The following is a 138,819-nucleotide window of genomic DNA, read 5'->3' as shown; positions in this document are numbered from 1 at the left end:
ATTTTTGTCATTTTTGTCATTTTTGTCATTTTTGTCATTTTTGTCATTTTTTCCGCGAGGACTTCTCAAGTGAATGAAAAGCTCAGGGCATAACACCAACAAAAGTAGGTACGAGAATATGAAAAAATAGCTTCAGTAGCAATCTACTTCGAACAAGCTTTTGTGTCGCCTGCTTAGTTCCAGAATAACGGAAAAGGGAGAGAAAACTTTTCTTATTAACATTTTAAATGAAAATATTGTTACATCGTCGCTCCTGTGAAGAGAGTTTTCTTCTTCCGGTTCGGGTTATGTCTTTCGATGAGGATGAGATAAAATATTGACTTTTGCCTATATGGATGATGTCGGGGAAGAATGGGCAAACGGGGATTGACTTGCGAGCTTCAACACACGCACGTATACGCAAGATAGTCCCGTTTATGTGCTCAATCGAACTTTGATGGCTTGCCTTCCTTGTAAAGAGCAAACATTCACACATCCACATCAACGCACACACAGACTGAAGTTCAGCCTTCCTTCTTGTTCGATAGAGAAGAAGAAGAAGGGCTGCAAAGTTTCGAACCAATAATAAATTGCTTCTTTTTCTTATCTTTTCTGCTCTATTTTAGGTAAGGATCGAAGAGCTACTAAGACTGAACACTAAAAACTCCAACGACCCAAGACTAAAAACTCCGCACAGCACAGCCAAGTAAGAGTGCTTATCAACTCAATTAATTGTGCTTAACCGAAGTTGGCGACGCTGTCGTCGTTTTTCCAGTACGAAGAAGGAGGGAAAATCGACGGAAGAAGTCATCAAAGTAGGCGGTTTCGAAGGTATGAAGGAAGATGGTTTGGGAAAAGTTTTGTCAGCCAGGAGAGTTCGCCTTCTTTTCGGGTCGAACGAGAACGTTTTATCGGTACAAAATTTATGTTTTACGACGCGAGAATCCGAACATAAATCATCGCCTGCTGGGATTGTTGAGTGGACGAGCGGCTGAAAAAGCTCCACGTCTTAGCGCGCGCCAGTTGAAACTTTTTTGTATTACCACCACTCGATGCAGGACTTCCGTTTATGCACCGTCAATTATGCTAGATTATGTAATTAAAGTTTCCGGAATTGCACCACTAGCGTTTATCCGCGATTCAACGTTGATAAATTGGTAAGCCAAAGTCAAAATTGAACATTGAGAACTCAGATAGCACAACTCATGTGTATTATTTTGGTGCTTTAAAAGAAAACACTTTATAAAATATCGCCAACGTTAAAAGAACTACGATTTCACCTGACCACAAATATTTTGAATTATTTTTTTTTTAAATTTTGAACCCAAAACTGAAGATTATCACTTCAGATTTTAGAGACAATAATTCCCTCTTAAGCCATTTTTGCATTGCTCGGAACAGTCGAATCTAGCGAACGCAATCAACTTGGAAGATTTCGTCAATTATCAAGATTGAAACTTTTCGATTTAGTGGATAATAAAATTAAATTTTAAACTTTGGATCGAATCACCCCTGTTCCTTCCCTGCCAAACCCCCTAATTCACGAGGTTTCCCATCAATACCGGTGCTTGTAGAATCGGAGGAATGAAATAATATAAAAATACATAAAGCAGACGTATAAATCTTCCCCAACAAGCAGCGAATTCTGCCCCCGGGGTTTCATTCCCGGGGAAAACTTACCGATCTCCGGCTTCCTCCCGAATGCTTCGTTGGGAAAATAAGAAAACCAACACCTTTCGAACTTCTTCGAAAGCCATCATTCACCGGTAAACGGAAAGGAACCCTCGGTTTTCGATTTTGCATATACGGTTCTCTAAGACTTGGGGTTGATGTTAGTGTGCATGTGTTTGTGTGTATGGTGGATTATTTTTTCGCCAATGTTAACAGCAAACTAGGGGAGCATTCGTACCTCTCGTTTACCCTCTCTAGAAATCACACCGCACACCCACCATACACCAAATAAAAAAGTGAAACAGAAGAAAATTTAAATAATTTATTCATGAATTCTTATTAACATAGTTTGTGGCTCGCTGAATTGCACTGTGGATGAAACCGAGAAGAGAGAAAAAAATTGCCTCTAAACAGAGTGTGGAGAGTTTTTGAAGTTTCCTACCTTGAATTCACCGAAGTAACCGCTGAGAATAGAAACCAAAGAAAAAAATCGCTCCCACAGTAGGCGGTGTGTGGAGGGATATTCTACTCCCACTGGAAGAAATATGGGTGGCGGAATTTAGCACCGGTCTCCACTTCCGGCTTTCGGCGCTCAACCGAAGAACAAGGTTGCTAATGGCCAACTATGTTCGTTGTTGTACTTAGCTAAACCACCCACCCCCTTTCCGCAACTCTAAAGTGCCACCCAATGCCCGATGTGGATGGAGTTTTGGAGCTTTTTATTTTTGTTTCTCATTTGCCTTCACTAAGAAAAAGGTGCCGTACACAGAACAAACTTTCTGCAGGAGTGTGTTTCAATTTTTCCGTTGCTTCGGAGCTTTTACTGTTGCTTTACCAACTTTTTCACAGTCCCCATTTTTCCCTTATTCTACCTACTGTTCTCTTAAGAATTTTTCCGTAGCTAGCAACTCAGCAGTTTTTTTATTTATTTTTTTGCATTCTGCTCGTTTGCTGCTCGTGATCTGATCATCATAATATTACAAACTGTTTGGTTAAGCATTCTTGTAGCTATTTTCCAGACGCATAAATTTGCAACTGTAAACGGTACATTTTATTGCCTTCTGATGACGGTTTTCACGTTCGAAATTATTACAAGGAAGTATTCAGCTGTTCTGTTTCTTTGTAACGGAACTATTTTGTGCATGTTACTAAAAAAAATTGTTCTGAAGAAAGGACGACACAATTGAAAAAAAAAACAATTTAAAACTTTAAAACCAAATAAAAATGTCTTGAAGATTACACAAACACAACTTTTTGTAGGTTGATGTACTCCATTTCTCTCAATGTTATAACAATATTATAAATAAAACATTTGAAATGAACAATTAATGTAGATCATGGCCGCAGGAAGGGGGGGAGGGATTTTGGGGGTTAATCCCCCCCTCCCAAGGAGGGTCCAACATTGTCAAGCAATAAGTTCTTCTCTAAACTCAACATTTTTAATCTTTATCATATTTCGATGAACTACTAAAGTGACTCAAGAGTAACAGTTTCGACTCAGAACAAAAACCAAAGCTTGGAAATCTTATCCTGAGTTAACAATTCTACTACAGTTTTTCAAAAAATTTCTCACTTGTTGATGGATATTTAAAGACTGTACTTGAAAAACGCTATTAAAAGTTATTCACAAAAGAAGTTGGTGGATGAATTTTGGATACAGTACTTATTCCCGAATATTGAATTTTATTCAAAAAAAAAAAAAAAGAATTCGATTAATAAGATTAGACTCACTAAGGTTGACAGATTTCCTAAAAAATTGCGTTATTACAATTATCTATGTAAACCATTTTTTGAACAAATTTGATTCAACTAAATTGGCTGATGTGTTCCGTAAAAAACAATGTTTCGTTTTTTTCTTCTTGATTTTGATTGAAGAGTTCCGAAATTTGCCTGAATATTGTCCGGATTTTGGATTATAAACTTCATATACGAATGCCAGGATTTTACAAGATTTTAAGATAAAATAAACGGATTGACCCTCCCCGGATAAGTGCGGTAAATCAAGAATTATTTCTGATGTTCTGGTTAAATTTTTTTTTTTAAATCTAAGATTTCTTGTTTCCTGAGATAGGATTTCGGAATCTGTATTCAGTTTATTATTCTTGATTTTCAGATTTGTTCATCATTGGCACAACATCCCGATTCGAATCCTGATCCTGATTTGAAGCTAAAATAAGTTTCATTTTCCATTTACGAAACTCATCATACTGGAATGTAGAAAGAAAATATTTTAAATTACAAAACATTCTTAAGATTTGTATTTGAAATACTTTTAATTCTTGTGCATCATTGAAATTCGAAAAAGTTTTTTAATGGGGATTGAGAATTGAAATATAATGGTTATATCATTTTGAATTTTCATTCGGATGCACTAGTTGAATGACAAATAAATAGTTGAAGAAAGAATTCATATAGAAAATCAAAAATTCAAAATTCAAATAAAAGATTTCTGGTTAAGGATAAAGGTTATAAATGCCTTTACGGTTCGTAATGATTGGAATTTTTTTTTTGAATTTCGATCCATAAATGGATTTCAAATTAGGAATTCCTAGTTTTTGTTCAAGTTTAAAATGAATAATTCAGATTTGGAATTAAATTTCAAAATTTCCCAAGAAAATACAAAACAGGTGAAAACCACTATTTTAAAACAAGATCTGAGTTCATTTTCAAGATTGCGTTCTTTGAAAAATATTATTTTTATTTAGTTGTTTTTCACAGAGATTTAATAATGAAATTAATTATTAATAATAATTTTTTTTGTTAGTAGTTTGAAATATTTTTCAACATTTCGATCATGATTTAAAGATAAATTTAATTTTAACCTAAATACCTGAAATTGACTTAAAGAATTAAAAACCAGAAGGTCTCTTAAAAAGTATTCTAGGAAATATGAAATCATCGAATATGAATGAAACTAAAAATCTGCAGATTATTTTTAACTATCTTGAAACAAACCGGATTACTGAATATCGAGCCAAAACTATGAATCTATATTAAACTTACATATGCGGAATTCAGTCGAAATTCTTGAAAGTTGAACATTAATATCTCGACAACCCTGTGACCAAATTTTAAAAGTTTGCCACTTTTGGGCAGCATTTTATTGAGCATTCTTCATTCTCAAATATAAAACATTTAAGCTATTTTGTAATTGTCTAGAAAGCGAGATGCGAGGTATTGGGTTCAATGATTTTAAGTTAAAATTCAAAATAATTATCAAAATAATTTTTAATGTAGAATAATCTGAATTTCTAATCACAATTTTTTTTTTATTTTCTGATTCTTAATTATGAATTTTTAGAATTCAAAAATCAGTACGAAATTTGAATTCAATTATAAATTATGAATGAAAACTGCCTGGAACTTTGGCGTAGTGGTAAGAGTTCAAGCTATCTACGCTAAAGTTCATGAGATCATATCCCGGTCATGGCAAACATAGTACTCTGTGGGTTTGTGGTTGCAGACTAAAACTTTTTGCATTTGGGGATTTTTCTTTTATTATCTGACAATTTGCGCCGGGGGTCTTCAGATTTTCCCCAAAATTAAAAATTTGGTTCATTTTGGCGACTTAAAAACACATGTATTTTTTCAGATTTCTAACATTTTTATTTTTTGAGTAAGCTTCGGTTAGATTTTTTTGTAAATAAAAAATAACCATTTTTCAAAGCTTCATAACTCTGTTGTTTTTCAACGGAAATTATAAAATAGCACATCAAAATGCATTGAAATTTTATCAGCTTTCCAAATAGAATAGTTGAAAAAAAATTAATAATGACCTTCAACATGAAAAGTTGTAAATAAACTTTAAATGGCGTCTAAAAGTACCGTCTGCACCACCGAATATTTTGCAAAAAATACCATCGAATAGCTCGATTTATGATGCAACTTTCATCTGAAGACACCAAAGTGGGCCATTTACACCTTGAAGAGTTATGAAAGAAATAATGACAATAAATCTCTTTTTTTGCATCGAAAACAAACAATGGTCGAACAACTGCACTCACATATGGAGATAGCAAGCACTTCTAACAACGTGGAAACAAAAAAACTTACCAAAGCAGATAAAAAACACTACTTTTCCGTGCTTTGTAGAGTGTTTGTAGCAAAACTGACTTTAAATTTTAACGAAAATTCTTAGTATCGTATTGTTTATGTGATATAACTAATAATGGGAATGTTGCTTCTACAACCTGGTCATATACTATATAACTTATTAATTTTTCGATCAAAGATCATTGTGAAGCATCAATGCCAATAGTAGGAGGTTCAGTTCTTGTGTTTGGGATCACAAAAATGTGATTAAAAAAAGCACAGGACACCAAAATCCTTTCCCATTGATCAAAAAAGTATGAGAAAGTGGCACAAATGTTGTAGAAATAATCAAAGAGCTCAGTATGGCCAGCCCAGGCTGTAAAATGATGAAAATATGATACTTTTACCGTATTCGTTTTCTTCATTCGCCCAGTTTTGAGGTTTACCGTACTAGAACGAACACATTTCGTCGTCAGTGTTTTGCTACCTCGATCGCTCACAAACGAATCTTCAGTGTTCCACCGTCCATTTTAAATCAAATATGGGGAACTACGGATGCAAAACTTAGCGCATGAGCTGCTAAAAATGACAGTAAAATGTGCATAACTTGTTGTGACCTGGTGCAAAACTGGGTATAAACGAATACGTTATTAGATTTTTGGATATAACATGAAGTCAGTTAAGCTGCAACAATCTACCGCTCCTTCTTTCATAACAGTCCCATATACAAAAATAAGCAAGCGAGACAATAAGCTTTTTCCGTTTTGGAATATATTTTTAAATTGTGTCGTATGCTCTGTCACATCGGCTTCGATAATAAGGTGACAAGATTCACGTGACTCCGACTCGACTCGACTATCGTCACCTCACGCGCGGCGCAGAATAAGGGGGATTATTTCATATTTATCTTTACCTAGTTCATATTTTTTGGACAACAATTTACTTACTACTTAACACGAATTAAAAATGGTTTTGATATTTGAAATCGTTTATATGGTTTTGATTCGATCGATAAAATATCAATCCGTGTCACATCTAGGCGTCATTTATTACCATGTGCTGTGTACAAATAAGCAAGAAAAAAAACACATCTAGATTGCATATCACCCCCCCCCCCCCCCACGTGTATAAGAAGTATAGCTACTTGGTTGAGAAATAGGCGCCTAATTTTTTAATTTTTCCAGCGATCAATGAACAGTATGCTTTGGTTACTATTATCATGCAACGACGTTTGCTAGCAACGCCTCGCCCATGCAGACGAAAAACAAACCCCTTGAAGAAAATCTCTAAAAATGGATGCCCGACTTTTCAATTTCAGATTTTGGCAAAACAAATATTATATGTTTTATTCGATCAGCAAAATGTCAACCTGAGTCACATCTAGGCATCATTCATAACCATGTGCTGTAGAAATGAGTAAGGAATCAAGAACAAAAAAATCACATCAAGGCTTCATATCGCCACTTGCATCGAAAATATGCTTGGTTGAGAAATACGCGCCAAAATATTCTCACTGATCAGTATGCTATGCCATAGTTACTATCTTCTAACGACGTCAGGTCGCGACGCCTCGACCTTGGAGACGAAAAACAAACCGCCCAAAGGAAAAAAAATCTCAAAAAAATGGAAGCCATGACTTTTATTTCGTTCAAAAAACTACAAATTTGATTATTACGGACAATTGATGCGACTTTTTGTTATTTTTATTCGATATAAACCGATTAGCATGGCTACAAAATATTCTAAAAATAATTTCATTCGAATCGTTTGGGTCGTTTCGGAGGAGTAGTACTACAAACACCGTTACAAGAGAATTTTATATAATAGATACAAACATATATAGCCCAACTCATCTTTATATATTAGATTGACTTGGCGTGGAACGATTTCTAAGAGATGGCCATGCTATATCATTTGACTGGGCAATTTGTTCTAAACTTAGGAGCCTAAATATAGGCACTTTACGAGCAGCACCCAACGAGAGTGTGTGATGAACTACAGAAAACAATAAAATAAAGCATCTTTTAGCTATAAATGTTAAACATCCTAACATTTCCTTAAGTTAATTGGAAAACAAAATTCAAGAGATTTTGTTCAACGCGATTAGAACAAATGCTTACAACCTATATAATGAAATTTTCAGTCATGGGAACGTTTTTTATCATTTAATTTATCGAACATTAGATTTTTACGAGCCGAAGAGCTGCTTAGAATCAAATTTATTTTATTTAACATGTTTTTAGTGAATTCTGCACTATTTCTGCTTTGTTTGAAATGTTTTTTATTGTCATTCTCCGTCATTTTTTGTCATTTTTATTTATTAGTTTGTATTTGTTTTTTTAACGTTTTGAATTTTTGACCTTTTTTTCATTTTTGAATACTTTATTATTTTTTTTTTAATTTTTTTTCCGTATTTTATTACTATTCCAGAACTTAAAAACTTATTTATAGTGTTTGTCTAAGTTATATAGGTCCTTTTAATGCGAAAACTAAAAGGTAATGTTGTTTCAAAAAACCGTTCCATTTTAGCACATGAATGTTGCGAAAACCGAACGGGATCTGTAGTTAGCGAATACCTGATTTTGAACAAATAGTTATACAGAGAGGAACTTTCATCGCTTCGTACTCTGTTACAGATACCTCGAATCAATTCGTTTGTGGGAAGATTTTCGTTCTAACGGATTTTCCAGAGTATGATTGAAGAATTTAAATTATTTGTTTTTTTTTGTTTTATTTATTTGTAAGGAATTTTAACATGATTTCTAGAAAGATTCTTGAATATGCCAACAATACCCAAACATTTGTATCCAATTTTAAATCAATATTCAACCAAGGTCCCTACTATCGATTCATTTGTTGCACTTCGTCCAAGGCTTTGATATTTTAACACCAACATTGGGACACGGAAAAAAATTCTTTAAATTGCTCAAAAGCATCACGATGATAAAAGCGCAAAAATGCGCTCGACTGAATCGCAATTGATGAAAGCCAACCGTCTACAACACCAAAAATCAGAAAAAAGAAAAGGCCAGCCTAGTGGAAAAATGTTACGGCCCATCATCACAGGTTCAGCAGCATGTATCATCCCCGTCCATTTTGATGGGAAGTAGAAACGGTTTTTTTTTCTGCCCATTTGTAGCCGTTTCCAGGCTCATCAAAGCCCCATATTTTCCGATGGTGTCGGAAAGTTGAAAGGGATTTTTGTTGTACACAACGTGCATTTGAGTGATTTTTTCTCCCCGCATAAATGGCCTCTTGAATAGAGGAAAAGATATTTTCACAACGCGCTTTTTTTCGATTTTTGAAAAAAGGTTTTGAAAAAGTATGTTCATTCAAGTTGTGGAAAGAATCCATTAGTGAATTATTTTTATCTAGTTCTCGGGTGGAAAAAAATAACCAGTAATGAACTAACCACATCAACCGGATCCCAATTGCATAGAGGTTTTTCTTTCAGCTTTTTATTCCTGTAATGACCACATTTTGAATTATGGAATGAACTCAACAACCAGTTGGTTGAATTGGTTGGCATTTCATTTCATCATCTGATGGGATTTGCCATTCAATCAACGACTGACTACCTGTGTGTTGATTTCAATTTGGAGCGGGAAATTTCTCCACATTATAAATTTGGAAACAATTTCATCAAAAGTTCATTCGACAAGCGCAATTTCGACGAGTATTTGTCGGACAAATCCATTCGAAATTCCGTCCGGTCACTGGCAATGAAGCCTGCCAAAAATGTCAGGTTATGTTGTGTGACACTTGGCAAACATCATTGCGCCAATTCTCATCTCAAACACTCGCGCGGCAAATGCTGGAGCAAATCCTTCTAAGCCCCAATCCCCAAATTCCCATTCCAAAGCCCAGTTTCCACCTAAAAGGCAATAAATTTTCTATTCCCGCTTGTTGACATTCGAACCGACACATGTTGGCGCGTGTTTTATCGCCCGCCAACTCCCGAAAACCACGGACTTGAAGCCAAAGCAGCAGTATAAAAGTCCTACGACATTACTTCTAGTTACAGGGGGTGGTGAATTAGAAACTGGTGGGGAAGGGAGGGGGCAAGAGTTCGAAACTGCTTTGCCTTCCTTCGGTATGCATCAACTTCCTTAATACCTCCCCCCCTCTTTCACAGTACAGTGACCATCAGGTTGTTGTCGTCGTAGTCTTTCGTCTTCCGTCGTCGTCGTTGGAGATTCGCGCGCTTCCTTGCTGTGTGCCCTGCCTGACACATTTGTATGTTTTATGCATTAATGCCGTTTAAGGATGTGTCACACACCTCCTTCTCAGCTCCACCACCCGTCCACACTCTGAAATTCCGAAAGCTCTCGAGGAGTCTCACTCTTAGAACGCGCGTCGCGACGCCCGCCGCCGAGAATGCGGCAACATGACATGATTTACTGTTGATTAGGGTACTTTTCGGCGGCGACTGAAATCGTTCCACTTTAATGGTGAGTAATGCGCCTGATAGTTTAGTAAACTGCAATCATGTAATTTAGGGTGGCATTTAATATGGATGAGCTTAATCGGAGCAGCTTAAATCAATGTTGTTCGGTAGTTGTTGGATCGTCGCTTCAGTTCAGCAGATGCCGTGACATCGGATTGGGTGTTATGCAAGAATACATTAATTAAGAATTTGTTCGTGACAGTTTCATTACATTTAAGTAAATATCAAAATTTGTGTTCTTAAAACCAAACCATTCAATTGAGAATTGATTTTTTATTTAAAACCAAATAAAAGACTTGCACGAACGTATAAGCTCATAAAAAGTTTAGAAAAAAAACTAAAAAATCTAAAAATTATTGAAAAATATTAGGATAGATACTCTAGATTTCGACAGGAGCTAGTTTTCGGCAGAATTTTAATTAAAGGCTTATTTTTCTATTGGCTTGTTCAAGCTATATATGTTCATATTTATCTATTTTTACTCTCCCAGTTTAGCATATGTTGAATATAAACATTCCTTGAAATAAGTTCATAAATAGTAGTAAACCATTAATTTAAAAGTAACATTCTAAATCACCTGTTAAATTCAATGCCAGCGAACAAATAAGAATGATTTTGAATCATGAAAAACTTGCCTTCTATCTGAATAAAAGCAACATAAAAGGAATCAATGGATGTATTAGGTTCTGAATTAAGTGTTTTCGGTAATTTAGTTCATATTTTTGCTAATATTTTCTGGAATTTCATCTGGTTTTCAAGCTGTCGAAAACCAGCGCTGAAAATTCACCTGATAATCTATTTTTCGACACCCTTCTTCCTGTGTATGTTTATATTGTTTCCATGGTGTAAAAAACGCCGTGAAGTATACAAGCAATTCCAATATGCGAATATTCCTATTTCTTTGCAAGCAAAGGAGGTGGAAATGTTCTTGTTGAAAACTAAAACTTGTGGTGTCGAAAACTAAAATTGAATGTCGAAAACTAGACCATCAAGATGATTTAGTAAAAAGATAATGTAAACTCTTTTTGAAACTTTTAATCAGTAAAAAATGGTCAAGAATAAAGAAAAAAGTTTGATTCACTGAACCAATCATATTTGAGATGAAACACTTTAGTCATTTAATTTATTTAAATGATTTTTCTGACAAAACCAGCCAAAACTGTCGAAAACTAGGTATTTTACCCTCTAACTAAAAATTTGTATAGGATACAATCGTGTTCAGAAAAAAGAGCTAAGCAAGCCTTGGACGAGTTCGGTTGTGTTTTTTTCACTCGAACATTTTTTTTTCGTTAAAGTTTCCGGGAAAATTTCAATTTTGGTATAAATTTTTCGTTGAAATAAAATCCAGTGTAATCGGAAGATTTTCGTCTGGTCTGCTATTAGTAGAAAATGTTTATTTCAATTCATTCCCAGTTTCGAAGAATTTTATCTTGTGAAAAATACCTGGTCATCTGGTATTCTTAGCCCAGAGATGTGTTCTCGCAGAATCAGGTTCAAATTAAGTGTTTATTAGAAAAAGTTCAAAAGTAATCGAAAGACTAATACAGATTCGATTGGATTCGAAATACAAATTCAATTTCTTAGGAAAAGTGTACGCCGACTGGCGTTCCGTATCAGTAATTGATCACGTTAAAAATGAAAATTTAAATAAATGAAGAAGGACTCTAAAGTGATTCATAGTGGAATTAGAATTTTTTTTTGTTTCCCTTACATGCGTGTGATTTTCGGACGCATATTTTTTCGGTTGCAAACGTTGCTAGTTCCTAGCTTGCTGTGATTTTTTTTCCTTGGGGTCTTCATTTTCAAAGATCTTAATAATTGAAACTCTTGGAGTGGATGCTTCTTTTATTCTTGCATTAAATACTGAAATCATTTTTTTTTTATTGGTGAGGAACTATGGGAATTATATGGGAATATCCTAAGGGTTAAAAGTTTGGTTTTGGGTAAAAATGGATTCATGATCCAATAATATTTTCCGTTTTTTTTTCAAGAGCGAATAGAGGCGCTTTATCCTTGGTCGATGACCAGAAATTATTGTACACAGAAATCATAAACGGTTCAAAGAAGAAAAATCAAAGAATTCCAAAATCCTTTAATTCATTACATCAAATTCTTGAAAATCTAGTGAAGTAACAATCGCGTTGAGTTAAATCTGATAAAAGAAAAAGGATGGTGTATAAGTCAAGCTTATTTTTTATTTAAAATTTTTGACATATTCAAACGGGTTTGTAATAGGAACTATGGATTTCTTATCATTCTACAACAAAGTATTTATTTATCTCGGAGTTTATTTGATTCTTAGCATACTCGAAAATCATACACATCACAATTCAAAACAATCCTAGGCCAAGTCATGGTGACAGATCAGTTTAACTTTTAATTGGGTCTTGTAATCATTTTACTATGTTTTTGTTAGATTTTGCCAGCTGAAATTCCAGCAAAAACTTGTTTTAGTGGCACAAAAATAAACAATTCGAAACAGCTGAATTGTCTCCATTTTCCGTCAAAAACGAAGTATTGGTCAAAATGGTAGCTGAAATTCAAGAAGAAGGATGCAGTCACCTGAATAACAGATTAGATAAAGTATTTCTGAAAAAATTCTGATCAATATCATTACTGAAAAAGTGTGTGACGACCAATGGGAGATTTTACCAAGAATAAAGTATAATCACCTATAACTATTTCTTGCAAAAAACGATAAGTATTTTTTCATATTTTTCTATAAATATTCTTAGAATCGTCTCAGAAAGTTTTTCGATCAAACGAATGGTTTAGAAGAAACGGGCACTCATAACTGTCCTATTTCTTAATCAACTAATCTAAAGGGTGATACGGTCAAAATTTGGTCAAGGGAGAACGCGTGTAAATCGGTGAAATCGTTGATTTAAAAAATCAAATGAAATTTATTTTTTTAAATTTAATTAGTAAAAAATTCAGGAAAAATATTCAGTTAGGCTTCCGCTCCCCAAATCTGAATTGCCAGGCCTTACGCTTAACCCCTGCCATCAGATTTTGTACAGCCACCTTGTCCACGTTCTTTGCCGCAGAAAGCCAGTTTGCCTTGAACTGCTGCTCGTCCTTAGCAGCTTTTTTGGTCTTCTTTAGGTTCCGCTTGACAATAGCTCAGTATTTCTCAATTGGGCGGAGCTCTGGCGTGTTGGGAGGGTTCTTGTCCTTGGGAACCACCTGTACGTTGTTGTCGGTGTACCAATCCATGGCCTTTTTACCGTAATGCAGGCTCGATGCACGGTCGTAGACGATACACCCAGCTTATTTGCGGCATCTCGGAGAGGGAAGTTAGGGTTTCGCTTGAAACTACCGGCAAACCTCTGATCCCGACTTCCTGGCTCTCGACAAACGTTCCCCAAACACTTTAATTACATTTGTAACGGTTGATTTGGCAACTTTGCCTGCGATTTTGCCAGCTTTGCGTGCGAGTAACTCGGATTTTGAAATTTTGATACGCTGCTCTTCTTCCTTGGACGGCATTTTGACAACTGAAGAGTGAATTCCAAAATCAAAATAGGAGCAACATTCTACACACACACACACACACACACACACACACACACACACACACACACACACACACACACACACAAACACACACACCCACACACACACACACACACACACATATACACACACACACACACACACACACACACACACACACACACACATACACACACACACACACACACACACACACACATACACACACACACACACACACACACACACACACACACACACACACACACACACACACACACACACACACACACACACACACACACACACACACACTCACACACACACACACTCACACACACACACACACACACACACACACACACACACACACACACACACACACACACACACACACACACACACACACACACACACACACACACACACACACACACACACACACACACACACACACACACACACACACACACACACACACACACACACACACACACACACACACACACACACACACACACACACACACACACACACACACACACACACACACACACACACACACACACACACACACACACACACACACACACACACACACACACACACACACACACACACACACACACACACACACACACACACACACACACACACACACACACACACACACACACACACACACACACACACACACACACACACACACACACACACACACACACACACACACACACACACACACACACACACACACACACACACACACACACACACACACACACACATACACACACACACACACACACACACACACACACACACACACACACACACACACACACACACACACACACACACACACACACACACACACACACACACACACACACACACACACACACACACACACACACACACACACACACACATACACACACACACACACACACACACACACACACACACACACACACACACACACACTCACACACACACACACACACACACACACACACACACACACACACACACACACACACACACACACACACACACACACACACACACACACACACACACACACACACACACACACACACACACACACACACACACACACACACACACACACACACACACACACACACACACACACACACACACACACACACACACACACACACACACACACACACACACACACACACACACACACACACACACACACACACACACCTTCAAAATGAGGGGTGTTCAGGTTTTTAAAATGCAAAATTGAAAGAAATACGTCAAGTTGATATTAACCAAATTTTGACCGTATCACCCTTTATAATTTGATGAATTTTCGATCAACCCTTTAAAGGTTTCAAATTCGAAATCATTTTTATTAATTCAAAGCTTTAAGAAAAAAATTAGGCTTCTAAAACTTGATTCATAAATATCAAAGAAACATCAAATTTCATTGATATATGTCTTAGTCTTCGTTAAAATATCCCGAATTTAATGAATATTGTTTAATTCAGTGGAAAGTTTAACGCAGTATTTCTAGTCAGAACTGATATCTTCTTCCAGATTCGATAAATTAAAATGTACAAAACACCAGCTTCAATTTAACTAAAAAACGAACACAAACACATATAGGATTTCAATGAAACTTTATGTTTCCTCGAAGAGATTTCTTTTTCTTAACTCTAAGCGTACATATCTCTAGGATATGATAGCTAGCATCTTACAAATTCTAAAATCACCAACCCACAGAAAGTGTACTATGTATGCCGTGACCAGGATTCGATCTTATGCCAGTTGGTTAGAAGATTTGAAGGCTTTCCCCTACACCACGGGCTGCGGAGAGGAAACAACAAAGTATCAAACGGTTTTCGTTTTTTTTTTGTGAGCAATAATAACTTTACAAATGTTGATGGCTCTAGATTTGCTATAAGATGAATAAAAAACGTTCATAGTTGTAAGGAATTTTTAATTGATGTCTGAACTCAATGATGTACTCGCCATAATTTATTTTTAAGAATATTGGAGGCTTATGATTTTCTACCAAATTGTTTTGTAAACTTTCATCTAGTAATTTCAGTTTAAAAGTTATTTTTTATAATAATGGTTTGGCGAAATTTTTTAACAGGTTAGTTTTTCCATAGTTATTCCTATACATTTTTTTTTCTACAACGAATGTCAAATCTTTTAGTCGGTCAAATTTGCCACAGTTGTAATTGGACACAAGAGATACCCAAAACCGATTGAGGCTTTTAGGTCTATCTATTGGATAACTTAAGATTATACATTGAACCACCAGTGCCAAGATGGGAATTGAATCTATTTCTCCAGTGGAACTGCGATAGCCGTATTACAGCGCTAATTGCTCGCGTATTAAGACATTATGTTAAACCATATACTAAGGGTATTATTTTCATTCTCCATTTTTAACTTTTCTATCCTTCAGATCATTTGCAATTACTTTAACATTGATTGTAATATTCAACTGTTTATTGCTTTTGGAGAAGAATTATAGTATTGCTGCATATTATATCGAATCAAATAAATTTGATATTTTCAACTTTATAAATCTGATGACGTTATTTTCAGTCGTAGGAAAGTTATCACAAATTAAACTTGACAAATCATATTTGAAACTGGTTCAGAAATATTTTTTAAAATTCAGGGTGGACTCGATTCTGCGTTCACTCCATTTTTTCGGAATGGATACACAAATCCGGTGGATAATCGATTGAAGAAATTTACTCACGAAAATTTGTTTTCATTCTTCTGAATGTAAAACAGGATATAAGGTAATTTTCAAGAGAAATTTTTGAAAAAATTTAATGTTTACGACTTAAATTTTGAATGCAGACAAGAGAGGACCTCATTTCAAAAGTATCCGTTCCGTTCTTCCGAGTGTTAAGTTTTTTAAGGTGTTTGTTGTCAAGATCATGGTAAAGCAAATAAGGTCGATAGTATTGATGACTGGTTGGCTTCAGCCATTTCCTCGAAACTTGATCTGGATTTGGCCTCATCTGAGTTGCCAGGTTGTTTTGACAAAAATGAATATTTGGTCTCTTTTTATTTTTTAAATATTTTAACTCAACTTCAACTATCAATTATCCTGCACATTTGATTGTAATTTCGTACATTTTTAAGAATCGCTTTGCGTTTGACAAAAACTTCATATCAATAGATAAAGGAAAAGTAAAATTTTTAAGCATGATATCTTTGAAAATTTTAGGTGATTAGCAAGGCCGGATTAAAGGGGGGGCAAAAGGGGCAATTGCCCCGGGCCCCCCGGCTTAGGGGGGCCCCCCGAGGGAAAAAAAGTTTTAACATTACCTTAATCATAATACTCTAATTTCAACAAATCTATGAAAAGAAATCCAAACTTGAAAATCGGTATGAGATCTTGAAATAAAACAACTAAAGGGAGGCCCCGTGAAATAATATCTAGAATAGTTTTTCTCTTACATAAGTTAAGGGGGCCCTCTAGAGTAAGCAGTGATGAAGTTCTCCCGCATTTTGCGAGCAAAGAATCTCAAAATCTTGGTATTGAATTTCAAAACTTTCAACCAAAAATTTAGACAAAAATAATATGCACCGAATTCGAAACTAAAATTTAAAAAAATATGAGGCAAAACACCCTTTCTTATAGAAACATATCAGAATATCCTGACTGTACAGAACATGAAAAATAAAGAAAAACATCTCCTCATTTTCATTTCATACAAACGTCTTGCACAATAATAATTTTTAATATTACGTTTACTTTTTAAATAATGCTTACTGCCCTTAAATAGCAGCTAATTTTACCAAAACTGGTTCACAGTGCTAAGAGAGAACAGAGATTCTTTATGATAAACATTTCAAATTTTCATCCGGGCAGTATCCGGGTTATACCCGGTTTATTATAACTTTTTTAAATACAGTTTTGAAAGAAAAACTGTAGTTGCCTATTTTTTAGGTGATGGAAAGAATTAGAGAAACATGAGGTATCAAAGAACGAAAGAACATAAGCCGTAAGCCGTAGTTGCCTAAATTGGATCGAACGACAGAACACAGTTTCTGTATTGGATTTCCATCTCAATTTCTGCCTTAGACTTGAAATTCGTATGAAACATTTTCAACGGATTCAACCAAAATTTTATCATTTACTGAAGTTAATATTCTGAAGTCAGCATATCGTTTTCCAAATGATCATTCTCAAATTATCATAAAAACGATCTCAAAGTTAAGATGCAAATATCATTATAGATTCTCTTAACATGAATATTTCTATGTTTTTAATTTTATCTTTTTCCAGATTCATTTCATTGAGATTTTCAAGTCTTGTGATGTTTCTTCAGTTACTGAAGTTCAGTTTCATGGTTTTTTTGAATTTTGATTCCTTATCCCTCATTTGGATTCCTTATCTGACTTTTTTCAATGATAACTGAATCTGTGTTTTATATATTTAATCTCTATTCTGATTTTTTTTAATCGATCAATTTTGCACTTATAACCCTTTGGCTTTGAGAGCATCGAATGAAGCTTTTGGCACATTTAGAAAAACATTTTTTTTTTATCTGATAAGAATCATGTACATAAATATTTCATGAAAACTTTTTTTTATGTTTCAAAGATTCAAAATTGAAATGCACATTTTTAATCTTGAAATTGAAGGCTTGAATCTCTTTTTTTTTTTTAAATTAAATTCATATATTCTTTCTTAAAACTTGTTTTGAAGTTATGATTTAGATTTAAGACACTGAATTGTGGTTCTGAATGTAACCGGATATTTAGTCTTGAATTCTTATCTATATGGAATTTGAATATAATTATTTTGGTTATTTTTTTGAATTTTGTATTCAATGTTTCATGATTCTACCCAATTATCATTAGGTAAATATTTGTCAATGAATCACAAACCAGGCGAGCAATGATGAAATGAAAATCATTTAAACTATCTATCCGGTCATTTTTCTTAATCAGAAAATTTTAGCTGGTGATAAGGTTATTTAAAAAAATGAGAATTAAATTTCGCATTTTGCAACTCGAATCAGAGCTTCAATTTTAAAAAAAAAATCTAAATTCTCCCGCAATGTTTGCACGTGATTAATTAACAATTTTTATTTGAAAATACCAGAAACTATCTTTAACGCTGACAACATGGCTATTGGAGACAGTAAACTAAGCTCATATCCAGTTCTTTTACACGTATAAAATGTTTTGTATTTTCTGGGATAGCATTTGAAAAAAAAATCGAATCATAGGGGCCCCCCGAGAAAAATTGCCCCGGGCCCCCCGATGGCTTAATCCGGCCCTGGTGATTAGGCAGTAGTGGGAGAAAGAGAGGCTTAAAATGTTTCATATTACGGTCCATATTACAAGAAATATGTGCATTGTGCATGCATATATCAAATTAATTGCTGCAGGTTGTTTTCAAAAAAGTAACAATTACAAACCTGAACAACCCAGCACACATAAAATCGCATTAGAAGTGATAGTTCAAATCGTTAACAATGTTAATGCGAATCGCAATTTCTACCAAATAAGTGAATGATCCTAAAAATGGTTACTTGAAGACGGTTTAAATGATATAAATCGGATATGATAAAAAGTTCGCCATGCGTGCAAGTTTGTTCTCCCGTGCAAGGTTCAAGTGAAAAAATAATCTTTTTGTTCTCTTTATGATAAGCAGTGCAATAAGATTGCTGAAAATGAGTTTGTTCATTTAGAAAAACTGTCCAATGAGAGACGCAGCAAAAAGATATTGTCGCTGGCAACGGTTTGCATGCATTGAGAGCTAAACTTGCGCTTAGCCGTATGTTTTTAGGATGTAGGAATAAGGTGTTGAATATCGTCCAATTAGTATAATTCTTTTCGCTTAATCTATGTTAATACTGTTTTTTCGATTTTTATGCGATGATTCTATAAGATATATGAAACGTATAACGATTTTTTTTGAGAAATATGCCTTCAAAAATGTTTGCTAGGAAATTGAATTCGGACTTGAGGAATCGGGTCACTACTGAACATGTTTACATTTTACATTTAATTTAATATTTGAACTTGAAATATGAAGAGAACTTTTCAAAACATTGTTAAATTAGCTTTAACTTATGATTTTCTTAATGATTTTCAGATTAGATTTGAAAAAAATCAGTGCGTTTTTTGAAAAATTATTTGACCTGGCTCCACAGGGATGCATTCAAAATCAAAATATTTGAAACTCAACCTGTTTCTCTAAGGGGCGAAAACGGCAATTTTGTCTTAGTAAATTCCCGTTTTGGGTACGTCCTTTAGATAAAATTAATCGTTTCATTCTTGTTAAGAGGTTAGGGTTGAGGCCTTTCGGTAGGGTAGTGTTCGTAAAGAATTGTCAATGTATCCTAATAGGCTTCCAGTAGAATCCGTATTAGTATTGGATAACTGCTCAGCCCACTGTGAAGTTGAAGATCATTGTAAATCATTGTAAAAAAAGGCTATAGCGAACATAGAAGTGGAAAAAATTAGATTTGCTTACAAATTGTGTTTCTAATGTTCATTTTAAATCGTTCTTAGACACCCTATAGAGAACGTTTGATTTTCAACGTGTTAAAGTATTAATTTTCATCTTGACGTCCATCTGCAATAATTTTTGATTGATTGCACGAAACAACGTGAATTTTTTACCATAGGTAGATGGTGTTTATATCAACAAACCCCTGTAAAAGAATTTTGGCAGCGGTCATTTTGGTATCGCTGCAACACAATAAGTGATACACGATTCTAGCTGGACCTATTAAGTAAAATTGTTCAAATTATTTATTTAGGGGAAAGTGTTCCTAAATGCGCATGTTAGGTAATATGCGCATACAGCCGATTGACGATATGGCTAGAGATTCATCACATCTAATCAGTGCATTTTGTGCGTAGTACGCTTTTAACACATGGCATGAAAAAATTAAATTGTTATATAAAGTCGAAAAAATTTAAAAATTCAAACAAGATTTTTGTCAGTTTTGATATAATATATTGAATTTTAATTATCGTGCGTACAAATTCTGTGAACAAAAATTTTAATGGTTTTTCTTTCTTATTCATCTGGAAATCGGAAATTCAACAAATTGAAGCTTTTGGCAAAGTTGTAGATGATAAGATATTGGAATACGAGGCAGGTTCTGAATGCCCATATCAAGGCAGGTTAAATGCCTATATCAAGAAAAATAGATTATTCTTATAAATTTTTTACTTCCTATCATTTAAACATTAAATCTACGCTCAAATCACGATCTTACAGCGAAAAAATAAGAACTTCATACTGATCCGATAAAAATACAATATGAACAAAATATTACCATGAAATATGGCCATATGGCATACTTAACTATGTTTCATGCAAAAGAACTAGTGATGTAAAAAATTTCACCAAAATTTCAGCCTTGACGTATGCCTAACATCCGTTTCTACCATTTTCAATTAAATAATTTCAAAATATTGCGAGTGTAAATGAAATATAGCTTAAAACATAAATATGCGCATTTAGCCCGCCGGTTTCGGAAATCGACTATTTTGACTTCTTTTATTATAAAATTATTTTCACAAAAACTGTAAGAGATTTTTAACAGAAAAATTGCTCTTACGTATAGAAAACAGATGTCCGCTCATGTGCATATAGTTTTCAGGCTCCTATCTATCGGAATATGTGAGAAAATGAGTGTTTTCCTTAATATGCGCATATTACCCGCCTCTCCCCTACATAGTATTCCGTCTTACGACATAACTTGACGAACATAATTCCTAAAACTCACTCGGTTCATAGCAACCGTTCTCCAATTTCTCGGGCACCCAACGTTCGCCAGATCACGCTCCACTTGGTCTAACCACCTCGCTCGTTGCGCCCCCGCTCGTCTTGTTCCTACCGGATTCGTAGCGAACACCTGTTTTGCAGGACAGTCGTCCGGCATTCTCGCAACATGTCCCGCCCAGCGTATCCGGCCAGCTTTCACCACCTTCTGGATACAGGGTTCGCCGTAGAGTCGCGCGAGCTCGTGGTTCATCCTTCGCCTCCACACTCCGTTCTCCTGTACGCCGCCAAAGATGGTTCTTAACACTCGTCGCTCGAATACTCCGAGTGTACGCAGGTCCTCCTCGAGCAATATCCATGTCTCGTGCCCGTAGAGAACAACCGGCCTAATAAGCGTCATATACAGGTTACACTTCGTGCGAGGGCTAAGTCTTCTCGACCGCAGTTGCTTGTGGAGTCCATAGTAGGCACGACTTCCGCTGATAATTCGCCTCCGGATCTCACGGCTGGTGTCATTGTCTGCGGTCACCAGTGAGCCGAGATAGACAAAGTCTTCGACTATCTCCAGCTCGTCGCCGTCGATCGTGACCTTGTTATTGCTAAATTGTTCAAATGTTATTTTTTTCAAAGTAGGTAGGTATTATGATATACTCTTTAGATTTCAGATTAGAACATTGGAATTTTCAATTCGAACTTTATTGTCCAAATTTATTAATCTTAAGCTCAAAAATTAAGAAGAACATTTAGATACCAATCTCAATTCGAAACGTAGCAAATTAAAAACCATTTATGCTGTGCGTTACAGCGTTGATTTGATTGGTCATACAAATTGAAATTCCCGTTGTTCGGTAAATGGCGGCTGATAAAATTTGGCAAATGGCTCGCTCACACAGCAGCATAGCAGCATAACCATCAGTTGGAATTGGGCCGAATTTGCTTGCAGTCATGCGAAAAACCAACATTTTGCTCCGATTCCGTCATCATCATCATCATCATCAGCTTCGCAGTGAGGAAGGGAGGATTACGCAGTCTTTTCGCACATATTTCCGTGTGTCTATTGTACAAGGTAGCTAGGCCTACATGTTCGATTGTGCGAACGAAGAGAGAGCGTGGCCTATTGGGCAGCACCAGCAGAACCATCTCGAGCAATCAAGCGCATTTTACTTGATTATACGTAATTATGTAAAATTGACGAGCTAGCGGGGCAATACTCCGGAAAATAGGTTTTCTACAGATTCGCGGAACCGCCTCCGCCTTGATTGCTGCCTGTGGCCCCTTGTTGGTCCCGGTTCTCGAGTCCTGGAGTCCAGCTGGAGGAGGATCTGCTTCGAACGAAACTAGCAAAGACGCGGGGGTGGAGGGCAACACACTAATGGACACATCAAGGCCCACTGCGTCCAACGATTTCAGCCTCCATTTGGGACTCGAATTCCGGCAACTACGCAATCGTTTTACAAGTTGGCACAAGAGGAAGAAGTATTCTACGAGCAGAAAAAAAAGAAAAACAACAGCACAACGTAACGTATTCATGGGATCAGTAGGCTGGGTAAAATAGCGCCTAAGGACGACGACTGCCTACTGAGCTGACTCTGACTGGTGGACGTGCTAACGAGAACGAGGCCTGCTATGATTGTTGTTTCGATTTTGGGATTTTGATGCCGGGCTCTTACTATTTTTGTTGTTGTCCGGATCCGGGGAATAGCTTTTGGCCCATTGCGCCCTGCATGTTGTACGCAGCATTACAGGCAGCCAACACAATGAAAATTCAAATTAAATTGCTGCAATTTCCACTAGATTGCGAAGCCGGTTTCCTGCAGCCCTTGCAGTATTCGCATGGGAGTGAACTGTGAATGTGCGTGTGCGTGTGTGTGATCTTATGTGGGGGTGCAAATTGAGGGATTAGCCTGAAATTATCCGTGAAAATCCTCTGCCATCGAGGCTGATTGACTTATATGGTTATAATATGGGTGTAGGGGTTTAAATTTGCTCTTTTATAAAACGATATTAAATATTGATATTACTCAATGATATTTGATTCCAGCTTTTATGAAATCCGTAGGCAGCTATCAAGCTGAGGGATCGAGAAAAATTTAATTTCCGAAATGATGCAAACAATTTATTCACAGAATGCCACTTTTTACTCGATGTCAAAAAGGTTTGTGTTAAATTAAAATGTCATCCGATTTTGGTCTCTATTGTACTTCGACTTAACGGGCAATTTTTCTACTCATTTACCCATTTGTTGTCACTCAATCGATTCAAGTGTACCTACATTTAATTTAATAGCCTACTTGGACGAATGTTCTCGAATGAAAATAAAAACGAAAAATAAATTATAAATGCATTGTTTCACCAATGCAATAATGAGGAAAAGAAATGAGCAATCAAACCGATTTAACACATTTTGTTAAAAAAAAAACATAAAAGAAGTGGGAAATTTCTTTTCGCGTAGCAATTTCAGCAAAGCTGTGAAGCGCAATATAGGAATGGCAAATTTGCGATCCCTTCAATCATATTTTTTCTCCGTTCGCTTATTGAAAAGCAAAATGAGAAACATAAAAGGAGCGAGCAAACGAATGAATGAACGACGAAGGTGACAAGTGCCATTCCTCAAAGTATTAAGAAATTTCACGGAATCGTGTGCGAGATTGCATCTGATGAGGGAGTTAGCCTGACGGTTTTCCAGTCGGATTTCTTACACGATTTCAATTTCGGAACATATGCAAGCGAGATGAAGGCAAAAAACGACGGCCACACGAAATGCACCATAAATAAGATAAATTGCCAAAGATGTCAGTTTTATTATAATGGATTCTGGTTATAAATAAAATGTTGCTGCTGCTTTTTTTGGAGAAGGTTAAACGCTTGCAGCTGCAAGTGTAAAAAGCAATTCAATTCACTCAAATGAGCTGCGAGCTGCTGCTTCCAGATTATGACTGTGGATTCTCATTCCAATTCGGATGTTTGCCATTCCTTTCCTGGCTGGGTGTCACCGTTTGACTTTCAACATGACGGATTTCACGTTTGATCAATTTGGACAGCTTCTTTTGCAGGTTATGGAATGTTGTTTACAGTTTGAAGAATGAAATTTCCTTTTTTTCACAAAATATTTACTGAATACATATTTTATTGAATTGCTTATATGAATGTTATTATTGCAATATAAAGACTCTTCACTTAGTCGTCGAAACTAATTGTTCATACTTCAGCTTTATCTTTGCTAGCATTATTTTCATCGCCTGCTAAACCAGTGCTAGTTACAGTATCTTTCATACAGCCTATTTGCTCCATGAAAGGATCCGTGACAGCATTCATAACCTTCATAATACCTGGAGCTCCACAGTCAATTGTTTTGTTTTGCAAACAACCCCGCACCAATTCATAATCAGAGCACCCGTAGTCCATTGAAAATTTATTTGGATCCAAATTCATAATAGCACAGTTGCTGATGTTTTTGAGAATTTGAGGAGCACATTGCATGAAATTTGGCTGAACCATTTCTGAAAATAAAGAACGTTTTTACTCGTAAAACAAACTATTCAAAACAAACTCTTATTACCTTCAACGATAGTCGAATTACCGCACACTAGATTGAACAAATTGTTGATGATTTTGTTCGCTATCTGTCTTGCTTTTGAAGCTTTGTCTTCCCTAGCACACATTGAGAATGCCTCAGCAATGCCATCCAAGCAAGCGAGACTTGAGTTTATCACTGGACACAGTCTTTGAAATATAATTAAATTAGTACATATTTAAAAAAAAAAAACGAAAACAAGAATAAATCAAATTGTAAGTGCTACTTACGGTTTCACCCGTTCGGTAGAAAGTAATTCAAGATTCTCTGTGATCTGGTCCAATGTGTCTATATCCTTGACGGTGAATTTACTCTCGATGCACAAGCCAAGGTCTAGGAGCGTGGAGAAAAATTTTCGCATGCCTGCATCGGAGCCCGATTCCGCGACGCAAACCAATTGCATTATATTCAGATCTTCTAGAGGTATCTCCCAGTTTGGTTCTTCCTCGGTTTTAACGGGGCTCGCGAATGTCATTTTAAAATTACCTAGTATTGAAATTATTCAGGAATATATCTGTCATATTTAAAATAGGTTATGCTTTATACTTACACCTCAATGCTAGAATAACTAGCACAACAATCTTTGAAATTGTCATTTTTATTGAAATGCCTTGAATGAGTGCCACTTTGAACAACTGATTACCGAAGACTGCCAAACGTACTGTGAGGACGTCATTTTATATCAATCAATCCCAGAACACAAACCACTTTTCTGAAACAAACTTCGTTCCTTGATATTGAAATATTCTGCGAAAATTGGCAAATGTAGCTGGGTTCATTTGAAATGAACGCTTACTTATGGTTTCCATCATTATCAGTTGATTCGTTGTGTTATTGTCTATTCTTTCAGCATTCGTAATTATTTTTCATAAGTGTTGTAAAAATAACAATTCATCGATCTTTTTCAAAGAATATTCGAGGGTATTTATTCACAAGACTCGTTAACTTCATAGACACAATAAAAATAATATATTTTGAATGAGTATCAAATTATTTAGATTTTTTCTACGCTTGCCAAAAGATACTTTTAAAGGGTTCTCAATGGAGTGATCGGTTTTACAGTTTCTTTTTCAATTCCGGTATTTCGGTATTTGTCATTCATAAAACCTTTACAACCGGTATTTTTCCAAAGTATATTAAATTCATGAGAAGGTTTCGCATAATTGCAGTGCTCAGAATGCTCAGAATTTATAACCTAATAGATGATGCATTAATTTCAACTAAACAACATGCTAATGTGCAGATAATCATTTTGGGAATTTTTGATCATCATATAACTGTGATTTTTGGTTGCTGAAATCATAGTAGTTTCAAATATAATTTTAGGCGAATTTTGATCCTATATTCTGCAACACAGTATCCAGATTCATGAACAGATTTTACAGATTTAGTAAATGTTTTAATAATCTTTTAATGAAAATCATATGAAACTTTATATACAAAAAGATTTGGCGAAAAAATATTTAATTTGATTAAACAAAATACTGACACAAATTTTTGGTTTACTCACAGGATAAAAGATTATTAGAGTAAGGTGGGGTAAAAGAACGAGTCGGGTAAAAGTACGTTTTGGGATTATCACAAACCGAGAACAGTAAAATTCAAAACTCTGGCGTGGATTGATAGTGATTTGGATTGCCAACAACCAGCCATAATTTTTTTTTTTCGTAGAAATTGAAAATACTCCGAAAAATTAGGTAAAGTAGCTTTTTTGATAGAATGATGTAATATTTCAAATAACGGCAATCATGTTTATGCAATCAAAAGTCTGACTTTCAATGAAAGTTTTAATGAGTCTTTTTAGTTGTTTTTATGCTCAAATGCCGAAGAAAGAATTTGATTACTATGTCTCTGTTCTGCACAATAAACTGTGAATCATAAGAAACCTTAAAGGGGCAAAAGTACGAACTGCAAAAGGGGCAAAAGTACAAAGGGTCTACTGAAGTAAATCTGAACGGAAAATTTTAACTTCTTTTTTTTAATGCTCTGGAAACATCAGCGCATATTTTTGTTTCTATAAGACTTGCTGGCATAAAAAATGGCTCCAATTCGATGAGAATTGGAACTTCAAATTAACGCAGGTTATTTGCCCATATATAGGATTTGAATCAGAAATGAAAACAGAAGCTGCTGCTGTAAGCAGAGATTAATACAAAATAATTTTCCTGTTGACTTCATACAGAATTGTGGAATTTTGAATGGTCGTACTTTTACCCCACATCATTCGAACTTTTGCCCCAGAGGTGGGGTAAGAGTACGTTTCGATAGCAGTTAGGCATTTTCACTACTGCTATCAAATGCGTCGATCGATTACAACCGGCAAAATTTTCTAAAAATAGGATAGCACTAAGGTCGTACTTTTACCCCACCATACTCTATTGTCCAAAAAACGGATGTTTTCTTCGCAACCTCAGTTGTGTTCGCATTAATTTTGCCTCCCCAAAATTAAAACGAACAAATAAGAATAAACGTATATTAAAAAATCAGTTAAAAAACAGCGATAAATACAGTTGTTTGGACATTCGTTGTTGCTACAAAAATGTTGTAAATTTATAATAACTTTGTTACTGCTTTGTCTGAAAAAAAAAACTTTCAACAGTGTTACAATTGAAAACAACAGGAATCCATCAATTATCAAAAAAAATTTGTTAAACAAATTTCATACAAACATTCAAACATGTGTTTAAATGCTGACTCTGTTGAAACATTTTCTGTTTTAAAATAAAGTAAGAAATTTGTTATAAATTTTTTAACATTTTTTGTTTCGAATCTTAAATTTGTGAAAGCCTGTTTTTTAATAACACATTTTTACATATTTTGGAGCAGGAAGTATACGAGCAATTGTCCGCAGCCGATCCATCTAAAGGTCCCGGTCCAGACAACATACCTCCGACGGTTTTGAAACATTGCGCTGCATCACTAGCTGACCCCATTTGCTGTCTATTCAATCGTTCACTGAGAGAAAGGGTATTTCCAAGCGTCTGGCGAATTGCGGCGATCACTCCTATCTACAAATCGGGAAATACACACTGCGTCGAAAACTACCGGCCAATTTCGCTTCTGTGTTCGATCTCCAAAATTTTTGAAGTTCTCATACATGGACGACTGTACGCTGCTGCCAAACCACTGATCTCCGATTCTCAGCACGGTTTCGTTAAAAAAAGGTCAACTGTCACCAATTTAGTGTGTTACGTGAGCTCGTTGAGTAACAATCTGGAGAAAGGTTGTCAAGTTGATTCTATTTACATCGATCTCGCGTTCCGCACAAGATGCTAATAGCAAAGATGGATCAACTTGGCTTTCCAACCTGATTGCTCGAGTGGATTTCGTCATACCTATCACATCGCCACGCTTACACGAAGCTAAAAAATACATGCTCGAAGACATTTGCCACCCCGTCAGGAGTTCCTCAGGGAAGTCACCTGGGACCGCTGCTTTTCATCATTTTCGTGAATGCCATTGTGTGCCACGCTTCAATCCGATACGCTCCTGTACGCCGACGATCTAAAGCTTTTCAGAAAGGTCGTCAGTGAAGTTGATTGCCTTGCCTTGCAAGCCGATATTGCTAGACTTGATAACTGGTGTCATCTTAATGGAATGCTGGCTAACGCTAAAAAATGTAAGGTTGTCAATTTTTCCCGTGCACGTCGTGTTATCAATTTTGAATATCAACTTTGTGGAGAAAGCCTGGAGAATGTGTCGTCTATTCTGGACTTAGGTGTAAAAATTGATAACAGGCTTACATTTGTCGAGCACATCGCGCTTACCGCAGCTAAAGGATTTGCAATTCTCGGATTTCTGCGTCGAAACACTCGTGATTTTGATGACATTTACGCTTTGAAAGTCGTCTATTGCTCTTCGGTATGTAGCATCTTGGAGTATGCTGCACAGGTGTGGGCTCCCTATCAGAGCGCACAATGCTACCGCTTCGAACGTGTTCAGCGTAGTTTTGTTAGGTACGCTCTACGTCGCCTTCCTTGGAATGAACCGCTTCGGCATCCACCATATGAGCAAAGATGTGCCTTAATAAACCTTGCCACACTCGAGAAACGCCGAACCTAACTGCAGCAAACCTTCATATGTGATGTGTTAACTTACCGCATTGACTCAGCATACATTCTCCAACGGGTCAATATGTATGCATCCACTAGAACACTTCGACAACGCCAGTTTCTCTGGATACCTTACCACCGTACTACTTATGGAAGAAACCATCCGATAGATAAATGTTGTGAACGTTTCAATTTAGTGTACCATCTGTTCGATTTTAACATGAGTAAGCATAGTTTTCAATTAGTTTTAAGCAGATTCTCTTAGATTTTAAGATATAAGTCTGCATGGTAATTTAACCAAAGACCAATCAATAAATAAAATAAAACAAATTCCAGATTTTTCAATGGAAAATACAGAGGTTATTGTGGAGTTATCTTAAAATTCTGGCAGGTGCATCTTTTTTCAGTCTTTGTACACGTGTACAATCTTTAAATGTTGTGGATTTTTTTTTTTTTTTTTTTTTTTGTTTCGATTATAGTCGTTATCGAAACAAAAAAAAAAAAAAAAAAAAAAAAAATGTTGTGGAGCGTTTGTGAAATTTCATGAAAAAATATCAGCTAAGAGAGTGATGGTAGCTTGTTAATGCTTTTTTGAACGCCCTAATAGTTTTAACTCAAAAACTTCCATCGAAAACATTTAGCAATAATCAAATCTCAAATGAATCTTGCAGTACGGTTTTGTTAAGCATAGATTTTGGGGCTGATTGAACAAAATTTAAGCATTTGTACTCAAACATATTTTTAAAAAAACATCCTCCTTTGTCAATTTTATTACAATGCTAAAGAATGACGAAAAATTTACCAAAAATATCGGTATTTAACCGACCATAAGCCGGTATTTACGGTATTGAGAAAATGGACAGTTTTACTGGTTTTACCGGTTTCGGTAAACCCGGTTAGACCACCCTAGTTCTGATTTTTTTTTTTCTTTTTTGATAGGAGTTTGACGACTAGTTCTGAATGATTTTTCTGAGTGTAAAAGACAAAACAAGATAAAGCAAAAAATGAGCAAAATAAAACTGGATGAATTGAAAAAAAATTTATTATTACAAGATTAAACAATGAGAACAAACAAAAATCAAGGAAGAGTCAAACATAATGAAAAAAAAACTGAGACAAATCATGACGGTTCAACAACAAACAAAGTGGAAAGAGTTAAAAATCGATATAATTGAATGAATTAGATAAAACTTGATCAATAGACTGGCCCATAACTCGACTAATTGGCCCATAACTATACATTCTAAGAGCAAGTTCACTGGTGTTGGGAAAAATTGGTAGAAATTTTGACATTTTGAAAATTATACCATGCAAAAATGTTTTCAAGATCTTTGGGCGTTGTATTTTTTACAGCACTGTTTCTATTCTAGCCGTATGTGATAGAAATATTGCTATTTTTGCATCACAGCATGCGAAACTACAACACGTGTTGTTAAAAAACTTGAAAGCCACAGCTCTTGAAAATGTTTTGGCATGGCAAAATTTGCTAAAAAATGTGCTAAAAGTGATAAATTTCTACCATTTTTTCCAACACCAGTAAACTTGCTCTAAAATTGTAAAACGATACGAAATTGCAACGCGGCTCGAGTTTGCGGAGTAGGCGGTGAACCGATGGCATGCACGTGTTTTTTTATTGTTCCAGTGAAAATTATCAATTATTGCTTCATTCAAATTGGAACTTTGTGAAAAATTATTAACAAAATGTGTTAAACGCGTAGACGGATGTGTGTGAAATAATTTAAAAACAAAAGCTACTCCTGGAAGCTTGTGGGTTTGGTTTAACTGCTGCCTAAAATTAGCTTTTAACGAATGTGTTGATCTGTTTCTGTTTCTGCTTCTGAAATAAGCTTTGCTGGGCAAGAAAAATTAATGAGTTGGGCTTAGAATAGGTTTTTGATTGAATACAGGATCTCCATTTTGAGTGATTGGGCTCTATGTGTTCAATAAATAAATTTTTAAAATGCTTTTTAGCTTTAGCTTTGAACTATAAACACTAACTATACTGACTGGACACTCGATTTCGTCTTCTGGATAATTTTTCCAACAGTACGCAATATCCATTCCAAAGTGCGCATCGATCGATTCGAAGAAATGCTATCCCAGGCATGTTTAAGGTTGCCAGATTGCCCGGTTTTATCCGGGTTCGCCCGGATATTTGATATAGAATTTGGGAACAGTCCGGCCCTGCCCGGTGGTCCGGATTTTATTAAAAAATGCCCGGATATTGCCCGGATTTTTTCACTTTATTTGGCAAATCAAACAACAAAAAATTAATTGTACCTTAATTTTTTTATTTAGCCACCGAACCAAGTTTTTTGAGCAGATTTTGCAAAAATAATCATGAAAAGTTTAAAAATACAATACAATTCAAAATCCGTTCGTGAATTTTGATGAAATTTTTTTTTTATTTTGTTATTTTAATTTTTGTGAGTAATTTTTGAATTTTGATATAATATTGCCCGGATATTTGATCGTCAATTCAGAAAAGAAATACCCGGATTTTGCTAAGTTTTTCAATAAAAATTGCCCGGATTGTCCGGTCCGGATACGTACTGAAAAAGTTTCTGGCAACCTTAGGCATGTCCAACGATAAAATCAGGCTAAACAGGTACATTTTCCCTACAGCGAATTTTTTGTCACATTTTTCAGGTTCGCCACCTGCCGTCGGTATTGCAAACCTACAAATCTGACAAAATAAATTAGACAGAAAATAATTGAATTTTTGTACTAAGTGTCATGTCAGTGTGATAAATGCTATAAATTCTGCCATTCCGAGATAGAAAGCACGCAGGAAGCATATTTCAGAGCATTAAGAGTTAAAGTATGTTAAATTTTGAAACACTTCGCTGAGAATCTCCGTACAAAATTGAAACCGATTGCGCCAGCTTGTGCTATAATCAAATAAGCTGAAAATTCCAGAAAGTCATTTTTCCACCAGACAAAAATCTGGGGAATGTCGCGTCGAAAAAAAATTTAGAAAAATTATCACAAACAAATCTGGTGTATTAATGATTAATTAATAAAAACATAAAAAAAAAGGAAAACACCAGATACATAAATCAAAAAATAAGAAATTAAACAAAACAAATAAATTCTCAAAAAGGTAAAAGTAAATTTTACGCAAGATAATATAAAATAATCAAGAAAAAACTAGAAAAATCATGATAAAATTGTAGGTTTCTGAAGGTTGTACTTTCACTTGACGAACCATCGGCCATGGAAGCCTGAGAAGCAATTCGAAGGCCAAGCCACACAGACATAGGCTGGACTTTACTACCGATGGGGGAACCATACATACATAGATTCAAACATACAAACACACTTTTGCATTGATTTTTTTTATTGAAAGTATTACCTTGATTAAAGTCAAAATAAGTGATACAAATAGCTTTTAACAAACATTTTATATCATGAATAGTTCAAAATAGTAAACAATTCAATCCAAATTTTTAAATCCATTATTATTTAAAGGGTTTTCACATTCTGCGTACTGTATAGTTGGTTTCAAGACAGCATCCACTAGCTTCATGACACCTGGAGTTCCACAGTCGTTCACTTTTTTCTGCAAACATTTTCGACCCAACACGTAGATGCCGCACACGTTATCATATCTTCTGTCCTTCGGATTTAAACTGGGACCACTGCAATCATCGAGTTCATCCCACAATCGTTTGGCACATCGAATGAAAGGAGGCTGGACCATTTCTGAGAGTATCGTATAGTTTTTTATGTTAAATCTCTTTTAGAAAGAAAAAAACAATAGATTAATTACCTTCCACGATAGCTGCATCACCACACATCAGATTGTTCAAGCTATTGATGACATCGTTACCTATTTGCATACCTAGCTGAGCATCATATCCGTAACGCACTTGCTGGTCGCTTCAGCAAAACCGTCAAAACAAGCACTTCTGGACTTCAACACTGGACAAAGCCTGGAAAGAGCATTTTTATTAAATTCCGAAATAAATGTTAAGGCAAAACGATACATTTAAACTCTACGTACGATTTGATTCGTTCTACGGTGAGTGATTCGAAGTTCAATGAGATGTCCAAGGAATTGTTATTGTTCTTGATACACGAGTCGAGATCTCCGAGAGTGGAACGATATTTCTGATAGCCGACGTCGGAGCCCGATTCCCTGATACAAAACTTCTGGATGATGGTCAGATTTTCCTGAGATCCTTTCGTTTCTTCTGATATTTCATTATCGAGGGAGCTCGCGGATGCCACTTTTAAATAAATATAGAAAACACTTTAGTTGTCTAATTCAATAGAGCTAAATTCAATCACTTACATCCCAGTACTAAAACAAGTAGAAAAATCAGTTCAGGTCGAACCATTTTTAATTTATTTTAGGAGAGATTGCCAACAAATAACATTTAACTTGAACAACTGATTCTTCGCGAATGAAAGAAATAATACTGAAAGCAAACAATATATAGACTGGCTTTTTCATCATCCTTCAATACAATTTGCTGAGACTGATTGAGGTTGCTGATAATAAAAAATATTCTGAGGACCTTTTGCACAAATGATGAAGAATATTCATTTTAAAAAAGCTCTCTTGATCATTTGAACCGTTATCAGTTAATCTAGTGCTTTTCTGTTTAATTCATTTGAGGGCTCGTTTGCTTTGTAAATAAGTTGTTAACGTGAATAACAGCTCATCATTCAAGTTTTAAGAAAAGTTGGGATTGTTCGTGAAGATCAAGTTTTTACTTACTTTGCAGCCAATAGAAACAAACACCAAATAGTAGGTAGATGCTTAATCTTGATTCGACCCAAGTTGCAGAAAAATAACAACAACATAATAACTTTTCTGTAGCAACTCTTATTGTGATGTAACGTTCGGATGAAATTTTTTCAATTACCAATATAAGCTTCTAGAAAATTAATATTTGAAATCAATAAATCAATATTGAATAAAATTAAAGTTGAAAAATTGCATGTAATGTTTTAGAAACTAATGCTCTCACTTTAAACTTCAATAACGGCGCCGGCCACGTCCTAGTAGTCAATTGATACAGGGAGCGAAACAAAAATAGTACCACTATGTGTTTTGCTTATAAAAATATTAATGATTGAAAATCACAAAAAATTTCTTGCAAAACTCGTTTTAAATTGTTAAACGGATAAATCAAGCTTAAGTTTACTTTTTTGGATGAAGCATTGAGGACCAAAAATATGAAAAAAGTGCGAAATAAGAATAGTACCACTTATGTTTTTCATCAAGAAATCAAGATTATTTATTAAGGTTTTAAATTGTGAAAATGTTGATAATAATGTTTGTTTAGTTCCATTTGTTTTGGTCACTCTGTGAGGAACGTCAAGAAAGTATATGCATAACCCCCTGAACCGTTACTATTGTGAATGTTGCTGAATGTTGCCAATTTGATTGTTTTAGCCGTTAATTTATTGTACTTTGCGCGGGAAAAGCTGTAATGTAAAATGACGATGGAATAAAAAGTTCTCTTCAGTATCAGTTTTCATACAGGAAAGTTGTTTCTTATTTCCCTACCGAAAAGTCAGAAAATGGTCTGACGAAACATTGGTGCCGTGACCAGGATGCAGGAGACTTTCGCCAGGAGCTTCTCACTCCTGTCCAGCGTTAAGCAATCCTGCCCTGGGTAAATTTTTTGCCGAACTATATTCGCCGTACCTGTCTGTACATTGACCAACGTTGGGCCCTGAACATCGACGATCTAAGCCCCCCAGTTACCCATCCCGATCTGCAATCAAACCCGTTGAATGTAGTGTACCATATCAAGCAAAAACCCGCCCGACATGAAGATTTGGCTTCCATCAACAATGACCCTACCCACCCTCCTGAACATTGAGCCTACGGATCGACCATGTAACCCGAATGGGAGTACTGATGTTGACAGCCCAGCATCAGCCATCCGGGATCCTGCGGTACTGACTGCCAGTCAGTGTCCGTCCGTAGCTATTTCCCAGTACTTCGAACCGTCCCGAAACGTCATCCCGAAAAGCAGTGGTATTCAGGTTGAATACCAGCCATCTGGATACCCGCAGTGCTTGCTGTCCGGCTAGCACTCCTGTTGTTCCGATAGTCCAAACTATCATCCATATGTGACCCGAATCCAGAGGCAAGCTGCTGATCATACAACCTACCTACCTGTGCCGACGTTTCTATAGTTCATCGTCCAGTTTTTGTGACCCAGCCTGTAAGATCCAATTTCGTAGAATTTTTTGAAACTTTTAACGATAAAAACTTGCGCTAAAAGTTGGTGGAAGAATAGTTTTAAGCTGTGCTTCAAGATCGTGACGTGAGGCCAAAACAAAACTAGGGCCGCCAATTGTTTTAGGTGGCCGGAATGTTTAGTTTCATTTGTTTTGGTCACTCTGTGAGGAACGTCACGAAAGTATATGCATAACCCCCTGAACCGTTACTATTTCAGGGTGACCATTGATGTTGAGATTCAACATACTGGCCAGAGTTGTTTTGGTTTGGATTTGGATCTCACTTATTGTTCGGAATTTGATGTACTTAATTTCACAAGTTCGTTGTGAGCTGGACAAGTTCGTTGTGAGCTGGACTGGAACGGGTGCATTGGATTCGGGATTACATCTGGATGCGGATCGACTTCGAACTCTCGGCTGTTCCTGGACATCGACTTTGGAATGTGTGTTGAACTGGATTGTCATCTTTCGGCCAAAGTGATCAGTGATCGGCACATTAGCTCCAAAGTACTTGCAATGTACTTGAGAGCTAGCAGCACTGACCGGACGGTCAGTACGGCAGGTGCTCGAATGGCTGATTTTGGAATCAGTACCACCCATCGAGCCGGATCACTTATCGGGTACAAGAGCTGTATCACTTGATGACAGGATATTGGGATCGTCGTTGGATTAAAATTCGACAATGGTGGCTCAGAATCATACATGATAAGTGCAGTAACTCCCGAAGTGCCAGTAGAGAACTTTGGTAGCTAGTAGGTACTAACCGGAAAGTCAGTAAGGAAGATGCCCAGTTGGATGTTGTTGGAATCAGGGCTATCCAACTGGGTCGAATAACTAATCGGGAACTGGGATACTTTACTTGGGTAACACGGGCCTTGGATCGGCGCTCAGTTAGGCAAAAACGTATCGGATTGAGGACCAGGGCCACTTGCCAGGGCAGCTTGACGTTTTGGTAGCGTTGACGTTATATTCCTCGGGAATGAATTCTGGCCATGGTAGCGTGATGAATCTAGGGTTGGACCAATCGGTAGGATGGTGGCATAATGCTGATGTGTCAGGACCATGTACTCCAGCAAAAACCACCAAATCCTGGTCACGGCACCAATGTTAATTTCCAGACCTTTTCAAGGATAAGATTTCGGGGTTTAAATGAAAGACAACTCGTCTCGTTAACGGTAGACTTAAAAAGAGAGCGTTTATTTAATCTTCATCATTCATTACAACTTTTCCCGCGTAAATACAGAAGTTTAACGGGAAAAGGCTAGAAAAGTGGCAACAATAAGCACTCAACAAAAATGGGTATAATACAAAGGGTAACCCATCGACGACTGTGACGTTCGATTCAGGGTGACCATTGATGTTGAGATTCAACAAACTATTTATTTGAATAGATCTCTGCATTTTAAGGCGTATTCCAGCATTCCAAAGGTTTTAAAGGGGTTTTTAAGAGATGGAACTTAATATTTTATCTATAATACTTTACCAAACTGCTTACTTCCTTCATTAACATGACGTGAAATGATGAAACAAACATTTTGGGTTATTTTTGAAACAGATAAAATAGGTTGAAGTTCAAAAACTTTGTTTTTTTTTTCAGTAAACCACACTTTTTTCCAGTTTCCTGTCGTAAATGGCATTAATTTCTTGCAGTTAGAACCAAAATAAGTCTCAATATTGATTTTTGGGGTTTATTTAGGTCCATATCCATTTCAAGGTAGTTTTTCAACACATTTTTGTTGTAGTTCACGCTGCAGGAAAACTTTTCCGGATTCGCAAAAAATCATCAGCACAAGAATATTCAACCGCCAAAGTTCTTGCTCAACTCCACTTTCGATTCAAATGCAAATCATACCAATAATACTGCCAGCCATCTGATTTATCAAGCTCCATCGAAAAATACAACATTTTTCTGATTATCGGAGCAAGAAATTCACTTTTAAGTGATCTAAGACGTTCACACGATACCAAGTACTATTTCTTGACCAAAATCATCCAGCACCCCTAATTAATTCCGAATATCTTAAAATGGGTATCAATTCCTTTCAATGCCAGATAGTGAGAGCCTATTTTTAAGATTCAAATTAAGCCTAGAATCCATGTTCCATCATTTTAGGTAATGTTAATAAATGTTAATGAAGGAAATAAGCAGTTTGGTAAAGTATTATATGTAGATCATATATCAAAATCTTAATCGCTAGAGGAGCATCTCTTAAAACCCCCTTGAGAACCTTTGGAAAAATAGAAAACACCTAAAAATGCAGTTATCTATTAGAATAGTTCGTAGAAGCATCATATTTCACTTTTACACAGTTTATCTTAGGAAATAATCTTGATGTATGTTGAAAACTCCAGTGATACCATTCTTATTTCGCACCCTTTTTTCATATTTCATTCCTCAACACAAATTACTTCGTCCAAAAAATGTGAACTTATGCTTGATTTATCCGTTAAACAATTTTAAACAAACTGTGAAAGAAAATTTTGGTGATTTCCAGTCATTCATATGTTTGCAAAACACGTAGTGGTACTATTCTTTTATCACTTAAAGCTTAGTTCTTTTAGAAATGGGACATTTACGAATGCCTGTATCTAAAAAACCATTCGTTTGAACGAAATACTTTCTATGAAGAAAAAGAAGGTAATGTTATGAACTTTTATGAAAAAATTTGAAAAAAAATATTTACCGTTTTTTGTTAAAGAAATTTCTACTTTATTCGTGGTATCTCCCATTGGCCGGCGCACACTTTTTTCAGTCATGGTATTGATCAGTTTCTCCAACTTATACTTCGTAAAATTTATATTTTAGGTAGCTTCACCCTCCTTCTTCAATTTCTGATACTTTTTGGTCCAATTCTTCTCTGGACACTGGAAACTGGAAGCATTTTAGTGGATACAGTTGTTTCGAAATGAACAAATTTGAATATTTTTGACCACATTTTTGAACGTTTTTTTTCGGTACCGGTTTTTCAGCTTAAGAGCTTTGGAACTATCAAAAAATGGTTGTTTGAGGTTGGATTTCAATGAGTCATCACTAGGCAACACTTTCAGCTTATCGGAGAAAATTGTTTTGGACGTTTCAGCGATCTACCCTTAGTTTTTCGTTTATTGAAAATTAAAAATGCTGGTATGAGACTCGACTTCCTTGATGAGCCTGAACCGTTGTTGCCGATCATGTGCTTCTCTCCAATGCTTGATTTGAACTTTGTGGACATTATTGACAGTGTTTGCATACTTATCCACCACAGAAACTCAGTAATTCTTTGAATAATCAACGGTTTTGTCAGCTATCAATTTGATAATGACGTATTTTCAAGGAAACTGTGCAAAATTATTTTTTTCTTTTTCTCTTGCATCGTACATATCTCAAAAACGCGTAAATATTAAATTTTGAAAAAAATAGGTCGAATAGTACTTTTTACAGGCAACAAAATGCTGTCAAAATTTTCAATATCCAATAACCAGTTAACGAGCTATTGGCAAATGAAAGTGTCCCATTTCTAAAAGAACTAAGCTTTACTGTAAAAAGGAAAATAACAGAAAAACATAAAAGAATATAGACTTATACTTTAGGACCGAGGTCACCTCTGCATCTTAACAAAACCATTTTGATGCAGATGTGGGGAGGGATATGATCAGATGACAAGTTTTTTAGATGAATCGTTGCGATTAGTTTTAGTGTGGTGGACCCGCAACATTGTATTTATCAATATTACAGTTCGTTTATGCATGCAAAGCATAAACAAACTGTATATCGAACAAAGTCCAATGTGAGGGCTCAGCGCAAGACGCTGACTCCGCACTTTCGGACTGTACTATGTTCGGTCGGTCACCGCACGCAGCACTGTAAAGAAAGTAGCAAATAGATTAGTCTTAAGTGACACACGAACGACAGCACACGTATTTTTATTCAATTAACAGATATCACAGGGCCTTTCGAATGGGAAATAGTTCATGGCGATCCTGCCCGGTTTTTATTACTTGGTGACACGCGACGTTCGGAAAAGTAAAACTAGTTAAAAGTGCAAGTGTCAAAAAATATTCCCTTAAAAAGTACAAAAACTCAACTAGCACTTTACAATGGGATGGTTCAGCGCGGACGAAATCGTCGCGCCGGTGACGAACAGTGCGTGCGAGCAAAATCAAGTAGCCCAAACAGTGGCACTGTGTGCGATTGCGGCAGCCGCTATCGGATATATTTCAGTTAAGGTGATAATAAAACTACACCGCCAACAAACGGAACGAGTAGCCACTCGTGCGATCCAAATGAACAACTTATCGGCAACACCTTAAAAAGTAAAAAAAAAAAAAAAAAATGTTAACGGGGAAAAGAAGTGTGCTAATCTAGTGAGTCAGAAACAAAAGACAATCAATGAACAATGAGTACAACAACAAACTACGAACAGAACGAAATTCTGATTAAAATATGCAAGCAACAACTGGAAGCGATAAGGGAACAACTAATGCTACGGCTGAAGGAAGATCCGTTCACTCAACAGGAAGTAAATGCGTACATCAGGCTGGTGAATAACATTTTCGATATGGCCACAGGAGCATCTGTAGAGAACCACCACGCTAGGAAGCAGAGGAACGTCCTGACCAACCTGAAAGATGAACTGGAAATGATCCTCACATGGAACGTTGGGAAACCATTACCTACATCTATGAAACATATAAGCTAAGTATCTAAAATAAATAGTTATACAAAACAAGTTAGTAACCTAGAGTTCAAAAATTTTTAGGAACCGCTACAAACCAGGAAAAAAAAACGGAATAATGAGTAATGAGAGTAAATTTAACAATTTCTAACAAATATTTAACTTTAAAAATAGTCTCAAGAAACTGATGTGCACTATTAAGGGAAAAGAAACTTCACCGAAACTAGAGGTTATTGAGGTTTAATGTTACTAAAACATTGTTCAGGAACAAGTATAAGTACTATTTCATGGAACTTCGGAAAAAAAATGTTTTAAGTGGTATACCATCCAAAATGGCTAAGCTAGACTTAAACATAGCTTTAAAGGTAGTAAAACCTTTCGATGGTTCCGCAGTTAACCTGCAGAGCTACATCGAAAGTATAGAACTTTTAAAAGACTATGCGGAAGGAGTACCTCCCGCAGAGCTGATAAAATTTCTGAAAATTACATTGACCGGAACTGCCCGTGGGGCATTCGACAGTGTTGCAACCGTCGATGCCGCCATTGAGGCATTGAAACAAAAATTCGGAGTCAAGCTCACTCCGAAGGCGGTGGAAAGTGAGATGCTTTCCAAACGCCAAAGCAACAAGACACTAACTGATTTCGGAGACGAAATCACAAAATTATCGTCCAAATTGGCCGCTGCTTACGTTTCGCAAGGAACGTTTGCCAGCGAGTCAGCCGCCAGCAACCTGGTAGAAACGGTTGCTGTGCGCGCATTTGTTGATGGGCTTAAAGATCCATCAGTAAAATTTTTATTAAGAGCACGAAACCCGACAACTTTAAACAAAGCGGTTTCAGATGCTCTGGAGTGTCAAGCAACACCCCATCAGGAAAACTGTGTTGACACTCTAATGGCACTCTGGTGCACAACCGGAAAACCGTCATATAGAGGCAATGGACAAAATCAATGGAGAGGCAGAGGCCACCCTAGAGGACATGGTTCCTACAGAGGGAATAATGGATACCGTGGAAGAGGTAACAATTATACCAACTACAACCGTGGTTCCAACAATAACAACTATGGTAATAACCATAGCAACCAAAACCAAAGAGGGAATAATCGAAGAGGTCGAAACGGTCCACACATGGCAAACATTGCCGAAGGACAACAACAACAAATTCAACAACAACAACCACAACCCCAAAGACAAGAACGAGAAAGGGAAGAAGCCAATCTGATTGATCTTTTTCGCTAATTTTAATGCGAAAAAGGCTCTCAGAGTAAAATTTTTATTATTTGGTAAGGAAGTAGAACTAATAATTGACAGTGGAGCATCTTGTTGTATTTTGGACAAGAGATGTCTCCCTGAAATTTTCAATATAAATAATTCACAAACATTGGAAATAAGTGGTGTAAACGGAGTTACCAGCACGCTGGGATACGTTGAAACTTTTGTAGGATATAATTCTGTAGAATATCCCATTAAGTTTAATATAATAGAGAGTTTACCGGATACAGTTAATGGTTTAATTGGCACAGATTTTCTGAAAGAATTTGGAGCAAATATCGATTTTGTAAATATGAAAATGGAATTGAAACCACTAGATAGTGAAATGTGTTACATAATACCTGCTAGAACTGAGGTAGTAAAGCTCATAAATACAAAACTCACTGAAACATGTATTGTACTAAATCAAGAGATACAACCACATGTATACATCGCGAATACAATTGTTCAACCTTCGAATGGGAAAATACCCATTCACATGGTTAACGTGAAAAACAAGCCAGTAAATATTTCAAATCTGAAACCAATTATTAAACCAGCGAGTGATTATTTGGTAGTGGATATGAAACATTCAAAAGATGCGAAAGACAGAATAGAGCAACTTCTTCAAGAGTTGGAATTAAGCCATTTATCACCAGCCGAAAGAAGGCATATAGTACAAATATGCACGAAGTATGCCGACATATTCTGTTTAGAATCTGACAAATTGACAGTGACGGATATTTACAGTCCAGTTATAAAAGTCAAAACAGAAGTACGACCAATCTATAGCAAACCTTATAGATTGCCTAACTCGCAAAAGGCAGAGATCGAAAAACAGATAAACAAAATGATTGACGAAAACATAATAGAAAAGACGACTTCCGCATGGAACAGTCCTATTTTATTGGTACCCAAGAAAAGTTCTGGGGATACGAAAAAATGGAGACTTGTAATAGATTACCGAAAAGTCAACACAGCGGTAGAGGATGACAAATTCCCTCTACCCAACATTGATGAGATTATAGATGCTCTTGCAGGAGCAAAATATTTCTCTCATTTAGACCTATCACAAGGGTACTATCAGTGTCAGTTAAGACCTGGGGATAGACCTGTGACTGCATTTTCAACACCGTCAGGGCAATATCAAATGACAAGGCTGCCCATGGGTTTGAAAATCAGTCCATCATCGTTTTCTAGACTTATGACAATTGCCATGTCAGGATTGGACATGACGAGATGCCTAGTTTATCTGGATGACATTATTGTCTTCGGGAAAACTATAGAGGATCATAACAAAAATTTGATGTCCGTTTTCGAAAAACTTCGAGGCGTTAACCTTAAATTAAACCCGAAAAAGTGCAATTTTTTTAAAACAGAATTGCTTTATTTAGGCCATATGATTTCTGCGGAAGGAGTAAAACCTGACCCAGAAAAAATAAAAGTAGTGAAAAATTGGCCAAAGCCTAAAGACGCCGACCAAGTTAAGCGATTTGTAGCTTTCGCTAATTACTATCGAAAACACATTCAAAATTTCGCTAGTTTATGTTCACCATTGAATTATTTAACGAGAAAAAACATTCCATTTCAATGGAATGATAAGTGTGAACATGCATTTAATACACTTCGAGAAAAATTTTTAAATCCACCAATTCTCGATTTTCCCGACTTCTCAGAAAATAACAAATTTACTCTGCATACAGATGCATCTGGGTATGCAATCGGCGCCGTCCTTTCTAACAAGAATGGCAGACCAGTTGCTTACGCAAGTAAAACTCTGAATTCAGCAGAAAAGAATTACCCAACCATAGAAAAGGAACTTTTGGCCATAGTATGGGGTATAAGACATTTTAGACCCTACCTGTATGGGAGGAAGTTCGATGTCTTTACCGACCACAGGCCGTTAGTGTACCTTTTCTCAATGACTGATCCTTCTAGTCGACTGACAAAGTTTAGGTTGGCATTAGAAGAATACAATTTTGATGTGATTTATAAACGAGGCAAAGAGAATGTGATAGCAGACGCGTTATCACGTTTTTCATCTGACGAGTTAAAAGGAATCAACATGAAAATTAACCAAGATGCATTCGTAACAACGAGATCTAAGACAAAACAAACAGCAAATGAAACTGCAACACCAACGATGAAGGTGAATGGCCATCATTTTTCATCAGGAGGAATAGCAGAAATTATTCTTGACAATAGCATTTCTATGGAAAGTACCATGTCCGATTGTGGAAGGAGAATTATTGTAAAACCGGCAAAGTCATTGGTTCAGCTACGGCGAACTATGAAAAGCCTAAAAGAAGTATGTAAGAAAAATAACCTAAACGAGCTCGTAATAATACAAAATTCTAGAAGTGCGCACAACTTTTATAACAGTCTCTTGGAAAATAATTTGCTAGATGAGGTACCAAAAATATATGCTTTGAACAAAGGTATTAAAATAATCCAAGATGAAAAAGAAAAACTTATAATTCTCAATGATTTTCACATACTTCCCACTGCAGGGCATGCGGGAATAAAGAGAACACAAAAGACCATAAAAAGTAGATATTTCTGGAATAATATGAATAGAGATATTGAAGATTTTATTAAAAAATGCGAACTTTGTCAACGAAACAAGACCTTACCAAAAACAAAAATCCCAATGAAAATAACAACAACTGCAGAAACTGCATTTGAGAAAATTTATATGGACATAGTAGGGCCATTAATACGGTCTGAAGGGTCTGAATATATCCTAACAACGCAGTGTGAATTATCAAAATTCATAACCGCGACACCAATAGAAAATAAATCAACAGAAACAGTAGCAAAAGCTTTCATCAAAAGTGTAATTTTAAAATTTGGCGTCCCAAAAGTCATAGCATCTGACAGAGGAACAGAATTCATGTCAGGACTATTCACAAAATTAGCAGAAATTTTACGAATCGAAAAATTAAATTCAACAGCATATCACCACCAATCAATTGGTGCGTTGGAAAATTCACATAAGGTACTGGGGAATTATTTAAGAATTCAATGTGATGGTAAACTATTTCAATGGTCTGAATGGGTTCCATTCTATGAATTCGCATATAATAATACAGTACATACAGCAACAGGGTACACACCTTTCAGTTTGGTATTTGGGAAATTGGCTAACATGCCTGCAAATTTGACTGAAAATCAGAATAACGCTTACTATAATCTGGATGATTATTGCACAATATTACAACTGAAACTGAGGCATACACATGAAGAAGCAAGGAAACACCTGCTATCCCAAAAAGAAAAAAGAAAAGAACACTATGACACAGACAAGAAAGCACTAAAGTTGAATATAGGAGACCTAGTACTAATAAAAAATGAAACAGGAAACAAATTAGAAGCCAAATACAATGGTCCATATGAAGTGTTGGAAGATTTAGGAGAAAATGCAAGAGTTAAAATAAAAGACAAGGTGGACGAAGTCCACAAAGATAGGATAAAACTATTTGTAAACTAAATTAGGACGTGTGGTGGATAGAATAAGGACTTAACATTATAAACATCATAAACATAACATAACAACACTATTTTACATTTTATTAAATACGAATCATACGTATAATTTAAAAATTAAATCTATAAACTAATTTTTAAATTTATTAAGGAAGGGCGTGTGGTGGACCCGCAACATTGTATTTATCAATATTACAGTTCGTTTATGCATGCAAAGCATAAACAAACTGTATATCGAACAAAGTCCAATGTGAGGGCTCAGCGCAAGACGCTGACTCCGCACTTTCGGACTGTACTATGTTCGGTCGGTCACCGCACGCAGCACTGTAAAGAAAGTAGCAAATAGATTAGTCTTAAGTGACACACGAACGACAGCACACGTATTTTTATTCAATTAACAGATATCACAGGGCCTTTCGAATGGGAAATAGTTCATTAGAAAATCACAATACTTTGCGATAAAACTGTATCGAACCTTAAAATAGAGCTGGTCGTAAAAGAGAGACCGTAAATATATTTGCATGTTTTCCTTTTCCCTAAAGAAGTTATTGAACAAATTGAACAAAACAAAAATAATGTTTATTTACTTGAATTTTGACAACATAAACTTCCTCTTAGTTTTGATTGATGAATATAGAAAATATCAAACTTGTTGCTTTTTTTAAAATAATTTCCATCTCAGCCATGATTGAACATACTAACAATCTTTAAATAAACATTTGCATCATAACGTGTGAATACGAAATTCAACAAATTTTCAATTGGACTTCACTAATTGATAAGTTTTCTAACACGACGTTACACCCATTCCTTTGGTCCTCATTAACTGTTTACAACAGCCTCATGAACTGTTGAGTAAAATAAATTATATTTAAAATAAGAAATTTTCTTCTCAGACACCCGGTCTGAGTCTTCAAAAAAAAAAAAAAACTAATCAAAGTCTCGTGTTTGAAAACTTTAAAACATCAATACTTGTTCAGCTGCGTAATATTGTAGAAAAAACAACGATAATAAACGTAAAATATGGAACGTGCTCACCCGGTTGATTGTTGGCAAAAACAACATTTTTCATGCAGAGGTGTTCGTTAACCATTTAAAGTTAGAGACACTTTACCATAAAGTCCGACTAAGTCAAATCACAAGTCTTCACTTAATCATTACATGGCGAAAATATTACTAGAACACATTAGTTTCACTTTAACTAAACTCTACAAAACTATAATTTGGTTAAAATTTTCGCGGACGAAGACAAAAACACGTGCTGTTCGCGAAAGTCATGGTCTACTCCCATTCAATTAAAACGAATGACCATTTGTAAACAAAGTGCAGTGTTTCTACTGAATCAAAGTAATCGAATGACCGAATGTTTGATGAAAGAATGCAACAAAAATTCAGTAAGTTAGGTCAATCTCTCTTATTTTCTTGATATTTTCCAAGAACATTACTCTTGATTGGGAATAAGTAAAAAGATTTTCAAACACAAAAATTGGTGCATCAATTTAGCCCCAAGTGATTTTCTGTGAGGAAACTTTATGTTTGATGGACTTTTAAGATCTCATTTCATTTCGGAATAAATTAAATCCATCATCAATGAAGATTGTTAAAAATTTATTATTTGATTGAGTAAATATTACAGAACGTTTGTTTGTCCAACCCATCCTATATATATTTTGTTCATTTTTAATTTATTTTTTTATGAATAGTATTTCCTGTTGATGCATTTGTTGGTTAAAAATCATCATCCATACATCTACCGAACTTGTTAAACGGTTCCAAGACAGCATCCACTAGTTTCATGACTTCTTGAGTCTCACAGTCGTTCACTTTTCTCTGCAAACATTCTCGACCCAACTTGTATGCCCCGCACACGTTATCATATCTTGAATTCTTTGGGAATAAGCTAGGCCCACTGCATTCATCGAGTTCATTCCATAATCGAGTAACACATTGATGGAAAGCTCGCTGTCCCATTTCTGGAAGAGTTTTTTTTAAACATTAGTGTGAATTGTTAATTTATTTAAAACAAAAATGTTATTCACCTTCATAGATGGATGCATCACCACACATCAAATTGTATAAATTGCTGGTGATTTCATTCGCCACCTGCCCAGTTAACGAAGCAGAATCTTCGCGAAAGCACAAGGTGAAAGCTTCTTTAAAACCATCGAAACAAGGGAGACTTGTGTTCAACAATGGACAAGGGCTGAAAAGTAAATATAATTTTTTTATCATTATATATAACGTTAAGTCATTACAAGACATGTAAGCATTACGCACTTTTTTATTCGTATCACACCGGATGATGTGGCCTCGAATGATATATCCGACGAATCGTTTAAATTCAGTATGCACAAGCCGAGATTTCCGAGTGTGGAAAGATATTTCTGATAGGCTGCATCGGATCCTGATTCCCTGATACAAAACATTTGAATGAGAGTTTCATTTTTCAACAACAGTCCCGACTCTTCTGTTTCCATCAAAACGAAGGCGCCTGCAGATGCCACTTAGATGAATAAAAAAATAAATAAATAAATAAACACTTTAGATGTTCAGTGTTAATAAAGCTAACTCAAAAGTTACTCACATGTTAATACTAGAACAGCCAGCGCAATTACTTTTAGTGTAATCATTTTCAGTATTTTTAAGTAAAGATTTTTTTTATAATACTACCTCTTAGAACAAATGATTTTAAGCTAATGCAAGAACAATCATTGAAAGAAAACAATTTATAGTAATTCATCAACACACTGAAAAAATTCCTGAAACAGATTTCGTGCAATGATGACGAATTATTCTGAAGATCGATTTAAATCGTTATCAGTCAATCGAATGTTTTATTGACTGTTCTTCAAAAACCGACCGTATGCTTCTTGCACATTGGTGATTAGAAGGAATTGCAGCTCATCGAATGGTTACCAATAATAGCCGGAAATATTCGTAGAAATCATATTGCCTATCATTTAGTGCCCATCAATATATTTACAAATAACAGCTGTTCATTCATGGTTAACAAATGAAAAGCAAATTGATATAGAGTAAAAGTACGAGTCGGGTAAAAGTACGTTTTGAAATTATCACAAACTGAGAACAGCAAAATTCAAATTTCTTCCATGGATAGATTACGATTTTGAAAGTCTACATCTTAACTTTTTTTTTTGTTGAAGTTAAAAATACTCTGAAAAATGAGGTAAAGTATCTTTTCTGAACGTATTAAAAATAAATAGCATATGGAATTTACGTAAAAATCAAATATTGTAACGAATTACACTGGATTCTATTTTTAACCATCTCATTTTACACGGTTTTATTTTAAACGACTTTTTTTAAACGATTTTCTCGAAATAAGACGATTTTCGAACACGTCAAAACAGGTTCTAGACATTACCCCTTTTGCAAAACTACTTCTGGGTGTAAAATTGATTCAGACGTTGCTTCCTGACGGAAACATGGGCCGCAATGACCACTCAGAGACTCTGCGGAAGTTTCGGAACAACCGTGCCTTAAAACTCAAAACTAATCAATTGAGCCTCCCGGTTTCACTCAAATCACCTCAGAATGGTCTACTTGGTTGAAAATGACCGATTTACAGTCCAAGTTGGCCATTTTACTCAAAATGAGCGATGAATTTTGCCCAGTTGTTTTGAACTTTTTTAAACGATTTCTTTTTTTGCACGTACACAACAATCGCTTAAAAAAAAGAATCCAGTGTACAGTTAAAAATCTGTCTTAATCGATTCAGGCTTTACAGACTGAATAAATAATGATGGAACAACTTAAGATAAACATAAAATACTCAGTACCGAGATGGGAATCGAACCCAAGCCATCAGTGGACCAGCGATTACCGCTAAGCCGACTACTCGACCACCGAGACGTACCACAAAATCAAATTCATTTCGAAAGTTTGAATTTTAAATTTTTATTTGAAATCACTATTTAAGACAAGCAAAATAAAACTTTTTTCAATCTTATATAAAAATGGAGGCGTTCATCACGTATAAACGGACAGTCGGAATGAAGTGAAATTTGGTATCCGAGGGTTTTTCGGGTCAGTGATGGTTTGTATAACACACTCCAGATTATCTCTTTTTATGGAAGGGAGGCTCAAACAAAATCAACTCGAAATGGGCTACAACTCGAACAACTTTAAGCGATTTTTGTGAAAACTAATTAAAAATAAAATTAAAATTGTATGATGAAGTGAAATATATTTGTTCTTGGTTATAGACAGAAATAAGGATAGTTTTATAATAAAGACTGGGTAAACGATTATAGATTTCTTATCGACATCACTCAGCGAAATTCGGATTTCTCGACAAAAACAATATCTGCAGTGATTTGTGATTAAACCCAAAAAGTTTGTAACGATTTCACAGGGGAACATCATTTTTGGTTCCTATATTTTTCAATAGTTGATTTTATAAGATTTTGGCGTCCTGAGTTCAAAACATTTCACAGATTTCGTCTATTACTTCTAAAGCATGGATCACCATGAATCTGGACGCACTGTTTATTATACCATTGCGCTCTTAGTTGTTGGATCTGGAATGTTTTGATAGTACTTTGTTTGGAAATGTTTCCTCTATCAGTGCTGAAAATTTCATTACGATTCGTTTTGTTCCAAAAAAGTTACACGTGATGGAAGCCGCGAGACGAAAATAATTTTGGACACTCACGTTAAAAGCCGACGTGGTTAGGTTGAAAAAATCGCGAAATCGTTAAAAATGCTCAAATCAACCGTGTGCAGCGTTCTCAAACGTTTCCGTGAGATGCATACTATCGATCGGCAGGTTCATACCAAGCGTTATAGTGGACCTAAGAATCAGAAACTGCATTTGAAGGTGTTGAGAACGATCAAGGCAAACACAGGGTAGTCGGACTACGACATCGCTAAGAAATGCAATACCGACCGGTACACCGTCAGAACGATTAGTCTGCGCGAAGGAATACGATCTTATCGGGCCAGTATGCAACCAAACCGGACAATGAAGCAGAATTTAGTAGCCAAAGGACTTGCCTGGAAAAAAGGACATCAACCCACTCAACTGCCCTCAATTCCGCCCTATCGAAAAATTTTGGACAATTTTCGAGCAGAAGATGAAGAAGCATGGTAGGGCGACTCGAAAAGCAACAGAGATTAAGAGATTGTGGAACAAAATGGCCACTAAGGTCAGTGAATAGGGTGTCCAAACTTTGATGAGTGGTTCTAGACGAAATGTTCGAAATTTTATCAAAAAAACAGCGAAATATTTTTTTTCTTATTTTTCCTTTCAAGAACAATAAAAACCCTACATTATGATTATAAAATTTCTTTTTATCGTTTACATAGCTCCGAGATAGACCCGTTTTAACGCGTCCAGATTTGTAGTGATCCATGCTTTAAGTCTCGATGATATGGCGTGTGGAAATTTTTAAATTGATCAGTTTTGGGTAAAATCAATCTTTTACGTCTCTGTGGCCGAGTGATTAGCTTGGTGATACGATAATTTCATGGACCACCTGATCATGGGTTCAATTTCCATCTCGGTATTGGGTTTTAGATGTTAATTTTAAGTTATCCATAGTCAATCTGTAAGCCGGAAAGGTTAAGACGGTGTATGCCTTTTCATAACTGATAAACCAATCAACCTACACAGAAACAAAAAGTTTATGTTAATTTTTTTTACGGCAAATCAGTCCAAACTTTTTTATGACACGAATTTTATTACATTCCCGACGTTTCGGTGTCGTATGACACCATCTTCAGGGATTAAATAGTCGTTGTGTCTTGTTTTTGTGAAAGCGTACTGTTTTAGATTCCGTTACTAGAGTAGTTTCACAAATATTAACAAAACACTTAGCCGTAACGCGGCAGAACTCTGTTGAATCATATCTTCTTCGGTTCCCACTTGGTGTGTTATAATGGCATTATGTTTCCCGAAAATATGATTTTTTTCGTACAATGCATTTTAAAAAAATCTGGCAATTCAGGTATCAGAAAAGGGGTTGGCTCAAAAGCGGCTAATTATCCAAACAATCGGGAAAATTGTGCCTAAAATGACTAACCAGATACAAGATATTTGAAGGGCAAAGCACTTTTTATTTTGAGCCAGTATTTCAAAAAAACCTTTGTTGTTCTGTGTAAAATGTCCTATAAAAATAAACACTCCATGCAAAATGGGCCAAAAAAATCCAATAATGACCAATGTAAACTCAATACAAAGTTACACAAGTACATATTTAATGTATTCATCTATTTGTGATGTGCAATAATTTTATGCTCCATCTCGTTGATAAGCCTTTTGATGAAAATTAGTTTGTCTGATAAAAGCACAAAATTACTCTAAAAAATGTTAGATGTATATGCTACGGCTTTACCACACCATTTGGTTAAAAAGTGTATTTGAACTTATTGAACACCCTGTAGAATGATTCGAAGAAGTATCAAGTGTAGCTGTAAACTTTCTTCCAGCTCCAACACCGACCCCAGCTATTTCAACAACCAATGTACATCGTCCACTATTTTTATAATGAACTGGACTCTCAGACCTCAAATCACCTACGAAACGAAAATAAACGCGATGCAAACTCAAATTATCCAACTTCTGTACGAATTTTTGACACAAATAGCAGTTCACAAGTAGCAAATAAAATAATTTTTCAGGTGTAAAAATCAGCAGAAAAAATAAATACACCCGTCAGTCACGGTCGCCGCCTACTGCGATCTTTATTATGAGATAACATTTGCTCGAAAAAACTTCCCTACCAGTAAAATCCGTTAAGTTTAGGCAATAAATATTGTAAATATGTTTTCACTGAAATGAGATGACATAAATGGCCAGGCTTCGACCAGATTGAACTGAACGCCATTATAAAATTTTGAATCTGCAGATTTGGAAACTCATGTTATTCTTATACAAGACCAAAAAAATGAAATAATTCATTGGGATGTGTTTCTTGGATTAAAAACTTTGTATTCTGGTCGTTAATTTTTACAGATTTCGTCTATAGTTGACAATATTTTTACCTTAAACTCAAGCGACTCGAAAAAATGATGATGGCGTTCAGTTCGGTCTGGTCGAATCCAGACCAAATGTTATTAAAAAGTGAAGTACTACTACTACGAATTCAACTGCCTTCTCGAATGGGTAAAAATCAGATCACATGAAGATGTACATAAATAAATTATTCGAACTTTGAAACAGTTTTGAGATATTTATTGTTGATTGAGTGTTTGATGATTTTCTGAAAAGCTTCCATGTTTATCAATGTTACCCCGGTCATCAAAGTTATCTTAGCTTAAAACAAAACGACACGGATAAACAAACGAAGAATGACGAAATCCCGTCAGAGCTCACGTTCAATCTTGCGGAATCAATCACAAATTTATTGTCCAGCTTTTTCAATACTTATTTTTTTGTCAAATTTCTACATTGTTGTCCTGAAACTCTCAAATTTCTTTAATTCTTAAAGATTTTTCATGAGAAACGGATACTTTGCGTTCAAATCAAAGCCTACTCCTCAAAAATTTACGATGCTACATCACAAAATAAACAGAATGTTGCATTTTTCCTCAACTTCGTGGACGTGGAGCAATGTTGATGATCTCTACCAGGCAGGGATCATCATCACTCCAGTCCGGGAATGGCATCCCAAAACATTATTACCCCTGCTCATCGCGGTGTTGCCAGAGAGTCAAACAAAAACCATTCAATCGAATGTGTTTTTATTGTTTGTTGTTTGGCTGTTTGGTTGTCTCATCTTGCCCCTTGCCCTGCCTCCAATGCAATGATGGCGCTCATTCGTTTATGTTATGGGTGTCTTGGCTTGACTTGCGGCAGATGATGCACTTTCGGTTCGGTTCGGGTTAATGGTTTACTGGCTGTTGTCGTTTGCTGTTTTGTTGTTATTTTACTGCACACTTAAGCCAGGTTTCCACGGCGTAAGAAGGAATTTGCAGCGGTGGAATGAAGAACTTGGGGAAGTGGATAACCCCTCCCGAGCAATTATTTATGAGGCGACAATGGTTTCCGATGTGTGAATGAAGTACACATAAGTGTCGGTAAACGGCATTTTGACTTTTATTACACCGTCAACGTGATGGAATGTTTGAACCTTTGCTTGATGGCGTATTAGTTTTGAGAACTAATGATTGGAAGCTACAAGTTGAGTTCTTATTTTCTTGTTATTTTAGAGGGAACGTTGCTTTTTATTACTAAGGTTCTCGAATAATGGCTATTTTAGGAACGGTTCGTCGACAAACAACCAAAAAATGTAGGTTTTTGTTCAACTTTTGCCAAAAATGTTATATTACCTAGCTCAATAAAACCACTGCTCGACTACGGCGGTTGTTTCATGAACGCACCCTGATGATCTTCTCTTAATTTTCACTGTCATTAGCATGTGAAATGCAATCGAAATTGAGCCCAAACCAAATTTGCAGGCAAACCAAAATCGCACGCTCCAGTTGCAATTGAGAAGCTGGTACGATATAACGATAATAATAATGAGGTCTTTCAACCCCCAGCCTCGATAATATGATTTGGGTCATCGCCGAATGCAGCCTTCTCTGCTCGGATGCTGAGGCTGCCAAGAGCGATATGCTCCCACATAGTTACATACATTCAATACAGTGGACACACACACACAAAACCGGGTGAGTTCAACCAAAATATCAATTAATTTATCGCTATGACACACTGCACACACTGACTGTGGGTGCGTGTAATCATCGATAGGACACACAATAGGGTGGTTCAATGTGGTAGATCACGTTGGAGCTCGATTAAAAGGACAATCACTTGAACCACCCTAACAGCCAAAAACCAGCCTTTTCCCTCGCCCCGGGGGGATAAAAAGCAGCCTCCAACCAGTGTACGTGTTCTGTGGTTGCTGGAAAATGAACATCATCGTTGGGATTCGGCCAGCCCCACAAACAACCGGAACATTTGACCCTTTCGCCCCTCATACACGTTCACCTGTGCGCTTCCAATCTACCTTTTGACTGCATCCTACATGAGCCAAAAACTGCAACTGCTACAAGGCTTTATGACCTGAATTTTTTCTCTCTCGAAATTCATGACTTCATAATTGCATGATTACTATCGGAATAAAGTATCTTTAAATTAAGTGTCGACGCGTTTTCCCCGAAGTTTATATGTATTATTTTGTTGATCAGCAGAAACCTTCCAGTTCAATTCACAATTAGTGAGAAAATTAATTTTCCAATTCTCGTCCAACAGGTTCTGTGTTTTATTTCAATTAATTTGGGTTTCTTTAGAAAACAAATTGCGATAGTGTCATCGTATAAACCTCATGACCAATTTTCAATTCATGAAACACAAAACAAAACATTCTTGGAATCTCTTATCTTTGAGAAGATCCCAAAAACAGTGGTCGGTAACCTTACCTTTTTCGACGTGAAGCTGCGCCGAAACGTCCAATTGATAGAAATTTTGCACAGTTTGCAAACTTGGTTAATAGATTAGAATAATATCAAAAGTTGATGCAGTGACATTTTTATTTCAATCATTTTTGTCATTTGTTTGTCATTTTTGTCAATTTTGTCATTTTTGTCATTTTTGTCATTGCGAACTGAAAGCGCCGCCCGCCATCTTATTTATTTATTTATTGTACATCAACAGATCACATATTGATCCTAATGATAAAATTAAAAATTAAAATTAAAGACACTACAAATACAATGGTCTACATAAAACTTAAAGCTTTAAGGATTTTTCTTCGGAATGCATCCCTCGAAACGTCAAAATCAAAATGTTCGGAGTAGCGGTTGAATGTCTTGATTACACCTATAAGTGCTGTGTTAGCCCCATAATTATTCAAACGAAGAGGGACGTAGAGCTGGAAATCACGATTTCTCAAACCACGTGGTCGTATGTTGAGTTGAAGACCTTCCAACAGTGCGGGACAATCAGTTCTGGATGTAAGCAAATCAGCCACGACAGAGGCTCGTGCGGCGGTCCAGCGGGCTTGCAGCGTGTCGATGTCGATTAAACGACAGCGGCTCTCGTAGCTGGGAAGTCGGAACGGGTCTTGCCAGCTCAGGTGACGAAGGGCGAATCTCATAAAGCGCCGTTGGATAGCCTCAATACGCTCAGAGCCGTTTTGGTAATAAGGGCACCAGATAGCAGAGGCGTATTCGAGGATCGAACGAACCAAACTGCAATAAAGACTCTTCAAGCAGTAAATATCTTTGAAGTCTTTCGCCATGCGAAACAATAGACCTAGGCTTCTAGAAGCTTTATCGACGATGTAATTGGTGTGAATCTTGAAATCCATCCGTCTGTCAAGAATGACACCAAGATCTTTCACGTGCTCAACTCGAGCAATAGCCTCGCCGCCGAGAAAATACGCTGCATTTGATGGAAGCCGCTTACGGGAAAAAGAAATTGCTGCGCATTTACTACGATTCAAAGGCAATTGACATCGCACCAGGAGGCGAAGAGGTTGAACTGGTCCTGCAGGAACTTGGCATCGTCAGGGCCGGAGATGGGATGAAACAACTTCAGGTCGTCTGCGTAAGCTAATTTTGGTCCATCGAGGAGTAACAGCACGTCATTGAAATAAATCAAGAACAGTATTGGTCCTAAATGGCTCCCTTGAGGCACTCCAGAGGTGGCGAAAAACTGGTTGGAGAAGGATTCTCCCGTTCGGACAGTAAGTTTCCGACCTACCAGGTAGCTGCGAAACCATTCCAGTAGAGACCCACAAAAACCAATGCGATCGAGTTTGGCGATAGCAATTTCATGGTTCACTTTGTCGAACGCGGCTGACAGGTCGGTGTAGATGACGTCTGTTTGGAATCCTGAAGCAAAACTGTCTTGCACCTTAGACGTAAACGCCAGCAGGTTTGTGGTCGTAGAGCGCTTAGGCATAAAGCCATGTTGATCATTAGAAAAATATGGTTTGCAGTACGAGAAGATAGGGTCTAAAACAACCAGCTCAAATAACTTGGCAATAGCGCATAAGGCAGAAATACCGCGGTAGTTGTTGACATCCCTCCTGTCGCCTTTCTTGTAGACCGGAAACATGTAGGCTTCTTTCCATATAAAGGGGAACGTAGACGTGTTGAGCGATGCTTGGAAGATTCGTTTTATAGGTGTTAGCATATGCAGCGCTTCAAAAAAGTGGCTGGTATACCGTCCGGTCCTGCAGAATAGCTATGTTTCAGCTTCACGGAAGCCTTCAAGATGGTATCTTCGTCGACTGCAAAATTATCAAATGAAGTGCTCAAATGAGGGACGTTGCTTGTTGCACTATTTAACTGCTCCGAGGATATTGAGCCAGAGTCGAAAATACTACGGAATTTCTGTACAAAGACATCACAGATTTCACGGTCCGAATTCGCCGACGTATCTTCCAGGAACATGTGTGATGGTAAGCCGGATTCCTTCCGTTGATCCTTGATGTACTGCCATTTTTGTCATTTTTGTCATTTTTGTCATTTTTGTCATTTTTGTCATTTTTGTCATTTTTGTCATTTTTGTCATTTTTGTCATTTTTGTCATTTTTGTCATTTTTGTCATTTTTGTCATTTTTTGTCATTTTTGTCATTTTTGTCATTTTTGTCATTTTTGTCATTTTTGTCATTTTTGTCATTTTTGTCATTTTTGTCATTTTTGTCATTTTGTCATTTTTGTCATTTTTGTCATTTTTGTCATTTTTGTCATTTTTGTCATTTTGTCATTTTGTCATTTTTGTCATTTTTGTCATTTTTGTCATTTTGTCATTTTTGTCATTTTTGTCATTTTTGTCATTTTTGTCATTTTTGTCATTTTGTCATTTTTTGTCATTTTGTCATTTTTGTCATTTTTTGTCATTTTGTCATTTTTGTCATTTTTGTCATTTTTGTCATTTTTGTCATTTTTGTCATTTTTGTCATTTTTGTCATTTTTGTCATTTTGTCATTTTTGTCATTTTGTCATTTTGTCATTTTTGTCATTTTTGTCATTTTGTCATTTTTGTCATTTTTGTCATTTTTGTCATTTTTGTCATTTTTGTCATTTTTGTCATTTTGTCATTTTTGTCATTTTGTCATTTTTGTCATTTTTGTCATTTTTGTCATTTTTGTCATTTTTGTCATTTTTGTCATTTTTGTCATTTTGTCATTTTTGTCATTTTTGTCATTTTTGTCATTTTTGTCATTTTTGTCATTTTTGTCATTTTTGTCATTTTTGTCATTTTTGTCATTTTGTCATTTTTGTCATTTTTGTCATTTTTGTCATTTTTGTCATTTTTGTCATTTTTGTCATTTTTGTCATTTTTGTCATTTTGTCATTTTTGTCATTTTTGTCATTTTTGTCATTTTTGTCATTTTTGTCATTTTTGTCATTTTTGTCATTTTTGTCATTTTTTGTCATTTTTGTCATTTTTGTCATTTTGTCATTTTTGTCATTTTTGTCATTTTTGTCATTTTTGTCATTTTGTCATTTTGTCATTTTTGTCATTTTTGTCATTTTTGTCATTTTTGTCATTTTTGTCATTTTTGTCATTTTTGTCATTTTTGTCATTTTTGTCATTTTTGTCATTTTGTCATTTTTGTCATTTTTGTCATTTTTATCATTTTTGTCATTTTTGTCATTTTTTGTCATTTTTGTCATTTTTGTCATTTTTGTCATTTTGTCATTTTTGTCATTTTTGTCATTTTTGTCATTTTTGTCATTTTTGTCATTTTTGTCATTTTTGTCATTTTTGTCATTTTTGTCATTTTTGTCATTTTTGTCATTTTTGTCATTTTTGTCATTTTTGTCATTTTTGTCATTTTTGTCATTTTTGTCCATTTTTGTCATTTTTGTCATTTTTGTCATTTTTGTCATTTTTGTCAGTTTTGTCATTTTTGTCATTTTTGTCATTTTTGTCATTTTTGTCATTTGTTTTGTCATTTTTGTCATTTTTGTCATTTTTGTCATTTTGTCATTTTTGTCATTTTTGTCATTTTTGTCATTTTTGTCATTTTTGTCATTTTTGTCATTTTTGTCATTTTTGTCATTTTTGTCATTTTTGTCATTTTTGTCATTTTTGTCATTTTTGTCATTTTTGTCATTTTTGTCATTTTTGTCATTTTGTCATTTTTTGTCATTTTTGTCATTTTTGTCATTTTTGTCATTTTTGTCATTTTTGTCATTTGTCATTTTGTCATTTTTGTCATTTTTGTCATTTTTGTCATTTTTGTCATTTTTGTCATTTTTGTCATTTTTGTCATTTTTGTCATTTTTGTCATTTTTGTCATTTTTGTCATTTTTGTCATTTAGTTCAGAATGAAAAAGATGTTGCCGCTTGCCAGTCGCAGGTTGCCGAACTCCACACAAAATGATTGAAATTGTTCTTCATTTCAATCTCAAAGGAAACTTGAATATAGAACCTTGGTTTTAAATTTGTTACAACCAACTATTGAGAGAAGTTAACGATCGGCAATGGAATAAAATGTAACAACACATCATATCAACTGATAACGATCAGAATCAGAATAATCGAGAAAAGCTTGATTAATACGAAATTTCGCTCATCTGCATTCTTGCAAAATTTACTCCGAACATTTCGTTATAAACAATAAATATAAAACATGTTTTTTTTAATGTTAGATTGTTATAAAACGCTTTCGCCTTATTCCTTGCACAGTCTTTAGTAAGCAGTTGTGAAAAGTGAAACTTATTCAAAAGTATCTAGTGACAAGTTGTTTCGGAAATGATCACATCAAAGATTGTTTTCCTTATTTGTTTTTGTCTTGGGCTGTAAGTTACCTTAGTTACCGTTATTGTATTAATACTTCTTGTAGTGTTTTCCATGTTTAAAAAGTGACCTCAGCCAACCCCATTGCAATTGATGAGGAGAAAATCGGAGAATGGGTGACCATCTAAAAATATAATAAAGTAGTTCAACAATTTTGCATCCAGGCGTCCGGTTCCGACGCCGGCTATCGGAAATATCATGCCTCGCTCGAGGATCTCACCCCGTGCTTGGAGAAAAAGTTCAATTCAGCTGAAATGTCATTGGATTCCGACACCCCCGTGAGCGAACTGATGGAACCGTACGTGAAACTTCAATGTTCTTATTGACCTGACATTATCTACTGCAATTAAATTTCTATTTTATTTAGACTCTGCCCAGCATTGAATTCAAGTCGTGTATGTTTGGATGGCATTATTGAGGGATTGTCAATGTGCTTTGTCGGAGATGAAGCTGAAATAGCTAAACGAGCAATGAACGAAATGGTAGACAGTTTGTACAATCTTGTCTGTGGTGATGAACCCATAATTGATGGTAATATAATTCTCGAAAAAACAAACTATAAAAATACAATGCTGTTTTGTTATCAATATTTTAGAAATTTTAAAACCAAATTTCGTACCATTCGTCTGCGTAAGCTAATTTTGGTCCATCGAGGAGTAACAGCACGTCATTGAAATAAATCAAGAACAGTATTGGTCCTAAATGGCTCCCTTGAGGCACTCCAGAGGTGGCGAAAAACTGGTTGGAGAAGGATTCTCCCGTTCGGACAGTAAGTTTCCGACCTACCAGGTAGCTGCGAAACCATTCCAGTAGAGACCCACAAAAACCAATGCGATCGAGTTTGGCGATAGCAATTTCATGGTTCACTTTGTCGAACGCGGCTGACAGGTCGGTGTAGATGACGTCTGTTTGGAATCCTGAAGCAAAACTGTCTTGCACCTTAGACGTAAACGCCAGCAGGTTTGTGGTCGTAGAGCGCTTAGGCATAAAGCCATGTTGATCATTAGAAAAATATGGTTTGCAGTACGAGAAGATAGGGTCTAAAACAACCAGCTCAAATAACTTGGCAATAGCGCATAAGGCAGAAATACCGCGGTAGTTGTTGACATCCCTCCTGTCGCCTTTCTTGTAGACCGGAAACATGTAGGCTTCTTTCCATATAAAGGGGAACGTAGACGTGTTGAGCGATGCTTGGAAGATTCGTTTTATAGGTGTTAGCATATGCAGCGCTTCAAAAAAGTGGCTGGTATACCGTCCGGTCCTGCAGAATAGCTATGTTTCAGCTTCACGGAAGCCTTCAAGATGGTATCTTCGTCGACTGCAAAATTATCAAATGAAGTGCTCAAATGAGGGACGTTGCTTGTTGCACTATTTAACTGCTCCGAGGATATTGAGCCAGAGTCGAAAATACTACGGAATTTCTGTGCAAAGACATCACAGATTTCACGGTCCGAATTCGCCGACGTATCTTCCAGGAACATGTGTGATGGTAAGCCGGATTCCTTCCGTTGATCCTTGATGTACTGCCATTTTTGTCATTTTTGTCATTTTTGTCATTTTTGTCATTTTTGTCATTTTTGTCATTTTTGTCATTTTTGTCATTTTTGTCATTTTTGTCATTTTTGTCATTTTTGTCATTTTTGTCATTTTTGTCATTTTTGTCATTTTTGTCATTTTTGTCATTTTTGTCATTTTTGTCATTTTTGTCATTTTTGTCATTTTTGTCATTTTTGTCATTTTTGTCATTTTTGTCATTTTCTGTCATTTTTGTCATTTTTGTCATTTTTGTCATTTTTGTCATTTTTGTCATTTTTGTCATTTTTGTCATTTTTGTCATTTTTGTCATTTTTGTCATTTTTGTCATTTTTGTCATTTTTGTCATTTTTGTCATTTTTGTCATTTTTGTCATTTTTGTAATTTTTGTAATTTTTGTCATTTTTGTCATTTTTGTCATTTTTGTCATTTTTGTCATTTTTGTCATTTTTGTCATTTTTGTAATTTTTGTAATTTTTGTCATTTTTGTCATTTTTGTCATTTTTGTCATTTTTGTCATTTTTGTCATTTTTGTCATTTTTGTCATTTTTGTCATTTTTGTCATTTTTGTCATTTTTGTCATTTTTGTCATTTTTGTCATTTTTGTCATTTTTGTCATTTTTGTCATTTTTGTCATTTTTGTCATTTTTGTCATTTTTGTCATTTTTGTCATTTTTGTCATTTTTGTCATTTTTGTCATTTTTGTCATTTTTGTCATTTTTGTCATTTTTGTCATTTTTGTCATTTTTGTCATTTTTGTCATTTTTGTCATTTTTGTCATTTTTGTCATTTTTGTCATTTTTGTCATTTTTGTCATTTTTGTCATTTTTGTCATTTTTGTCATTTTTGTCATTTTTGTCATTTTTGTCATTTTTGTCATTTTTGTCATTTTTGTCATTTTTGTCATTTTTGTCATTTTTGTCATTTTTGTCATTTTTGTCATTTTTGTCATTTAGTTCAGAATGAAAAAGATGTTGCCGCTTGCCAGTCGCAGGTTGCCGAACTCCACACAAAATGATTGAAATTGTTCTTCATTTCAATCTCAAAGGAAACTTGAATATAGAACCTTGGTTTTAAATTTGTTACAACCAACTATTGAGAGAAGTTAACGATCGGCAATGGAATAAAATGTAACAACACATCATATCAACTGATAACGATCAGAATCAGAATAATCGAGAAAAGCTTGATTAATACGAAATTTCGCTCATCTGCATTCTTGCAAAATTTACTCCGAACATTTCGTTATAAACAATAAATATAAAACATGTTTTTTTTAATGTTAGATTGTTATAAAACGCTTTCGCCTTATTCCCTTGCACAGTCTTTAGTAAGCAGTTGTGAAAAGTGAAACTTATTCAAAGTATCTAGTGAAAAGTTGTTTCGGAAATGATCACATCAAAGATTGTTTTCTTATTTGTTTTTGTCTTGGGCTGTAAGTTACCTTAGTTACCGTTATTGTATTAATACTTCTTGTAGTGTTTTCCATGTTTAAAAAGTGACCTCAGCCAACCCCATTGCAATTGATGAGGAGAAAATCGGAGAATGGGTGACCATCTAAAAATATAATAAAGTAGTTCAACAATTTTGCATCCAGGCGTCCGGTTCCGACGCCGGCTATCGGAAATATCATGCCTCGCTCGAGGATCTCACCCCGTGCTTGGAGAAAAAGTTCAATTCAGCTGAAATGTCATTGGATTCCGACACCCCCGTGAGCGAACTGATGGAACCGTACGTGAAACTTCAATGTTCTTATTGACCTGACATTATCTACTGCAATTAAATTTCTATTTTATTTAGACTCTGCCCAGCATTGAATTCAAGTCGTGTATGTTTGGATGGCATTATTGAGGGATTGTCAATGTGCTTCGTCGGAGATGAAGCTGAAATAGCTAAACGAGCAATGAACGAAATGGTAGACAGTTTGTACAATCTTGTCTGTGGTGATGAACCCATAATTGATGGTAATATAATACTCGAAAAAAATATACATAAAAATACCATGCTGATTTTTCATCAATATTTTAGAAATTTTAAAACCGAATTTCGTGCCATGCGTCAAAACAGTGTGGAGTGTATACGATAACTGCAGTGTTTCCAGTTCAAAAGCAGTTTCTGGCAATGAATGCCATAAGCACGAAATTGAACGAGAATGTCTGCGCAACAATATTGGTGACTGTGGATCTCCAGGTGCCCATAGAATAGTGGACGCTTTCATGGATCCTTACATGAAACACGTCTTTGAATGCGACTTCAGTGAGCGCTGGGAAAATACTTCTACGGATAATGCAAGCGAAGTAAATGACGAGAATGAAGCAAACATCACTGATGCTTGGTTGCATTCAAATAGTGCATTATGAAAGTGTAGTAGAAACGTCATGCTTTTAATATTTATTATTTGTGTGACATGATTATTCGGAAAAAGATCATATAATTTCTATTCGCTGAAATAAAAGATAAAGATGCTTTAAACACGTATTTAAGACTATTTTAATACTTTTATCTCATGTTTAGGCAGAGTTGCGTGGGGTAACACTGAACAAGGAGTAATTCCGAACAAACGTCTAGAGCGTCGGTGTGGTCATAGCTATTAGCTGCCACCTGTGTCTCGGTTGATCCAGCAAATACAGCGTAAACATGTCCAGGGCTACCAAATTGTTCAAGTAGTATCTGTTAAAGCACAGATGAACAGATGTACAAGCTCGAACAAAAAATATTCAGAAACTTGTGTAAAATTTCCAGTGTTCTATTTTGAAGAAGTCGTTAAAAAGTGACGAAAAACATCTATTGCTTGATTTGTAACTTTTGAACGGCACAATAGATGGCACTGTATCTAGATAGCATTTTTGAAAGTAAGAATTTTTAGAGAGGGTGAAATGGTATTTGAACTCATTAATAAATAAATTTAAATACAATTAGATGAATTGCTCTTTATAATTATATGAGTTTCGAATAAATTTCAGTTGAGAAAATTAGCATCATCATAATGTTGTCACTAGAGAGCCTGACGAAATGACAGATGTACAAGCTTGAATTATAAAATTCCAGAAACGTATGCAAAATTTTAAATGCTATCATTTAAACAAGCTGAATCAACTTTAAAAGTACCTGATTCTTGGAAGAGCGCAGTTATATATGATCTCAAAAATCAATAAACTGACATCGTAGAACAATTGACATTTTCAATATATTCACAACAAGGTAAATTCATCTGATTTATTTTACCTTAATTTTTTTAACTAAAGAGACTAACCATCAACTTCGAACAAGACAGACGAACCAGTTTTTATTCAGTTGAGTTTAAAATAACAATCCAACAAAGAAATACAGATGCCAGGCTACTCTGAGCGGGCATTTTCCTGCATCATATCTGTTTGTATTAAGTGCTTCATGCTCGTTTGAAGCAATTCGGAAAACAGCTTTAAGCGTAATATTTTGATAACGCAATTCATAAATGTGTAATGGTCAACATCAATTTGCTTGAAACGACCTATTTATAATTGATTCTTGATAATTCATTTTCTTCTTGACAGTTCTCTCTGGTGTCCTTGGAGACATCTGGTGGCTCAACCAAAAGACATAAAATTGATTAAAAACGGTCATCGGAACTTTACACACTTTTCAAGTCTTAGCTTGTACATCAGTTCATCAGTGGCTAAAGTAAAAAAAATCTGAATTATTGGCTAGTAAAAATTAGCACCTATCTTACTTACCCAGCAAAATTTTAAGCCACTCGTTCTTTTAAGCCAGCTTTACACACTCTCATAACCGACTTCCATCTGATTTATTGACATTTTTCACAAAATTTCATGCACTTTCTTCCAAAATGCAAAAGGACCGAACAACCAATCAGTAGAACTGTTGTGCAGCGATCTTTTATATGCACAGCAAATTAGCGCAAGGCAAAAGGTCATTAAAACAAATTGCCCTAATAAAAGAGAAAGTCATTAAACGTATTAAATTAAAATCATTTTGTTTAAGTTAGTTAATGGGTAAATGAATCCATGTTTTGGTTAATCATAGAATACATTTTTTACAATAGTTTGAAGACTTGAACTAAATTTTGTTCATAATGGTTCATACGACCTAATCAAAACAAACTCTAGTTTTTGACGTAGAATTACGTCTTACGGCAACACTATAGGGGGGCAAATTGAAATTTGCGAACAGATCTCGCGTCACGAAAACTTTCCATCTCACAGACATCCTATCTAAAGGATTATGACGTCATCACCAACGCCTGCTTTGATGGGTTTTGTTTTTCCCTACCTACGAAAGGTATAAAACAAAGGGCCCGTCGGTCGACTCGGTTTCTTTCTCTGTTTGCCGTCAAGCTGAACAGACCGTTGCTGCGCTTCGATCTGAGTGTGGACCCCACCAGTGGTAATCCGACTCAGATATCGATTTGCAGTAGTTCAGTGGCAACCGTGGACCAGTGAGCAACGATGACGGTGAGCAGCGATGACGGCCACCACACCAGCGTAGTCAGCCAGCGGCGGAGGCGTTCAGTGGCGGAGGACTCCAGTGGCAGTGGCAGGGATCCTACAGGTCATCGCAAGTGGCGTTGCATGGTCACATGTCGATGGTTGGATTTCGTCACATGGTCGGATTATGTTGCATGGTCGGATTATGTTGCATGGTCGATTATGTCACATAGTCCGATTATGTTGCATGGTTAGATTTCGTCACATGGTCGATTTAGATTGCATGGTCGGATTGTGTCACATGGTCCGATTATGTTGCGTGATCGATTTATGTCACATGGTCGATAATGTTGCGTGGTCGGATTATGTCACATGGTCCGATTATGTTGCATGGTCGGATTATGTCACATGGTCTGATTATGTTGCATGATCAATTATGCTGCATGGTTGGATTATGTTGCATGGTCGGATTATGTCACATTGTCCATTTATGTTGCATGGGCGATTATGTCACATGGTCCGATTACGTTGCATGATCGATTTATGTCACATGGTCGATAATGTTGCATGGTCAGATTATGCCACAGGGTCCATTTAAGTTGCATGGGCGATTATGTCACATAGTCCGATTATGTTGCATGATCGGATTATGTCTCATGGTCGGATTATGTCACATGGTCCGATTATGTTGCATGATCGATTTATGTCACATGGTCGATAATGTTGCATGAGCGATTATGTCACATGGTCCGATTATGTCGCATGGTTTAATTTTGTCACATGGTCCGATTATGTTGCATGGTCGATTATGTCACATGGTACGATTATGTTGCATGGTTAGAATTCGTCACATGGTCGGATTTTGTAGCATGGTCGGATTATGTTACATGGTCAAATTATGTCACATGGTCCGATTATGTTGCATAGATAGATTTTGTTACATGGTCGGGTTATGTTGCATGGTAGGATTATGTTGCATGATTCGATTATGTTGCATGATTGATTTATGTCACGTGGTTGATAATGTTGCATGATCAGATTTTGTCACAGGGGCTATTTATGTTGCATGATCGGATTATGTCTCATGGTCGGATTATGTTGCATGATCGGATTATGTCACATGGTCCGATAGTGTTGCATGATTCGATTATGTTGCATGATCGATTTATGTCACATGATCGATAATGTTGCATGGTCGGATTATGGCACAGGGTCCTTTTATGTTGCATGATCGATTATGTCACATAGTTCGATGATGTTGCATGATCGGATTATGTCTCATGGTCGGATTATGTTGCATGATCGGATTATGTCACATGGTCCGATTATTTTGCATGATCGATTTATGTCACATGGTCGATAATGTTGCATGGGCGATTATGTCACATGGTCTGATTCTGTTGCATAGTTTAATTTTGTCACATGGTCGGATTATGTCACATGGTCCGATTATGTTGCATGGTCGGATTATGTCACATGGTCGATTATGTCACATGGTCCCATTATGTTGCATGGTTGGATTTCGTCACATGGTCGGATTATGTTGCATGGTCGGATTATGTCACATGGTCTATTTCTGTTGCATGGGCAATTATGTCACATGGTCTGATTATGTTGCATGATCCGATTATGTTGCATGGTTAGATTTTGTCACATGGTCAGATAATGTTGCATGGTCGGATTATGTTACATGGTCCGATTTTGCTGAATGATCAGATTATATCAAATGGTCCGATTTTGTCGCATGGTCGGATTATGTTGCATGATCAGATTCTGTCACATGGTCCGATTATGTTGCATGGTCCGATTATGTTGCATGGTCGGATTATGTTGCATGATTCGATTATGTCACATGGTCGATTTTGTTGCATGATGAATTATGTCACATGGTCGATTATGTTCATGGTCGGATTATTTCACATGGTCGATAATGTTGCATGGTTGGATTATGTCACATGGTCCGATTTTGTTACATAATCGGGTTATGTCACATGGTCTGGTTATCTTGCATGATCCGATTATGTCACATGGTCCGATTATGTCACATGGTCGGATTATGTCACATATTTGTTGCATGGTCGATTATGTCACAGGATCGGATTATGTCACATGGTCCGATAATGTTGCATGATTCGATTATGTTGAATGGTTGGATTTTGTCACATGGTCGGATTATGTTGCATGATCGAGTTATGTAGCATGGTCGGATTTTGTCACATGGTCAAAATATGTTGCATGGTCGAAAATGTTGCATGATAAGATAATGTCACATCTTCGATTTAACTGCATGATCGGATATTGTCACATGGTTGATTATATTGCATAATCAGATTGTGCCACATGGTCGATTATGTTGCATGGTCGGATTATCTCAGATGGTCGATTTTATTGCATAGTTGAATTAGGTCACCTGGTCGAATTATGTTACATGATCTGATTATGTTGCATGATCCGATTATGTCACATGTACTGCATGCTCAGATTATTTCTGGCGATAGGTTTATGTCACATGGTTAAATTCTGTTAAATGATTGAAATTTGTCACGTCATATTGCCATTTTGACACTCATATGTTGGTCATTTCAAAAATGCACTATAAGCTCTGTTATTCTATACATTGACAAAAAACAATTGCGTAATTTTACGTTTAGCGGTCGTAGCCAAATTACTACCTCCCCCACTTTTTTATACGAGTAAAATGTAAAAATAGTGGATAAATTAAAATAAGTGAGCAAATTTAAGCGTGCAAAAAGGCAAATTGTTATGTAAAGAACATTTTTCGACCACGTGAAAAATTCAACACATAACCAGGGATGCCAATTTGATGTATTTTTTTATTTTCTTTGGAACCCTAGGCCACTGCTTGATTTACATAACATTTTGCTGTAGGATTATGAATTTTTCTAATAATGTGGATTCTAGTGTAGCATTACTGAAAACCTGGTTCTTTTTGCCCGGATTTTCAAAGAAAACAAAAAATGAGGAAATCCAGGTTTGGCGAATTTATTCACAATATTAACGAAATCGAAACCATAAGCTCCAGTAATTGAAAAAGTTTTTTTTGCGTCAAACAGCAAATACAAGGCTGGAACAAATATCAATTTCTTCTTCTCACCCCCCCCCCCCCCCCCCTTCCTTCGAAATTTACAAAAAACCCGAAGGGGAATAAATAAAGTTTGAAGGGAATAAATAAAGTTTGAATTATTTATAGATTTTGTGCAATTATACAGTATTCAATTTTGTTGTATACAAGCTTTCTTGCAATTTATATCAATTTATTTGTTTTTCGCTTTATTTTTCATTTTCTCCTCCTCGCGATGTTCCAACTCCGAGTGACAAAAGAAGAATTTGAAATTTGTTCTGGCCTTATTTTGGTATAATTAATTAGATATCAATGCCACTGAGGTGCTTCGAAAAAACAAAATTTAATATCCTAATGTTTCAATTTTTAAAATTTTATAAATTTTACCATGATTTTGGACGGAATTGCCCGGGTTTCATTTTGAACTCTAACGCACGGATTTCGCCAAGTTTTCGGGTAAAAATGCTCGGATTGACCCGGCCTGAATACTTTATGGAAAACTTAGTCTAGTGCCATTTTGGATTAGGTTGCTGTCTCAAATATATCTTGAAGTCCTCATAGATTTCAGATTCATTCCAGACGAAAATTTGAACCAAACTAATAATAGGAAGTTGAAGATAAGTTTGCATATAAAATCCTTAAAGCGGTTTTTCAAAATACACCTGGCACCCCTGTGAGGTGAAAAGGCAGTTCGTTTATCTACGTTGTATCCAGGTATCTTTCACTATAGATCGTACAGGAGAAATATCGCTTCATACTTTGATTATCGTTTATTCCAGATCTACTCGATATATTCAGGCTTGTCTATAAATCAAATAAAGGATTTGAGATAAAATTTAAAATTGAATTTCAAATTCAAACACACGATATCGACTTATTTTAGTTTTGACCCTAATTTTGTTCTCTGTGATTTTGCGGAAAAATAAAAATGAAGAAGGGAACCAGTCATTTATTGTTGGTAACTTTCCAGGATTTGAACCTTGAAAAAATAGCTATTGGTGTACAAAATTTATTATTTTTTTTCTTAATAACTCCACTCGGTACTTAGTCCTAACTCTTGAAATCAATTAAAACTTGAAATCTGTATAAGATTTTTAGTTAACAACTTTGAAATATTTGCTTGAGAGATATCCTAGCAAGATCGATCCATTTAAATGAAACGTTTTGGAGTATAAAATTGGGACAGAAATCAATTTTAATACATGAATACTAATGAAGCTTGTACCCCCTATATTTCGTGAAAATATTGCTTAGATTTTCTATGCATTTTAAATTAATTTCAAATACCAGGTGAGTGAGGTTAAGGAATTGTATAGACTTTTAATATAAAATAGGGACATTTTTTAGACTATTTTCATAATATTTCTTCAAAATGCAACTCCCGATGTAATTTGTACAAATTTCAGTGATCAGAACATTCAAAGTTTTTTTTTACAATTCTTATCAAGTATACACATAAACCATTATAACACACGAAAAGTACAGAATTGTTTTCAATCCTAAGCCAGTTCCACTTTTGGTCCCAATGACAAAGCCAACTGGACTGTGTGCAGTTGTTGATATGTTGATGCTCATTATTACACCCACACGATAAAACCAATGACGCTTTCTCTGATGCTGACTACGATGTGTGATGAGCTTAACCAGCAGAGCATTTGCGTGTAAATTTAAACGATTTTCAATTGCAAATTGATCCGCCATGAATCCCGCAGCAAAGGTAGGTAATTCGATTCAGCTCATTCGCCGAAAAGCAATTTTCCATCCATTCCGTGTAATGTCAACTTGATAAGTTAACTTATTAATTGCACTTTAATTATTGAGCGCCAAATGTTTGGTGCGACGATTGTGTGTCTGTGTGTCGCTCTGAGCTGAGTCGAGTGGCTTCGACTGAGGTTCAAATGTAAATTAACCCCTTTTCGAGCGGTTTTGTGGAATGGCAATTTTGGGGGCTGATGGCCATCGTTGGTTTTCTCCGAAATTAGTGTGACGCTAGAATTATCGAAAACTTTTTGGGTGGAAATTCACCTGAATGGATATTACAATTTTACGAAACCTATTTTGCTCAATGAACTTCAATTATGTTATGCTTTATACAATTTTTAATAAAAATTTTCGGGTTTATTTAGAAAAATTAAACCGAAAAACTGCAGCGAGATTCCCACTGCACCAGACCAGAGCTGCTGTGTAATTGAAAGACTTAAGTTCTACAGAATACCAAAACTGTTTACCCCATCATCGCCATCCTTTGCGTAAACTATTCTAAAACCAACCACCAAGAAAAGCGTTCGCTGGATAGGGAAGAAAGGGATGGCACGAAACCAAAATAATTCAAATAGTTTGGCAAATGGAAGAAAGTTGGAATCTTCCGGGAAGGGATGTTGATGATGAGGACGAAAAACTGTTGTAGCGGCGAGGTAGGTGTTGAAAGTTTTCCTCTCGAGAGTGTATTATGCTTTAATAGTTACCGGGAAGAGAGCAAAATCATGTTTCGGGTGTGCTTCCGGTGCTGTGGGACGGAGTTAGATGTTACACTATTAGAATGTCACCACTTTTCCAATTGGCCAACGGGATCTAACTTACTTGGAGAAGTTGAAAGGAATTGGAGGTAAAGGAAAAAGGAAAAATTGTTTGAGCTTTCCTCATGTGAGCCTCACTTTCCAATGTGAGGATTTTACGAAAAAATAATTAATGATTTTCAATACAATTGCATTTTATATGGAGATTTTACCCAAAAAGAGAATGAAAATAACTAGGTTAAAGTTTAAATTATGCGCCATTAGAAAAAAAAAATGTCGTTTCAAACAAATTACGCAAAGCAATTTGAAAACTTTCATTTTACCAACTAACTGAAAGTAAATAATTAGTTGCGAACTAAACAAAAATGGTTTTACTTTATGCTCAATGATAATGAAATACTTACTTTTCTTAACAAACGAAATATCATACTTCATCACATTATCATTGACTTTGTCGAAACTTTATCGATCTAAGTAGGTAGCGTCAAAAAAACTAGAACAGGAAAAATATTAACATTCTACAGAATTATAATCTTCCGCCCGAGTCCCGTGTTCTCCACACAAACGTCCACTGCATCCGCTTTTTAGGACTTGCTCGGGATCGGATCGGATCGGATCTGCACCGGACAGCTTATCCCCGAAAGCGGAAGCATGACAAACAAAGTGAGAAAAATGAATGTGCATATCGCAAGGAAAACGGCAAAGTGCAAAATCCTCCAGACGTGGGACAAATCTTTTGCCGGCATCATCGGACGGAAAGCTTCTTTCAACACTTTTCCTCGGTTTTCCTGGTGTGTGGTTGGCAAAGATTTTCTTCTTTTCTTCTTGGTGTGGATCTGAAGAGAGGGGGGGGGGGGTTATGGAAAAGAAAGGAGGAAGTGCGCTGTTTTGAGGTGCAAAAGCAATACACAACACACGTCACCGGCAGATGGATATGAAAAATGATTGCTGCCAGTGGCACTCAGTGTGCCATGAGTTCGGTTTTGTTGCTTGCTGGTGTATATACTTACTTGGGACCAATCCAAGAGCCCAGTGCACTGGAAAGATGGAAAGTACGATTGGCCGGACAGAGGCGTCCATAGGATTTTGTTTCTTGGTTGAGGTCCATGCTATAATAATCTCATTTTATTGTCAATTCGTCACCATAAAAGTCTTCTTCAAAGACTTTAAAACATTCAAGAGTAGCATTTTAAAGGAGTACTTAATGAGGGAAAACTAAAACCACGCCTCTGTCCCCGATTCCCCGACGTTCGATCTGGTGTGGCATGCGGTGCGGTGCGGTGATTCGCTGTCACCGTTTGACACTATGCAGTTAGTACCCAGTAGTTCTGCTGCTGCTGCTGCTAAGCGCCATCTTGTGGAGAATATGCTGCAGCAAAGCGGAAGTAGGTGTAGTCGCCAGCAAATACACGATTGATGGTAATGGTAGTCATAAGGTGTTAAGTGGTGTATCGAGAAATAAGCTACGAAACGTGGTGAGAGTGAGACCTGCAGGTGCGGTGAGAATCTTCTGGCGGCTAGCGTAGCCATTAGTATTACAGTTCTGTCGGATGAGTTGGGGAATGGGGGGATGAATTTTTTGATTTGCTCGGAAGAATTCCGAGAAACATTTTTCAAATGTCTCGAGCGCCATTCATTGTGCATCATGCGGTATCGCCAGAACTGTCGCAAGGTATTTGAGCTAGGGCGAGCGAGCGACACGTCTACGATCTAAGAAGACGAATGTATGAAGAGAGTAAATGGATTTGATGCAATTGATGAGCTGCTGGAGGTTGATTAATCTTTTGCTTATTTTCAAAAAGAAAAGTACAAATGGAAGAAAGCGCCATGTGTTGCAAACAGGAGGTAATAAATATCTTTCTTTGAGTGTGTCTTCATGCGACGAAAGATGCAAAAAGATGAACATCTCTTCTATTTCGATTGGTAAGAGCCATTTGATTATTCATAAATTCTATAACCAAGAGACCAACATACAAGGTTGCAAAATCTCATTAGATTGAGATTTTTTCGAGTGTGATTTTGCCATTTTGAATTTCAGTGTGATGTTAAATAATTTCATGGTAAGCATCACAAAAATAACTGCCTTGAATGTTGACGTTTTCTCAGCCCACGAACTACTTTTTTGAAGGCAGAGATATCAGATATGTCCGATGAAGGACGGATGTTTCTGATTGAGTACTTAGAGATAACATTCGCAGTTCCCTGAAAAAAAGTCAGAACTAAAACAAGTTTTCCAGTTCAGAAGAAACAGCACCTTTCACAACTTTTTAAAATTATAATAGTTAAACAATGTAATCGTTAATTGTGAATAAAAGTTTCCGTTTCGAAACATCTTTCTTAAGAAAATTTTATCATGAATATGATAATCATATTTCTGTCTTTGATGAATGAACATTTTACTGGATTAATAACAGGTATTTATGACCACGCTTAGCATTGAAAGACTTTATTCTGGTGTGATAAGTCTCGCATCAAATTCGGACGGTTAAATACATGCTACTTATAAAATTGTATTACCCACACTAATTTACTTTTAAATCTGTTAAATACTTTGATGCAAAAATTTTGATATGCCCAAGCTCAACATTCTTTAAAAAAAAACCCAATGACTTGCCAGAATAAACATTTCAAATTTCCTAGACTTTATGTCTAGGAATTATTAAAATCTGAATAGCTACATATTTGATTATATTGAATAATACCACATGAAGTATTGCAAAGACAACTAAGCTGGGAAACACCAAAATTCAGGATTGTTATTGTAAGAAACCAGTGTGTGGAGGGGGGGGGGGGGGGGGTGGTATGGGAATCAAATGTTAAAAATTTAGTATCTGGGAATCACCGAAAGTGTATTGTCAATTTTGTAGAATAAAGTTTAAAGATTTTGTTTATAGGATTTGAGTTATTTTTGGTAGATATGAAGAGTTTCAATATTAATAAAGAAAATTATTCCTTCCACACAAATTGAAAAGTTTGGATGCAGATAAAATTTAATGAAAATAAGAAAAAGATTATAAACAACGAAAAAACCATTCCAATTATAACGCATGCCATCCGGCTGGAATTGATCACATTTTAATACATTTTAAAGATTTTTTTTCTTCTAAAGATTGAAAGTCATTTTTTTTTACTACGCTGGCTTACAAATCTTTTTCAAATGTTATCTCGACTGACATGATGTCTGAAATTCCCTGTAGGAAATTTCTGAAGTAGAAAAAAACAAGACCGTTGCACCAAAAAGTAGGATATGATGATGGTTTTTCGGGTTAGAGATGATTTGTATAGAAGTTTAAAGAATCTAAATTTTTCTAGAAGAGCGCCTCCAAACAAAATGAACTTGAATTGGGGCACAAAACGATCAATTTTTACAGGATTTTCATAAAAATTTATTTACAAGCTCGGAAAAATTAAAGACGTGCAGATAAAGTTTAACATTTTTAACGATTTATTAATTTGAAAGTAAAACGAAGTTTATCGGGCCAGTTAGCAAGCCATTAAATATCAAGGTGATTCAAATATTTCTTTCTGCAGTTCGGAGTAAATGTCAAATCGCTTTTCTTCTAAGATACCTTCCTTACTACTCATTTCTTGATCTGAATCAAAGCAATCGAAAGATTCCTTTTAATTCAACCTCTGTAAATGAAAAGTTCATATACCGGTATTTCGATAGCAACTTATTACCTTCTTCAGTGTTGCTATCCAAATATCGATAAATGAACTTTTCATTTACCGTGGTTGAATTGAAAGGAATCTCTCGATTGCTTTGATTCAGTTGAATCATTCAACCAAGTAGGCTCACAACACAACAGAGCATTTTTTGATAAAATTATATGAACTTCTAGCATAGCATAGCATAGCATAGCATAGCATAGGGTGACTACACACATCTTGCATTGGCTGATACACGAGGTACAACTAATAATCAAACCCAACACAAGAGGCCAAAATAAGTACCTGGATTCAATACTTATTTCAAGTGTTGTTATTGAGAATCAGTGTGGTACCACAATGCACACCGTGGCAAGTCAATGTAATCATATAGGGATAGTCTGAACAGCAAAATGAACTTTTCAGGTGCAGAGAACTCATACGGAAGAGTTAATCGTTTTGATGGGAAATCCTACTTGACAGATAGGATTGATGAATAAAGAAATATAATGTTCACAAATTAACAAATGAAATAATTGGAAAGAGCTCACGAATGTTTTGTGATGCTGACAACCATGGGGGATGAAGGAACCTAATGCCACTTCAGATCTTTTTAATCGTTGATGTTGATAAAATAATATGAACTTCTTAGAAAAATTCACCGTAAGTGAATTGTTATTAAAAAATCCTGATTATTGTATTGAACGATTTTTGTGTACGTTAAAAAATGCCGTAGAAAATTGTGAAACCCAAGCGATAATTATTGTTTTGCTGTAGTGAAATGGCTAGTCTTGACTGTAAATTGATCATTTAAAACCTTGTTTGCCATTCTGTAGAGGTCTTACTGAAATCAGGATTCTTAAAGATTTGTTTCGAAGATTGCTTTTTGGTGATTATTGTGAATCTCAGTTCGGGGATTCACTCATACTGTATTTGTTTATGCCGAGTGTTGCACTAGTGTTGCACTGGTGCACCACTAGGTGCTGTCAAACTGTTTGTTTATTCGGACAGTGTTGCACTGGTTTTGACCTGGTGTTGCGCTGCCATCGGGCGGTGTTGCCCCGAAAATTTTGTCAGTGTTGCGAGAGAGCGTGTGAGTGAGCGAGGTAGCAATACACTGGCGACAATTTGTGTTTGTTTTTATCGGGTTCGGTGGAACACTCCACGAGTGGAGAAAACAAATACAGTATCAGACAAGTCTTTCACTCACAAGAATAGATCAGACTGACTTTGTTTTGTTTGTTTTGCTTAGTGATGTCAAGGTAACAAACGTTGCCATAAATATTGATATTATTTTATTTATCATCAGTGTTGTCGAATACAACTAATATTTTATTTTTTATTAAATTGGATTTATATTCTGCAGATTCTTGTATGTACATATAATGCTATGATAAGGCTACCATTAAGTATCCGGGCACTTTATTTCGGTGATAGATACGTTAGAGCTCGGATATGCAAAACTTTAGTAGCGTTATGTTGGTTATGGAAAGGACTTTCTTGTCTATTTTTGATAGATTTTTAAGTTAACGTGTGTTTGAGATATTTACGATACAAAAAGACATGGTGAAAATAATTTTGCACAAATTTGCTCCTTTTAGGCATTTTGCTCCTCGAAAATTCTTCATTGTTGACTTGAAAGCTCATGAACTGTTTTTTTTTCTGATTTTTTTTCGGACCAAATGGTTAAGAAGTATAAGGAGCCACTCTAGGATCCACACGAAGTTCAAACCAACCATCGAAGTGCAACCCTTGATCTTAAACATGGTAAAAAGTCTATGGTTGTTGGGGATAGCTGAATGCAGATTCCTTAAATAATGCAAAATATCCTTTTCCGGCAGGCTAAAAGTGTTGCCTGACTAGTAGACACCAAGTAAATAACTAATAGTGATGAGTTCCAAAGATCGCAATCTGTGCATCCGGTTTTTACGCAATATGACAGATGTGTTCTGATGGACAAAAAAAATTATGTTAAAACCGGATTTAAGAGATAAAATTCTTTGAGATGCCTACTCATGAAAAGGTTCCAGCCAGATTCCAATTGCTTTTTTCAGGTGAGTTTGTATAAAATAACATGATTTTGCAAAGGTTTCGCTTCTGTGGTAAAAAAAAAATCAATACATGACTGAAAAAAGTATGCAAGGATAAAAAAGAGATTTTATGAAAAAGTTAGAGTATTTCTTGAAATCATTGATACATGTTTTTTTTCATATTTTTACATTAAATGTCATATTAACACCTTCATTTCTTCCATAGAAAGTTTTTCGATCAAATGAATAGTTTTTAAAATACACACATATGTAACTGCCCAGATTCATAGCCTTACAGTCCTTCTCAGCTCTTTTCTTAATCGAGTCTTCTATTTACTGATTCTTGTTTTTCTCAAATAAAAAATCATACGGTCAAATTGAATTGTCGTCAGTGATGTCGCCGTCGCTGATGTCGACGAAAACACCGATTTGAGGATTCAGCGACAATGTTCTTCACAAAAGCCTTCCCAATCTCTCGTTTGGAGATCCGGAACAATCTGAAAACTTTCTTAGCAACAGCTTTCCCTAACTTTTTTTTTGTTGTCACCCTGTCTCTTTACGAGAGCTGGAATAATTCGTGGTAGTCTTCCCAACCAGAAGGCCAAATCAAAACAAACAATCAGCAGCAGTAGCCTAAAAAATCCGCGCTTTCCAAGCTAATTCCATCCTTTTCCACCGGAAAGCCAAATAAAAATGATGACATAAGCAGCAGCTGTCTTAAAAATCTGCGATACCTATTCCAATTCCGTCCTTTTCCACAGGAAAGCCAAATCAAAACAAACAATCTGCAGCAGCTGCCTGAAAATCGGCACTTCCTTAGCCAATTCCGTTTTTTTTTCACCAGAAGACCAAATCGAAGCAATCAATCAGCAGAAACAGTCTTCAAAATTTCCGCTTCCTAAACCAATTTCGTCTTTTTACCGGAAGACCAAATCAAAACAAACATTCAGCAGCAACAGTTTTAAAAAGCAATCAATGTCAGGTATCAAAGTTAGGAACAGTGGTCGGCCTAAGGGGTCGACCATATCAGCTTTTTATTTTTTTATGCGATATTGGCATAATTATACATCTGATTGTAATGAAAATTTCCGCATGGTAGTTTTAAGGGACGCTCTATTGCTTTCAGGTTTCAAATTTTGAGTCAGCGGTCGGCAAAAGGGGTCTGTTGACTGTTTTTGCGATATTGTCTTGATTCTGCATAGCATTGTAATGAAAATTGGCACATGTATCAGTCATTCACTGTTTTCGCAATATTGTCATGATTATGCATCGGATTGAAATGAAAGTCTGCAGATGGGGGTTATGATCTATGAACAATTGACTCCAGGTAGTAAGTTCCAGGTCATGGGTCGGCACAAGGGGTCGTCTATATTCTCGGTTTACTGTTTTCAAGTTACTTGCGTTATTATACATATAATTTGAATAGAATACATTGTACTAGGGAGTTTTGAGGGACGTAAATTGGTTTCAACAATCGAATTTTGGGCCATGGGACGGTAAAAGAGGATGTCCACTTTTTTTTTGTGTTTATTATAGAGATTTTCAACTTTTGTTGGTTCGTGTCTTTGAAAAATGATGAAAGTTTTTTACAATTCGTTAAACAAATATCTCTCTTTCAGGAAACATTATATTTTTTATTCTTCGACAGGATGTATCGAACGATCCATTTCTTGATGATGTATCAATTTGGTAGGTGCCTCTGGGTCCTTGAAACTCGGGACATTCGATAATTATATGTTCTACCGTGAGTCTTACTTCGCATACTTCGCATATCTTTGCTGATCCACCCGATATATAATGTCGATGAGTGCTTCTGGTGTGCCCCACCCGAAGCTTTGATAACAACACCTGTTCTTTTCTGTTCTCCCTGTCGTTCCATTTCCTGGGATCACATTTAATTTTGGCCAAATTCAGGTTCCTATTAGACCTCCATTCGGTCATCCATGAATCTCAAACTTTTGATTTCACCTAGTGATACATACCTTCCTTCGGTATTCCTACTTCGTATTGGTCTTCGTTGCGTGCAATGGCTGCTAACTTGTCCGCTTCGGTGTTGCCATGGATTCCAGAATGTCCGGGAATCCAACAAAACGTGAAGTTGTTTGCACATGTTTTTTGAATATGTTGTATCCAGGGGTGACGATTTCGTGGGTTTTCCATAGCATCTTATTATTAGATCCTTTATATTTTCGAGAAGCAAGGATACAGATCTGCACGTGACATAATTTTTTATCCGGACTTTGAGGAAGAAAGTGTGATTCCTCATACAAAATGAGTGAGATAAAAATTATCTTTGTCACTCAATAAAAAAAATTTACCTAGAAATAATTTAAATCTAAAATTGAATCATTTTAATAAACAGATAAATAAAACCTGATCAAATTTTTAACGGTTTTAATTCTATATTCAGTGGATGTAAAATTGTACACGTTGCAAAATTTAAGAGTATTTTTATTTCATTTTATTTTTAATTAATATCTAATTTAAGTGTGTAGGTCAAGCAGAAAAGTCGTGCATATAAATAAATATTACATGTTTCTGTCATAAAGTAGTGGTCGAATGATTTGAAGAGGAACGAAGTTCGTACAAGATCAGCTAGCTTAAAATAAAATCTAGGAAAAATCCGGTCCGGCCCAGTATTGCGAATTTCATTGAAAAAGCCTAGATTTTCCCCAGGTTTATTTCCATTCTCATTATCAAATCAAAATTGTGTTGTAAATTTTTTATATTATGCATCCAAAACAAAGCTTTTTGAGCAAGTTTCAAAGAAATAAACGTGATAGGTTTTTTGCAAGCCTAAAATACATTTTGAAATCTGCTGATAAATTTTCATGGGATTTTTTTTCCATTTGTTTTCTTCATTTTTGATGAGAAATTTCAAGATTATGACCAAATTTGCCCAGATATTGCTCGGACTTTTTTCGATAATTTTGAATTCAAATGCCCGAATCTTGCCATTTTTTGGATAAAAGCCCGGATTTAGATAAAAGGCCCGGATACGCACTGAAAAATTCTTGCAACCTTAGGTTAGCTAATGAATTTAAAGGGAATATTTTGATTTTGTGTACAATTTTAAGATATTTTAAGACCACGTCGTTATTGATTGACTAGCAACTCTTTTGAAATGGAAAGTAGCACAGAGTGTTGATATGCACGACAAAACAGACAAGAATTACAAAGAATTTCATTATAATCCACATAATGACAATTGAAGATTTCCATGAGTAGGGGTCTCATAATTTCTGAAATATTTATTGATTAATAAAAGAAATTAATTCAACTACTAGCTAAGTTTAACAAACTGGCTTACAGTTAAAACAAAAGTACTCTAAATTTGTAAAATCTATTTATAGCGTCAGAAAATGTCAACGATATTAGATTTATATTCCCCACAATGAGTTTCGTTTCTACAACATGCAAAAGTTCAAACAGGTGTAAAGGCACATCGATGTAGAAAAGAACCCCCCTAGAAGGTGTAAAACCGGGAATGTTAGTGTGGCAATTTGTGCCATTTGTACTGCCGCCCGGTGGCGTTTGAGTTATGGCCAGAGTTAGCTTTTATTGTCAACCAAATTGGTTAAAGGAAGGGAAAAGTTTTTAATTAAAATTTTTCACCTTGGGCATTATTTATGCTTTTCAGTGGGTGGATGAGAGCAGCTGTCTTGAAGCAATCGATTCTGCCAAACATAAAAACCTTCCAAAAATACTTTCATTTTTGAATCACTTTTTGTGTGTGGTCTTGATTATGGCCCTTCTATTGAAAATATTGTACAGTGAAATGTGAAAAGTCTACCCTATTCAAATACCACAATCTGTTACAATTATCTCTCAAAATGAAAGAGCGACCAGCTCATTCATCGCTGCGAAACATTCAACAGAAATACTCAGCAGTGAAGCAAATGTGAAATAACCACTTCGACAGGTCTCTTTTTTTTAATTATATGCAGGGACACTTTCAACCTTACGCTTGAGCTTCTTTTCACCCATTCGAGGAGGAGACCCAAAAGCAATCTCGGCGGATCAACAGCGCATCATCCCATTCACACGAAAACGAAAAGAAGAGCAAGAGCGGGTGCTCGTCATTCAAAAGGATGCCCATGTACCTATCTATACATATATTCAACAGTGGCCCCGGATAAAAAGGACACATTTCACATAATGATGTGTACAAACTGGACGACAAGCGACGATGTCTGATTTAGAACAACCCTTGAGAAACACTTTTGAAAAGGTTGTATGAACAAATTGAAGTCAAGTGAACCTCCTTAGTAAATTTTAGAATTTCTAATTAAGAGAGTTTGGGTAACTGTGAAAAAAAAATCTTACATTTAAACTCATATAACATTCTCACATATCCGTTTCAAAGATTAGCTCATCTTATTCTAGTTTTTTGGGCAAAATATGCCAAACGTAACTCTGCGCTGTGAGCTGTCGCTTCATCCAAATCTCTATAAATTGTCAATAGAGACACCAGGGATGAAAAAAAAAAACGTTTGCTTGGTCGTCTGAAATTTGTCATTCCCCTGATGAGTTTTTTTTGGCGAAGCTGATGGTGCATTAGACTGTGTCGATTAGGGTCATTTTTTAACTTCTCAAACCCTAGGGTCTTAAAAGCTTTGTATTGGTTAAAAACTCAACAATGATTTATTGCAGAATTTTTGAGTGACGTTTACACGAGATAATTTGAACATTAAGGTTCATTAGAGAAAATTAAATATTTTTACTGAAAAATCAACATAATGTTTTTCCTTTTGTGGGACTGTGCCTACAAATGACTTTTGTGTCAATTTATAAATTCTCAATAGGAAATTTTTGCTGAATAACTTTGTCGAAGACTGTAACTTAGTATCTTATGATGCAAAAAAGTAATTATCTGTTTAACAGGGGTATGTCTTTCAGCATGGAAAAACAATAAATTCAAATAACATCACTGCTTGTGCTTCGCGAAGTATTACATGAAAAAAGTAGTCATGTAATACTTTGCTAGGCACCTGGCAGTGATTTAAATCGAATTTGTTGTATTTCAATACCGAAAGACATGCAACCATTTAACACCTAATTACTTTTTTGTCTTTTAACATACGAAATTTCAGTCTTGGATAAAATTGTTCCACGGAAAATTTCCTTTAAAAAATTTATAATTAGGCACAAAACACATTAGCAGACTCGGTTTTACGGAAGAAACAAAAATGATGTGGAGCTTTTAGTACAAAATATTCAATTTTCTAAAAGTTTAAATTTATTCATGTAAACGTTACTTAAGAATTCTGCATAATATTATAGATGAGTTTTGAACCAAATATTTATATTCAAAAATGACCCCAAATCGACTCAGTCTAATTATGCACACCTTCTTTCACCATCTGTATGTTTTTTAGTGTAACATGCAAAACAGCTTATTTGTGTAACTTTGCTTGTTATTCTTCTATATCATCTTCTAAATGGTGTCATGTTTTATAGTTTCCATTTGACGCTGAATGTCTTCACAGCTTGCTTTGACCTGCAGATTTTTTTTATAGAAAAGCAGTCTGGTCTTGTAATCAGACCGGTCTACCTCAGAACCTACTTAGATTGTGACAACAGCCAATGATAATACAGTTAATGAAATGTAATTCATTTTTTATTAAATATGAGCAAAATTGTTGTTGAAAGTATTAACTAGTAGAAATAAGATTTACTATTAATTGTCTCTCTCTCCAAAGCTTCGCAAAGAAGCAAATGAATTTGTGGTTGTTCGTTATAAGAAAACGGGAGTAAAAACACACATCATTAGAAAAAACTACGCTAAAGAATCTTAATCAAATCTTTTATGTAGCAACAAACCTTTATCTTCCTAATCACATCACTCATTTATTGCTGTTTTGTCCAGTCAATCGTCCATTGAAAAGATCAAATCATTATAATTAAGGCCAATTGAAGCCGAACTGATAGAATTGCTCGTCTACGGGTCGTCATCACATAAATACCTACATATGTTCGTTCACGCACCAAATCGGTCTTGTTAGATCTGACCCGTTTGGAAAGTCCGTCGAACTTCTCGTTAGATGCTTCTGGGCACGGGTCTGCAAATCCAACAAGTCGTGGAGCGGTTTGGCCTGTCAATCGTCATCGTTTTGCGAACGACTAAAGTATTGAAAAATTGTAAACCTTCCTACATTCCTCCTGGCCGCCAAACGACAAACTCCTCCTACGGTTTGGTCCGATTCTGATGGGAATCGGAATCGGGCGCTGGTTATTACTATTTTTTTCGTGTAATTGAGCAAATTGGAATAATTGTTTTAATTGGTTTTAATTGGTTATTGGAAAGGAGGAACCATTTCCCCTACCTTTGGGTTTTTTTTTTTGTGAATGAGAGTGGTTTTTTATCAATGAAACCAGCGGCATTGGTCCAGTGCCAGGGATTGAGATTTGAATACGAGACAGCCACCGGTCTTCGGGCTGTGTTTTTTCCTTCGTTCGCCCGGTCAGAGAAACAAAAAAATCGTATCAAAAGGGAGAAAGGGCACGGATAACGAAATTTCGCGAATCGAGCAATTTGTCCATAAATGAAAGCGGGCGAGGGAATGAAAATAATTTGTTCAATCGCAGTATGCTGGTCGGGGCGCTAGTTGAAATATTTGTTTTTTTTTTCGTCATTCGAGCAGCCAACAGGCACATTCCAATCGTAGGTGGCTATGAAAACACAATAAAAATGTAAATTCGAGGCACCCTGTTGGAGAATCATGTTTCCGAGTTGCGAAAAATATTATCAGCTCTGATTGGATCTGGGACAACAAATCTTCAATAAACTTTAAAGAGATGAAATCTTCTTTATCAGAAATGCTGATTGAAAATTTACACGTCGATTGATTTTTAAAGTAACATCACCCCCTCCTTTCAGTAATCAAAGGTCAATATTTATTAGCATAAACAATTTTCACTTGGGCTGAGCTGAAATCGGTTGCACCAACAACAGTCGGCTGTTCAAATTGCGGAAGCAACTGTTTTTGGATTAAATCGTTCAGCAAATGCTACCATCAATTGCCGGATTCCGCTGACGAAGACCACCCGAAAGGGCAAATTCCTTTCCTCTGTCTGTCTGACCAGCAGGCCGGTGTGAGGGCAAGTATGAGTGGAATCGAACCCAAGAGGTGAGGGTTCATGTCCGCAAGTCTATAAATTACCCAATCCCCTGGTCTCCCCTTTAGATGAGGTCACATGCCGAGTCGTTATATCTTTTGGGACACACTCGCATCGCGTGGGCCGTAGACTGCCAACTACTAAATGGTCGCTTCCGTCTGATTCGGGAACCTACTGGTGTCACATACACGAGAGTACATTCACATGAGCCGAGCATGCCAATTGTTGTTGGCGATCCTCCTTCATTCAGCTCCTCTCCGCCGGTCATCGAAAAGGGTTGCCTCATCCCCACCATTTGGCACTCATTTGCATAAATAATTAACGGATATTGGGCGAATCAGAATTTATCGCGTCTGTAGAAGTCGTGTTTCCCTGGCGTGGATCTCCCGTAGACCACCCGGACGGTTGACCACTTCCCTGGCCGATAAGCTTCGAGATCGGCTTTAATGTCTGGGCAAATAGTATTAGGTATACATACCGTTTTTTCCTCTTTTGAATGAATAAAGTAGGAATTGGTTCACTCCTTCCTCAATTTACCACAATTTTAACAGTTTTTTTTTTTTTGAAAAACGAGAATAAAATCATTAGATTGAATGATGTAGATCTATAGTGTTCCAAGTGTTGATAAAATTTTGTAATAAAACGAGTCAATTTGGGATGATTTTTGAATTTTTCAAACCTTGGGGTCTTCAACGATTTGTTTGGGTTCAAAATACATCCATGATTTTTTGCAGGTTTTTTAATTAATTTTGACATAAGTAAATTTAAACTTTTAGTTTTGTGTAGCGATGTACCGAATATCTGGACTGCCGAATACCGCGCAAAAACCGTCTAGCAAAATATTCGGCGCATCGAATAGTTGAGCTTAGTATTTGCTCAAATAGGCCGAATTTTAATTTATAAAATTTCTACATGGTCAAGTGTTTCAAATGATTTTGGATAATTCATAAAATATTTAAAAGAAATGATGAAAAATCTTATGAGCAATCATCAAAAACTCATGGTCTCAGTAAAATATCCATGTAATATCACTGTACATAGTTTTATGCTTAGATTATCAATTGTTCTAAATATGCTTGATATATCCAGGATGACATATAAATCCATTAAAAAAATCGAGATTAATCAAATCTGGCCAGATATTATTTGAATTATCGGAAAATATCCGAGTTTATTTAGATGAGCGTTAGCTAACTCTTACAAAAAAAACTGAAAAAACATGAGGGAACGAATATTCGTTGGACCAAATAGTTGAAAAGGTCAATATTCAATATTCGGCTGTTGGCCGAATACTACTATTTGGTACATCTCTAGTTTTGTACGAAAAAACCAAATATTTTGTTCAGAAAAATCAACATAATTTGTGTTTCTTGAGTGGGATCAAGACTGCTTATGGTTCATGTTTATGTGGATAATGCGTTTTAAAAATAATTTATGCGATGGTTATGCGATTTCTAATGCTGTGATAAATAGTGTTCTTTGTGACGATATGCTCAATATTCGCTAGCAACTTATCCAAATTCATTGAACTCAAGCATCTATTCACGAAAAGCAAAATAGATATCATTTTTTTTGACGTTTATGACGTCACGTTTTAGGCTTTTTGAAACTATGAGCGATATTGTTATCTCAATTGAAGGTTTCAATTTAATTTGGAATGATCGCAACAGACAGGTGGTGTTTGCATTTCTCATGAAATCCGACAAAAGCTAGGTACACTGTACACTGCACCGAATGTATTCAGACTAAATTCCTCATAAACGAAAATAAACTCTTTTTCGGCCTTTATTACAACCCTCCTGAAAAATCTTGCTTTGAATTTCAAACTCATGTTCAACAGTATGCTCTGAATTGTGACAGTTCTTTTTCATCGGTGATTTCAATGCTTATCTTTTAAAACAATCTGGAAGTACAGAAATGTTTAAAGATTTCATGAGTGGCTAAAATTTTCACTGTGTCAATAGGGAATCAACGTTTTTCCATAACACCACCAGTAGTTCTTTACTTGATTTACTTTTAACCGATTCTCCTGATGTCATACACCAATTTAGTCAAATTACTTTGAGAGTTATATCACGAGTCTTTTTTTTTCACTAAATGGAATGGTTTAACCATGGAATAAATTATGCTATCATAAATAGAAATTTGACCTATAATTCTTGGAAGGATTCCAAGTCCGTCGCAGATATTTAGAAATAATAACAAAACCCTACGAAATAAAGTGAACATGATGATAACTAAAGCTTAAACTGTGCGTGGGAAAAATGGGCCTCAATCTTGATTAACCTGCCAGGTTATTTTGAAATAACTTAAAGATGTTTGGATTGAAAAAATCTGCAGGAAATTTGGCTGTGTCAAACTTCTCCGCTGTCAAAACAAAAAAAAATTCTCTTCTAACTTCACTCATCTCGAAGTTGAAGAATTGCATTGCCCTTCTAACTCACAAGGATTTGAAATTAAATCTATTGAAGACTACGAATTCATTAACGCTGGTAATTTGATTAATTCTAATGCTCTAGGAGTGGATGAAATACCATTCCGTCAAATTAAAATTATTTTAACCATTCATTCTACCTGCATTTAGTCACATTTTCAATACCATTATAAAAACTTCATAATTTCCATACGAATGGGAAAATCTGAAAAATTCCAATCCCAAATCCAAATCCTCACTATACCTCAATCAAAACAATATGTTATATGAATTTCCATCTGATTTTCGCTCATCTCACAGCACAGAAACTGCACTCATAAAAGTGCAAAACGATATTGCGTATAGTTTAGACAAAAAAGGAATGATGATAAATTTTGCAAAAGCCGTTTAGCGTTTTACAAACTGTTTTTATCAATAAATTGATTTCCAAATATAATTTTTCCAGTTCAGCCGTTAAAATGGTACAATTTTTCTTTAATCTTGGATTTTATCGACATTTTTCGGCGAGTTTTAATATAAAAAACCAATTTTTACCAGTTGTCCAGACGTTTTGAGCTACTCTGGCTTTCACTCCTCTTCAGTGGACACTAAAATTATATTTTTCTTTAAACATTCAATCTTAATTTTAATTTTTAATTGGAACTTACAAATTACTGGCCATCGCCTAAACTACTTCGATTTTGGACAGTTTGTTTTGTTTTTCGTTTACATTTGTTTGTCAGTGTCTGTGTTAATTTAGCAATGACAGGGTCGTAAGCAGTTTTAAAATTCAATGAATCCCTTTGTCTATTAACTACATTATCGTCGCCTCTTAACTTAATATAAAACGTTTCGGTTGTTATCCTGGCGTTGTATCCAGCGACTCTTTCCAAAATTTTGGTGTTTTCAAAATCAAATAAATGTCCATTCTCAAGACTATGTTGCGCTAAACCTGTGCTTATTTGTTTTGTAGATACAGTTGTTTTATGTTGTTTTATACGTTTTTCTAAAAACTGGCTAGTTCCACCGATGTATGATTTCCTACATTGTCCACATTTAATTTCATAAACAACGTTTATGTTTTTGTTCTTTGGAATTTTGTCTTTTGTTTTAGTGAAAATCATGTTCTTTACCTTGTCTAACGGTTGAAAAGCGACATTGATTTCGAATTGCCTCAAGTATCTTGATAACTTTTCTCCCAGACCAGCGCAGTATGGAATGGTTACAAAGTTGGTCATATTTTTACTAGAAACACTCAAACTATTGTATATTTTGTGTGTTCGTTCTGCTATTACATTTGTGACTAGGTTTGAGGGATAATTATTTACTTTAAGTATATTTTTAACTGTTTTTAGGGTATTTTCCCTGTATTTTGTGTGAGTTAGCTTAATTGCTCTATCCACTAATGCTACGATTGTGTCCATTTTCGCATAAGAAAAACACAATCGTAGCAATAGTGGATAGAGCAATTAAGCTAACTCACACAAAATACAGGGAAAATACCCTTAAAACAGTTAAAAATATACTTAAAGTAAATAATTATCCCTCAAACCTAGTCACAAATGTAATAGCAGAACGAACACACAAAATATACAATAGTTTGAGTGTTTCTAGTAAAAATATGACCAACTTTGTAACCATTCCATACTGCGCTGGTCTGGGAGAAAAGTTATCAAGATACTTGAGGCAATTCGAAATCAATGTCGCTTTTCAACCGTTAGACAAGGTAAAGAACATGATTTTCACTAAAACAAAAGACAAAATTCCAAAGAACAAAAACATAAACGTTGTTTATGAAATTAAATGTGGACAATGTAGGAAATCATACATCGGTGAAACTAGCCAGTTTTTAGAAAAACGTATAAAACAACATAAAACAACTGTATCTACAAAACAAATAAGCACAGGTTTAGCGCAACATAGTCTTGAGAATGGACATTTATTTGATTTTGAAAACACTAAAATTTTGGAAAGAGTCGCTGGATACAACGCCAGGATAACAACCGAAACGTTTTATATTAAGTTAAGAGGCGACGATAATGTAGTTAATAGACAAAGGGATTCATTGAATTTTAAAACTGCTTACGACCCTGTCATTGCTAAATTAACACAGACACTGACAAACAAATGTAAACGAAAAACAAAACAAACTGTCCAAAATCAAAGTAGTTTAGACGATGGCCAGTAATTTGTAAGTTCCAATTAAAAATTAAAATTAAGATTGAATGTTTAAAGAAAAATATAATTTTAGTGTCCACTGAAGAGGAGTGAAAGCCAGAGTAGCTCAAAACGTCTGGACAACTGGTAAAAATTGGTTTTTTATATTAAAACTCGCCGAAAAAAGTCGATAAAATCCAAGAGCAAACTTTCGCGGCGATAAATCCAAATTCAATTTTTCTTTAAAGGCAATTCTCAACCTGTTTTCTTCAATGGGTGCAACTCTGAGTTTGTATCAATCGAATCGGATGTTCCTCAAGTATAAATTTTAGGGCCTTTGTTATTTTCGCTTTTCATTAACGATCTCCCTTCCGTTTTACAACATTGCTCACTTCACCTTTTCGCAGATTATGAGCAAATTTATTTTTGCTGTAAACGCTATTCAAATATAAATGATTTTTTTTAATAAAATGTATCACTATCTTGCAAAGTTGATTCAATGGCCTTACCTTCCCGCATTCAATCCATCAAAAACTAAAGCCTTGTTTTATGCTAAACAATTATCTACTTCAGTTTACCTGCAACTTAACCTCAATAATAGCGTTATTCAGTTTGTAGATTAAGCCGAAAATCATGGTGTTATTTTTGACAGGGATCTAACCTGGCATCGACATGTTAGTGCTTAGAGCGGCAAGATTTATGGTGCAAAAAAAGATTAAACCTAACAACTAAACATTTAGATTTAGCTTTAAAATTGATAGTTTTCAACACTTATATTTATCCTTTGTTTATTGCAGTGATTTCGTTTATTTCAATTTTCAATGCCTTGGTTAGATAAGTAAATAAATTGCTCGTAGCCCTCAATTCCTGCGTGCGATATATCTTTAATTTGTCAGGTTTTCAATGGTTGTTCATTCGAAAATTTATATAAATAGGTGAGAATGAGGATACTTGATTCCTCAGCTATATCTCGCAACTTAAATGTCTTACATATATGTAGGTATCAACTGTTGAAGAAAACTTGGTCAAATAGAACAAAACAACAAACCTGTTATCTCAAAAAAATTTCAAAATTTGATTTTCTGAGTTGTTGCACTTTGTTTGAAAAATATTACAAAATAAGACTTTGAGGTCTTTTTATGATTTTAAAATATTTCCCACACAAAAATATTAAGATAAAAATAGTTATTTCAATATGTCAATCGTTAGAATATATTATTTTCAAAGAAATAGCAAATTTTCAATATTCTTAAGAAAAAGTTTTCCGAAATGTATGTTATGGGTTCACTCGATCCATCGAGTCCAAAAAGATATATTTTTCTTCTGAGAGGATCGTGAAACTATTAATATTCATCTTATAATTTACTGATAAAAAGGACTCAAAAAAGTTCCTTTATCTGAACATTGGAAAATTGCGCCTTCAAGTATTCAATGAACATTGGGTGGTAGACATACTTTAATAATTCATTTTGTCTGATACTAATAAACTGTTAAATGAAAACTGATTTGGTTAAAAAAGTCAATGGAGCTTTTATTTCTTTGATTTTGCCAGATTTTTACCAGAGCTCAAGTCTCCCTGCTTAAAGGATCAGTCTCTTTTAACTTTCAAAATATCATCATTATAACTACGCTACATAAATAAAACAAAGTGATAATAATAATCATGACAAAACAATTTAAAAAATTCTTTACAGAAAATTTCCTGCTGAGCAGTTTTTTCAAAAACCGCAACTTCGTACTGATATTATTAGGCAATTAAGTTAATAACTGTTGAATAAGGTTTTTTTGCATTAAAAACCAATCAATTCAATTGACATCATTGCTAATGCCTAGCGGGATACTGCGAGACTTTTCTAAGCAATACTCAAGCCAGTATTAAGAGGGGGGGGGGCAATGGGGCCCCCGAAGAAAAAAATGTTTTATATTACTTTAATCATACTGCTTTTGTTTAAGGAATCTGGGAAAGAAAGTCAAAAATAAAAATTACTAAAACTAACCAACATGTAAAAATTAGAATTAAAGCGAAAAGTACACCAGGTGAGGAAGCCCTCCGTGGAAAATGAAACACAAATGGGTTTCACTTTAATACAAGTAAAGTGAGGCCCCTAAGAGTATGAATTGCAGACCATTCTCGCATTATGTGGGCTGAGCAAATCAGGATAAATTTTTCCCAAAATCTGGCGAAATTTGGGCATTTCAAATTTCTTAACACAAAATCCGAACTAAGCAGAATCCAGTGATTATTTTCAAAATTAAAAAGAAAGTGAAGAAAAACACCTGTTTTTTTTCAAATGCAACATGTCAGCAGCATTCAAATCATTTTAAAAACTCCCACTGTTTCAAACAAGTTATCTGTAAGTAAACTAGCCTACCTGATTGACAAAAATAAACCTACATCAACACAATACATTCATCCATAACAGTTCATACGAAGCCATGGGGTCCGGGTATTGTGTACACGTTGCACTGGAGATTCGTCGAACTTAAAATCTGAAGAATGCATGTGAGCCCATACTTAGGCAAAAACTGCGGTGAATCCGTGCACCCATGGTAGATAACCAACATACATATGTACATACATACAGATAAAGTTTTTCTTAAATTTATTTAAAGTTTCGAGATTTTTTTAAATTCCAGGCAATATTTGGGAATTTTTGAAATAAAAAAACGAACTATCTAGTATAAATTGTTCAATCATTAAAGAAATTTGCCTTATTTTCAACATTCTTCACCCTTTTCCCCTAAATCAACTTGAACAAAATATCAATTTAAAAAAAACTGATGTAGTTGCTGGAACAAGAGCAATCGCCATACTGAGTTTCTCTTTAAATTTTTCTTACCAGTTCCGATCTGCGATTTGATATACGAATATATTTAAGCTTTTCGAACTGATTTGACCGGAGTTCTATGCTGTTGATTAAGTACTTTTGTTTTGAAATAATCCTCTCCTGAAGTAAACATTCTGAATTCAATTGATCATTTTTAGATAATTTTTATCATAAAAATATTCTCATACTTGAATTACGAATTTGTTTGAGTGATTCTATGAACAAGAATGTTTCTATGTATGTAACCTTATCTTCTTCCAGGTTCAACAATAGAAATTCAATTTCAATTCTTGTGTTGATTCTTGAGCTTTATGGTTTCTCTAGAAAATCAAGATCTTACTCTCAAACTCTTACACTGTCCCTCCATGGAATTTGATTTGATTTTTTTCCATTATTCTTGTATTTGGAATTTAGGATTCAAAGTCTTCAATTTTAATAATACCAACGAATTACTAAAATGGGAAAAAATCATTCTGCTTTCGACGGATAACACACCAAACGATCAATGGTGGAATGAAAAACATGTTACAATCTATTTTTGAATGTTTCTTAAGCAGAGAATTTATGTTGGTGATTGAGTCATTGAATAAATTACGATTAGAATTTTGCATAGAACAGCTGTAATCAAAGTTTCACAATTATTGTTTGAAGATATCAGAACCAGCTTCTAACCAGACATGTTGGTTGCATGAAGGTAAAATACTTAACTCATTCCCGGTTACATTATATGTTACAAATATAATGTATTCAATGGGGTTTATAAAAAAAAAATCAATTCATAGGGGTCCCACCGAAAAAAATTGCCACGGACCCCCGATGGCTTAATCCGGCCCAGGCAATACTTCTCAAATTTTTCAAAAACTGTAGTTTCGTATCATCCAAGGCAAAAAAGTTAGATGCTGGTGAAAAGATAGGTCTAAAAATAAAATTTAAAATTTGTTACCATTAAAAATTTAAATGCTTTCGGCGGTCATATGTAAATCACCAGCATGGTTGAAAATTTAGAGTAAAGCAAACTACAAACACAATACACCATCATCGATGCGTTTAGCAGCAATGCGTTGTCATTCTTCTTGTTTGCCGTTCGTTTAGCGCCGTTTTACAACAACATCTAAAGGTGCAGGGTCAGCAGAGGTGTGTCGGAGGAGCGGCTTCTTAGTTGCTTACGTTCCTTCTTCTGTGAATATTAAATCACTTATTATCGCACGATCCAATAAACAAGTCCACCCGCACTCTTACTCGACGAGAGCGCCGAACCATAAGTCCTATGAACGAACGCACCAGTCGTTGTGGTCATCATCGGAGATCATCTTCGGTGAATCTTCACAGGGTTCTCTAGTCTAGAGCAACCCCTTCTGCCACATTAACTTGGTCCAGGACACCGAATCAGCAGAACAGGAAATTGAATCCAAGCAGGCGGGGGAAACACATCACACAATCCGCCTACTACAACGTCGTCGCTGTTTTCGTGTTTAACTATCTGTCTTGTCTCGACGGCGACGGCGGCCGGCTTAAAGGGAGACGCAAGCAACGCACATCCCTTTTCGTCGTCTATTAAGCTTAGGACATACCTACTCGTTGTTGTTGGAGGTGGGTTTGCGATGTACCTGTCTGCATGGAGAGTTCGACCACATCGCAGCAACCGCTGACTCGCTTATCAATTATTCTAATCCCATCCACCTAATCAGCATATTTATTCATTCATGAGCACAGACACTTGAGCTGCTACTCGAGGACTTTTCGCAGAAGCTAGGGAGGAAAGGAGCCAAGAAGCAAAGGGCACAAATAGTCCGGTGCTGCGATGAGAAAATCCCTCGTGATTTGCCGTTCATAAAGCAAAGCTCACACCGGCCATAATATCTGTATCGCAGGGTACTTGCTCCTCACTGCATCATATAATGATGTTTACGATACGTGTAGAATTTATGTTGCACCACGACTTCGACTTGTTCTTCTTTTTACAACCTCAAGGATTCGTCCCCGATAAACCACCGATATGTTTACAAACATTAACGATGAGCCAGTCTCTCGGCATGTTTACTCCTTTCATATACGGGGAGAGATCATCACCAAACTATTTATGAAACTAGCGTTAGAATGAGTGAGGGGATCTTTGGGGATGAAGGAGGGGAAACCCTTTCACTTGATTTCTCCTGAGATTAGCTGGTGCCGATTGGATGATGTCGTCGTGGTCGTTCGAGAACTTTGACCTCGTTATTATTTGTGGTGGAATGCAAATTTGCATCCAAGAGCAACCGTTTTGGTTTTTATTGATTTCATGAATATTGCATTAATTAAGTGATTATTTACTGCTGTGGGAAACAGCACTGAGTGAGAACAGTTTAAAAAATTAGGACGAAACCTTTCTCACAATTGGAAAAGGGTAATGCACTCGAGAGATACGCATTGTGTTGCATAAATTAAAAGGATTAATATTTCTAACCCTTTCATGTGAACTGGTCTTTGCTGTTCACGATAACAAGCTTAAATACCGTTGAAAAATACACCAGTCTTGAGAATTGTGCATTCCCAATGCTTATTAGAGATATTATTTGCTTCCACAAACGATTTTGAAATGTTATTTCTATTTTTTTTTAAATTTTGAACCACCCTGATTACCAATTTTCAAAATATTGACAATTTCGACAATAAAACAAATTTCACTATTTCCACTGCGTGAATGGTCAGCAGCCGCAATTGGTAATTTCCTTCATTTCAGAGGCAAACAAAATAATCAAGAGATGTATGCTTTTTCATACTCCTCGAACGGCCAGTAGCACCTATGGTAGTGGTCGGAAATGTCTGGATGGACTCCCAATGACCACCATCGCAATGCAGTAATTACAAATTACTTTCGATCAAGGATTTACGCATACTAATTTGATAGGATTATCATTTAAAGCCTTTCTTCAATCAACTTTGAATTAGTTAGTGAAGATTAGGTCCAATCAAATCAGTTTATGCGCACAAAATTATTTATTGATCAAAAGGACGTTTGCGCTAAAAGAAAAATGCAGTATGCCGTAAGTACATCTTTATTGATAAGAAATGAATTAATGATAATTTCAAGGACATCATCATGTTCTGCGTATAGTTTTACATTAAATTTCGCATTTGCAGATAAATTTGACCAGAAGTCATAAAATTAGAATTAAAAAGGTGTTTCGGAACTTTAACATCGATTTTCTCAAAACATGCTAAGTGGTTCATACGACCTAATCAAAACAAACTCTAGATTTTGTCAACTTTCACGATTTTGAAAAAATTGACCATTGTGACAATTATGAAAATTTTGACAATTTTGACAATGTTGACAATTTTGACAATTTTGACAATTTTGACAATTTTGACAATTTTGACAATTTTAACAATTTTGTCAATATTGACAATATTGACAATTTTGACAATTTTGACAATTTTGACAATTTTGACAATTTTGACAATTTTGACAATTTTGACAATTTTGACAATTTTGACAATTTTGACAATTTTGACAATTTTGACAATTTTGATAATTTTGACAATTTTGATAGTTTTGACAATTTTGACAATTTTGACAATTTTGACAATTTTGACAATTTTGACAATTTTGACAATTTTGACAATTTTGACAATTTTGACAATTTTGACAATTTTGACAATTTTGACAATTTTGACAATTTTGACAATTTTGACAATTTTGACAATTTTGACAATTTTGACAATTTTGACAATTTTGACAATTTTGACAATTTTGACAATTTTGACAATTTTGACAATTTTGACAATTTTGACAATTTTGACAATTTTGACAATTTTGACAATTTTGACAATTTTGACAATTTTGACAATTTTGACAATTTTGACAATTTTGACAATTTTGACAATTTTGACAATTTTGACAATTTTGACAATTTTGACAATTTTGACAATTTTGACAATTTTGACAATTTTGACAATTTTGACAATTTTGACAATTTTGACAATTTTGACAATTTTGACAATTTTGACAATTTTGACAATTTTGACAATTTTGACAATTTTGACAATTTTGACAATTTTGACAATTTTGACAATTTTGACAATTTTGACAATTTTGACAATTTTGACAATTTTGACAATTTTGACAATTTTGACAATTTTGACAATTTTGACAATTTTGACAATTTTGACAATTTTGACAATTTTGACAATTTTGACAATTTTGACAATTTTGACAATTTTGACAATTTTGACAATTTTGACAATTTTGACAATTTTGACAATTTTGACAATTTTGACAATTTTGACAATTTTGACAATTTTGACAATTTTGACAATTTTGACAATTTTGACAATTTTGACAATTTTGACAATTTTGACAATTTTGACAATTTTGACAATTTTGACAATTTTGACAATTTTGACAATTTTGACAATTTTGACAATTTTGACAATTTTGACAATTTTGACAATTTTGACAATTTTGACAATTTTGACAATTTTGACAATTTTGACAATTTTGACAATTTTGACAATTTTGAAAATTTTGACAATTTTGACAATTTTAACAATTTTGACAATTTTGACAATTTTGACAATTTTGACAATTTTGACAATTTTGACAATTTTGACAATTTTGACAATTTTGACAATTTTGACAATTTTGACAATTTTGACAATTTTGACAATTTTGACAATTTTGACAATTTTGACAATTTTGACAATTTTGACAATTTTGACAATTTTGACAATTTTGACAATTTTGACAATTTTGACAATTTTGACAATTTTGACAATTTTGACAATTTTGACAATTTTGACAATTTTGACAGTTTTGACAATTTTGACAATTTTGACAATTTTGACAATTTTGACAATTTTGACAATTTTGACAATTTTGACAATTTTGACAATTTTGACAATTTTGACAATTTTGACAATTTTGACAATTTTGACAATTTTGACAATTTTGACAATTTTGACAATTTTGACAATTTTGACAATTTTGACAATTTTGACAATTTTGACAATTTTGACAATTTTGACAATTTTGACAATTTTGACAATTTTGACAATTTTGACAATTTTGACAATTTTGACAATTTTGACAATTTTGACAATTTTGACAATTTTGACAATTTTGAAAATTTTGACAATTTTGACAATTTTGACAATTTTAACAATTTTGACAATTTTGACAATTTTGACAATTTTGACAATTTTGACAATTTTGACAATTTTGACAATTTTGACAATTTTGACAATTTTGACAATTTTGACAATTTTGACAATTTTGACAATTTTGACAATTTTGACAATTTTGACAATTTTGACAATTTTGACAATTTTGACAATTTTGACAATTTTGACAATTTTGACAATTTTGACAATTTTGACAATTTTGACAATTTTGACAATTTTGACAATTTTAACAATTTTGACAATTTTGACAATTTTGACAATTTTGACAATTTTGACAATTTTGACAATTTTGACAATTTTGACAATTTTGACAATTTTGACAATTTTGACAATTTTGACAATTTTGACAATTTTGACAATTTTGACAATTTTGACAATTTTGACAATTTTGACAATTTTGACAATTTCGACAATTTCGACTGTTTTTTAAATTTCTTTTATCAAACCGATTCAATTCTTGTATTTTTTCATACACTTTATTTTTTAACAATTACAGTGAGTCAGTTCAATAGAATTTTGGTTTGCTTATCGACATTAATGAAAAGATCATCCAACTATATTATTTAAAAAAAAAACGACATTAAAAAACAACAAAATTTTTCCACGAGTCAGCATGCACCGATTCATCAATTCGTCCGCAAACAGGAAATGGGTTAATCCCGCAATTCATTCTATAGCTCGCTCGAGGTCGTTGACTGTGCAATAATCAATAAATATCGTCATCGACTGAACGGTCGTCTCGGTCCCATCAAGAGCTAAGCTTTGCTTGAGTAATTAATCATCGACTTGAAGATGTGTTTATCCCTTTGCATTTTGATCCTCAACCCCAAGCTTCGATTCCGGGATTGTCCGCCAAATTGACCGACTTGTGTGTGTTTGCGAAAGCTGAATCAACCGTCCACGATGACAACTCACGTCGACCATCCATCAGGCAACGAGTCAATCAATCAAAAGCTGGAATTAAGTGCTCCAAGTTTTCCCTGTTTTTTTTTCTCTCTTTGGATGGAATATAAACATGTAAAGTTTGACTTTATTCTTGGAATTAGTATGACGACGACGTCGATGGGTCGAAGGCTGAAGGCTCTGAGCAATTAGATATTCATGAACCGAGGACTTGGGTTTTTCTGGTCGTGTATTTATTGTACGGTGAGAAAATTCATGGTCGATTGATTTGTTTCTTCATTTTAGGAGACTAACCCAAGCAAGCGGCAATGATTGCATTGGCAAGTGAAATGTATCATCAAAGCATCAACGACGTAGGCCGTGTGATTTGAATTGAATAACGTGGCAGGCCGAGTGCTTAATGGAGTGACTGTCTTCTGCAGCAAAAGCAAAAGCAAAAGCCGCCTGTGATCAAGTCTCTCGCTCTATCTCTCTGGTGTCTTGTTGTCGGTTGAATGCAGTTCACGTTTTTACATGGCGGTGCATCGCGTACACTTAGCTACTCGCCAGGAACCTTTTATGATGTCGCGATGTTCTGAAAGGTGTAAGTCGACCCGGCAAGAACAAAGACTGACTGCGCACGTAGCTGTAGACTGAACCGTATAGGAGTAGGAGATTCCAGAAAGCGACCGAGATGGCCGGCTGGTTCGTTGCGAAGGTAATAATGTATTCCCCTTGGAACGCATGTCACGTCTTCTCGAAAGGTTGTTGGTCTCATTGGGTTGGGGAACAGAAGAGCCGCCAAACGGCAACCGCAGACTCATTCCGATGCAGCAGCTCTGAGGGACCATTAAGAGAAAGCAGCAGCAAGCACAAAGTGATGCCATTATTCGTCTATTAAGCGTGAAGTCCTTTTACCATCATCAGCATCATCAGCAGAAGTAGAAGACCGAAGCTGTCCTGAGACCCCGAGACGCTCGCTGACGGGAAGCAGTTTTAATTGTTGTTATCGTCCTGTTATCACAGAGGCTAGTAGCTGCCCATTTAATGTGTTTCACACCTCGGCAGGTCGTTAGCAACCTCACCTGGGGTCGATTTGTGGTGAGTGGATGCGTGATTTCGCAGATACCTACTTGTAGTAATTTACCGGTAACAATTACTCTTTCCCAATTGTATCATAGTCATAAATCTTGTTAGTTTAAGTTTTTTTTTTTATAAATCTTAAGATTTCTCAAAAAAGGTTATTAGGTTTTGTTATTAGGAAAAGAGTTTCATCAGTGAAGTCAAAATTGAAATATGGGCGTTTGCCATCTTAATATCTCTGATGTGTGTAGAGATGAAAATCTCAATCCAATTTCCATAGTCGTCGCTTTGTTTTCTTCTAATATTTTCTTCTGTATTTTTTTTTAAGTTGCTAGAGCGCATTGCCCTTCGGAGCGTATCTCTGCGTTCTCTGCTCCACAGTTGGCCCGACCATAGTGGTTCGCCCCACAAGCCGAAACGTGCAGTACGAACGAACAACAAGATGGTATGTGATCGCTAAAATAAGCTCCCTTTAACGCAGAAACGGATCTATCGATGTGTAGCTTTCTCAGTTTGATATCATCGCGTTCGCTACAACCGGAGATTGTAACGAACGTGTTCACGCTTGTCGGGCGAATCACGCTTGACCTCCTAATGTTTGTTGGTAGATGCAACTCTAAACAGTCAGAAAAAATCATGTAACATTACATGCAACTGCATGGGTAGAAAGGAATCGGATATTTACATGTATCAATGCAGCTTATTTTATGATGATTTTAAGCAGTGGTTGCAAATTCAATTGGTGGGTAAGTAAGGAAAGTACCGTTGATTACAAGGTAAGATGAATTCAAGTTTGCAACTTTTTGATTATAAATTTAAAATAGCTTAACTCTATTATTGGGGATAAGTGGGGGGTAGGACAGGGCATCAAACGAACGGAAAACTGATATACAATGGATTGTGGGTTCAAGCCACCCGGAGTATCTCGGCAAATTTGGAATCTTGAGTAAGTTACTTAGGTACCTTTTCAGGACTCTTTATTTGTTTCGAACAGTTGGAAGGGAGTGAGGTGAGTCAAACCTGTCCCAAACCAGTGGTAACGGACCCCTTGGTTGTACTGCAATTATTATTGATGAGTTAAGCATGAACAGTATTTGAATGTGCGGTCAAGACTTCACGTACCGACTTGTGTCGAGAGACCTATCAGCCACTGCACTGTGGTCCGAAAGGGCTAAAAGTGGAACTTTTTTCGTAGCGCCTCTGTCTTTCATCTTATCTCTTAAGTGTCTTCAGAACATTTGCTTCATCAAACATGCTTCATAACTTGAAAGTATCAAAAGTTAGTCAAAGTCCACTATAAAAAAAAATGAAAATTCTAACTTTTTTATTTCAATAGATACAGCTTTACTTTACAGTACAAAGTTGTAGAATACGTGAAAATTTGAAAGTTTGTTGAATACATAAAAACTCTATCTTTTTTCAAAGCAAAGTTATAAAGGTTTTATTTTGAAAGTTATTTAAAAGTTAGTTTTTTAAACTTAACTATAGTTAGATGAGGATTTACGTGAATTAAATGTTCTGAACATTTGTTGAAGCATTTAAATCACACGTTTTGCACAAGGTTTCAGCTTTCTTAATTTTTATTTTTACTCAACTTCACGAGCGTTTATTGCAAAAACGTGCAAGTGCATTTTTAAAACTAATTAACCAAATTGAAGCTTTTACTAAGTGCAACAAATTGGTGTTGGTTTGATTTGTCTCCAGGTGCTCGTATTTGAACACAACAAGCATATATTTGATGTGTTTCACGTATTTCCATACGAAAAATGGAAAAATTGATTTCCAGGCTACGCAGATGCTGCGCAGAACGAAGGCAGAACCCAAGTAACCATAAGCATTAAGCCAAAACCCTGAATCAGCATTAAATCAACATTTCTAATGCAAGTTAGCATAAAATCACCATTTCTAATGCAAGTTGGCATTAAATCAACATTCATAATGCTTTTTTGTTTTATATAAGCATTATTAATGCATAGAAGCAATAAAGAAAATTAGCACTATATGCACATATAGAGTAGCTCTAAAGTTAATAAGCATTAGGAGTGGTGTGACCCAAACAATACTTGAAGTACGGGTTTTTTCACCCACCTTATCAGCATAAAGAGTGGTCGAAATGGTAAAGGCGCAAGGAGAGATAAAGGCTGCTGAGGGATCCTCGGTTCGAGACTCAGAAGAATTCATTAAGCAGGCATAGCCCTCCTTCATTCAGCAGGTTGATTGATGTTGCAAATAATAATTATTTATTCAATTTTTGTTCATTTTAATTATTCAAAAAAATAATAATTAAATAAACAAAAAGTGTTCTTAGTATGCATTGTTAATGCTTTCATACGGCTTGCGAAAAATGACGTTTGGATGGTGCTCTAATTCAGCATTTGTTATGCTTATCAAAGGCTATGCTGTGATAGCATTTAATCAGCCCGCTATTTCGCCTTTTTAGCATTAAATCGGCATTATACAGTGAGCGAAATAAGAATAGCACCACTATGTGTTTTGCTTGTAAAAATATGAATGATTGAAAATTACGAAAATTTCCTTCCACAGTTTGTTCTGAATTCCTTAACGGATAAATCAAGCATAAGTTTACTTTTTTTGGACGTAACAATTGGCGTTGGGGACCAAAAATGTGAAAAAAGGGTGCGAAATAAGAATAGCACCACTTGAGTTTTTCAAAACAAAGATTATTTTAAGAAATTTACTGTGTAAAAGTGAATAATAATACTTCTACGAAGTATGTGAATGGATAACTGCATTTTAGGGAGTTTTCCAGAATTCCAAAGGTTTCAAAGGTTTTAAGAGGAGGTTTTATGAGATGCTCCTCTAAAGTTGAGGAATTTGATATTTGAGCTGTAATTCTTTACCGAACTATTTACTTTCTTCATTAAAATGACGTGAAATGATGAAACAAACATTTAGGAATAATTTTTAATCAGAAAAAAATAGGTTGGAAGTCAAAAACCTTTATTTTGTTCAGTAAACCACACTTTTTCCAGTTTCGAGCCGTAGATGGCAGCACTATCTTGCAGTTAAAACCAAATTTAGTCTCAATAATGATTTTGCATGTTTATTTACGTCCATATCCATCATTTTGATGAATTTTCAAATCATAGTTTTCTCGAAGTTCACGCTGCAGAAAGTATTTCCGGATTTGCAAAAGAATCACCAGCACAAAAATGTACAACCGCCAAAATTCCTGCTCGTCTTAACTTCCGATTCAATTGCCAATCATACCAATAATACTGCTTGCCGTCTGGTCCATCAAGCTCCATCGCAAAGTATAACTTTAATCTTAATAATCGGTCCAAAAATTAACTTTTAGTGACTTAGATGCAATTCTAATTTTTTTTGGATTTAGTGATCTTAGAATTTTCAAAGCGTTCACACGGTACATGTATTTACTTCTTGACCAAAATAATCCAGCTCTCCTTAATTAATCCCGGATATTCGAAAATGGGTATGAATTTGGTTAAATGGCAAGATAGTGCTGCCATCTATGATTTAAAACTAGAGAAATAGTGTTTGACTATTAAAAAAATTAGTATTTTTGAATTCCAACTTGCTTTATGGATTCAAACTCAGCCTCAAAGCTATGTTTCTTCATTTTGCATCATACTTATGAATGTTAATGAAGAAATCATGCAGTTTGATAAAGTTTTATAGCTCAAATATTAAATTCCTTAACGCTAGAGGAGCATCTCTTAAAACTCCCTTTTAATACCATTGAAAACCTTTGGAATTCTGGAAAACTCCTTAAAATGCAGTTATCTTTTCAAATACTTCGTAGAAGCATTATTATTCACTATTACACAGTATTGTTTTAAAAATAAACTTGTTTTTGTTGAAAAACTCAAGTGGTTCAATTTTTATTTCGCACCCTTTTTTCACATTTTTGGTCCTCAACGCCAATTGTTACGTCCAAAAAAAGTAAACTTATGCTTGATTTATCCGTTAAGGAATTTAGAACAAACTGTGAAAGGAAGTTTTCGTAATTTTCAATCATTCATATTTTTACATCAAAACACATAGTGGTGCTATTCTTATTTCGCTCACTGTATACGCATATAGTGCAAAACAAGCATTAATACAGAGTTATATATGGGAATATAGTGTTGATTAAGGGCTATGTTTTAGTGCTTATGGTTACTTGGGAAGGCAGTTGAAAATAATTTTTGTATGGAAACACGCAAAACACATCAAACGTATGCTTGTTGTGTTCAAATACGAGCACCTGGAGACAAATCAAACCAACACCAATTTGTTGCACTTAGTTCAAGCTTCAATGTGGTTTATTAGTTTTAAAAATCCACTTGCATGTTTTGCAATAAACGCTCGTGAAGTTGAGTAAAAATAAAACTTAAAGTTGCAATAACTTGGTTAGAAAACGTCGTAGAAAGCTGAAATCTTGTGCAAAACGTGTGATTTAAATGCTTCAACAAATGTTCAGAACATTTAATTCACGTAAATCTTCATCTAACTATAGTTAAGTTAAAAAAACTAACTTTTAAATAACTTTCAAAATAAAACCTTTATAATTCTACTCTGAAAAGAGATAGAGTTTTTATGTATTCAACAAACTTTCAAATTTTCACGTATTCTACAACTTTGTAGGATAAAGTGAAGCTCTATCTATTGAAATAAAAAAGTTAGAATTTTCATTTTTTTTATAGTGGACTTTGACTAACTTTTGATGCTTTCATGTTATGAAACATGTTTGATGAAGCAAATGTTTTGAAGACACTTAAGAGATAAGATGAAAGACAGAGGCGCTACGAAAAAAGTTCCACTTTTAGCCCTTTCGGATCACTGTGCACTGGTGGGACAAACATACACACATACAGACATACATATGTGGCCGTCCAAACTGAAAAATTCTATTCAAAACAATTTAATAAGAAAAACTTCCGCGGACCCGAAGAAACCACGTGCGTTTCCATCAAGACAACGCCTACTGCTTTAGCAAGACGCTACAACCATACAACCATAATAGGGTAAGTTGCCCTACTTTGGACCCATTAAGCTGTAGTTTTTAAATAATCAAGCTTTTCTCATAAATGGGAAGGATGTTTTAATTTTCCAGAAAATTTATTTATAGCTCATGATCTTATCCTAAGTTTCAATGGAAATTTTCAAAATAGGTTTAGTCGTTATTGAAAGATTTGCTGAAATATGATCCTATTTTGGTACAGAACCGGTACCTTTCATTGGACCTAGAACAAAAATTTCTTTAAAAGTTTGATTTTTCATTTGCATTAAGCTGACAAAAAATGTAAGAAATGTTCAATATTGATTTGGAATTAGGCCCCAATCAAAAACTCGCACTTTTGTTGATATGTTGGTATTGAAACAACTGTTTAGTGATATCAGGTCTAAAAAAGGAACATCAAAGTCATAAGTCTCCTATTTGCTGAAGTGAATAGTGAAAAACGATAGAAAAGCTCAAATATTTCAACAGCAAATGTATGAGCAATAAAAAAATATGTTTTTAAATTCAACATCAGAATGTTTAACTGACATGGGTTGAGTGTATGTATATTAAGCTTGCCAAATTGCCCGGTTTTATCCGGGTTTGCCATGATATTTAATACAAAATTTGGGAGAAGTATGGTCCAGCCCGGTTGCCCGGTTTTATTAAAAAAGCTAATTTTATACAAATAATCATGAAAGGGTTTTTTTGGAAACTTAGAACACGATTTTAAATCTGCTGATGAGTTTCGATGAACAAATTTTTCATTAAGTTCTTTTTCATGATTTTTTCGGGTTATTACTGGGTTTTGACAAAATTTGCCTAGATATTTTCCGGATTTTCAGTTGACAATTTTGAAATCAAACGCTGAATTTTGCCAGGTTTTTAGATAAAATATCCCGGATAAGTCCAGCTCGGATACAAGCTGAAAAAGTTCTGAGAACCTTAGTGCATAAAGCTTAGTTCTTTTAGAAATGGGACACTTTCATTTGCTAATAGCTCGTTTACTAGATATCGGATATTCAAAATTTGGACAGCGTTTTGTTGCCTGTAAAAAGTACTATTCGACCTATTTTTTTCAAAATTTTAAATTGACGCGTTTTTGAATTATGTACGATGCAAGAGAAAAAGAAAAAAATAATTTTGCACAGTTTCCATTAAAATTCGTCATTATCCAATTGTTAGCTGACAAAACCGTTGATTATTCAAAGAATTACTGAGTTTTTGTGGTGAATAAGTATGTAAACACTGTCAATAATGTCCACAAAGTTCAAATCAAGCATTGGAGTGAAGCACAAGATCGGCAACTACGGTTGAGGGTAATCTGGGAAGTCAAGTCTCATACTAGTATTTTTAATTTTCAAAAAACGAAAAACTAAGGGTAGATCGCTGAAATGTCTAAAACAATTTTCTCCGATAAGCTGAAAGTGTTGCCTAATGATAACTCATTCAAACCCAACCTCAAACAACCATTTTTTGCTAGTTCCAGAGCTCGTAAGCTGTATAGCCGGTACCGAAGCTATGGGACAGATGATTTCTGATGAACGACAAAACTTATGAAATACCCTATTTTAAATAAATTCCAGCGTTTGAATCTAGTATGCGAGTATATTAAAGTATGTATTTGCTGGTTATTCTGTATCAAATTATAATGATTTGCTAGAATTCTTCTCCTGCGAAAAAAAAAACAAAAATTTTCAAAACGAAACTTTGGTTTTCGCTGTTATTAAAAGCCAAAAAAGAGTAATCTTGTATGTTCCACCCGCAACCTACGATTTATACTAACCGATTTTATCTTATTATAACATCTTATGATGGTTTTACTTCGTTATTGTCAGATTTTTCCAGGAGAAATTCCATTAAAAACGTTCAAAAATGTGGTCGAAAATAATCAAATTTGTTCATATCGAAACTACTGTATCCACTAAAATGCTTCCAGTTTCTTTTAAAAGAGAAGTATTGGATCAAAAAGTATCAGAAATTGAAGAAGGAGGGTGAAGCCATCTAAAATATAGATTTGACGAAGTATAAGTTGGAAAAACTGATCAATACCATGACTGAAAAAAGTGTGCGCCGGCCAATGGGAGATACCAAGAATAAAACAGAAATTTCTCTAAGAAAAAACTATAAATAATTTTTTTGAAATTTTTTCATGGAATATCATAACATTACCTTCATTTTCTTCAAAGAAAGTATTTCGATCAAACGAATGGTTTTTGAGATACACGCATTCGTAACTGTCCCATTTCTAAAAGAACTACGCTTTATGACATATCGAAAACGGAATAAATATTTGCATTTTTCTATACTCTCAAATGAGCAAGTTAGATATATCCTGTGATTTCGGCAAACTAGCTTTGAGATTTGATAGTATCGATAAGAAGTTGAAACTTGAGCTGAGTAAAATGCTACAGAATATTGAAGCTTAATTGAAGGCCGAATAAGCTTTCAAGCGACCATTCTATGGAACTTTCGATTACTTGAGTATTTGATAAAAGTTCAAGTTTTCCTCAAGAATATACGGATAAAAAAAACCCTTCCTATTCAGTCGGTCTCAATTTTATTGGTATGGAAGTACCAATAATGAAAAGCAGTTTCAGTATGGTACAGGAATCAAAGTTCTGCACGAAACTAAATCTCAAGATCTCAGAAATAAAAAGAAAAAAAACTTTCAAAGATCGAAAGATCGGATCGAAAACAAACCGATTTAATCAATTTTTCCAAGGCTAAAGAATCGATCCAAAAAATTGGAAATTTGAGTTCAAAAGATCGATATCGCAAAGATCGATCCAAGATCGACCAATCCTTGTGCCAAAAGCTGAAGATGAGTCGCTGTGTGGGGCAAGTTGAGATCACCCTGGGACAGAATTAGCTTCCTTCGAAACATGAGCTTGTAAGATTTACAGAGCTACAAAAACTTTACTCATAATCATACATGACTATCTTTGTATATTTAACACATACATACATACCCATACATTTTTTCATGAAGATTTATGTTTTTATCATGTGTCAGTATGTTTTTATGAATCATGATGATACATCTATCTCAACACAATCACAACCGCAAAGAAATCTAAGCGCGAAGCACCAAAATTTGGCGTTCTCTTTCTCATATAAAATGTATCACATTTGAGTTATGCTTCTCAGTAAAACTCAAACATGTCAAGTGATAAAACAAGTTATCTCGTAAAGGGTGATACGGTCAAAATTTTGTCAAGGGAAAACGCGTGTAAATCGGTGAAATCGTTTATTTAAAAAATTAAATTAAATTTCTTTTTCAAGTTTAATTAGTATAAAATTCAGGAAAATATTCAGTTAGGCTTCCGCTTTTCCAAATCCGAATTGCCGGGCCTCACGCTTAACCCCTGCCATCAGATTTTGTACAGCCACCTTGTCCACCTTCTTCGCAGCAGAAAGCCAGTTTGCCTTGAACAGCTGTTCGTCCTTAGCAGTTTTTTTGGTCTTCTTTAGGTTTCGCAAAAGCCCAGTATTTCTCAATTGGGCGGAGCTCTGGCGTGTTGGGAGGGTTCTTGTCCTTGGGAACCACCTGCACGTTGTTGGCGGCGTACCACTCCATGGCCTTTTAACCGTAATGGCACGATGCCAAATCCGGCCAAAACAGTACGGAACAACCGTGTTTCTTCAGGAAAGGCAGCAGACATTCATTCAAACACTCTTTCACGTAAATTCCTTGGTTGACAGTCCCGGAAGCTATGAAAATGCTGCTTTTCAAGCCACAGGTACAGATGGCTTGCCAAACCAGATAGTTCTTCGTGAACGTTGACAGTTTCATGCGCTTGAAAATATCTGCTACCTTTCCCCTTCCTTTTGCCTTATAAAACTTCTGTCCCGGAAGCTGCTTGTAGTCGGCTTTGACGTAGGTTTCGTCGTCCATTACCACGCAGTCAAACTTCGTCAGCATCATCGTGTAGATCCTCCGGGATTGCGCTGTGGCCGTCGTATTTTGTTTATCATCGCGATTTGGACTCACTACCTTCTTGTAAGTCGGTAGTCCGGCTCGTTTTTTGGCTCGATGCATGGTTGTAGACGATACACCCAGCGTATTTGCGGCATCTCAGAGAGAGAGAGAGATTAGGGTTTCGCTTGAAACTACCGGCAACTCTCTTTGTCGTCTCAGCGGCTTCCGGTTTTCGATTCAGACTTCCTAGCTGTCGACAAACGTTCCCCAAACACTTTAATTACATTTGTAACGGTTGATTTGGCAACTTTTAGCGATTTTGCCAGCTTTGCGTGCGAGCAGCTCGGATTTTCGCGATGCGCGAGCAAAGTTTTGATACGCTGCTCTTCTTCCTTTGAGGGCATTTTGACAACTGAAGAGTGAATTCCAAAATCAAAATAGGAGCAACATTACACACACACACCTTCAAAATGAGGAGTGTTCAGGTTTTTTAAAAGCAGAATTGAAAGAAATACGTCAAGTTGATATTGACCAAATTTTGACCGTATCACCGTTTAGTTTATCCGGAATGCGTTGCACACCAAACACGAAAATTCTTCTTTTTCGCTTGTCGCGAATGTGCTTCTATTAGAAGCAAAATTCGAATACTAGAAATCTAATGATGAAGCTTTATTCTACAAAATTAAGCACAACAATTTCAGTGACTCATAAATACCAAATCTGTAATATTTGGTCAAGCGAGTTTAGAGATATAGAACACTGTATTTTGGTGTTCCTCGGCTTAGATTTCTGTGCGGTCCTTTAAAGCTTATTTCCTGGTGCTTAAAAATTATAATGATTTCATCGCTTTGAATCAAAATGGTTTTTTAATGAACGCAATGTTATTCAACTTCTATCAACAACTATCGTCTGTTTTCTCACCTCGCGTTTTAAGATCAGTATAACATAAATATAATAACCCGTTGACGTGACTTTTCGGCATCTATCTTGCATTTCGTATTGTCAAGGAGAAAACACACTTTGCTCTCCGTGGTGCGCCCCTCTAATGGGTATATGCAAATTCTCGTCAACAACGCTGCTCATTGCTTTGGTCAAAACAATAAATGGATTTATTTTTCCCTTATGTGGGTGTGCTGTTGTAACTCTAGTTCTCGAATCGAGAAAATGCATGGTAGCGCCGATAAAAGGATTAAAACCATTGTTTACCATTTTTCGGCAGTCGTGTGCCTGGGCATTCAATTATTATTCCGGAAACTGGTTCTATGAATGATTTTTTTCTTGCTCGTTGTTGATGAAGGGGAATAAAAATATGAGCTTTTGCTATGTTTCTACCGCATTTTGGGTGAGGAGTGAAGGGTTCTTCATTAGAAACAATGTGATTTTAAAAGGGTTAATTCGACAAAGTGCTTGGTAAACATTACTCTATCTAATGCAAATAAGAGTTTGGCGTACTCGAACACGCTTGAGCTGACTTATGTTGATGAACATTATCGTTACTTCAGACTCACATGTTTGTTTGATTTGGCTAGTTTTATTATGTTTGTTTGAAAATCGATAGCCAGTAAGGAAAAAACCTGAATTTGAATAATGTTTAAGTCAAGTTTTTCAACGTTTCGATTCTGGAAAAATGCCAAAAAAAAATAGATTGGATTGGCTGTATTGCGGCACCGATGGATTGCCGAGTTGAACTAAATTTCACGGTTAATTTAAACATTAAAGCTGCAGTCCATGGTCCGTGAGATCATCGAAGCTCGGTGCAATATGTACGTGGGTTCTTTCGATTGCAGTCTCTTATCGTACGGTTCTAGCACAATGGATGCTGCCAAAGGATGGAAGTCAAAAAAGCAGGGAGGAAAAGTAGAAGTTGGTATGGTAATTTGAGCTGTAATAAATTGAATGGATCGGAACTGGAGCCAAATCGTAATGCCGGAGGTACATCGACTGGCAATATCTAATGTATTTACGAAAGAATATGGACGACGACGAACATCGAAGATGGGAAGATTTGCGAAACGGCCACACAAGCAAGCAAATTGAAGCTGACCAGGGTGCTTATCGGGAAAATTCTTTCATCAGTTCCAATTTGAGATTGGATTTGACCAGCTAGCAAGCAAGCAATGCCGGTGCAAGCAGGAGCGCCGAAATAAGTGCAGTGTAGGAGAAAATTGATCAGGTTAGGGGATAGGGTTTTCAGTTGATCAATTTTGTTTTAAATCATCTTTGGATTACCAACAACAGCGTTACAAATTAAAAACCAGGTAGCATTCAACAAATTGAAAAACTCTATACACTATTTAACTGTTTGATTTTCAAGCTTCACTTAAGTATAAACAGCATAAACATGAACTAAATTCGGCGTTAACACCTGAAGTTTGGCAACCCTATGCACATCGAAATAAGCAACATTCAACACATCCTCACGTCCTTTTTCTTGCTCTCGTACATAAGCTCGAAGGATTCACTTCTGATGGAATGAAATCAGTTTCGGATCCGGATTGGGTTCCAGCTTACGTCCGATTACGTCCAGCTGAACGGAACACCCGGTCAGTTCAAGCGAAATAAATAAATATCCATGAACATTACCGTTTGCTGCTGCTGCTGCTGACGGTATCAGAAAGCAGTCTCCTGGAGTCCAGAATCGGAAAATTTATATCTTTATCCTCTCGCCGCACAGATGTAATTTACATAAATTGCAGTTATGTTCTCCCCAACGAGCACTCTTAATGTTGTTTGTCCGAAAGCACAAGCAAGGTGCGTTTTTGTACTACCGAGTCCAGGTTCTGGCCAAGACAACAACTGCAGCTCAATCCGGGGCTAAGAAACTAACTAACTATCGAACCCTAACTGTGCCATGGGTTTGTGGATCAACTTGGGAGACCCGGTGTGCATCTTGTAGAAGTAGGGCCAAGATTACAGCAAATCCCGTGTCATCCTTGCTGTCCCTAAAATGAACACACCTTCTCGCATAGTGTGTGAAAATTACAGTGTAATTCTTTAATCCTCATAATTTCCTTTAAGTTTTGTTTCAACAGAATTAGATCATTGACCTACCTATTCCCAAATTTGTGATTAAAAAATAAATCAATTTTTTAGACCACCGTACACAGAACGCACTGTGACATGTTTATTCGAAATCGATTTTCCTTCCAACTTTCGACACGTTTTCTTGCACCGACCAGTTTCCAGTGCCTGGCCTGCCTGGACACCGATTACCCGGTGGATTTTGGGTCCCTGTCCGCAGAAGCTGGTGGCCAAAACATTGGACGATTTATGTGCAAGTCATGCACAGTCATGTCACGTCGTATTTTACTCTCAAATTGATCTATCTCTCTACCGTCGCGTCTCTCTTCCCTCTGATGTAATGTCCCACAGTTGTTAGAAACCCCTTTCGAAGGTCCCAATCTGGATCCCAAATAGGTACCCACCTAAAACCCTTCTTCATCGGGACCCAACTTCTGTGTGTGTGTGTGGAAATTGCAAGCAAAACACCGGTAAATTTAAATGTTGCACATCGCCACCCATCGTCGCCAGCCATCCAAGCAGGCGGGTGATCAAGCAATCAGACAACTTTCAACTTTATGTGTCATATGGGTTAGTCTGTCTGTGTGTTTGTGTAAATGTATGTATGGGGAGGGAACAGTTTTTCTACAGAAAGATAAGAAAAAAAACTGCATCCGATTGTAAATTACGACCAGTGACAATTTGAGAATGGTTGCTGCGATGGAAATTTTTTGTTCAGAATGATTTCACTACAAATCATTGAAATATCATATTTGTTCATGAAAACGTTCCTCGTTAAAAAATTAAATGTTTCAACTTTAGAACCATTCATAATTGTATGAAAACTGAAGGCACGCGCATTGTCACTTTGACTTTGAACTTCCCCAACTTTTTACTCTGACGATATTTGTTGATCAAATTTTCTGCGTAAGGTAGATCCATTTCAGCTTTAAAAAGTTTGTGTGGTCTGACACACAGTATTTCTACGAAAATCGGACTCTTTGGACTTTTACCATTCCAACTGTAATATTTTAGAAACTAAACTTTTTGCTTGAAACATAATTGTGACTGTTCTTCATCGAAATGGATTCCTCAATTCTATGTGCGCAATAAGAACAACTCACATTTATCACCAGATATGAAAAAACTCCAACCACAGCAAATTTTTGAAACAAACACTGCAAACGTTAAGAGCAATAAAATCCACTTTTTGGCAGAAGGTTTCAGCTTCGCCAGAAGATGCATTTAAACGATTTTGTGAAATTAAAAATTTTGCAAATTTTCGGGGGAAAACTAATAACTTCACGTCTGGATGCCATGGACCGATTGCGCAAAGAAATGATTGAGGGTCCAATGCGCGCATTACATTTTTGCACAACCATAACCCAGATTGAAACACATCCACAAGCACGTCCTCAAACAGGTTTGAAACACTTCCGGCGATAACTGTTTTTCTGGAATTCCGGACACTTGTTTTATATACTTTCGAACAACTTAACACAAAAATTATAATACAAACAATCAATTTTCAAAAATTTTCACGGACACGAAAACAAAACATGTGCGATGCCTTCAGATCAACGCCTACTCCTCCGTTTTCATTTCACAAAAATTCAGAACTGAACAACTTACCAAAAAAGTTAAAAAAAAACTTAAATAGTTTGGCTATATTGTGGCTAGTGTGGCTATTTTTGTCAAATTATTTTTAAAAAAACTTAATATTTAAAGGATAGAGATAAGTTTTTAAAATTAAAGAACGAATTTTGTTCAATCAAATCGTCAAATCATTGGAAAAGTGGTGTCCTAAACTCTTATCTTTCGTTAGATTTTTTCTATCAACTCCAGATTTGTTGATATGAACTGATTCTGAATTTGTTAATTATACTTCATTCAATTAATGAATAATTTGATGATGATGATGATGATGCTTAACCTTCCAAAGCCGTTCGCTAAATATCCGTTTCGGGGAAATATGAGTTGTAATTTGATTTCGTTCTCCTTGCTGTAAATGTTAACCGATTTTGATGATATTATATTCATTGTGTAGGTAATTTAATCTAGTTTCTCAACATTTCAAAATAAAGTCGATATGTATTACCAGGTTATCAGAAACTGGTTCAGAAAGTAAAAAGCCCGAAAAATCAAATTTATTTTTAAAATACTCATAACTTCTGACAGCTTTTCTGTATTTAATTATTTCATTGATCTATGAAATTGTCAAGAATCCATCTATCCGACAATGTATAGATATGTTGGGGTCCAATGAAAGTTTTTACCGCTATGACAGATCTTCCGGTAGAAAAAAGTCTTACTTTGAAAAAACGACATCCAGTTTTGGCTTTGCTTAGCTGTATTTCATTTCTCAATGAACCAATTTTGAAAACTCAAATTTAAATTTATTGGCGTTAATTTGATCATTATTTTCATAGAACATACTTGGTCTGTTAAAATTACCAGTTCATCAATATATTGGAATGATGGTTAAGATGTTTGAAATGTGCGCTTCGGGTCATATTGACCCGAACGGCTTTGGAGGGTTATTGATCTAATTTAAATAAACTTCAGTTTTTCAAATTTTGGAAAAATATCTTTACAAATTACAAATATTTTTGATCTTACCGAAAAAAGTTTCAAAAAATGGTTGCATTTAATTTAACAAATTTGTTGAAGCATGCAAAAAGATTTGAACTTTAACTGATTTTAACTTATTTGAAAAGTTATTTGAAAAACAAAAGTTTGTTGAAAAAAAATCATTACAGATTTGGATTCAGGGCATTCAGAGTGATCATAAGTAGCTCTTGAATCATTTGCTCCTCGGAAAAATGTGACCTTGTGTAATTTTTCAAAAGTCCTTAAAAAGTTGGGCATTTAAACAGATAAACAAGGAACCATAAATAAAATTGGGGCTAAAACTGGTTTCTTCAAGGATATTTGATATCAGTATTAAATGTCTAACGATATTTGCGATTTTTTCTATAATCAAAGTTTCACATGGCTACTTACTTGTTGATGTGTTAAATTAGCATTCGATAGATGAGTTTTGAAGTTAAAATGGTTGGTTTCAAATACTGAAATTGTTGGTAACACTTCTTAATATAAGCCCATTCTTAAGGCAAGGTAGTGTTTTTGTATGTTTAAATTTGAGTTCAATACTGAAGGTTCATTGAATTATAAATCGAAATTAACCATTTAAAATTATTTAGGCCAAAAGTGATTACAGATTGAATTCCACCGGAGACGAGCCAATTTTCCGACATGTTTGTTAATACTTATTTTTGAAACAAATAAATTTCCGTTTCCCAATTTTTTTTCATCTGAAAATTGTGTGAAGCTTAAGGACCAACTCAACCGGCTGTAAATTCAAATTGAGTAAGCACTCCAACATCCGATGGTTTTCCGATGTGCGGGGTGAGAACATCTCTTAGAGAATGTTCTTCGTTTGATTGATGTTTCTAACCGCGCAATGGGGACCAATTAAGGTTTCTAATATTAGTGCCAGCAATTATAAAACAATAGTGGTTGAAAACAAAAAGTTGCAATTCTGTTATACTCTTGAAAGAGGAGATACTTAGATCTAATTAGAAGTTTAAATTTTAAATTTCATTCCTTACAGTGTCTTCTGTTTGGTATCAGATACACTTCCATTCAATTCGTGTCTTCAGATTTATGGATAATTAGTTCCCCCGTCATTGAATTCCTTTTATTCAAGTCAGTCAAGTCAGTCAAGTCAGTCAAGTCAGTCAAGTCAGTCAAGTCAGTCAAGTCAGTCAAGTCAGTCAAGTCAGTCAAGTCAGTCAAGTCAGTCAAGTCAGTCAAGTCAGTCAAGTCAGTCAAGTCAGTCAAGTCAGTCAAGTCAGTCAAGTCAGTCAAGTCAGTCAAGTCAGTCAAGTCAGTCAAGTCAGTCAAGTCAGTCAAGTCAGTCAAGTCAGTCAAGTCAGTCAAGTCAGTCAAGTCAGTCAAGTCAGTCAAGTCAGTCAAGTCAGTCAAGTCAGTCAAGTCAGTCAAGTCAGTCAAGTCAGTCAAGTCAGTCAAGTCAGTCAAGTCAGTCAAGTCAGTCAAGTCAGTCAAGTCAGTCAAGTCAGTCAAGTCAGTCAAGTCAGTCAAGTCAGTCAAGTCAGTCAAGTCAGTCAAGTCAGTCAAGTCAGTCAAGTCAGTCAAGTCAGTCAAGTCAGTCAAGTCAGTCAAGTCAGTCAAGTCAGTCAAGTCAGTCAAGTCAGTCAAGTCAGTCAAGTCAGTCAAGTCAGTCAAGTCAGTCAAGTCAGTCAAGTCAGTCAAGTCAGTCAAGTCAGTCAAGTCAGTCAAGTCAGTCAAGTCAGTCAAGTCAGTCAAGTCAGTCAAGTCAGTCAAGTCAGTCAAGTCAGTCAAGTCAGTCAAGTCAGTCAAGTCAGTCAAGTCAGTCAAGTCAGTCAAGTCAGTCAAGTCAGTCAAGTCAGTCAAGTCAGTCAAGTCAGTCAAGTCAGTCAAGTCAGTCAAGTCAGTCAAGTCAGTCAAGTCAGTCAAGTCAGTCAAGTCAGTCAAGTCAGTCAAGTCAGTCAAGTCAGTCAAGTCAGTCAAGTCAGTCAAGTCAGTCAAGTCAGTCAAGTCAGTCAAGTCGGTTGTTCATTAAGTTGGAAGAACAATGACACAGTAATTTCAGCTGTATTCTGCTTCATTCCAAATGCAAAGTTTCTGATTAGGATGTGCCGTTTGTGCTGTCTAATGCTTTTTTGACACTTATATTGTTTCTTGAAACATTTAATGACGTGCCTCGAAAATTCTACTGAATTTTGAAATGGATTGAAATGTTGAAGCCAAAGAAGCAGACATAAATCCATTGCCTAATCAAATTAGCTCACAAATCGAAACGCATGATGGCAAAAAAAAAACAGCAGACCACGAATCTTCTGCATCTATTTCGGGCGGATGGAGAGTAAATTTCATCATACAAATAAAAAAAATACATCTAAAAAAACATATGGTTTCATTTTATTACTCCGAATGACTTGACCAAAGTTGATGAACGGGGGCAGAGCGCAAGCATTCCTTTTTACTTTTGCCAATCAGTAACTAAGTACGTAGGAGGAAAGTGGATAAAAAAACCACACTGCTAAAAGGGGAAACATCCGAATTGCGTGCCGGGGGACAGTGAAATGGCGCAGGAAGCTAATCAAAGTAATTGAAAAAGCATGATTTTTATTACCGAACAGTAATTTGATTGTAATTGATAAATTATAGAGTGCAGCAATTTGCATACGACGTGGCACTTCGTTGAGGGTGGCTCGGCAGTATTAAACATTGTTGTGAGTGGGGTTTCCCTCATAAATTTGATTTAAAGTTTTTACTTTTGAAAATCGAATCAGCAGAAAACCTAAACTTTAAAAGATGTTATTTGATTAAGCTCTCTAAATTTAAGGAAAAAAATTGTTTGAAATACATAAGTTCAAGAATAAATGTATTTTATTAACATTACATATTCCATGAATCTCATAACTTATTTAAGATGTTGTTCCAAATGAAGTCATAAATTGAAAACTTTTCATCGTACAACATTTGAATGAATTAATTAAATTGCTTTTCTTTCTTCTCCACAGGTGAGTTTCTTCAGCTCAAAACATAAGCGATCATTTATCCACCAACTGCAAGGTAATTATTCCCATCTTTACAAGTTTGCAACTTTCATCAATCGCCAACAGTTGGCGCGCTCGACTGTTTGAAAGTAAACTTTTACGTGCGAAGAAGACACGCCAAGATGTTCTTATCGAAATAGGTAATCACCAAAACGAGGAGAAAGATGGCTAAAAATAAAGCGTTACGACCATCTTGGATGTGCCTTAAAAACCAATAAAACAGCAAAAACCACTTTCACCGCAGCGCAGCATCTCTAACGAGGGAGAAAACAAAACGAGAGATACAAATGAAGCACCTTTTTTTCGTACCTTCTTCTCTGAGACCGTGAAATTTTCAAACTTCCGATCCACCCGCCAAGGGTTCGAGAAATTAGAAAAAGAATAAGGTGGGCTGGTTCCCATACGATCATTAGTCCTCCCAGCTCTCAGCGGGTCGGTTAATTTGGCATTTTTTATACTTCCAAATTTTAGCCAAATTCCCGTATGCTGGAACTTTTCTGCATCCCAAAACTGTGGCCGGAAAAAGCGGTTTCGCCAATATTGAGACGCGAAACCTTTTATTGCCCAAACAAGACAAAACGAAAAAAAAAGCTACAAAGCCAAGATCACCACAAGGCAATAAAAACAATCTTAAAAGCCTTCTAATAAAACTTCACACATCTCCTGGGGTCACAAAACCTCGGCTCTTCAATGGGGTTTAGTCTTCAAATCTCAGTAAACCATGCCATCGCAAGATGATGGGAACAACTTTGGGTTTTGTTCCTCACCATCCCTCAAACTCAAACTCAAACTCAATAGCATGCGCCCAATTGAACTCAAAGCCTACTGCAAGATGCGATTTGTACACGTAAATATTTCTGCCAGCGATAATGCCTTTTTGTTTCCTCAGGAACGCATCGCGAAAAACAATAAATTACGGTTTTATTATAGCGCGCGATCCTTTCTTCTTCCTTCTTTCAGCTAAGTTGATGCTGAAACAGCACGAGCTTAGAGCGGCTCAAACGAAATCATACCTTTTCACGGGAGGGTGGCGAAATGCGCTGAAAACATAAACAACCACAAGCCGGCTAATTAATGATTTATACCTCCCTTGTCCGGTTAATGTAAACAAAAAATAAAAGCCTTTTTAAATGACCGTTCGAATCATTATCGAGGAACGCCCGTCCCGGTTCCAATCCTGGGCTGGGCGAGACGCGCTTAACGGTTGTGACTCAAGGAGTGAGTTGATTTGAAGGGATTTCTTTTTTATGTGTTTTTGCTATGGTTTTTTTTGCAAATAACTTTTCAGTAATGAACTTAACGAAATGAACTTGAAAAATTAAATTTCCTACCGCCAATAGTAATTTGAAACTAATAAAACAATATTATACAAAAGATGAATGGTGCCTGTATATTGACAAATTCTTGAGAGATAAATCAAAATTATATGCTTTCTATCACCCCACTAGAAAGAAAGAGGGGTCTCAAAAAATCATATGAATATTTCTCGTACTCAAATGCCCTCCAATTTCTTATTTGGTACCATTTGCTTGATTGGTTCTCGAGCTACATTTGTTTATAATTTGGGAGAAATAAAAGATTAAAAGATTAGCGAAAGGTTGATAAGACATTGTAAAGTATTTGTCAGTATAAATGTTGGCAATCACTCTTCAAGTTTAAGTTTTTTCCAACCCTAATAATTTTTCCATAAAGAACTATATTACTTTCTTCTTAGTTAGTTATGAGAGCTTTTAGTACATTAAAAAGTAAATTCACGAATTTATATAAATATAAACTAATTTCAGATTTGTGTTTATTTGCTCGACCTCAATGTGGTCGTCATTTTGACTTTTCATTTTGGATTAAGAGTAAGTTATGATTTCATGAAATTACCAGTTAATATTAGAGCCTTGAGTTTCTCAGCTAAACTGTGCTTCAAATAGATAATTTAAACATCCTATAACAAGACCTGTATTTTATGTGAAGAAATTAGTTTAGTGCGGACAGTGTTAAAAAAGTCAAATTCATCTTTAATGAGAAAAAAACACTTTCTTCCCCATCTATTCTAACAGACAGCGAAAAAATAGCTAGATGATGATTTTGAAAACATTTTTTATATTTCATCATTAGCTCCGCAGTCATTCCACTAAATCGTAACAGTTTGAGAAAATGTGAATTTATTATGATAAATGGTTAGACTTTTATTAAGTAAATTTCTTTTTGAGAAATTAAAAAAAAAAACACTAGACAATTCTAAAAAAATATTTTCAAATAATTTCATACATAAAGCTAACGAACTTTATGGAATATTTTTATCTTTCTACAAACTCTCAGACGATTTAAGAATAATCCTAACAGAATAGCAGAATAATTAACAACTCCATAAAGTTGTATTCCTGAGTTTTTCTGACTGTTTAGAAACGACTTTCTTTCCAAATTGAAATATTTATAAATTGCGAAGCAAATTTTGTTCAGCAAATGCTTCCAGAAACAGCAAATTTCTTCAAAATAACTGACTTCACTGACTTTTTTAAATAATGAGATTTTAAGGAGAATCCCAGTCACAAATTTGAAAATAAAGTGCTTTTGATATAATATCAGTCAGAGATTGCTTGGTTAATGTTCAGCGGATATTAAGTTTATAGCAAAATATATGTATACTGTGATTGAAAAATTATTTCACATTCATGCTAGTACGTCAACAGCTTAGAGCACTGGTCCACTCCAATAAGGTATGATAACTGAGAAAATTGCTGATTATCTACGAGAGTGACTACTGTAAAATTTCCCTCAATACCTCAGAACGTCTCCAAATTCAGCCAGATCTTATCAACATCACGGTGTGTAGTAGAGTACATTTACTGCTCATCTTTACTCGGCCGGGCCCACTGTGCAGTATTGGACACAAAGACAATTAAAAAAAACAGAGAGGAAGAAACGTTTGAAATATTCACGTTGGAAGCACATTTGCTAAAATTTACTGTGCTCCTTTGGCCCTTATGAGATCGTCTTTCTGTGGGTGAAAATGAGGTTTTTTCTGCTCAGAAATCCAAAACAAAACCGATTAAATGAAATCATTCGATAAATTGTAAATTTTGTTACTTTACTGGACGTTTGATCAAACTACATGTTTCGGATTATTGTGCACCATCATTTCTGATCATTCAACTTGGATATAGCGCCTTTACTCGCTCTTGAAAATAAATATTAAAAGCACAGAGAAAATAATTAATACCATTACAAAGTCTTTTGAAATCAAAGATTTTGCAGAATATTTGTAAAAGTACACATCCATGACTGACACAGTATCTGAACAATTCCATTGAGTCATTGTAGATATGAATCATACAGAATAAATTTATATCTTTCAATTGAACTCTAGTTTTCTTAACTTTAAAATATTCCAAACCTGAAACATGATTTACTAAACAAGCACATAAACAAACTGTCGGGTTCCAAGACACAACATAATATGAAGAATCCGACGATTTCTGATGTAAATTTCATGCGCATATCACCTTCCTCGCAGCCACTTGCTTTCAAATTATTACAGTAATTATAATATAACTTTATGAATGAAAATTGAAAATGTTTACGACATTACACGTATGTATTTAGTTGAAAAAGTATGTTAAAATAGAAAAAAAACAACTCTTCTACAGTCCCCGCGAATTGCCGAGGATCGCCTAACGTCTTATCATTAATAATTAAATTAAATTAAATCATTAAAAATTAATTTTCAAACTTTGTACGCCTCTTAAAATTCTTAGCTAGAAACTCCCGGATTGCAAAATCAGTTCAGAATAATTGAATGAGAATGATAATGGAATGAACTCACCAATTGTTCAACAAGAAAGTGTGTTTCCTCTAGTAGCGAACCAAAAACCTGCTGAAGGTAGACGAAATCAACGGAAAATCGGGTCAGGCACAAACGACGAAACATTTAATTATCGATCACTATGCTTTATCCATGGTTGGTCGGCTCTTCTCAAACAACAAAGAGCCGGGAGAAACCAACACTGTTTTCAGTTCGGCTTCCGAGTGTAATCCTCTTTCGCTGATCGTGCTCAACTCGTAACCCGAGTTTACACGAGCTGTAAGTGACTCGGACGGCAAGTGTAAGAGCATTTTCATCCGAATGGGAGAAAGAGAATTCTAAACAAGGAGCGCCCTGTGTTTCAGTCCTACACCTCAGAGTAAAGAAGGAGAAAAATATTTAGACTCCCACCACACAACGTAGAAAAAATATAAACAATTTTTACTCCGCTACCATGCCTGATTTTTTTTTTTGCAAAAGGTAGCGTTCGAAGAAGAGGTGACAGGTGGTTTCATCAAAAAAATAGGACACCGCGAAGAACAAAAACCAGGATTTTTCAAGACCCCAGTAGATTGGTGGAAATGAAATGCAGCTCTTCTTAGATTTTATAAATTAAGGCGAAATAGCGGTGCAATATACGCCTTAATTTATGCAGTAGAAGAGAAATGAAGTTAGATGGCTTTTAGTTTATACAGAAAAACACCGTTCAAATATCATCTGAACCGAAGATTACCATTGGTTTAAGAGGTTAAACTGTTTTTATTGCAAAATCAATTGCAATAAAGATCAGGACGGCTTCTAGAAAATCAGTACACCACTGGGAGCTTCGATTCGGAAAGTAGCATCTTTTCTCGTGAACTTACCAAGCATAAACGGAGTTAGCTCTCGAATTCTCCTCAGCACATTGCGCAACAGATATTTCCGGAGAAGGGAATTCTCTTCATCAGCGGATATGAATGCTCTCGCTCACTCTTATGTGTTGACAATCTCACTCTTCATTTCAGTGCGATTTATCTCTACCCGCACCGATTGGGGGAGCAGACGAAATAAATTGCACTCTCTTTCACTGGACAAGCCGATCTGAGGAGCCTTTATCCACTAATTTAAGAAAAATCACAATTTTTCAATAAGAAACTACTTAAACATCAAAAATTAAATTTTCACCGCGACGGAGCGAAAAAAACACGTGCGTTACCAATAAACCATCGCCTACTTGCTATCAGATTGTGGAGCACCTTTAGAATAGGTAAAAAACGAGTGAGAAATAAAAATTAAGGAACTTTGATGGTCGATTGAAACCCCGATCCAGAATCTGCTATGTAAATTTCAAAACAGAAGTTTCCTATGACTGATTTTTCAAACCAATCTGAATACGGGAATTTTTTGTAAACATGATGGATTTACTAATTTATCATCACATATTATGCATTTTAAATCAAAACTTAGAGAAAAAAAACTCTGTTCAGGATTTTTTTTTTGTCTGGTTAAGAATAGATTTAATGAAAAATATTTTAAAGAAACCAAACTTGAAACTCTGATTCTCTTCGAATCTTAAGAAAGGCAGCAATGAAAATGCCACCGAGTAACGCGTGGGCGGAAACCCACCCGGGAGGTTAAGCCGCCGACGAGTAGCTTACAAGCTTACCGTTGTAGGTACATGCAAGCTCAATGTCTAGCTTGGCAAAACATCATTACGATCTTGTGAAATGAAATCGTAACCACCATCATCGCCAGATTGCCGCGAGCTGGAGTTCTTTAAAACTGGCAAAACGATTCGATGTGAACTTGAATTCTGCAGTTTTACGATTGCATTGATTGCTGGTTGAAGGCACACACGTTGCCACACGCGTTCAACTTTTCAGTTGACGATAATTCCGCAGCAGCAGAAATGTGTAACTTCGACGATGCTCCCAAGAGGGGCAGAAATATTTTTCGCAATTCTTTATTGAGAACGAAAGAGGATTTTCATAGACACAGGCAAAGCCAAGTCGAGACTGGTCTTGGCTCACGTACACCGAAGGGCATATATTGTATTTGTTAGGATTCGGTGTAATTACTTTATATGAATACGGCCAAACCCACTGTAATACGTAGAAAAAGATTGTTCTCGCGAGTAATTACTTTTTTCTAAAAGAACAGCTTCTTAAAAGCTAATATCGATATGTGCAATCAGTGTTCACTTGAGATCAATAAAGTATAGAAGTCATCTTCGTTGTTTCTCCTAAACAAAGTCCAACTTCATTTAACCGGAAAGTGGCTTGAAAGTTTAAGGTGCTATCCCTGAAGTTCCTTCCCAAGGTTATCCGGAAATTAAAGTGGAAAGTGAACGATTAATCTATACTGTACGGCTTAGACAAAATCAGCTCAAGTGAACTTCGGATTATAGATGTCCGCATCATCGCGCGAGAAAACGTTAAAATAACGGCGAGTCTTGGCCTGCCCTAACAAAAAGTGGTGCCGTGACCAGGATTAAGAGCTACGCCGTTGTAACATTCCTCGCTAAAGTCAAATTACGCGTCATAGCTGCTAAAACTCATTTTGTTGAGTAATCGACGCCATTTTGTTCAAGTAGAACAATGGTTCTGTAACTCCGACAAACGACGCCAAGCCAGTTTTGCCGCCCTTGTTACAAGATTCTTTCCGGATTTGTATAGCATACAAGGCCTAGTCTTTTAGGTACATGGTCCTAACCGCTGCTAGTCACCATAACCATCAACTCCAATCGCAGATTGAGAGTTCCACCAGTTCCAGGGATAATAAAATTCAAGGCCTGTTTTAAACAGGTATTAGGTAAAGTACCTCTCCATATAGCGCGCAGTCACACGTGGGTGCTTTTAGATCCTTTCTCCTTTTTGCTTAAAGAGACCGATCATTTCGACGCTTGCTTCGTCCAGCTCAACCCACCGGCAAGGTTATAGGACGTCGCACCGGTATCTGCTATATTTTGTCCGAGAATAAACTGCGATCAAGCCAGTTTTCTAACTACCAAGTCATCGTAGAATCAGCTACAAGGCAAATTAAGCCTTACTCCAGGTTAGTAAGGTTCCATTCAATTCAAGTGATTCGTCCGGGTCTACCTGTTCTGTTTTTCACCAGGTACCTTTCTTGCTGCGCATTCATAATGAGCACACCACGATCTAAAGATCAGTTGTCTACTCGACGGACAACCCTACTGGCCTCTCTCACCCGTGCTGGAAACTTTGTCGACAACTTCGAGGAGGAACGGGACGGGCTCGAAGTGCCTCTTCGATTGGAGGACTTAGACCGTCTGTGGACATCGTTGGAGGAAGTGCAAACACAACTAGAGGATCTGGAAACCAGCAAAGAAGGTAAAGAATTGAACCTAAGCTTCCGTGAGAGCTACGAGCCAAGGCTTTTTAAGATAAAAGCTAATTTACTATCAAAAATGCCCACCCCAATGGTAACCCCTAATAACCGCCCCATAGAACCTCCCATTCGCAATATTTCTACCTTATCTGGACTCAAGCTACCAACCATTACACTTCCCGATTTTGACGGTGATTACCGTACCTGGCTTACTTTTCATGATACATTTTTGGCCTTGATTCATGAAAATGCAGAGCTACCCGACATACAAAAATTTCATTATCTACGTTCCGCGTTAAAAGATGAAGCTGCTCAATTGATTGAGTCCATTGGTATCAGTGCAATCAACTACCCTATCGCCTGGCAAATTTTAGTTAACCGTTACTCCAATGAGTACTTATTGAAAAAACGTCATCTTCAAGATTTACTTGAAATTCCACGAATGAAGAAAGAAACTGCTGCTACACTTCATTCAACTTTAGATGAATTCCAAAGGCATATCAAAATTCTTGCTCAACTAGGTGAGCCAACGGTCCAGTGGAGTACGCTGTTGGAACACCTTCTCTGTATGAGATTGCATGAGGAAACGATTAAAGCTTGGGAAGATCATGCTGCTTCTGTGGATAATCAAACCTATGAGTGCTTGGTAGAATTTTTGGAAAAAAGAGTACGTGTATTGGAATCTATATCTGTGAACCATATCCCTTCTCAAGCCGTCAACACAACTTTCAAAAGCGGGTCCTACTTTAGACAATCATTAACCCCGAGAATTTCATCTCATGCTACGACTGCGAATTCGTTTCCATCTTGCCATGCTTGCGATCAACGTCACCTGCTAGTAAAATGCCCCAAATTTGAACGCATGTCTGTAAACGACCGCTTGCGAATAGTTAACCAAAAACGACTGTGTATCAACTGTTTCCGTCAAGATCATTTCGCCCGAGATTGCCCATCTAATTACAAATGTCGCCTTTGTAATAAATCACATCATTCTATGCTACATTTCAACACTACAAATTCTGATCCGAGTTATGGCCATCAAGATTACATGGTGAATGAAAGTCAGAACAGCGCCGTAACCGTTCAAACCACAGCTTTACATGACTTTCCCATTGATACACAACACTCAAATTCACTGTCCAATTCTAGCCCAACTGTGTTCATGCTAACAGCAGTTTTACGTGTGGTCGATGCATACGGTAAAGAACATCTCGCTCGAGCACTGCTCGATAGCGCTTCCCAACCTAATTTGATGTCTGATCGACTAGCTCAACTTCTACGAATCAAGCGTCAACGAACTAACATTTTAGTTCAAGGTATAGGTGCAACTCCAACACAAGCCACTGAAACAGTCACCAGCAAAATTTTATCGAGGGATGGGAATTTCTCAAGAGTTGTCACCTTTCTAGTATTGAAAAAAATGACTGCGGATCTACCTTCGAAAACTATTTCAATTGCTGACTGGAAATTACCTCATCATTTGAGTTTAGCTGATCCGAATTTCTATCAAACAGCCCCAATCGATATGATAATAGGAACTCAGCTTTTCTTCGAATGTTTCCCTAATGCAGACAGAATACAATTGAGCGGATCGCTACCCATTTTGGTCAACAGTGTTTTCGGGTGGGTAGTTGCAGGTGGTGGTAATATGGCTTCTCCTAAAAATCTCAATCTCGTAGCCGCGTCGACTTTGTCACTCGTCTCCCTAGAAGAAGCAATAGAAAAATTTTGGAAGGTAGAGGAGCTCCCAAACCGCACTGAATATTCGGTAGAGGAAACATTTTGTGAAGAAAATTTCAAAGCAACCACCTTTAGACAGAGTGATGGTCGTTTCGTTGTAGCCCTTCCCAAGCGCCCAAATTTTGAGTCAGTGATTGGAGAATCGAAATCAATTGCCATCAATAGATTCAATTTGCTGGAACAAAGACTTCAAAAAAAGCCTGAACTCCGAGCCGAATATGACAAATTTATGCAGGAATATATTTCACTAGGACATATGAAGAAAGTTGAATTTCCTGAAAATGAAACCCATCCCTGTTATTATTTGCCCCACCACCCGGTCATAAAGTCATCGAGCACTACCACAAAAACTCGTGTCGTTTTCGACGGATCCAGTAAAACATCGACAGGTTATTCGTTAAATGATGGTCTTTGTATTGGTCCGGTGGTTCAAGAAAACCTTATAACTCTGATGATCCGATTTCGAAAGCATCCAATCGCTTTAGTAGCTGACGTAGAAAAAATGTATCGTCAAGTGTTGATCCACTCCTCAGACAGACGATTCCAAAGAATTGTATGGAGATTCCAGCCATCTGATCCTCTGACCATCTATGAACTTCAAACTGTCACCTACGGATTAGCACCGTCTTCGTTCCTCGCAACTCGGGCTCTACTTCAGTTGGCTGACGACGAAGCACTGAACTTTCCGATGGGTGCTCCTGAATACAAAAAATCTCTCTATATGGACGATTATATTGGAGGGTCGAGTTCCATCCAGCATGCTATAAAACTTCGTAACGAATTGATTGAACTCTCCGCAAAAGGTGGTTTTCCACTCAGAAAGTGGGTCTCAAATAAGTTGGAAGTATTGGAAGGCTTGGATTCCGATCAAATAGGCACTCAATCTACACGTCGATTCGACCCCGAGGAAACTGTAAAAGCGTTAGGTATTCTTTGGGAACCAGAACCAGATCAATTCAGATTCGACTACAGGATGACTAAGGAAAATCTTAAAGTGACTAAACGCACGATACTTTCAATGATCTCCCAATTATTTGACCCCCTTGGTCTTATATCTCCGATTATAATTACTGGTAAAATGATAATGCAAGAACTGTGGCTTCTGGCAATTTCCTGGGACGAAGAAGTACCAGATGCTCTGAAAAATAAATGGACGTCATTTCACAGCCAACTAATAAATCTTGCTGAATTTAAGTTTGATCGATATGCTCTACAAATCAACTCTTGTGTTGAATTACATACATTCGCAGACGCTTCCGAAAAGGCATACGGGGCCTGCATCTACGCTAGGACCATCAATTCTGAAGGCGATATTAGAGTGCACCTGTTAGCAGCTAAATCCCGTGTTGCACCACTCAAAAGATTGTCTTTACCCCGACTTGAACTCTCCGCAGCACTCATTGCCTCTCGTTTACACTCCCAGGTTAAACAAGCACTAGATATGGGTGACATAAAATCCACTTTCTGGTCCGATTCCACTGTGACACTACAGTGGCTAAAATCTCCTCCGAGTACTTGGAAGACCTTCGTAGCTAATCGGGTTTCTGAGATCCAAACTTCAACTCATGGATCAGTTTGGACTCATGTTCCCGGGAGTCAAAACCCTGCCGATCTTTTATCCCGAGGAATGCAAGTAAAGGACTTTTTAAAAAGCAATTTGTGGGTACAGGGGCCGAGTTGGTTGTCTGAGGCAATAGAGAACTGGCCAAAGTCGAAAGCACACAATAAAGAAGAAACAGAAGAAGAAAGACACTTAGCAGTTGTGTCTGTATGCACAAGTGAACCGTCAGTCAATCCAATCTTCTGTCGATATTCCAGTCTTTCGTTTTTGATTCGAATAGTAGCTTACTGCCAAAAATTCTCTCAGAACGTTATTTTGAAAACTCGAACCAATCCTCAGACTGTAACTAATTCATCGAATCCTCGAACTCTTACTATGGAACAACTTACCCAAGCCAAGCTGCGCTTAGTACGCCTGGCACAAGCCGATGGTTTTCAAGAAGAAATTAAACAATTGACCAGAGGGAATTCGTTACCTAAATCTTCTAGAATACGATTATTAAGACCGTTTATTGACTCCGAAGGTATCATACGAGTGGGGGGGCGGTTAAACCTTTCGCAACAACCATTCCTATCCAAGCACCCAGCCTTGCTTCCTACTTTCCATCCTCTAACAAAAATGCTCGCCAAATTTTACCACCACAAATTGGTTCATGGTGGCGGCCGTGTCACTTTATCTGTTATGCGTGAAACATATTGGCCTGTAAATGGACGACGTCTTATGCACATCATCATTCGGAATTGTATCCCATGCACTCGAGCCAATCCCGTTCCGGCGCAGCAGCAGACAGGACAGCTCCCATTATCCAGAATTACAGTCAGCAGGCCCTTCAACGTAACAGGAGTCGACTATGCAGGTCCAATTTACTTAAAACCCATCCACAAGCGGGCACCATCTGTGAAGGGCTACATATGCGTGTTTGTCTGCTTCGTGACTAAAGCGGTTCACCTCGAAGCGGCAACTGATTTGTCAACCGAAGCTTTTTTGAACGCTCTCCGACGGTTCGTCTCTCGCCGAGGCCGACCATCGGATCTACACTCGGACAATGGCAAAAACTTTATTGGGGCAAAAAATGAGCTCCACCATTTGTTCTTAATGCTCTCCAACGAAAACGAACAAGAAAAAATTCATCGATCCTGTGTAGAAGAAGAAATTAGATGGCACCTTAACCCTCCTAAGGCCCCCCATTTCGGCGGCCTGTGGGAGGCTGCCGTTAAAGTGGCTAAAAAACATCTCTTTCGTCAGTTGGGTAACTCATCACTTTCTTATGAAGATTTATCAACAATTCTTGCACAAATAGAAGCCGCCATGAACTCTCGTCCACTCGTCCCCATGAGTGAGGATCCAAACGATTTATCGGCCATTACTCCTGCACACTTCTTAATCGGAACATCGATGTATTCTCTACCAGACAGAAATTTGTGCGAAGTTGTTCCCAATCGCCTAACTCATTATCAGCGTCTTCAGCAACTTTATCAACAATTTTGGTACCATTGGAGAAGGGAGTATTTACAAGAAATGCAGAAAGATTTGAAGTTCAGGGACCCAAACCATAATTTGGTACCTGGCCAACTAGTTATATTGAAAGACGAATTTCAACATCCTGTGCGCTGGTCTCTTGCAAGAATCTCCAAGGTGTTCCCAGGGAAAGACGGTTTGGTGCGTGTTGTTGATCTTAAAACTTCGAAAGGTGTTTTCAAACGGGATGTTACAAAGATTTGTCCTTTACCTATGGAACCGAGCAACTTTACTGCAGAAGATGAGCAACCGCTCAACATGCCGCACCAGGAAGGAAAACAACCCGATCCGGAAGCAGAGTTTACTTCGAACACATCACCATAAGTTCCAGCTTGTTAGTTCTAACAGGAGAAATATGCGACATAGTTTTATTATCATCTTCATTATCAACTACTTACAATTTTGAAATATAAATATTTCAAGGTGGCGGCCATGTTAGGATTCGGTGTAATTACTTTATATGAATACGGCCAAACCCACTGTAATACGTAGAAAAAGATTGTTCTCGCGAGTAATTACTTTTTTCTAAAAGAACAGCTTCTTAAAAGCTAATATCGATATGTGCAATCAGTGTTCACTTGAGATCAATAAAGTATAGAAGTCATCTTCGTTGTTTCTCCTAAACAAAGTCCAACTTCATTTAACCGGAAAGTGGCTTGAAAGTTTAAGGTGCTATCCCTGAAGTTCCTTCCCAAGGTTATCCGGAAATTAAAGTGGAAAGTGAACGATTAATCTATACTGTACGGCTTAGACAAAATCAGCTCAAGTGAACTTCGGATTATAGATGTCCGCATCATCGCGCGAGAAAACGTTAAAATAACGGCGAGTCTTGGCCTGCCCTAACAGTATTAAAATATCGTTTTGGGCTCCACGTCAATGGGGGGATTTTTTTCTGGCTGCACTTCGACGTTCGCCAGGAACGGTAAAGAGCAGAACTGCAGATTAAACCGGAGAAATAGGTGCAGTAATAGATCCAGACGAGTCTCGTTTCCTCAGGGGATGAAGCTTTAGAGATATATAGAAAAAAAAAGTGGAAAAAGATATTACCATGTGCACAAGTCACCTTTTCCCGAGTGGGGCTAAATCCCATATAGGATGTGAGTTCTCCCCGGTTTGGTCTGAAGTCTGAACGCATGGTCTGAAGATCTTTGCCAAGGTAGGTATCTCCTCACTCGGCAGAATCGTTATCGTTCCAAAGGTTGGCGGATGAAGGAATTCTATTTTCGCGAGAAAAGTATTAACGAACCAACTGACAGAGATGGTTCCCGGAGACATTTTGCCACGGAACGGCCAGGGCGAGGAGCTGAAGGTAAAATCCTGATTTAGAAGGTTGACTTGCTTGCTGTTTGAGCTTGTGCCATGAGTGTGGGTGGAATCGAAATGCTTCAGGTCGCTTGCTTGCTTGATAGATTCGCCAAGAAATAACAGCCCCTGTGTGTGGAATGGCATGACACTGGCAAGCCAAGCCAAAACCTCCAGGGGACATGATAGTTGGGATTTAAAAGCTCTTTACACGGCAATGAATGACGGAGAGCTGACTGTCGTTGCAAATCCGAAAAATTATGCACTTCGGACGGAATGGCTCAACGTTATGGGGAACTTTATGAGGGTGTTTAAGATTGAAAGAGGGTGTAAAAGTTGAATTTTGCAAATTGAATTTTAAGTTTCTCGATGCGAAGAGAATGCTTTTAATTTATTGAAAATAAAAAATTAAGGTACATAATAATTAAAAACAATCTTTTCAAATTAAACCATTTTTATTCTGATTCAAGAATACTAATGACAATTATCAGTTCTGGACTGAAACCCTTTTTGAAAGCAATTGACTTCGAAAAAAAATGAAAAGAATTAGTGGGCTTTTCTAAAAATGACAAAAAAGACAAAAATGACAAAAATGACAAAAATGACAAAAATGACAAAAATGACAAAAATGACAAAAATGACAAAAATGACAAAAATGACAAAAATGACAAAAATGACAAAAATGACAAAAATGACAAAAATGACAAAAATGACAAAAATGACAAAAATGACAAAAATGACAAAAATGACAAAAATGACAAAAATGACAAAAATGACAAAAATGACAAAAATGACAAAAATGAAAAAAATGAAAAAAAATGACAAAAATGACAAAAATGACAAAAATGACAAAAATGACAAAAATGACAAAAATGACAAAAATGACAAAAATGACAAAAATGACAAAAATGACAAAAATGACAAAAATGACAAAAATGACAAAAATGACAAAAATGACAAAAATGACAAAAATGACAAAAATGACAAAAATGACAAAAATGACAAAAATGACAAAAATGACAAAAATGACAAAAATGACAAAAATGACAAAAATGACAAAAATGACAAAAATGACAAAAATGACAAAAATGACAAAAATGACAAAAATGACAAAAATGACAAAAATGACAAAAATGACAAAAATGACAAAAATGACAAAAATGACAAAAATGACAAAAATGACAAAAATGACAAAAATGACAAAAATGACAAAAATGACAAAAATGACAAAAATGACAAAAATGACAAAAATGACAAAAATGACAAAAATGACAAAAATGACAAAAATGACAAAAATGACAAAAATGACAAAAATGACAAAAATGACAAAAATGACAAAAATGACAAAAATGACAAAAATGACAAAAATGACAAAAATGACAAAAATGACAAAAATGACAAAAATGACAAAAATTACAAAAATGACAAAAATGACAAAAATGACAAAAATGACAAAAATGACAAAAATGACAAAATGACAAAAATGACAAAAATGACAAAAATGACAAAAATGACAAAAATGACAAAAATGACAAAAATGACAAAAATGACAAAAATGACAAAAATGACAAAAATGACAAAAATGACAAAAATGACAAAAATGACAAAAGTGACAAAAATGACAAAAATGACAAAAATGACAAAAATGACAAAAATGACAAAAATGACAAAAATGACAAAAATGACAAAAATGACAAAAATGACAAAAATGACAAAAATGACAAAAATGACAAAAATGACAAAAATGACAAAAATGACAAAAATGACAAAAATGACAAAAATGACAAAAATGACAAAAATGACAAAAATGACAAAAATGACAAAAATGACAAAAATGACAAAAATGACAAAAATGACAAAAATGACAAAAATGACAAAAATGACAAAAATGACAAAAATGACAAAAATGACAAAAATGACAAAAATGACAAAAATGACAAAAATGGCAAAAATGGCAAAAATGACAAAAATGACAAAAATGACAAAAATGACAAAAATGACAAAAATGACAAAAATGACAAAAATGACAAAAACGACAAAAATGACAGAAATGACAAAAATGACAAAAATGACAAAAATGACAAAAATGACAAAAATGACAAAAATGACAAAAATGACAAAAATGACAAAAATGACAAAAATGACAAAAATGACAAAAATGACAAAAATGACAAAAATGACAAAAATGACAAAAATTACAAAAATGACAAAAATGACAAAAATGACAAAAATGACAAATATGACAAATATGACAAATATGACAAATATGACAAAAATGACAAAAATGACAAAAATTACAAAAATTACAAAAAAGGCAAAAATGACAAATTTTAATTCGAAGAAATAATTCAAAGTTTGTGAGTTGTTTATGGAAATGCCCATGTTTTAAGACGGTTTGAAAAGGAACTTTCCCATTTTTGTCGAATTTTTCAGCATTCTGTCATTGTCGTTGCGATGCTTGAATAAACGATGTAACGCATTCTTATCGATTTTTATCAATTTAGTATTAATTCAAAAATACAAATAAAAAAATTAATTGATTTTTTTATTTAATTGACAAAAATGATAAAAATGATTTATTCCTGATGATAAAATATTTTTCAAAACAATGAGATTATTGGTTCATTTTTATTTATAAACTTACAAAACTATAGCAGTTGTTAAAAATTTATTTGAAAAAATAAAAATGCCAAAACTAAAATTTGTATAAGAATTCCTTAAATTCCACACTATGAACCCATTTCCCAGCAATGGGAACTGATCTGCCCACATCAAGGCTTATTTCAATTTTTTTTCCAACATGCCACTTGGTGACGTCCCCATTTTAACGTTAAACGTAATGGACTTCAGCCCAAGGCGACTTCTATTTATGTATCTTTCCTAACTGGGAGTATAAGAAATTCAGCATATCGGCATGTCAATGCAATGCGCGTCGGTCGGCCGAGTGAAAGAAATCAGATGGTTGCGGTTTTTGTTTCGATCTTTACTCCTCTGGCGATGCGATTCAACGCTAGGCAGAATGTGCGGAATTGGCGAAAAGAAGGTGGATAATGTGTTCCCTAAGTTAGTCAGGAACATAGGGTACTTACGGCTCTAGTATCAATGCCGCCATCGCCCGTCGAATCGAAACGGATCGGAATCGGGGGAGGTTTGCCCCAACAGACATGCGATAATCGATAATTGCGCGTAGGGGAAAGGTTTCCTAAATGGGCCTATCGGGTTAAATGACCCTACGGCTGTTTGATGAAATGGCTAACTAGACAGCTTATCTGACCAATGCATTTTGAGGGTGATACGCTTAGAACATAAGGCAAGAAAGAATTTTATGAATTTACAAACTCAAAAAAATTTAAAAAATCATATAAGGTTTTGATACATTTTGATGTAATATTTCGACTTTTAAAAATTATACGTAAAGAAGCTTAAAACAAAAACTAGGATGGTTTTTGTTTCTTACTCAAATGAACTTAAGAAATTAAACAAATTTCAGCTTTTGTGGAGGTTTAATAATGATTATATTGTGGAATAATAGAGTGTTTTTGTATGCCCCCATCATGTTTGTAAAATGCCTCCATCCTAAAATAACAGGTTAAATAGAAAAAATAAATGATTTTTATCATTGAACCTTCAAATCTAAGCTCTGAATAACATCTTAAGAGAGAATTGAAGATCCAAAAACAGATTTGATAAAGTTTTTCTCATGCATGAACTGCCTCCATAGTATGGCAACCCTAACTTTTGTTTTATTCCATAAAATTATAATATACATAGATTTTTATCAAACTGCAGCTTTATCGTACGGAAATTATTACTTCCTAGCAGTTTCAATAAAGTTATACCGAAATATTTCCCAAAAACAGGAATTTTGTTCAAAACATAAATAGGCGCATTTAGCCCGCACGGTTTGAGGTTCGGCATTTTAGACAACACTTACAATAAAATCGTTTTCCTGGAAACAGAAGAAAATTTTAACATAAAAATTACTCCAATGTATAGAAAACAGATGCCTGCACACGTGTATATAGTTTTTGTACACATATTCGATGTGATATTTGATTAAATCAGTGTTCTGCTTAATAGGCGCATATAGCCCGCTCCTCCCCTATCTCTTTCTTCTTTTCAAGTTTTCCGTTGCCTGCCTTCACACATCTATTCTATGCGAAGCGAATGATGATGATTATATGGGCCGAGGAAAAGCCTGGAAATGGTATGTTGTATGCAATAAAAATCGCTATAAAATATCATGAATGGTGGTAATGTGACTCTTGAGAACGGGACATTGGCAATAAAATTGATTTAACCTTGCAGTTGGGCGGCGGCATTCAAATAATCGTTTTGTGATGGGAGGGCGTCCTACTTACTCAGTGGCCTATTGACATATGGTTACTCGTGGGTTGATCCATATCTTAGTAAAAAAACACGTGTAGATTTCCGATCAATAATCAATCGAGCGCACGAACCCGTAAACAACAAATTCTTTAAAATTTGAATGAACATTTTGACTCTTTAACTTTTTTACAGAAAATTTTTCGAGCACTTAAAAAACACTCCTGTCACTTCCAAGCACAGCCTACCAAGTCTTCCTAAAGTTTTTATTGTTCTTGAGGGATTCCTATCCAACAAAAATAATTATTGTTTTTTTTATTTAAAGATTTTTTTTCAATTTGCTTCATGATATCTTATTATGAAACATTAAACGAAGTTATCATTTTCATTCAAAAGGCGATGGAAGCGCTGCCGAATTTTGGTGATGGTTTTGCATTAGTACAAGTGGAATACAGCTGAAATTTCACTAACTTTTGACAGATCTTACAGATTTTTTTTAAATATTGAAAGAACAACTATTCGATTCCATCGCCTATTAATCTAAATTTCTACAAGAATCTGTTTCAGTACAATTGGGTAGTCTGGATACATGGCTACCTTACTTATGGGCTCACTTTGTTTCTATCTGGACAATACCGTGAGATATGAGAAGATGTTTTTCAATGTCGTTCAACTTAGTATGTTAATCTATGTCAATAGAAAATTAGATTAGAAGAATGAATTAAATTTACCAGCATAAAATTCTTACATAACGTAACAATTCAAGAAAGTCGATTGTTTGGTTCAACGTCTTCTTAACAGTTTCCCATGAAAATTTGGATGACATTTTTTTTGTTAAATCATTTCCTAATAATGCTAGTTCATTATTCATAGCGTTTAAACGATTTCAATAAACTTCAGATAAAGTCATACATTATTATAATCTATCCTGGATCATTTTCAGTGCCTAGGCTCATTAAACCGATGATGCCTGCACAGCTCTTGAAACTCGATTCCAATCCAGGACCACGTTCAAGGAATGCAATCAAATATGCATGACCCAATAAAGGCTCTTATCGCTTAGCGGCCTACTTCGATTGCCATATCGAAGATTATGAAAATGCTCCCTCACAATACGACGATGACGACGACGGACGTTCTCGGAAGCAAAAAAAAAGGCCACGGCCACCAACCAACTGCCAAAGTTCCTGCTGGAATGCCTTGGGGCCAGACCAGACCAGAACAGCGGCTCGTATGACCAATCGAGACGACGACCGACGGCCCATTTCCATCATTCGTTTGTTTCGTAATAAAAAATGATTGCAGGTGTACATTTTCCTTTCTTATGTATGATTCTGGGAACAGATGCCCACCCGCGATTCTTGGATTTCGACATCTTTTCCCCCGCGGGTGTTGAAATCAATATGGTCGTAAGGGTGCTGCAAGCACGTAAAATGTTTAATTTCTGTTTCGGGAAAGTTTCTCTCTGACCACTCATGGCCAGCTTGGCACTCATGGCCAGCTTGGTTAGCGACCGAAAAAATTGATTAACACTCCCACGACAAACGATTTACGTGCTGGGTAAGGAGTGTAGAATTAGTTTTCATCATAAGAATCGCCTTTGTGCGGCTGATCCTGCTGAAAACTTTGTGTGTGATAATGTGGGAACGTAGAAAAGATCACGTAAGCTTCAAGTCAACACTTTCCATCGTTTTTTTTTTTTGGTTCTCTGAAGTCGTAGAAGGCACTAGCGGATTTTACCCGGCCTTGCTCGGGTTCACATAAAATATAAGTGAAAATGCGTCGTTTGAATTTTCAAAATTTTGTAAGCTTGATATTCATCCTTATAAGAAATTTGTTTGTCTTTTTGAAGTTTTTATTGAAATTATTTACTGTGTTTACGTTTTCACTGTGTTTATTCGTTTCATCTCGTCTTATATTTTTTATCTTCAAATTATAAATTTGTTATAATTTTTTCCCATCCCCAATCTAAAAAAAAATCTCTAACTTTCCAAAATGATTCCCTGTACAATGCTATATTCAAGTATATCTACTAAGAATTTTCTCAATAGACTTCTAAATCTTGTTGAACCATGATAAATACTCACTTTTCATGTTTTCAATTGTATGATTGCCTTTTTTTTGCTTTTTTAATTTCACGCGGTTTTATGAATACTTGTTCTTAAATGTTAAAAGTTCCACTCATAGTTTTTGATGTTATCGAAAATAAATCATCTTAACCGAATTTACCATTATGATGTTAGATATGAAAAAGGTTTTATTTGAGTTTTATTTCAATGTTTCGATTCTTGGGCACAATCATCCTATTAATTATTGTGAAGAGTGATCAATGTTAAAAATTTTAGATATCATTTGTTTGAATTCGCAGCACCAAAAGGTTCTACATTAAGTATTCTCAAAATTGGATGGTAGAATTGAACTCATTGATAACGAGAAAAAAAAAATTCAAAAATTATAAATTGGCCAATGATTTTGAAATGTATAAAACCAAAAATCTCAATTATCTTTAAAATTTTCAATTCCCCCGTTTAAATTCCCCGACGGCTATTAAAGCGTTGAAATCGAAGCCTTCAACTTTTAAATTTGACTCTTATTTTCCTTTTTTCTCTATATGGAATTAAAAAATATGAAAATTGTTTGATCTTAAAAGCTGGAATTTATGAAAATCTGCCCAATAGTTTTTCAGCACTCAGTCCAAATAGTTATTCAGCTGAAGAAGTTAATTCACTGTTCCCTGTTCCCAGTTCATTATATATTCTTGTTAGGCACAATTTTTCCGTATGTTTGTATAACGTGCCGCTATTAAGCCTACCCTCATTCTGAGACTCTCGAAGCCCCCACCACTTTGAAAACCACTACAATTCTATTCAATAAATACTTAACAGGCTAGTTGTTTTTTTTTTCAATCCAAAATGTGAGTTCATTATTGCATCAAAGAATCTCGTACCAGTACCACGTGCTTTTAGCAGTTGAATGTACAAAAAACACCCGCCAAAATTTCCCCTTTCAAATTTTTAAGCCCAGCAAGCTTTGATTTGCTTTCCAGTACACGTAACTCTGGACGGTCGTTCCTAATGCCCGACCCATATGGTGATGGTGAAAATAACCGCCAAGGGGAAAAAAGTCGGTTGACAAAATGGGTGCCATGACTTTTGGTTCGACGGAATAAAATAGAAAGCTGTATGGGAGGGTCCCTTTTCTTAGGTTGGAGGGGCTTGGAACTATTACCAAAACCTTACCCCGGTCCAACTACATCTCTGTACCAAGTTTCAGGCTGATCGGTTAAGCGGTGTGGATTTGTATAAGGTGCATACAAACAAACATATATAGTCCAACTCATCTTTATATATTAGAAGATTGATTTCGCAGCACCACAATGAATGTCTTCTTCGTCCGGTTTACGTGGCCTACTATGGTGGGGTAAAGTTCGTGTACGTTACCGGTAGGATTCGAAAGGAAAACTACCCAATATTGGGGACGGGTTCGTTCACATGGATTTCTGGAAAGTGTTGAACCCAGCTATTGAAACCGTCTGGTGTAACAGTTTTTCCAGACTCCAGACTTCAGGGCTGCCAATTTTTCCGGGCAAATTTATCGACTAAAGTTACTCAAGAGCAAGAAATGGATGGTGATGCTGGCATGGCTTCTTATTTTTCCTCCGACCAAGGCCGGCAAATGCAGAACGTGGCTCCACCACTCACTCATTTCAGCACCAGGCCATTGAATCGGCAGACATCGAAAGTATCGACGGTATTTATTATTTATGCGCTTACGCCCGAGTAGTCTTCCCACCAATATGAATGGATGGAACCAAAAGACGTGGTACAAACTATGCTTATGGAAGGTACGAGCACGAAAGCCAGCTGATATTCGTTCATCTTTTTATTGCGTTTTCCCATTCAACGCTTCTTCAATAATACAGCATAATAACACGTTAAATATTGAAGAATAATATTCACATGTGAGTGGTGAGAAAGCTTGGCGAAAGGTTGAGATTCTGTGAGCTGAATAAGAATAGCGAATTGGAAGTCGACCCGTTTTCGTACGAGACGCACCACACCGGATCAGTAACAGTGAAATAATCATCATCACAGAGCTTTTTCGTGGAAAAGAGATTTTTTTTGTCGTCGTCGTTCACTAGCTAGTACGAAAAACCAGGTGACTACACACCGGATTCGAACTCCAACCAGACTTGTGTCAATCAATATTAATGGGCTGAAACCGATCGGAAGTATAATCCTGGGCACGAAAATAAAGCACCAGCCGATAATAACAGTTTTAGCACCCATACACAACCAAACACATAAGCCAATTTCGGGGAATATGAAATCGAATGTGTGAATGGATTTTTCTATTAGCACATGAATAAATTGTTGATAATAATATCCGGCTTGTTGAATTCTGCGGAGGGTTAAAGGGAGCTCTACTGACCAACTGAACCAACTGTGGCAAACATGAATGTTCTATAACCATATCCATTTATGGTGGTGTCGATAAACTAGGTTCTATTCTTAGCGCACATTGCTGATTTGAGGAGAGGTTACAATGTTTTCTGGAAGAAACATTCATATTTGGCTTGAAGAAAAATGTTCCGCTCTTTCCTTGCATTTACATTTTGTTTTGTAAATAACTGCATGAATGGAAGTTGATGAAATTTTCAGTGAAGCTACCCAGTAACGTAGTGTGTAACCAACTCCTATCAAAAAGAAAAAAATAGTGTTTACGTGTATAAAATTTGGTGAGAATCTGTTAAGTGGTTTTTGAGATACCGTGAAATACTGGAGTTCATTGACAAAATATTTCGGGCAGAATCGAGAATAATCCTGGAAAGTCTCAGTGGGAGACCCAAAAATAGCTGGAATTCAACTACTCAACTCAACTACTCAAAGTCTCATGATAAATCGTTTAAGAAGTCCAAGATGATCCAAAAGTGAGCCAAAGTTTTAATAACAGTGAAGATGATGGATTCCATGAAGTTGAGTAATGAAAGAGGTTTTTTCAAGCTGAGTTCGAAAATATCAATATTGGAAGTGATATAAAAGATAAAATTTATTGACTGGTTCCTCTAGCTGACTCATAAACATAAGTGACTTCATTTCTTCTAGATATAAAAGCTGTCCACCGATAAAATGAACAAAATACGGTGGTGAAATCGCGCACAAAATATTTGGACTGCTATTAGGTGAATATTTTGGAAAAAAAATCACAATGGAGAGCAAATAAACTTTGAAACGGTCACCTGGTAGGTTGCCTGTATTTTAAGGAAATTAACAAGGAGATAAAAGTTGAAAAATTTAACTTAAAAAGGCTAGGGATCTGTGGAAATTGCAAATCATTCAGTGTTTCATAACGATTGACACGATGAATGGCTTAAAATACAACGAAGACTGCTTCCAAATGCGACCATTTTCTCTGTAAAGCACATCAACTGGTCCCACAAAGAGTAAACACTGTTTTATCGGGATCTAGAATCGTGCAAAAAATGTGGTGGAGTGAAAAAAGTCAAATATGTAGTATTTGTGCCGAAGAAGAACAATCAGCTAAATTTGTTATAACTTCGACCAAATAAAGAAAAATCGAGTTATTTTCAAGTTCAAGCTTCAGGAAAAAGAAAACGTAATCAACAAAAGCCCTAATTAAAAAAAAAAAAACGATTAAAAGTATGCAACAAATGCAGATGTCACACGTGTTGCCCAAGAATTATAGGAGAAAAACTTCTTTATTGGACGTTCTCTCAAAAACCATTTGACTGAACATCACTAAAATATTCACATTTTAACATTACATTGCCAGGTAGCTTAAATAGTTGAAAATTTCATAAATTTCTATCCATGTATACAAAAGTAATTTAAACAACAATGTGTTGCATTTTTTTTTCGAATACACTTCTTACAAAAATCGTTCAAAGAGATATGAGCATCAATTTGAATAATAGTGAAAATGATTAATTCCATGGAGGTAAAAAATGTAAGAGGTTCAGTCAAGTTCGATCATTTCGATTGCAAAAGTTGTGAAAAATCTACGGTAAACATGGTGATCAAATCGTGCGCAAAATATTTGAACCGCTAGCGGGGTGGAATTTCGGGATGAAGTGCAAAATGAACTTTTCAGGCTAATATCAAATCTCTTGTCAGAAAGTTTTCGTTGACAAGTCTCATTCAAATGTTTTAGAAAAAACTTGCAGTGTGGACGAACAAAAAGATGGTATGTGATAGTAGACTGATTTGATTTGAGGTCGAGCCTGCTAAAGGTTTTTGTGCCATTTGAACAACTTTTTCGAAGACCGTAACATCATATCTTATTAGGCAAAAATGTTATAAGCTGTTCAACAGGGGTATGTCTTTTGGTATTCAAAACCTATAAATTCAATTGACATCACTGCTGGGGCCTCGCGAAAGTTTCATGCAAAGTAGTCATGCAATACCACGCTAGGCACCCAGCAGTGATGTCAATTGCATTAATGGATTTTCGATGCCAGAAGACATGCCCCTATTAATCAACTTATAACTTTTTTTTATCTAATAAGATACGAAGGTTCAGTCT

General features: G+C 35.8%; 5 protein-coding genes across 8 annotated transcripts; 2 read left to right on the top strand and 3 right to left on the bottom strand.

Moving 5' to 3' along the window:
- Positions 1 to 24,447: 24,447 nt before the first annotated feature.
- Positions 24,448 to 25,595, bottom strand: LOC129743440 (uncharacterized). The gene is made up of 4 exons (XM_055735474.1): positions 25,514 to 25,595; positions 25,194 to 25,449; positions 24,949 to 25,112; positions 24,448 to 24,889 (listed from the first exon to the last, which is right to left on the bottom strand). The coding sequence occupies exons 1-4, from the start codon at positions 25,557 to 25,559 to the stop codon at positions 24,588 to 24,590; spliced, it is 768 nt and encodes a 255-aa protein (XP_055591449.1). The 5' UTR covers positions 25,560 to 25,595; the 3' UTR covers positions 24,448 to 24,587.
- A 6,879-nt stretch (positions 25,596 to 32,474) lies between these two features.
- Positions 32,475 to 33,413, bottom strand: LOC129741112 (uncharacterized). Its single transcript, XM_055732820.1, has 4 exons — positions 33,313 to 33,413; positions 33,022 to 33,247; positions 32,788 to 32,950; positions 32,475 to 32,720 (listed from the first exon to the last, which is right to left on the bottom strand). Exons 1-3 carry the CDS (start codon positions 33,356 to 33,358, stop codon positions 32,860 to 32,862), a joined length of 363 nt encoding a protein of 120 aa, XP_055588795.1. The 5' UTR covers positions 33,359 to 33,413; the 3' UTR covers positions 32,475 to 32,720; positions 32,788 to 32,859.
- Positions 33,414 to 46,269: 12,856 nt separating this feature from the next.
- On the bottom strand, positions 46,270 to 47,296 carry LOC129740999 (uncharacterized). The gene is made up of 4 exons (XM_055732685.1): positions 47,195 to 47,296; positions 46,888 to 47,113; positions 46,650 to 46,813; positions 46,270 to 46,583 (listed from the first exon to the last, which is right to left on the bottom strand). The coding sequence occupies exons 1-4, from the start codon at positions 47,238 to 47,240 to the stop codon at positions 46,339 to 46,341; spliced, it is 681 nt and encodes a 226-aa protein (XP_055588660.1). The 5' UTR covers positions 47,241 to 47,296; the 3' UTR covers positions 46,270 to 46,338.
- Positions 47,297 to 61,193: 13,897 nt separating this feature from the next.
- On the top strand, positions 61,194 to 62,233 carry LOC129741419 (uncharacterized). Of its 2 annotated transcripts, XM_055733143.1 has the most exons (4): positions 61,194 to 61,305; positions 61,370 to 61,601; positions 61,671 to 61,834; positions 61,899 to 62,233. In XM_055733143.1, exons 2-4 carry the CDS (start codon positions 61,558 to 61,560, stop codon positions 62,228 to 62,230), a joined length of 540 nt encoding a protein of 179 aa, XP_055589118.1. In that variant the 5' UTR covers positions 61,194 to 61,305; positions 61,370 to 61,557; the 3' UTR covers positions 62,231 to 62,233. The 2 variants fall into 2 exon arrangements, with proteins under 2 accessions (XP_055589118.1, XP_055589119.1); XM_055733144.1 differs by having other exon boundaries at positions 61,219 to 61,601.
- Positions 62,234 to 120,047: 57,814 nt separating this feature from the next.
- Positions 120,048 to 127,445, top strand: LOC129748951 (uncharacterized). 3 transcript variants are annotated; one of them, XM_055743767.1, is made up of 2 exons: positions 120,048 to 121,292; positions 121,365 to 127,445. In XM_055743767.1, the coding sequence occupies exon 2, from the start codon at positions 121,624 to 121,626 to the stop codon at positions 126,970 to 126,972; it is 5,349 nt and encodes a 1,782-aa protein (XP_055599742.1). In that variant the 5' UTR covers positions 120,048 to 121,292; positions 121,365 to 121,623; the 3' UTR covers positions 126,973 to 127,445. The 3 variants fall into 3 exon arrangements, with proteins under 3 accessions (XP_055599742.1, XP_055599743.1, XP_055599744.1); XM_055743768.1 differs by having other exon boundaries at positions 120,048 to 121,539; positions 121,599 to 127,445; XM_055743769.1 differs by having other exon boundaries at positions 120,048 to 121,831; positions 124,820 to 127,445.
- Positions 127,446 to 138,819: the final 11,374 nt, after the last annotated feature.

Source organism: Uranotaenia lowii, chromosome 2, assembly GCF_029784155.1.
Source record: "Uranotaenia lowii strain MFRU-FL chromosome 2, ASM2978415v1, whole genome shotgun sequence".
NCBI lineage: Eukaryota > Metazoa > Arthropoda > Insecta > Diptera > Culicidae > Uranotaenia > Uranotaenia lowii.
This window is presented reverse-complemented; position numbering and strand designations above follow the sequence as displayed.

Bases quoted from the DNA above. Each gene is read 5' to 3' on its own strand.
- LOC129740999 (XM_055732685.1), bottom strand. From the start codon at position 47,240: ATGATTACACTAAAAGTAATTGCGCTGGCTGTTCTAGTATTAACAT. The intron at 47,114-47,194 runs GTGAGTAACTTT...TATTCATCTAAG, and splicing joins GGCTGTTCTAGTATTAACAT to TGGCATCTGCAGGCGCCTTC. The intron at 46,584-46,649 runs GTGAATAACATT...AAACTCTTCCAG, and splicing joins TGATGCATCCATCTATGAAG to AAATGGGACAGCGAGCTTTC.
- LOC129743440 (XM_055735474.1), bottom strand. From the start codon at position 25,559: ATGACAATTTCAAAGATTGTTGTGCTAGTTATTCTAGCATTGAGGT. The intron at 25,450-25,513 runs GTAAGTATAAAG...TTTCAATACTAG, and splicing joins AGTTATTCTAGCATTGAGGT to GTAATTTTAAAATGACATTC. The intron at 24,890-24,948 runs GTAATAAGAGTT...CTTTATTTTCAG, and splicing joins TAATTCGACTATCGTTGAAG to AAATGGTTCAGCCAAATTTC.
- LOC129741112 (XM_055732820.1), bottom strand. From the start codon at position 33,358: ATGGTTCGACCTGAACTGATTTTTCTACTTGTTTTAGTACTGGGAT. The intron at 33,248-33,312 runs GTAAGTGATTGA...TTTATTTAAAAG, and splicing joins ACTTGTTTTAGTACTGGGAT to TGGCATCCGCGAGCTCCCTC. The intron at 32,951-33,021 runs GTACGTAGAGTT...TGCTCTTTCCAG, and splicing joins ACCGTAGAACGAATCAAATC to GCTTTGTCCAGTGTTGAAGT.
- LOC129741419 (XM_055733143.1), top strand. From the start codon at position 61,558: ATGTCATTGGATTCCGACACCCCCGTGAGCGAACTGATGGAACC. The intron at 61,602-61,670 runs GTACGTGAAACT...TATTTTATTTAG, and splicing joins GTGAGCGAACTGATGGAACC to ACTCTGCCCAGCATTGAATT. The intron at 61,835-61,898 runs GTAATATAATAC...TCAATATTTTAG, and splicing joins TGATGAACCCATAATTGATG to AAATTTTAAAACCGAATTTC.
- LOC129748951 (XM_055743767.1), top strand. From the start codon at position 121,624: ATGAGCACACCACGATCTAAAGATCAGTTGTCTACTCGACGGACAACC.